Source organism: Takifugu flavidus, chromosome 3 (genome assembly GCF_003711565.1).
Source record: "Takifugu flavidus isolate HTHZ2018 chromosome 3, ASM371156v2, whole genome shotgun sequence".
NCBI classification, from domain to species: domain Eukaryota; kingdom Metazoa; phylum Chordata; class Actinopteri; order Tetraodontiformes; family Tetraodontidae; genus Takifugu; species Takifugu flavidus.
The window spans coordinates 13994270-14098711 of record NC_079522.1 but is presented as its reverse complement, the minus strand read 5'-3'; the positions used below and the strand labels follow the sequence as shown (position 1 = coordinate 14098711).

The 104442-nt window shown below is 42.9% G+C and overlaps 12 protein-coding genes and 1 long non-coding RNA gene across 32 annotated transcripts in view; 7 read left to right on the top strand and 6 right to left on the bottom strand.

Moving 5' to 3' along the window:
- The window catches only part of lypd6 (LY6/PLAUR domain containing 6), a 6883-nt gene extending 283 nt beyond the window's left edge, over nt 1-6600 (bottom strand). The window contains exons 1-5 of the mRNA XM_057027236.1: nt 6456-6600; nt 2128-2305; nt 796-894; nt 369-499; nt 1-116 (exon numbers count right to left, since the gene is read on the bottom strand). The exon at nt 1-116 is cut by the window's left edge and continues 283 nt beyond it. Of these exons, the coding sequence (XP_056883216.1) occupies nt 1-116; nt 369-499; nt 796-894; nt 2128-2245 (464 nt within the window). The 5' untranslated portion in view covers nt 2246-2305; nt 6456-6600. The remainder of the gene's footprint in view (nt 117-368; nt 500-795; nt 895-2127; nt 2306-6455) is intronic.
- Nucleotides 6601-8700: 2100 nt separating this feature from the next.
- pspc1 (paraspeckle component 1) lies at nt 8701-13411 on the top strand. Of its 2 annotated transcripts, none has more exons than XM_057027231.1 (10): nt 8701-9188; nt 9447-9596; nt 9685-9836; nt 10082-10177; nt 10249-10445; nt 10601-10685; nt 10768-10870; nt 12014-12071; nt 12183-12319; nt 12708-13411. In XM_057027231.1, exons 1-10 carry the CDS (start codon nt 8808-8810, stop codon nt 12894-12896), a joined length of 1548 nt encoding a protein of 515 aa, XP_056883211.1. In that variant the 5' UTR covers nt 8701-8807; the 3' UTR covers nt 12897-13411. The 2 variants fall into 2 exon arrangements, with proteins under 2 accessions (XP_056883211.1, XP_056883212.1); XM_057027232.1 differs by having other exon boundaries at nt 8702-9188; nt 12711-13411.
- Nucleotides 13412-15196: 1785 nt separating this feature from the next.
- LOC130522824 (rho GTPase-activating protein 20-like) lies at nt 15197-26234 on the top strand. 3 transcript variants are annotated; one of them, XR_008949724.1, is made up of 17 exons: nt 15197-15548; nt 17095-17180; nt 17919-18092; nt 18183-18332; nt 18443-18484; nt 18555-18639; nt 18756-18833; nt 19129-19195; nt 19300-19491; nt 19561-19730; nt 20121-20285; nt 20654-20766; nt 20856-21048; nt 22868-22982; nt 23071-23873; nt 24136-26046; nt 26084-26234. XR_008949724.1 is itself a non-coding variant. In XM_057027576.1 (16 exons), the coding sequence occupies exons 1-16, from the start codon at nt 15477-15479 to the stop codon at nt 24913-24915; spliced, it is 3285 nt and encodes a 1094-aa protein (XP_056883556.1). In that variant the 5' UTR covers nt 15197-15476; the 3' UTR covers nt 24916-26234. The 3 variants fall into 3 exon arrangements, 2 of the variants coding, with proteins under 2 accessions (XP_056883556.1, XP_056883557.1); XM_057027576.1 differs by having other exon boundaries at nt 24136-26234; XM_057027577.1 differs by lacking the exon at nt 15197-15548 and having other exon boundaries at nt 17158-17180; nt 18188-18332; nt 24136-26234.
- Nucleotides 25555-29545, bottom strand: LOC130522825 (adrenodoxin, mitochondrial-like). The gene is made up of 4 exons (XM_057027578.1): nt 29075-29545; nt 27742-27863; nt 27329-27458; nt 25555-26538 (listed from the first exon to the last, which is right to left on the bottom strand). Exons 1-4 carry the CDS (start codon nt 29212-29214, stop codon nt 26436-26438), a joined length of 495 nt encoding a protein of 164 aa, XP_056883558.1. The 5' UTR covers nt 29215-29545; the 3' UTR covers nt 25555-26435.
- Nucleotides 29546-31948: 2403 nt separating this feature from the next.
- LOC130523346 (uncharacterized) lies at nt 31949-35298 on the top strand. 2 transcript variants are annotated; one of them, XM_057028584.1, is made up of 8 exons: nt 31949-32046; nt 32140-32177; nt 32765-32965; nt 33079-33135; nt 33451-34331; nt 34424-34561; nt 34943-35054; nt 35165-35298. In XM_057028584.1, exons 2-8 carry the CDS (start codon nt 32141-32143, stop codon nt 35236-35238), a joined length of 1500 nt encoding a protein of 499 aa, XP_056884564.1. In that variant the 5' UTR covers nt 31949-32046; nt 32140; the 3' UTR covers nt 35239-35298. The 2 variants fall into 2 exon arrangements, with proteins under 2 accessions (XP_056884564.1, XP_056884565.1); XM_057028585.1 differs by lacking the exon at nt 31949-32046 and having other exon boundaries at nt 32052-32177.
- A 115-nt stretch (nt 35299-35413) lies between these two features.
- On the bottom strand, nt 35414-65666 carry nbeal1 (neurobeachin-like 1). 5 transcript variants are annotated; one of them, XM_057028566.1, is made up of 54 exons: nt 65489-65666; nt 59412-59503; nt 58502-58672; nt 58317-58398; nt 58013-58140; nt 57718-57800; nt 56840-56925; nt 56249-56609; nt 56020-56126; nt 54695-54781; nt 53298-53381; nt 53020-53118; nt 52346-52917; nt 52126-52258; nt 51817-51936; nt 51416-51725; nt 51238-51323; nt 51040-51129; nt 50788-50959; nt 50557-50690; nt 49782-49941; nt 49442-49544; nt 49188-49347; nt 48241-48399; nt 48010-48169; nt 47685-47773; nt 46760-47359; nt 46210-46385; nt 45827-46115; nt 45411-45719; nt 45148-45297; nt 44896-45053; nt 44623-44747; nt 44024-44150; nt 43786-43934; nt 43560-43693; nt 43378-43479; nt 43109-43204; nt 42895-43019; nt 42634-42774; nt 42069-42199; nt 41813-41922; nt 41524-41641; nt 41300-41397; nt 40935-41051; nt 40767-40856; nt 40086-40195; nt 39815-39987; nt 39583-39677; nt 39378-39494; nt 39120-39281; nt 38854-39002; nt 38390-38525; nt 35414-37550 (listed from the first exon to the last, which is right to left on the bottom strand). In XM_057028566.1, the coding sequence occupies exons 1-54, from the start codon at nt 65537-65539 to the stop codon at nt 37461-37463; spliced, it is 8256 nt and encodes a 2751-aa protein (XP_056884546.1). In that variant the 5' UTR covers nt 65540-65666; the 3' UTR covers nt 35414-37460. The 5 variants fall into 5 exon arrangements, with proteins under 5 accessions (XP_056884546.1, XP_056884547.1, XP_056884548.1 ...); XM_057028567.1 differs by having other exon boundaries at nt 58511-58672; XM_057028568.1 differs by lacking the exon at nt 54695-54781 and having other exon boundaries at nt 58511-58672.
- LOC130523350 (uncharacterized) lies at nt 65464-67115 on the top strand. The gene is made up of 2 exons (XR_008949871.1): nt 65464-65655; nt 66116-67115. It is a non-coding gene; the product is annotated as an uncharacterized LOC130523350 (long non-coding RNA).
- On the bottom strand, nt 67007-73107 carry stradb (STE20 related adaptor beta). Of its 10 annotated transcripts, XM_057028578.1 has the most exons (12): nt 72910-73107; nt 72741-72771; nt 72329-72521; nt 71915-71984; nt 71675-71832; nt 70220-70522; nt 69787-70127; nt 69530-69701; nt 69295-69399; nt 68956-69212; nt 68685-68727; nt 67007-68478 (listed from the first exon to the last, which is right to left on the bottom strand). In XM_057028578.1, exons 5-12 carry the CDS (start codon nt 71804-71806, stop codon nt 68323-68325), a joined length of 1509 nt encoding a protein of 502 aa, XP_056884558.1. In that variant the 5' UTR covers nt 71807-71832; nt 71915-71984; nt 72329-72521; nt 72741-72771; nt 72910-73107; the 3' UTR covers nt 67007-68322. The 10 variants fall into 10 exon arrangements, with proteins under 10 accessions (XP_056884558.1, XP_056884562.1, XP_056884555.1 ...); XM_057028582.1 differs by having other exon boundaries at nt 69787-69910; nt 70019-70127; nt 72329-73107; XM_057028575.1 differs by having other exon boundaries at nt 72329-72771.
- Nucleotides 73099-84481, top strand: trak2 (trafficking protein, kinesin binding 2). 3 transcript variants are annotated; one of them, XM_057028569.1, is made up of 17 exons: nt 73099-73245; nt 74706-74887; nt 75768-75953; nt 78081-78140; nt 78654-78730; nt 78812-78928; nt 79162-79380; nt 79526-79604; nt 79706-79836; nt 80108-80182; nt 80296-80433; nt 80649-80728; nt 80830-80970; nt 81044-81330; nt 81465-81953; nt 82037-82136; nt 82252-84481. In XM_057028569.1, the coding sequence occupies exons 2-17, from the start codon at nt 74833-74835 to the stop codon at nt 83030-83032; spliced, it is 3015 nt and encodes a 1004-aa protein (XP_056884549.1). In that variant the 5' UTR covers nt 73099-73245; nt 74706-74832; the 3' UTR covers nt 83033-84481. The 3 variants fall into 3 exon arrangements, with proteins under 3 accessions (XP_056884549.1, XP_056884550.1, XP_056884551.1); XM_057028570.1 differs by lacking the exon at nt 78081-78140; XM_057028571.1 differs by lacking the exons at nt 73099-73245; nt 74706-74887; nt 78081-78140 and adding an exon at nt 77827-77867 and having other exon boundaries at nt 75826-75953.
- A 448-nt stretch (nt 84482-84929) lies between these two features.
- trim25l (tripartite motif containing 25, like) lies at nt 84930-90127 on the bottom strand. The gene is made up of 16 exons (XM_057028572.1): nt 89365-90127; nt 88739-88834; nt 88424-88657; nt 88123-88282; nt 88005-88037; nt 87886-87921; nt 87687-87731; nt 87562-87600; nt 87431-87478; nt 87277-87339; nt 86887-87072; nt 86694-86807; nt 86533-86568; nt 86343-86411; nt 86155-86220; nt 84930-85703 (listed from the first exon to the last, which is right to left on the bottom strand). The coding sequence occupies exons 1-16, from the start codon at nt 89992-89994 to the stop codon at nt 85129-85131; spliced, it is 2430 nt and encodes an 809-aa protein (XP_056884552.1). The 5' UTR covers nt 89995-90127; the 3' UTR covers nt 84930-85128.
- A 598-nt stretch (nt 90128-90725) lies between these two features.
- Nucleotides 90726-93912, top strand: nudt15 (nudix (nucleoside diphosphate linked moiety X)-type motif 15). Its single transcript, XM_057028587.1, has 3 exons — nt 90726-90931; nt 91166-91362; nt 91441-93912. Exons 1-3 carry the CDS (start codon nt 90783-90785, stop codon nt 91566-91568), a joined length of 474 nt encoding a protein of 157 aa, XP_056884567.1. The 5' UTR covers nt 90726-90782; the 3' UTR covers nt 91569-93912.
- cpo (carboxypeptidase O) lies at nt 91945-96319 on the bottom strand. The gene is made up of 10 exons (XM_057028586.1): nt 96129-96319; nt 94946-95052; nt 94601-94643; nt 94414-94515; nt 94211-94315; nt 94011-94121; nt 93658-93751; nt 93121-93323; nt 92453-92537; nt 91945-92356 (listed from the first exon to the last, which is right to left on the bottom strand). The coding sequence occupies exons 2-10, from the start codon at nt 95011-95013 to the stop codon at nt 92091-92093; spliced, it is 1077 nt and encodes a 358-aa protein (XP_056884566.1). The 5' UTR covers nt 95014-95052; nt 96129-96319; the 3' UTR covers nt 91945-92090.
- Nucleotides 96320-100959: 4640 nt separating this feature from the next.
- Nucleotides 100960-104442, top strand: part of cckbra (cholecystokinin B receptor a) — a 24113-nt gene continuing 20630 nt past the window's right edge. The window contains exon 1 of the mRNA XM_057027917.1: nt 100960-101384. Coding sequence (XP_056883897.1) covers nt 101240-101384 — 145 coding nt within the window. The 5' untranslated portion in view covers nt 100960-101239. The remainder of the gene's footprint in view (nt 101385-104442) is intronic.

The following is a 104442-nucleotide window of genomic DNA, read 5'->3' as shown; positions in this document are numbered from 1 at the left end:
AGGTGAGACCTCCGGCCCCCGCTCACCAGAGGAGACGTCGAGGAGAAAACGGCGCTGCTCTCATTTTTCGGCACCAAAATGTTACAGATGTTCCCCTCACAGCAGGATGAGCACACCTGAGGAGCACAGAATCCTGGCTTCATCCTTAACATAGCGAAGATACCTTTTACCCAAAATGACACTAGTGTGTGTGTGTGTGTACGTACAGACGGACAGACAGACATATTCTATATAGATGAAAAATATATATTTATAGAAGCTGTATATTGGCACATTGAATTACTGATAATTACATTAGTAAATAAATATTACATTAGTGTTGTTTTGTAAATGCCACCTAATATGTTGATTGGAGGGGTTCCGCCTACCTGGTGCCCACTGTCACTGACAGAAGCACAACCAGTTGAGAGACAGTTCTGCAGGGTTGCACAGCGCTTGGTTACCGACGTGCTTTCTCCGTAGTTATCCATCGTGTGGCTTGTGTAACAATATCTGGCTTCTGCAAAACAGCCCAAGACAGTTTATTACTGGCGTGTGTCAGGTCTAGAAAGATTGATCAGGCATTACTATCCTGGTCCAAGTTGGTCACAGAAAATCAGTATGCTAAAACTGAGCGACACATTCCATGTACTTAATTGTATGCAATGACTGAGTATCATTTACATGGACAGATACTGCCAGCGCATTAGCAGAGGGAGAATAAATGGACCGGTAATAACGGTTTCAATGACTGGTATTCGCTATAACAACAGTGCAAATCAAAGCCATCTGACTGGTTACCAATATTTCAGCTACCTTTTGGACAGTAAACATCTGGGGCCCAGCGGTTACACTCGTAGTTATCTGCAGCATCTTCACAGGTGAAGCACTTGAAACCACCAGGATGAGGCGTAGCTGCGAAGAACACACAGTTTTACATCCACGACATCCTGACATGTGGCCGCTGAACCTTAGAAATCTGAGCAGACGCAGCTGCGGAGGTTTTGTGCTGTTTTAATCATTAACAATTGCAATTGGTTCACTTTCAGGTCTTGTAAACCTGAAACTGTCTCAGGCCTTGATAAGATTCTTCTGTTGGCCTGAAGTGAAGTGAAGGCTGACACCACAGATGTACAGGTGAGTCCTTCTCTACCGAACATTAATGCAGCACCTTTAAAGGAGGCCAGAGCCGATAAGGTTGGCAGGTGTTCACCGGAGAACCTCCTGACATTGGCACAATCGCACCAGACATCACATGTCAGGCAAAGAGGAGACGCAGGCAATCCCAGCCGTCCAGAGGGTGATGTGCCAATTGTCTCGGTGTCACAGGAAATCTCCAGTTTCAGGAGCTTTTTTATACCTCTGCCCATATGTGATTGCCAGAGCAGCTGCTGACCCGAGTGTCTTCCCTGATATCTCAGGTGAGACAGACCCCCAGCTCACCTCCTGTTTTATAGGGGAGTACTGTAGCCACCTTTGTGCTTCTGTTTACGTGGTCTCGGGTTTCTATCTCAGCCGAAATCAAGCTCCGTGACAGCGCTGCTGGTTTTTCCAGCATCCATGTGATCAAAAACACCTCCATTTCCTGTGGATGCAGGGATCTAGCTTCCTTAAAACTAAGGTGGAATGCTATACTTTTCATAATACCCGTGATCTGCAAATCTAGACCGGTCCTGCTGATCCAGGGGCCTACTGCAGACACACAGGGCAAAATCTAGGCATAGTAGCACAAGCCTGGGAGGCAGCTGGTGTCCTGGCACTGTGGCATGTTTCATTAGTGTGACTGCTCAGCCACACTAATGTTTCCTCTGCTCCTTATTAATGTGATTACTGCTTCACCGGGGAAGTCTGGAGCCCGCAGAGGACACACTCTGGGCCTGAACCCCGTTGACCAGCCTTGTAACAGATGGGCTCACATTTATTTATTTATTTATTTTTAAATCCTCCGGAGCATCTTTGCTGAACTGCTTTGACAAAGGAGTTGCTCGTCTACAGGTTCATATCTGTGTTCAGAATCACCTGAAGTCAGCTAAAGGTCTCTGGGTCAGCAGACACACACACACACACACACACACACACACACACTGCACACACTGCACAATCAGAGACTACAATGACATTAAGAAAAAAAAAGAAATATGTTCCTACTGGAGGGATGCAGCTTGATGATGTCCATCATGGTGAAGTCCCGTGATTGGACGGATTTTAGCACGTCTGCTATGCTGGTCATTAGCAGGACCCAGGCCACAACTGGCCAGGCCTCCATCGCTGATCCAAAGTATTTTCATGCACTTTTTTGTTGGGCTGGAGAAGATAATATAGAACACTGTAGGAGAGATTGAAAAAAACAGACCATAAATCTTTAGAGAGGGGAAATTGAATGTGGAATAATTGCCGAATACCTAGAGCTTTATCATGGCATGAAAAGGGTGTGTGTGTGTGTGTGTGTGTGTGTGTGTGTGTGTGTGTGTGTGCAGTATAATTTCATAGTTGTCGCGAATGGAGAGCATAACAAATGTCAAAAAAATGTTCTCCCACTGTGATCAGCTGCGTGTGCTCCTGCTGGGAGCTTGCTCCATTATTTAAAAGTCAGGGGAACCCCCACCATCCCATGCTTAATCCAAGTATATGAATAAACACATCTGTCCCAAACTTGACACCTCAGACAATACGATGAGTTATGTTTCATTTACAGGCCAATTTTGCCCTCTGGGAATTTACAGCCATTAGGCTGTGCAGGCCAAATGCTTTATTTTCTGTCACCCAATGGTGACTTCCTGGGGAACGCCGAGTCAGCAGGTGCATTGCTTTTTTGCAGGCTCCCATAAATTGAGCTTTACAACAGCAGGTAGAGGAGGAAGTGTCCCCCCTCTGGACCCTCTTTACTTCCAAATCACTTCCTTAGCTAAATAGATCCACCCCCGCATTAATAAACTATCCATTGTTGGCACTTTAGGGGAGGAAATTAAAATCAGAATCAAGCATTTTGTCCATGTGGAGCCCCATGGCTCAGACGTGGTAAATTAATGACTTTGCTTGTAACCTTATTTATAAAAAGATCTTATTGGGGATGCAAAAATTATTAATACTGACTTGGGGAAATGTATTTTAGTTTTAGAAATGTATTTAATTGAAATTTACTAGCATAATCAGAGTTAAGGGGAAAAAGAGGATTGACTGTTCCAAAACAGAAAGGCTGGCCGGGGAATTCTGAGCCACACTGGATGTGGGTTAAAAAACTTTAAAAGTTCAGTCTGAGGTTTCTAGACTTTATATCCTTCACATTCCATTTATGAGGCAGACTTTGTAGCCTAAGCTGCCATGGTAATCCTTTGAAATGTCTCAAGGTCAGGTGCAAATATGGCCATCGCTGTGTTTTCATTCCAGACCCAAAGGAGGTTTTAAGTCAGTCATGAACATACAGAACATACAGAAACAATAACAGTGCACAATCACAGTTGGACTATTCAGAAGCATTTAGTGTGTTTGCTTTACATATAAAACAAAAGAAATGCTAATGTGCTAAATCACATGATTAAAACCTAGTAATTACATATCAGCGTATTCTTTAATTCCTTGCAAACAATGGCGCAGAAAAATCTCCCTCGTGCGGGGAGGGTTTTCTCTGATTCACTGAGGAGTCACTGAAAGCATTACATGTAGCGTGACCTGGTTTTTGCCCCTGATCTAAGATCTGTTGGTTTATGTCACATCGGCAAAGCCTTCAGATGTCTCCAAGTCCATTTTCTCTGTTATCCCCAGGCGCTGGGCTGGCGGTGTGGTTGTAAATGCTTGTTTGTTTTGCATTATACACGCCCCAGTAAAAATGATCCATGCCATGGCTCCAGGGAAAATACCCATACTGCACTGTCCTTTCTAGAACTGCGTACTGCACTCTGGGATTAATAAAAAAAAATAATTATTTCAACTGACTGCATGACCAAACCCTGTGGAAAATACAAGCTAATATGTACAGGGTTTTTTTTAGACAGATAAATATCAAATATAAATATAAAACCAACATTAACATGATGTTAAAATATGAGATTAATTATCAAGATTTTCATTTATTCCAGCCTCATAAATATAAATACTTGACCACTTCTGTAATTTAAAGAAGCATGGGGTTTTTGGAGGTTTTTTTTAATGTTGTCTTAATACGTAAATAGGTTTATGGTATGCAGATAACAGATCAGAAGAACTAGACCGTAAATTTCAGTCTTTGCAAGCAAATTTAATAAGACTGGGATTTACCATTCCATGGTTGTCTATTCATTAAGGGAAAAGTACTACAGTCAGCTTATAATGATGCTCCACATCCTGAAAGGAAAACTTGAGATTAGCTCTCCAACTTTGAGCTGTCCGGTAGATGCCTGGAGTAAAATGTACATTGAGTCTGAGAAGCAGGAGTGTGGGGATTAGGTACAAAGGCTCCCTGTTACAACAGGAGAGGGATGGAGAGGGTTTACATGACTCTCAGTTCAATCAGCACCGACCAGCTCCTTCGGGTCCCAGTTAAAAGGCCACGCAGGGCTGAAAGAATCTGGAGGAGAGCAGGTTTTAAATCTTTCTGTCTCCCCTGACGACTGGGGATCAAGAATGCAGATTGAGAGGGCAAGCATTGATGGTTTAGGCAGTTTCACAGTCACGGTATCATGTAACTGTATATATCCTCATTTCAGATGTAAAAATGTGATTTACTTGAGGTTTGTGAATATGTGGGTGGTGCTGTAGCATAACGCTGGAAACAGCTATAAAGCAGCTTTGACGTTTGGCCCAGATATGAGATACAGAGATATCTAACATGCAGGTATCTGCAAGATTTCACTCTATGAATCAGTCAAAAGTTCAGAACTTTTGCTCCCTGTGAATGTATCACCATCCCAGTCATTGAGAGGAGTACTTTCCAAGAAAGTAAAGAAAAACTGTTATCTGATGAGGACTTAAGCAGAAGAGGATCAATGATGGATCCCCTTCACTGACAGCCAGGGTTGTGTGAAGGCTCTTTACAGACCCAAGCATCAAAATGCACAACATGTCAGTCTCTGCACACCTTTAGACCTCTTACGATTGCCAGTGCCATTTATTTATATTGCTGATATGGAGTCTAATCATGTTTCAGGTTGTCAGCAAGTTTCTCAGAAGTCAGTGCTGGCTGCCTTCAGGTGCTGTCAGAGATCACAGGTTCATGAATGAAGCGCTGAAGAATGACCCAAAACATCGTCAATCTTGTCGACACGTTGAGCCAAAACGACAGCCAGAGTTTCTGTTTTTTACTTGTTTCAGTTCATTTGTGCATCTGGCCTCACGCTGCTTCTACAGCTTTATTAAGATCAATCCAATGCACAAAAGTGTAGGCCACAAAAACCACAGTATATGGAGACATGATCACTGGTGGGCTGGAAAACAGAAAGAAACGACAAACATCCTGAGGCTGATGAACCTCAAACCGATTCTTTCACATACAAACACGCTGCAATCTGCAGAGTCAGCAATAGCTACACTGACAAGGTCAGATGTTGAAGATTATAAGTGTAAGTGTAGAATCTGAATTTGTATTTTCAATTAAAACAGCCATGGACATTTTAAAACTCGAGCTTTAGGTCATAGGGCTTGCCTTTGAAGAGCAGCCATCAATCAGAAACTTGGATCTAACATAGGACAGCTTAAAATTCTGTCATTCTCCTGCTAATGTTTTTTTTTTCTTACAGAGATGCATGAGTGCAGCAGAGGCATTACTGCGAGAGTGTGGCTGAATTCTTGAGTCTGAAGCTGTTTAACACCTCAGTAGTGACTGATTCACCATGTTACACTGTTCTCTAGCTTAAGTATGAAATGTCTTTAGGTGTTAACAAGTGCCGAATCCAGGACACCAGCACATGTCAGAAGTATGCCTCCTTTATGAGGTCCTTTGTGGCTTGGCTTCGCAGTAAAAATGCCTGACATGCTGTTTTTATATGGTCACAGGAGACATGTGGCTCTGATCTTCACTGTACGGATTTATTTTTTTGGTAACTTTAAACCAAACTCCAATTTTAATTCCTATTGTTTGTATTGTTTTCTCTTAAATGTGAAACGTCACACTCGTGATCAACACTTAGTTTAAATGTAAAGCGATGCAAAGACCAAAATGGGCTACAGTTACAGCAGAAACAGGCTGCGTACAATATTTATGATATATATATAATCAAATCTGTGCGTTCATTAAAACGGCATCTATAATTCAAAACCCCGTTCATGCAACTGCGTGAGAGCGCATCCTCCGACACAAAACCACGGAAAAGAAAATGTAGAAAATAAAATAGATTTGATTCATGCTACACAGTTCTTGACAAAGGGCAATAATAAAATGTATCTTTTCAATTCATCTTAAACTGACACTGGAGCGGCTCAATTACGCGTGTGCGTAAACTGCGCAATTACTTCAAATAATCACGACATTGTATGTGTGCATATTCCATAAAAATACAACTTACCGGCTTTATTTTGTTGACCAGCCCGCAGAAGTCTTTCGGTTTGATAGAAATAGGACTGAAATACGCTGTTCACTGAAACTGGTGTAGGAGGGGGCTCGGCGTCACTGAGCGTCACTACTACCAATCAGCGAAGCCGCAGCTGGACCCGTTCCGAGATCTGGTTTTGGTTCCTGCATAAACTGGGGAACCCATTAAGAGGTATTATCATGCTAATGCAGTCATGTCATTGATTCAATTACTCACGTACATATTAGATTTATTACGAATGTACTGATAAATCAGGAGCTGCTGTTTTATTTGGCGTTTTTTTTGTGTGACTCTACTTTAACAGCAGGTTTGCATTACCATATAAAAACCTCAAAGACAAAAATCACCAAACACATTTGTTTTATTGGCATATTACCACAAGATAAATGATCCAGGTCACTACTGAACAATTTAGGATAATCAGGATTTATTTATTTTTTACATAATACACGTTATGATTTACTCCGAATGTTTCAACCCAAAAGTAGGAGTTCCTAAAATGCTCTACTTCATTGAAAAGCACGTTGATAGTGATGATTTGAACCTCCGTTCATGGAGATGATGTGCTGCTACTGCCATGCTGCTACTGTGGCTGATTTCACTACATACTGCAGGAAAAATGATCCAAAATGATCCAGCATAGTTTTCATTAACTCCAGGATTTGTGTCTCCTGTGTAAAAACGAGTGCTTCAAGGCACCAGATCAAAATAGATCAAAGACGAAACCTTCTCTGCTCTATAATGAGCACTAATTACTTTTCTGCAAGCAAATTATAATAATATATTGCAAAACTGTGCATGCATATGTGCATAATTTCAGAAAAACAGATGCCACAGGCACGCTCATACTTACGATTTTTCACTAACAGACAGCAGCAGCCCTCTGACCTGTGTGGTCATTGGATCCCTGACAGAAAACCAAAGCAAGAAGCCAGCAGTCCTGCAGGCACTTCTCAAGTACAGGAATTTAGGCGTGCCTGTGGGGAGAACATGCAGGCAGATGTGCCTTAAAATCTGCACAGATGGCTGGTCCGTCATGGTAGATGGTTTCAGCGGCATCCAGGATCATGCCCTCAGATCAGATGTCGAAAAACAACAGTGAAAAACAAGAAATGTATAAGCTGATGTTCATAAGACATGAGTGGGCGGCTGTAGGATCTGATCATGTGTGATCTAGGTGGGTAAAAACATATATCGCAAAGCAAGATCATAACACTCCTGTTTTTGCTGAAGCTGCATCTTTGGTGAACAAACAATGTCAACCTGACTTGACAGGTTGCATTTTGTACAAATAATCTCCTGTGTATGTGAAAACGATAAATGCTTTCATTGCATAAAATCCTAATCTTAAAAAGGTAAATCATGAATTCATCATAAATTGAACATAAATGGGCTCAACTACTACCAAGCCAGTCAGAGCTGAAGAAGCCTCATAAATGACAGGCAAAACTTCTTCCAGTTCCTTTTAGCAATTCAGCTGACTCTTCCCTAGACCTTGAAAAATGTTATGACCTATAAGAACCTATATGAACTCTCTTCAGACAGATGTTATATCTCTTTAACAGATCAGAGTGCATATTTTACAACCAATTATTTCCTGTTACACACCAGAATCTTAAATACACCATATATTTTTGCCCTTTCATCAGTGAAATATTTTCCATCCATCCATCATCCTCTACCGGTTATCCAAGGTCGAGTTGCGGGGCAGCAGCCTAAGCAGAGAAGCCCAGACTTCCCTCTCCCCAGCTACCTCCTCCAGCTCATCCGGGGGGATCCCCAGGCGTTCCCAGACCAGTCGAGAGACATAGTCTCTCCAATGTGTTGTGGGTCTTCCCGGGGGTCTCCTACCGGAGGGACATGCCCTGAACACCTCACCAGGGAGGCGTCCAGGGGGCATCCTGACCCAAGCCACCTCATCTGGCTCCTCTCAACGCGGAGGAGCAGCGGCTCTACTCCAAGCTCCTCCTGGATGGCAGAGCTTCTCACCCTATCTCATCCTGATTTAAATTTTCTAGTATTGTAGCTAAAGGTATTAATCAGACACCAAAAATAGTCAGAAAAAAATAAGAAACACCATAAGATAAAATATATATGCTATTGTGTGCAAAAAGGTTTACAAATGGTGGTACTTTTGTGTCTGAGGTGGTGCCCTGAGGTGCAGAGATTTTCTGTTCACGCCCCTGTTCGCCTCTTAACAAAGTTGCGCGCGCAGCCGCCGCCATCTTGGAATTCCGGAGGTGTGTTGCGTTTGTGCGTATTGAGTAATCTTCTCCGCAGAGCTGTTTAATTCACGCACTGTCCCGCAAACTACGTTTTATCAACATGGATAACCGAAACACGCAGCAAACAACCGAGCAAAGCGACAATTCGCCGCAGCCGGAAAACCACGGGACGGAATCCCCCTCCGCGGAGCAAACAGCGGCAGACAAAGACAGCTCGGAACCGACGCCGCAACAGTCCCCCAGGTCTGAGGACGGAGACGGAGCCGAGGAAGAGCCCCGCAGGTCCCCCGTAGAGATGACTCTGGATATTAATAACTTTCGCAAGGCCGGTGAGAAGACCTTCACCCTGCGTTCTCGACTGTTTGTCGGAAATCTCCCACTGGACATGACGGACGAGGAGTTCAAACACATGTTCGCGAAATATGGAAACGTCAGTGAGGTGTTTGTCAACAGAGAGCGCGGATTTGGCTTCATTCGGCTGGTGAGTTGCAAGTACTTCCTGTTTTACCCCGTACTGGCGCGAGTAGTTCGTTCAAAGCGTATTCTAATAAAGTGGAAACGTAAGCCGCTACTAGCTGCTATTCGGTTTTGGGTTTAATGAAGACGACGTCACGTCTCGTTCATTCATTCTTGCTACAGATGTTTTTGTTTAGCGGGTGAAAGTTGGTGCAAATGAGTCCAGTTTCACTTGAGGTTCTCCATTCCGTCCTTATGTCGTTGTTTGGTTTTTTTTTTGCAGGAAACTAGGACGCTTGCAGAGATTGCAAAAGCCGAGTTGGACGGGACGGTGATGAACAACCGACCGATCCGAATCCGCTTTCCTGTCCACGGCGCCGCGCTCACAGTGCGCAACCTGCTGCCCGCGGTCACCAATGAGCTGCTGGAGCAGGTGAGCTGGTCCGGCCACTTCCCACCCATCCACCAGAACCATGCATCTTGTTTTACCTGACTTCTGCTGTGGCGTCTTCTTTCACCAGGCCTTTTCCCAGTTTGGACCAGTTGAACGGGCTATTGTGGTGACGGATGATCAAGGTTGTCCCACCGGGAAAGGAATCGTGGAATTCGCAAACAAAGGTGCTGCCCGAAAAGCCCTGGAGTGTTGCACCGAGGGAGCTCTGCTGCTGACCACGTAAGGAGGAGTACTAATTGGAGTAAAGTCCTTGTTTATGTGGCTGATTGTCAAACTTGGTTATAGTGGAATCAAATGACACCTTGTGGGAATCAGTTGTGCTCCTTTGCCTTCATCCGAAGAATAATCTCTTCCCGTAATTTATATCTAATTCACTGGTATTGGTCTGTACATTTACCACACAGCTGTGTTAAACTAGCCCATCAGCGCTCCGTTGTTAATCAAACCAAATATTTTAATTCCAGGACACCTTGTCCGGCCATTGTGGAGCCCTTGGAACACTTTGATGATGAGGATGGAATGCCTGAAAAGCTAGTGCCAAAGATTCCAAAGTATTATAAGTAAGTGTCCATCTGGCACCCGTGCTTGTTTTCGTGGTTGTTTGTATCCTCACGTGTTGCTCCTTCTCTAGGGAGAGAGAACAAAAGCCACATTTTTCTCAGCCGGGAACGTTTGAGTTTGAATACGTGTCTCGCTGGAAGGCTCTTCACGAGCTGGACAAACAGCAAAGGCAGCTCGTGGAAAAGAGCATCAGGGAAGCCAAAGAGAAGCTGGAGGCTGAGCTGGAGTCAGCCAAGAACGAACATCAGCTCATGTTAATGACACAAGGTGACCCTGTGTTTTTATGCTTTGCTCCCTTTCAACATATCTCCACCAGCCTCTTGTCCCTATATGTGAGCATTTAAAGCTGATTAGAACCACCAATTTTACCTGCTGCTTAGATTACTTGTTGATTACTTTAATGCTTGTGTCACTTCTGGTAGATCTAATGAGACGCCAGGAGGAGCTGAGGAGACTGGAGGAGCTCCGCAACCAGGAGCTGGTGAGACGGAAGCAGATAGAGATGAGGTGTGTTTCCACTTATGAGTGCCTTTTAAAGGGAGCACTTGGTTCCAGCTATCTGTGTGTAATTCTGTTTATCCTAACTTAGACATGAAGAAGAGAGGCGGAGGAGAGAGGAGGAGATGAGGCACAGAGAGCAGGAGGACCTGCGGCGCCATCCAGACGGCTTCAAACCAAACTACATGGACAATGTGAGTACAGCTGGAATAGATAGAATAGAATATTCAACGTGGTCAGACAGATGTTTGCACGACATTTTGAGCCTCCTGGCTGAAACCTACACAGACACGGGGATGCTAGCATACCAACTCAACGCAGAAGGGCCCGTTGTGACTGGGGATGGAACCTACAACCTAACCATGATCAAAGTACCTGTTCATATCTGAATTCTCTGGATAATCTGATTGGCGGAAGCCCACAAAAAAATCTTCTACTGTATTTGATATCATGCTGAGCACTGCACTGTGTTCAGATAGTTCATAATATCAAATCAAGATAGCGTAGAGAGTGATGGTTGAGAGACCTGCTGTTTTCCATCAGCAGGGCGAACTCACTGAACTCTCCTGGGTAATCTGGTTCCTGCAGGGTTCAGCGATACACAGATCATCTGCATTCGTTGTTGTCTTCCCTATTTGCATTGTAACGTTCACAGTTGAAATATTTTGAAATGTCAACCCAGTAATCCTAAATGATCAATAGTTTGAGTGGAGATCTTTTGCCTGCGTGCACCGTACACACCCAACATTTCAGCTTTGCTTTGTTTTTTCACTTATTTATTACAAGGCTGCTATTATGTCCCTTTATGTGTTGTGGCTACTTTCTCAATACAGCTTGATTCAGTGTTCTGTTGTGTTTAGCAGAAGAAATGACAGAGATTATTGAGAAATGCTTCCTTCTTTCATGCCGCATCTTCTTTTTTATTTTTCCTGCCGGGTATTTGGTGAATATAAATTCCTGCTGCCCTCTAGTGTTCAAATCTTCTTGCTGGGTAGTGAACTCATTTCAAATTGACTAAATGTATCCTTTTAAGCATGCAGGAAAGTGTTTAGAGAGACCCGTCTGACCTCATATAAATGAGCATTTCTAATGTTTGGCATGCGTTGACTAAAATCTGCTGCATTACTGTATTTTGTGCTGAGGCGATAAAGGTGACGTGGCTGCGTGAATAAGTGAGGTTTTGACATGTGAAGACTTTTGCCAATGATTGAACAGATCATTCAGCATCTGCCTGATGGGATCCTGTTGAGACATTTTCCCTGAAGCTATCATTATGGGGTGTACTTTGATCATTTCTCTACTGAGCTGAAAGCAATTCATTGGTTCAATTTTTGCAGAAAGAACAGGAGATGAGAGTGGGTGATCTGGGCCTTCGTGGAGCCATTAATATCGGAGGTATGGGCATCTTTTTAATGACTGGTTTAAATATAGATTTAATATATTTAATTAACTAAGCCTGCAAAAACAAGACTGGCAAACAAACCATAATACCATCTTGTTGTATAGACGGCTATAACCAGGCCTCTCCGGGGCCCGGTGGGAGCCAAGGACAAATGATGGGCATCAGCGGAGGGCGAGGACCCACTGGTCCCGAGGGAACAACCAATATGGGCACACCACTGTTGTCGGACAATGGAAGCATGGTAACGTATCAGAAAATAATTGGCTATTGAAGATAGAATTTCTAAATTACCATGACTAAAATGAAAGGTGAATTTTCTTTTGTCAGTGGATTAAAAGCATGGATCTGCAATGCTTTGGAAAAAAATTTTGTCTTATTTTAAAAACGGCTAATGTGTTAAAATCAAGCTCTCATCAGAGATCTGTAGATGTCACTAAGCCATATTCCTTTTTTCCCCCTTCCCTTCTTCTTTACTCTTGGATTGCCTCTCTTGGAACAACCTAATCCCTGCCTGATGAACTTTGAACACACACTGCATGTGGGCACCTTGAACTCACCTCTAATGTCACACATTTTACTTGAAATTGTGATTTTAATTTCCCAACCCTACAATTCCCCCCCTGAAACGGCAGCGAAATGAAAGATACGCACAAGCTGGATCGATGCAGGGTCGACCAGATGTCGAGTCCCCAAAGCAGCAGCAGCAGCAGCCGCCGCCACTATTAGGGCCTCACGTTGGACCACCCCCAGGATTTGGCAGGGGAAATCAAGTAGGGGGGGTCTTTGAAGGGCCTAATAGCAAACGTTGTAGGTACTGATGACAGTCTTGTGCCTCTCCATTATTATCCATCGTTACTTTCTTTTGTTTAGTCTGTTTCTCTCCACGGGCTCTGGATATGGCTTTTGTAAATAAATATTTTTAAGCAATGTAAGTTAAGGGAGGATGAGGATGTAGTTAAAAAGACTAAAGTATTTTGAATTAATGCTTTTTTACGTGTTTTATGTTGAATGCATTGGTTTTTACTTTTGTGTACTGAAGAATTTTGATGTGTGAATGATGCTGGACACGTTTTGTGTTTGGACAACCTTGCAGCTGCTGTGGCTGGACTATTCACGCTGCTGAGTACTTTAATACACATGAATTAGATTTGATATTTATTGATCTGTAGCGCTAAAATGTTTTATGTGATGATGACCAAACTGAATTGCTGTGTACTCAGGTCTTCTTTTTAGTCTTTTTTTTAAATGTTTCACTTCTAAAACATGGGTATGTGTATTCCTGCAGCTTTTGTACTCCTCGTAATAAACCAAATCCCAACTGTCACATTTAAAATACGCAGATATTTACCACTTGTTACATTGGGTTTCATGGCGTTTACACACCATTTGCTCTTTAACACGCGCCAACATTTATGTGAGCCAGTTTGGAAAAGCATTTATTTATTTACCAGTGTAACCACATTTGCTGCCTTCTATGGCCTTTCTTTGAATCTGGGAATTCTATCATCTGGTTGTCATGGACACTGAAGAATGTAAACAGGTAAATACATTCACTTGTCTCAGCTTTGTACTGCACATTTAACTGCCGTGAAACGTCAGTAGTTTTGGAGAAACTGCAGTGACTAGAAATAAATGTTATCTCTGATTTATTAAAAATGTCACTTTGGTTATTTTTTTTCGTCAAATGTTAGTTTAAGATATTTTTCATTGTTTTTAATAGGTTGTTTGACTATTGCCTCCGGTAAGAGAACAGTTAGAACCCACACCCTCAAATATACACAGGATTTAAGTCAATAGGAGGATGTGCACTTTGATCACATCTTTTTCTTCAGTTCAGTTCTGTAATACATAAAATTAAATCAGACATATGAAACTGGGATTTATCGCTCTTCTTTTGGGTAAGACTACGTTAATGCACATTTGTTTGCTAAGCTTCAGTTTCATCCCTGTGTGACAATGATGCGAGGCGTCCCCATGCGATGTCGCAACTCACTGCTTTGCAAATCACAAATCCAAACTCTGGCTGACATGGAACCATCCATATGTGGACGTCGGCCCTATGAATCATTGTGCTCTTTGACTTCATATTTATTTAAATTTTTTGTATCATTATCAAATAAAGAACGCTGGAAAAACAAACCTGGTCTTTGACCTGTTGAGGGTTCCGTTGACCCCTCGGTGCCAGTGATCTGCTATTGATTGCAAGTGTTTCTGTTATACCCTTGATATTTGTTTTAATCATTTGATCTTTTGACCTTTCAGACCCTTTGACAGACCACCTTTCAGACCCAGTCCCTGAATATTACACTTCCCTCATCACAGTTCTGAAGCACGCGCCTGTTTTTGGGTTGCATGTTTGTCACAGAAAAGTTTGGAGCAGTGAAGATGGACCAGTTGCTTTTTTGTGCCAGGCCCAAGGCTGTTCATTATCAACACAGGGGAAGGTAATCATCCATGTGATCCACTTTTAACGGGACTGATTGCGGCCAATTTGGGGATTGAACACTGTCTGTCTCCAATTTCTGGCCTGGTTTATCTTTAGCCCAGTTTTTGTCCCACTTCTGCTTCTAGAAGAACAAGTCATTTGGGGGCAATTGTTATTGTTTGGCTCATGAAAATGTGGCAGTGAGCTTGGGACTGCCTGCGTCCACGTGGGTGTATATTTGTATGACATTTGAGCACTTTAGGACTTAAAATGATAAAATTTTCTGCCTGACTTAAGCTTTGAACGTGCCCTACATTCCTACCTTATGACCCAGATTTTACTATTTATTCCTTGTTTTTCCCAGAGACATAAAAATCTAAAAATGTAAGATTGCCGAGAGGCACCAAGTTGGCAGTGAGCATCACCTCAGTGTTGAGTCTGAACTTTTCCGTTTTTCTTAATGTCTTCAGAATACTTTCACGCTTATGTTCTGATCTCCTGTCACACAATGTACATAAATAATGTATTTGAAACCATCCCCAAAAGCAAAAATGGTCTCCCCTGACTCGGATCATTACTTTTTTTAGGGTTAAACTGAGCGTCTGCTGTCAAAAATAGCCCAATCTATTTTTGCAGCGTGTCGGCGCCGCCTCCCTTCAGTGCGTAAAGGCGCATTAAGAGGTGGCACAACAAGTGATAATCCAGACGGGAGGTGCTTGGGACGCAGCACAGCCTTTCACTGATGGTGACCACAGAGAGAAATCGCTGGAATAACTGAGTTTGTCTTAGTTTGATCCAATTTTATGTACAGCCTTCCCCTCCTCGCAAGTCATTTTTCGGGAAACGCGCTATGCTCGTGAAACTTTTCTATTAAGATGCTGTCGCTCCTCCGGGGCTTATTAATGAGATTTGTGTCTCCCCTACACCATCCGAGGACAGCGGGACATTGAACCGCTCGGTGTCTGGAGGCTGGATGGACAACCTGTCTCCACAGCAGCGGCCGGAGAGCCTCGGACGGGGCGGTGGGCACCAGGCGAGCAAACGGGTAAGACAGGTTTCATCAGAGACTGGCCGCGTCAATAAATGTTTTATAGCTGCAGTATGATCGATTATTTAGGTTTTAGATTTAGGGTTCTACAAATCTATTTATAAAATTGCGTAAAATATTTAATCATGCCTCGATTTGGCGGATTCAAAGGGGGGAAAAACGTCATTTTATAGCTGCATGAATGAGGGAAGAGGAGTGAGTTCAGACATCAAGACGTTTCCAAAAGTGTCACCCAAAAGACAAATGTTCGGAACCCGCCACGACCATGGCGAACACATTACGACAACTGCAAAATCCTGAAAAATAAACAGCCCGATTGGAGATACGAGAAAGTGACGGTGAAGGGGCTTTAAACCAGTATTAGAGGATTAAAACCACCAGTAGGGTAATTAACGAATGATGCAGGTCACTATTGTTAGTTAAGCAAATAATTAGGAAACACACGTCTTTTGTAAAATTCAATAAGATTTATTTTTAAATTCTTGTATTTTAAAAAGTCTTGGTAAAATAAACTAACATTTCCAATTATATTTTAACAGTTTTATCAGTTTTAAAACTCATTAAGTTTAACGGTGGTGTACTGTTCTCTGATGCATCCATTGTTAAATATAAGCTTTGTTTTATTTCTCAGGATGGTAGCAGTGAGGCCAGCATTGATTTTTGGTTGCATTAATGACCTATTTGCTCCAAACTCTGGATCACTCTCTCTGACTTCACTTTTTTTTATTCACTTTGTGTGACATTTTAGATAAAATAACACAAACTGAGACTCCAGCACCTCAACAAAGCCCTATAGATTTGTTTCAGGGTTAAAATGTGCCACCTCAGTGTGAACCGTGCTAAATCATACCGTGTTGTGAAAAGTGTGTGCTCAGTGTTGGACTGGTGGAAGGTGTGACATCATTTGTCAACCAGATTTTACCAGCATTTGGGCTCTTCCAAACCAAACCGAACAGCGTTTTTTGTATTCATTCTATCACACAGTAGATGTAGTTAAGTTTTTAATCAAAACGATACTTATTAGCTGCAGCATTTATAGTTAGAGGCACAAAATAGGACAAAATTTACATTATTGGACTGAATCGGTGATCTATTTAATATATTAAGAGTTTTCTGGGGTTTTTTTAGATTTAATGTTGAGAATACCATGTTTGCAAAGGCCGAGTCCCTGTAACACCGTAGTAACTGTCAATGATTTTAAGAGGCCATGAAAGCTGCAGGTGATGTTTACTAAAGGTCCCAGGCATAGACTGCGAAAATACTCACCTGCCTAGTCTTCACCTGGTGACCTTCCTCTGGGTTTAGAGTCACCTGTTTCACTGTCTGTTGTGAGGAATAGTTAAGATGATGACCTGGAGAAATGCGTTCGATGACAGCTGAAGGCAATGTTCTCCCTTTCATTTCTGAGCTTGTGCAGTGTTTTAGCTGCTTTTTTGCCCATCAGAAGTGTAACAGAGCTGCAGCACATTCTCGTAAAGGATATTTTCTATCTGTCAGTGAAGCAGGGGGTTGTTTTTACATCATCTTCATTTGTTTCTTGCAGCGGATGAAGTATCAGAGTTATCGACGCCAGTCGGCTCCATCTCTGGTCATCACAAAGGCTCTCACCAGGTCCAAGACGCTCTCCAGGTACTGTACGATTACCGACTGTAAATACTCATGCGCTCCCGAAGAATTGGATCCACTTGATAGATAATCCTCCATGAACTTGACTCATCAGAGGATCAGGCATTTATTAATAGCTCCATGTTTGAACATATGAGCTGAGAAAACAAAGAATATCAGCACAGATATGTCTCAGAAGGCCTGGTGGGGTTTTAACCCCCCCTTCCCCCCCAACTCATGCATCTTGCTGCTCATCTCTCAACAAATGCCCACATTTGAGATATGGTCATTTTTCAGTATTATCAGTGAGTTTTTGCCTTGAAAAGGATTTAATTTAATTATTATTATTATTTCTCTGCTCTGTCAATAGATTCAACTTTCAACTCAAGCTTATCACCCCATTTAAAAAAAAAAAAAGTTTACTGTAGAAACTTGTAAGAAGCTTTTTATAGTTTTGTTTTTAATCCAAAAGCTCAAGTCAGAGAGGCTCATGCAACTCTAATCTATCAGTCAGATATTTTGGCTATAGATGCAGATCTGAAGAGACTAATCCAGTCCGAGACACTGACTCAGCCTGATAGTAAACAGGGTGCGAGTGCCTCTTTGTTCAGTCTTCTTCATTAACCCTTGTGAAAATCTTTGAACAGTAAAGGTTGACTAGACGGTTTGGTGTTAATTGGGGAAATTAAATATCAATTTAATCATGGAAAAGGGGATATTTTCATGAAGATTTTTTTTTCTCTGCTCATGTGTCTCTTCCAGAGAGAGCTTCCAGCTTCCTGTGTTCCCAGAGAGATGCTCATTGGTCCAGTCTTTCCTCGCCGGCTTTGATAGGTCGTTCCTCCTCCATGGACACGTCCAACTCCGAACAGGGATGCAGACTCAAGACAGACACCTCTTCCTCTTCACAGACATACTGGTGATCAGCAAAGCCAAGTAAGTGCTTGGTACATCACCGAGGAAACCGTTTAGTTTAACTGAAGCAGGTTAATCTTCTTTGTGGGTCTTTTGTCTCCATGTTGCCAGATCAGCCAACAACTTTAAGCGGAAGGCTCAGGTGCGTGTGTGCCAGATGTGGACGACAGGCTACACGGACGAGGTCTATGAGGGGAGCACGAGCCCAGAGAGGAGCTTTGTGATGGGCTGGCCCACCTGCAACTACGTTGCTACATTCAGGTAACTCACACACACTAAATAAAACCTGTTGTACTGTCATACACAAATCTGGTGCATTAATACATATAATGCTTCATTAATACATATAATGCTTCTGTGTCCCCCCTCAGCTCAACAGAAGACAAAGAGAAATGGTTCTTGAGACTCAAAAGGTGCACTCTTCCCTCAGTCAAACCCATGTGTCTTTGATTGTATGAACTCTCACACCTGTTCTCTCTGCAGTCGGATAAAGGAGGAGAAGGAGAACGAAGAACCTAAAACCATTCCTCTAAGGGTCTATGGAAAGGGAATCAATACTTTTGCAGTGGTAAGTTTACACGGACAGCTGTTTACAGCTGTAAATGTCCTAAATCCAATGATGTTCTGTCAGTGCAGAATAGCACAACACACTTGTGGTGTGTTTATTCCTCTCGTCCCGATTAGACCAAGACACTCCCGGTCAGCAACTGGGATTCGACCAATGAGGTGGTGCGACTGGCCCTGCAACAGTTCGGCGTCATAGTGAGTAATTGAGGCTGCTGATTGGAGCGAGTACCACATCTTGGTCCTTACAGACTAGACCATGTTATGAGGAGCCGCTCTACAGCCATACATTTCTACACAAACCGTATTAAATGAGGGGTGTCTTCCCTGAAGTGGATTAAATCTGTGCCAGCTGCATGTGATACAACCACAGCATGTGAGATCTGAAGAATATGGAGCTTTGTCCCTCTGGAACACTGTGGTTTGGGCCAAGGCATCATGTTGGAGAAGGCCTTTAGAGCTGTGAGTGAATATATCTGTGTGCTTCATTCAGGGGAATGTGAAAGATTTCCAGCTGTGGGTGATCTCCAAGAAGGACAACGTCCCCTATCCTTTAATCGGTCAGTGAGGGAAAGGGGCAGATTTGTCCATGCCCAGAGGAGTGTATGCAACAGCAGCTGCTGGGCCCTCAGGGAGTACTATTGTCAGTTCCCGTCTCTCCCAGGTCACGAGTTTCCCTTCAGTATCCAGATGAGTCATGTGATACCGACCCCGTCTCCGGGAGGTGAAGGGAGGGACACGGCTGCTCCGCCTGTGGACAGACAGGTCGCCCTGCAGATGGAACAGCTACAGGTGTACAAGCAGTGCCAATTCATCCTGAAGCCTCGTCCCACAGACACACAGAACTTACCTGCAGGTCAGTTCATTTGCAGGTTTTTTGATCTGAAGAGTGACCATAAATCAACATTAATTGTGGTGTTTTCAGAGCTGCCACAAAAGCCATTAAAGAGGAGGCGTTCCTTTATTGGCTGGGCCTTCTGGAGAGGTTCCTCCTCTCACCTGAACGACCCAAGTCTCAGCACACCCCGCGGCTGTCTGTTCGGCCAGCCGCTCGGCTCCGTGTGTATCGACGGTGCTCTGCCAAAGCCAGTTATGGTGAGTTGATGTGTATCCAAGTCAACTAACAAATGGAATTTAAGTTCACTTGGAACATTTTTTGACTTTATTCTTATTTCCTGCTACAAAATGACTGTAAAATGCTGCTGCCTGTTCTGATTAAAGTATCAAATTACCCCCCCACCCCCAAAATTGTTGCTCTACAAGTAAAATGTAACTGTATTCACTAGATTTCTCTCTTCAGTATAGATTCAAGTGCACTGATGAGTCTGATAACAGCTAATAAGTGGATTCATGAGAAAACACCCACCTCTGGCACCATCAACTAGTCTGCATTCATATTTTTCAAAAGAATGTTTAAGGCATCATAAAAGCTCAGTTTTCATCTTTTTGTTATGCTTTAATGATCAATTCTTTGTCTCTCCTCAGGACATGCTCGCCTTCCTGTATGCTGAGGGCTCGTGGACGAGGGGGATCTTCCGCCGTCCAGCAGGTGCTCGGGCTGTCAGGGAACTGAGGGACACTCTGGACAGCGGCAACTTTCAACTTCCTCTAACAAGAGACCACGTATTTGTCATCGCTGGAGTCTTTAAGGTTTGACCCCAGGAAGAAAGCGAAGCACCCGACACGCTCCTAAAAGCAGGAATAGTCATCCCACCTGTTGAGCTGGAATAATAATCCAACGCAGTTTTGGCCAATCACGTCAGGCAGCTTATGACCCACATTTGTGGGCATCAGCTTCCGCGTGACTACAGCATGCAGCACTAGAACATTAGCAGGACAAGCTGTTCAGAATGGATGTGTAATGGGATCAGAATTATAATCTCTCATCTGAAAGGATAATAAAGCCTCCCTTAAGTACGGTGCACCAACAAAATACACACACACACATGTATAACATTTGTTGACTAAAGCCAGGAAGTTCCGAAATCAAGAAAAAGGGTGATCGTTTTTGTTTTCAGGATTTCCTACGCAGCATCCCCGGCAGCTTGTTGTGCTCTGAGCTACACGAAGAATGGATGGATGTGTTGGATGAAGAGGACGAGGAAGAAGAGCAAGTTCAGGACATTAAGAGGTACACACATGCTCACGCGCCATATTACACATTTCTATCCAGGAGAATTCAGGATGCAGAAGCACATTCGCTCCTCTTCCTTCCTGCAGAATGATTTCCCGCTTGCCTAACGAGAACGCCCTCCTGCTGCGCTACCTGCTGGCCATGCTGCATGGCATCCAGGGCAATGCCCAGGAGAACCAGATGACCAGTTTCAATTTATCAGTCTGCATTGCTCCCAGCATGCTTTGGCCTCCCGGAGCGCCTTGTAGCAATGAGGCAGAGGGAGAAGGAACCAAGAAGGTAAGAGCAGAACCTGGACCTTGCACCGTTGAACAATTGAACTTTCAGGGACAGAAGCTTCTGAGACACAGATTAGACCCACAGCACACACACGACAGGTTTTATAAGACGGGAAACTGATATTTTATTTCAAATATTAACCAGTGACCCAGACTTGAGAAGTGCCATAGTGACTTTGGCACCCTGAACTGAGCAGGAGAGGAGAGGAGAGGAGAGGAGAGGAGAGAGGAGAGGAGAGGAGAGGAGGAGAGGGAGGAGAGGAGAGGAGAGACGGAGAGGAGGAGAGGAGAGGAGAGGGAGGAGAGGAGAGGAGAGAGGGATGAGGAGACGAGGAGGGAGGAGAGGAGAGGAGAGGAGAGCGAGAGGAGAGGAGAGGAGAGGAGAGGAGAGAGAGGAGGAGAGAGGAGAGGAGAGGAGAGGAGGACGAGGAGAGGAGAGGAGAGGAGAGGAGAGGAGAGGAGGAGAGAGGAGAGGAGGAGAGGAGAGGAGAGGAGAGGAGAGGAGAGGAGAGGAGAGGAGAGGAGAGGAGAGGGAGGAGAGAGGAGAGGAGAGAAGAGGGAGGAGAGGAGAGGAGAGAAGAGGGAGGAGAGGAGAGAGAGAGAGGGAAGGAGAGGAGAGGAGAGGAGAGGGCAGGAGAGGAGAGGAGAGGAGAGAGAGAGGAGAGAGGAGGGGAGAGGGAGGAGAGGAGAGAAGAGGGAGGAGGAGAGGAGAGGAGAGGAGAGGAGGAGAGGAGGAGAGGGCAGGAGAGGAGAGGAGAGGGCAGGAGAGGAGAGGAGAGGAGAGAGAGGAGAGGGCAGGGCAGGAGGGGAGAGGGTGGGGCAGGGTGGCCCAGTGGGGTGATAGAGGACCTGTCAGGTGATCATGTTTCTGGACCCCTGCAGCCCCGGCCTATACTGTAGTAGCATAACTAAGATGTTAACGTAACAATTTGTTGAAATATGATAATTTGTCTAGGATAATAACTGTAACTACAGAATTAGTAACAATAAGCTTTTTCAAAGAGGAAGGTTTTGAGTCTGATCTTTAAAGTAGCGATGGAGTCAGCCTCCAGTACCTAGACAGGGAGCTGGTTCCATAGTAGGGGGGCCTGGTAGCTAAATGCTCGGCCCCCCATTATACTCCTAGAAACTCTGGGAACCACAATAGACCAGCATTCTGAGAGCGGAGCGGTCTATTGAGCTGATAAGGTATCACTAGCTCCTCCAGGAAGGATGGAGCTAGGCCTCTGAGGACCTTGTAGGTCAAAAGAAGGGTTTTAAAAATTATTCTAAATTTAACGGGCAGCCAATGAAGCGACGCCATTACAGGAGTTATGTGATCCTTTTGTCAATACCTGTCAGAACTCTGGCTGCAGCATTTTGGATCAGCTGGAGGCTTCTTAAAGAGTTGTTTGGACACCCTGATAATAAAGAATTACAATAGTCCAGCCTGGAAGGAACAAATGCATGGACTAACTTTTCAGCATCATGCCGCGTCAGTATAATAAACTCTTTTCAAATTAGGAAAACAACAAATTATCTTTAAAAATCTTTACAGCACATTAGAGTGTTTTTGAGTCTCGAAAATGTTGCTTCAAGAAATGTTTTATCCTCAAATGTCAGCTGATTGTTACTTCTGTATTCTTTGGGGCTTTTCTCCAGAATTAGAACTTACAAACTTTTTTTATAGAACAGCTTGACTATTTGACCTGCAGAAACTATGAAGGCCTTGTTCATGAGGATGAGGGGAGGGGGGGTAACAACACCACTCTCAGCTCTGAAAGAGGGAACGTTACTTCCTAAAATGTAGAACTGATATCAGTCTTCTTCTCTTTCTCCAGGTATGCGAACTGGTCAAGTTCATGATCGAACACTGTCGGCAGATTCTGGGAGAGGATCCTTCCTCACTGTATGGAGGACCACCCCCCCAACCTCCCCCGGAGGAGACGGGATCAGGTAAAACCTGTTGGTCATGACTTTGTTCAAGCTCTTCTAAAAGGGAAACATTTTGCTACAGCAGCAATCATGGCTCTCTCCTCCTCAGAGTGGTTCTACCCGATGACCGACTCGTCCTACGACAGTCTAGAGAACGAGCTGGACCACAGCAGCAGCTCCCCCAGCTTCTGCAACAGAAGACAGCTCAGAGCCGAAACGCTACGAGGCAGCCTGGATTCCATCCTCACGTTCAGCGACTGCGACCAGGACACCGACCCGGAGATCCTCCAGGCCCAACCCGACAGCGAGCCCAGGCTGAAGGTTCACCCGCTGGAAAGACACAGAGCCAGGAGGCTGAAGCCAGGCGTCTCCTACGTCAGCCGGGACACACAGACCGTAAACTCGGGGAGCAGAGAGCGCCGTTGCTCGGAGCCGGCCATAACGTATGTGGCCAAATTTAGGCCGTGCGCTTCAGGGATGGATGATGCCAATAGTGAAGAGCTTCCCAGTCAGCCTCCAAACCCCTGTGGCGAGACCAAGAAGGGAGGTGGGACGTCAGCAGGTCTGGAGGCAAGCTCCTCCAGCCTGTCCTCCATCTCCCCTGACCCGACTCGCTCCTCCTTGGACTCTCCGGACTCCCTTGACAGCGACATCACCTGGGTGAGGAGACGGGGACTCTACATATCCAGGACAAATCTACCTTCTGCAAGCTCCACCACGAGCAATCCTCAACCCTCCGGCGCCCCCCCCGAGCACAGCTGCTGTCCTAAAGGCTCCCCACCAAAAGAACCACTCACCTGGGGGACCCTGAAAAGCTGCCAGAGCCTCCACCCAAACTCTTGGCTGAAGAAAGGCCGGAGACTGTCGCTAACCCAACAAGACAATTTGGCACAGGAGGAGGACAAATCCGGGGTGAGTCGGACTAGGCCGCTCTTAACTGCACCTCTAATACCAATTTAACACTTCAGTCTTAAAGTAGAGCGATTACTGCTGCCGTGCACCTGAACGCACCGAGGTTCATCAACGTTAGCTGCTGCCCGACAGCCGCTTGTTTCTACATAACTCGGGAGCAAAACTGATTCTTTTTGTCTTAGACAGTCTGTCCATCCACACTGATAAAACATGTATCCTTTATGCCTGGGATGAAGAGCCTTTTCTTTTCTCCTAACAACAGGGAGGACCCAGTCATAAGTCACTCACATTTGGGAAACACGCCTCAGAGAAAGGAAAAGCAGGCGAGAGGGGAGAACAGCCCGCGATCTCCAACAACCGGCCTCAGCAGAAACCATCCAGCAGGGTGTCAAGAGCCGGAGCAGATGGCAGCCGCGCATGTCTGCTCCCGGGGAAGGACGGGCACAGCGACCAGCACCTGAAGCGGGGCCCCTTCAGCCCGCCGCCCCACCACCGCTCGACAGGGAGCCTCAGCTTTTCTAAACCATCCTGGTTCCATTCTTCAGAGTCGCTGCTGCCGAGCGAAAACCCCAGCAAGCACAACACAGGAAGTGAGGAGAAAACGCCGAACCGGCCGTCGCCGCCGTTATTTATGAAGGAAAGTAGTTCCCCTTTCACTTTGCTGAAGCAAAGCAAGGCAGCGGAGGAGCAGCGCAGCTCCAGGCTCTACCAGCGGAGGGGGTCAGAACCTGGGCGTCAGGTGATTGACAGGTCCTCTGGGGTCACGCGAGCGAGGCTGCCCAGCGACCCGGGGCTGAAGGTCACCGAGGTGGATATTGGTTCACAGGGGGAGAAACCCAAGGCCCGTTTCTGCCTCTCCCCATGTGCTACCAAGGCGGTGCGGGATTACTTCAGCTCCCACCCTGACAGTAGCCCACACAGCAGCCAGCAGGTGGCGCTGGCCCTGGTCGAGAGTCGCAGGGAATGGTTGAAGAGATGCAACGACCCCACGGCAGACGTGGACTTTGAGCAGCTTCTGTTTGCTGAAGAATCCTACGTTTGAGGCCAGCTAGTCAACAACATCATCGTAACACTTCACTGCTGATTTCAACATCAAAAGGTTTAAGGACATTTGTTTTCTTTAATGTTTGACCTCAACAATGCCGACGGCCAGATTTGAACCCATCATAGTTGCACATTTAAAGCGAGAGAGGCACCAAATCTAACTGAAACTCTTGTTTGGATTTCAGATTTAGTCCTAATCTTAAGATTTAGTTAGAACGACCCAGTGTTGCCTTTTTCATCATTTGAATGATACAATATCTACAGAAACCGTTTTGACCTGATAAGTTAAAAAGGATTATTCAGCTTTTGTGAACATAGTTAAAAACGGACAAGCAAAATATTGTTTTTGTACTGTTCTAGTGTCTTTGCCTGAGCATCCGCTTCCTTGGATAGGATATTGGTTTACTAAATGACAATACCTGGAAGTAAAAACACAACATTTGTGGATAAGTTTGATTTAATTTAGAGGTTGATTAATTTCCGTTACATTTGGACTGCTTCTTGATTCATGGAGCCCTTAAGTTGCCACATTAAGTAATTTAACGACAAATTAGATGTGACTGAATCGGCAGCTCTTCAGTCACAGCCGGACCGACCCGCATATCATAAAAACAAGTCTTGTCACAAACACTTGAAATGCCTCTTTATATTTATTCTTTTATTTCACATTTTAATTAACATTTAGTAGTCTCACTTGACATTGATTTGAAATAACGTTCATCCTGTCCTAATATTTATGATTCCAGAAGTCAGCTGGGTACATTTCTTTCCTGCTTAAATTTGGGTCAGAAATAGTCAAACCCCAAAAATATGCATTTATAAATAAAAAGTTTGGTTTAAAAAAATCTAAGAGTGTAATTATCTGTTTGGATAACTAGTGAGAGCACATGTACCTCAGAACATGTGAAGACCGATGGTATAATATGCAGTTAAAGTTTATCATGACATTGCTGTTTCCCCCTCTAATCCACACAGATGTGACCTAAATATACAATCACACCCTGACTATATGAATACAGAAATAAACACAAGGTTAAACATATCTAGAAAAGATTAAATGTTGGTTCAACATCAACAGACAGTTCTGGCCACCCTAAACAATATGCTGAAGTGGTTGATATTAATTATGGTGGCAATTCAGTTGCATGTGAGGGGGGGAAAAAAAGATACTTAAAAAAAAAGGAATGTCTAAAAACTGGAGGTGTACAGCAGCGACATTCGGTTACAGGTATGGTTTGTAATGCCATACGCACTCTTTAGGCTTGAGGATTATACCAATGTATCAAAGGTTTGTCTTTGTTTAAATCACATTTCACACGCCTGAATCTTACTTTCTATGGAAGCTAGTTTTTGGCCATTTGAGCATCATCGTGAAGGTTGGATGTAGTCGCCCGGGACTTGCTGTGGCAGCTGAGTGGAGACAGCTTTGCTGAAGACATTTACACCGCCCATCATCCCCGTGCACAGGTACCTTTAGGCCCAACTACACTGACTGTGTTCAAGTGTTCCCAGTCGAGATTATCCATCTTGGCTCTGTCGGGCATCTGCAACGCTCTCTGGGACCTTGGCCACTAATCCGTCCAGAGACTTCGACAGACAGACCTGGCAACCTAGACGGGATCTGAAGAGGAAGACGGCAGGGATGACATCAACATGTGGGAATAGTCTAAAGTTTGGTTGTGAAAAAAGACATTCTAAAAAGTCTCTTTATAGTTATTGGGCTGTGTGTTGATAAGAAAAGCACTGTAATTTACCTTAAAACATATGTTCCAATTCAACAAGGTACAAAAAAAGTTCCAGACTTTTGTGACCGTGAAGTGTTTTCTTTTATACATCTGTTGACTTTTGCCATCTTTTGTTACTTTCACACTTTATAGACTCAAGTTAGGAATAAAAATACATGCATATAGCAGTTGAAATGTAGCTTTTAAAATTATTTTAAAACGATGGTGGCAAAATTATATCAACATTTAAATGGCAAAAAAGTGTCCCAGAATTAGCTAAAAACTATTTCAGAAAATAGCACCTTTTTAGCCTCTCCTGTGAGAGAAATTGCAGACAAAAACCACTTTAAAAATGTGGAATGCAGCATCGGCTTTGGGGCGGCCAAAGATCCTCATCATTAGCAAACATTGGACTTACGAGGACCTTCATCCCCAACAAGTTAGATACTGGTTTTAGGAGGTGGACGGACCAAGGACTAAGCTATCAACACCAGCTAGTCAAGGACGACAACATCAAAACATTCCAACACTTGAAAAATGAATTTGACCTCCCCAGGACATATTTACAGCTGGGATCTTTTCAGTGAGGACAACTTACACGCCCATAGAGAGGCTCCACACAACACAAAGAAGTAATAGAAATTAAGTAGTAATGAATGAAAAGGTGCGTTTTTGTATGTTCCTTACGTGTCAGTCAAGCCGTAGGCCAAGTCTAGCATGTCCATTTCCTCATCTGTGATTCGGCCCAGCTTCTTGAAGACATCATCTTCAAAGATCAGATGGCATGTAGAGCAGGCCAATGTTCCCTCACATGCTCCTGTTCAGGGGAAAAAATGAGACAGGGTGAGGACAGATCTACCGGTATTAATGTAAGCTCATGAGACATGAGTGGCCAGAGGGATGGGGCCGTCACACCAATCTAAACTTTATTAAAAAAAACAACAATAAAACCGCCTTGTACTCAAATCTCTAGTGCTGTCAGAACAGCAGCAGGAAGTCCTAATTCTTTTGCTCTCAAGTGGCTACACCGAAAGTTCTCACTAAATGTTGCAAGGAGAACTTTTAGAGTCCAATTCAAACCTGCAAAATTGTTTCCATACCAAAGCCATCAATGTCCAGGTCCTCATTAATGACAACATCTAGCAATGACTCTCCGGGCGAGCCTTTCACCGTGATCTTGTCTCCATCTCTGTTGATGAAGTGCACCGTCACCTTGTCAGACCTGAAGATAGAGACAGCACATCACTGTACAACAGACTGCGACGATATTAATTATTCTAAAACAATAATGATCTTTGTTTTATCCTGCAACGTTTGATTCGACTCTAAAATGATCGACGCGACTGCCCTCTTGTGGCCAACCGCAACAATGCACCCGTAACACTAGTTAATTGATGTTTAACGTACTTTAATTGATTCCCAGAGTAGATGTGCACATAAATAAATACTCACCATCAGGGGATTGCAGGAGTTATATTTCTCGGACAAAATATGTGATATCTAGTGCGCGCACAAGCTGTTTTTGCTGTAGCCTTAAACAATGCTTCATTTAAACCGAATCCAGCAGAAAATAAAGCCAAATAAGGCAGCAATGACTTATTTCTGCTTGACCACGCTACACCAAAGTCCACCGCCACCCCTGTTTTAATATAACACTACAGAACAACGTGTACCAATTCTGTAATACTAGATGACTGTTGAGGCCCAACTAAAAAAAAACAAGACCAAACCATGTGTAAAAGTCTTCTTAAAGGCTGTATTTTCTTTCCAATTGAATTAACCGTGCCACCATTTCTGAAGTTCACACTTAACATTCACCTGCACATAGTGGCCAACAGTGTACTGTTATATATATGTACACTATATACTATATACAGTATATAGTGGGGGGGCCTTGGACGGGGTGGGGGCGCACAGGGACACGTGTGAGCAGTTTAAGGCCAGTTCAACACAACAAACCTTCAACCTGAGCTGCAGGACAGCGCTTCATTATCCTTCATTACCCTGCTTTAATCAAGGCCTTGTATCTGGGGAGAGATGGATCACTTAAGCCTCGTCTCCTCTTGGGAGTCAGGATAAAATAGCAAATTAGCATTCTGACTTTATTCCTTTTTGAATGATAAACCAGTGCACTGGTAATTCTCTCATATTCCAGTAAGCTGATTAAAACTTACACATCCACGTCCAAAGGGATCCCCTCCTGTTTAGTAATTAGTAATCCCCTTCGCTTAATAGTAATTAAACTAAATTCAGCTTCCCTTAAATGTAACACATTAAAGGTCGCTGCACAATTGCTCCTCTGAAGCAAACAGAGTCAAAAAGTTGACGCCAAGTTTCTGCCATGTCATAGTCCAGCACACCTGCATAAATTTAACAAATGTGTGACTGTTTCATCCACTGACTTTACGAAACATCGGAGCAAAGTCGACCTACCTCAGCGGCTGGGAGCCGACTGTGAAACTTCTCTGACCCGTAATCCAGGCACCAAAAGTCGGCGTTGCTGCCGCCGCCCTCCAAGAATAGAACCCTAAGCTAGCGTGAGATAGCCGCCTGAGCGCTGCTACTAAAGCCATTTAGTAAAGACTCGGTTGACAAAATGAGAAAAGACGAGTTCCAAAAGCCTCTTGAGCGGAGCTGTGCACGGACCCCGACAGGCGCTTGACCTAGCTCACGGAGACAGCTACTTAAGCTAGCTGCTTTTATCTGCCAAAGTCGCTCTGTCACTGTCACACCTTCTGCATAACATACGGAAAGTGCTCGTCGTCCCAAAAAAAACAAAAAAAAAAGCCACAGGACTCTTTGAAGGGGGGGGATCGAGTCAATCGCCTAAAACCACAAAGTAGATTTTATTTGTAGGGATAATGAACTATTGGAAAAGCGCTTTATTTCCTGGCTAACGCGAATGTTTAATAAGGCTGCAATGATACACTTCCGGTCGGGACATGGAATCTAAAGTCTCAATTTGGGTCAAAATGCTGAAAGGTCTAGAATTAAACACTTTTTACACTAGGAAACTCCAAATGTACATGGTGCGAAATCAACATGGGATTAAACCCGACTTCATTTGTTGCCCGGGAAGCGACGGTCATCCAATCTCTTTTAGTGGTACTTTTATTTTGAAATGAAATGTAGACGTTTTCCGGCTGGATAATGACCAACTGCACACTTCCTTAATCACCGACAGAAAACGACCCTCTGTGCCCGTGCACGTGCTTCTGCAAACGAGCCAATCAGAGCGTCAATCGGGGGTGCGCGCTTGTTTCTTGTTACTGCATCAACCGGGGGGGCGGGGGGCGGGATTCGAGGACATGTCACGTTATTATTCTTATAGCTAACGAACTGTCCCGTCGTGTGTGCCAGTGATAAGAAAAGAACACACACGTTGGTCAGTGAGACCTGTACACTCAATAAGGCCTCACAGAAAAGGAATAGAGGGTAAATAAGATTAGCTGTTATTTTGGCAGACCTTCCCCCCCCCTCTCATCCAGGAGATTTCAAAGTTGAAAATGGCTCCAAGTCACAAGTTTGGTGGGATTGTCATTCAGAGTCGTTCAGAGATAGTGACTGGGTGTGACAACATATTTGCAGAGAGACATCCTCGAGGGCAAGTTTTGACGTTGACCCAGGGAGGTCACACCAGGTGACTGTCTTTAATGATCCCATGGTGGTCAGGGACTAAAGACTGGAAAATAACCAAATAAGAATTTCACAGGGTTCAAATCCTCAAAAAAAACAAAAAAGTACCCACCAGTTTTTCCTACCTGAAGAATCCTTTGCACACTTTAAGTTGAGATGTGTAAAGTCTGAACATGATCGGTCCGTTTCCTTGGATGGATGTAAAACCTACTGTACAGTTAAAAACAAGACAAACCAGTATGTTGTCATTGCCTCTATGACACAGTGACAATACAAATGTTGACGTACTGGGATCGAACTATGCTTGGTTAACCAGCCAACATCACCAACGTGACAGAATAACCCCAACCTGCACCTTTCTTATTCCCATTCCCACGTTCAGATATTGGAGTTAATGGATAAATGCAACCAGGTCTTTCTGCTTTATGATTTATTTAATCAAAGGTCAACTTGATAGACTGTTCTCAATTAGCTCTAACAATGATCACATTTCTATCAAACCATCCATCCATCCATCCTCTACCGCTTATCTGGGGTCGGGTCGCGGGGCAGCAGCCTAAGCAGAGAAGCCCAGACTTCCCTCTCCCCAGCTACCTCCTCCAGCTCATCTGGAGGGATCCCCAGGCGTTCCCAGACCAGTCGAGAGACATAGTCTCTCCAACGTGTCCTGGGTCTTCCCGGGGGTCTCCTACCGGAGGGACATGCCCTGAACACCTCACCAGGGAGGCGTCCAGGGGGCATCCTGACTAGATGCCCAAGCCACCCCATCTGGCTCCTCTCAACGCGGAGGAGCAGCGACTCTACTCCGAGCTCCTCCTGGATGGCAGAGCTTCTCACCCTGTCTCTAAGGGAGAGCCCAGCCACCCTACGGAGGAAGCTCATTTCAGCCGCTTGTACCCGTGATCTTGTTCTTTCGGTCATGACCCAAAGCTCATGACCATAGGTGAGGGTAGGAACGAAGATCGACCACTAAATCGAGAGCTTCGCCTTTCGGCTCAGCTCTCTCTTCACCACAACGGACCGGTGCAGAGTCCGCATTACTGTGGACGCCGCACCGATCCGCCTGTCGATCTCCCGCTCCATTCTCCCCTCACTCGTGAACAAGACCCCGAGGTCCTTGAACCCCTCCACTTGGGGCAGGATCTCCTCCTTGACCCGGAGAAGGCACTCCACCTTTTTCCGGTTGAGAACCATGGCCTCGGATTTGGAGGTGCTGATTTTCATCCCAGCCGCTTCACATGCGGCGGCGAACCGATCCAGTGATAGTTGAAGGTCACAGGCCGATGACGCCAACAGGACCACATCATCTGCAAAGAGCAGAGACCTGATCCTGAGGTCACCAAACCGGACCCCCTCAACACCATGACTGCACCTAGAAATTCTGTCCATAAAAATTATGAACAGAATCGGTGACAAAGGGCAGCCCTGGCGGAGGCCAACCCTCACCGGAAACGAGTTCGACTTACTGCCAGCAATTCGGACCAAACTCTGGCACCGATCGTACAGGGAGCAGACGGCCCGTATCAGCGGGCCCGACACCCCATACTCTCGGAGGACCCCCCACAGGACCCCCCGAGGGACACGGTCGAATGCTTTCTCCAAGTCCACAAACCTACTGGGGCAAAGTGCGCCAAAAGTCAGTCATTAAATTAATATATAACCTTATTAAAGGATTGATTAGCAGGGTTGGGTTTATGGCCGGGGCAGTGCTATATTAGTGAGCATAATTTGGTCGGAAAGTTGCTCAGAGTTCCTCTCTCCTGTTTCAGGTAAGACACACACACACACACACACCCTCTTCAACACGAAGCCCCTCGCACGCTGAGTTAACGTCACCTGTGAAATGTTGCTTTGTTTTCTAGGATGTTCAGGATAGTGCTGCTCTTCTTGTTCCTGTCAGGTAAAACTTTATCTGGCTTCACTTTACACTGTGCCCCACGACTTACTGGCGTCATGATTTGGCAGAATATGAGGATAAGAGTATGGGTTCGTTCTCCAAGAATCTTAAGAATAGGAATCATTATTTGGCCTTTAAATGATATCGTTTTGGAGAACATGTCACGCAAAATACATTTTCTTCAAAATAATATTTGTCATCTGAACACACGTTTTATATAGATTGAAAAAAAGAAAACCTTGTTTCTCTGTCCATTTATACCAGAGGTATGTTACTGTCATGGCAACCGTGGTGTTTTCCTGTGGCACACCACATGCTCATAACGAGCCTGTGCAGATGGTAGACTTCGACCGTTATTGATTTATTACTGTTGTACAAAAGTTGTGGCCTAAATATCATCATAGCGGTGATGCAATAGTTAATAAGTGATGCGGAAGGCCAGAGTTATTTATCTCTCAACTGATAAGTGTGTTTTTCTACAGCCGAGTATTCAAACATGCTTCCATAAACATTCCATCAGTGCTGAAACATTCCAGTCTGTTCTCAGTCCAAGTGCTCCGTTAAACCTTCTCACCCTGTTGCTCTCTCAGGTCTCCAGGCTGCCCCACTTGCAGTCTTACCCAAGGCCTCTTTAAGCCTCCCTGATGGACTTCAACAGGATGCCACACACCCTGACGTCTATGAAACAGCTGCTGATGGCTTCCGACAAGGTACTGAGCCTTCCAGGAGACTCCTTGTCGACCTCAACACTGGCCTGGTGAAAGAACACATCGGCGACATGAACAGGAGGGGTATGAGTGTAATCCCGCTTTACGAAGTAATGTTCATTCGGCCTGTTGTGTCATCATATTAACACATTTTTGAAAGATGTAAAGTCTGAAGTTTGGTTCTTTTCACTTCTAAGCTTTCATCCGCCCAAGTGATGGAAAGGCAGTGATGGAACAGCGGCTAGCAGATGACGGTAAGACAAGCCTCACACATTCCACTCATTAATAAATAGAAACACATTTGTATACATTAATTGGAATAACATTTGTTACCTCATCGTCCACTTTGGAATAGAATAATGCTAATTAACAGTCAAATTAATGTCATTCACACCAGCCTACAGTGTAGTCTGAGAGAAAACTATGATGCAATAATTAAACCTGAACACTTTGAAATTGTTCACATGGAGAAATTTTTGCAGGTAAATTGGTTATTAGAAAATGTCAACTCGACTAGAGTCATGCCATCTAAACAAGCGAGTATAATCTAGTAACACTCTGTCTTCTAGTTCTTATTGATGCTCCAGTGGAGAGAAATGGTGGCGGCTGGGTCAGGATGGAGGAACCCTCTTCTCATCTCCCTCACGGTTTCAGCCAGGGAACTGAACCCAAGATGTCGATGCCAGAGGGTTTCAGTCAGGGAACTGAACCCAAGATGTTGATGCCAGAGGGTTTCAGTCGAGGAACTGAACCCAAGGTGTCAATGCCAGAGGGTTTTAGTCAGGGAACTGAACCCAAGGTGTCGATGCCAGAGGGTTTTAGTCAGGGAACTGAACCCAAGGTGTCGATGCCAGAGGGTTTTAGTCAGGGAACTGAACCCAAGGTGTCGATGCCAGAGGGTTTTAGTCAGGGAACTGAACCCAAGGTGTCGATGCCAGAGGGTTTTAGTCAGGGAACTGAACCCAAGATGTTGATGCCAGAGGGTTTTAGTCAGGGAACTGAGCCCAAGATGTTGATGCCAGAGGGTTTCAGTCGGGGAACTGAGCCCAAGATGTTGATGCCAGAGGGTTTTAGTCGGGGAACTGAACCTAAAGTGTCAGTGCCAAAAGATTTTCGACAGGGAACTGAGCCATCTTTTCACATCCCAGAGGGTTTTAGACAGGGAACCGAAAACCTGATGTCTGTTCCAGTTGGTTTTAGGCAGGGCACTGAACCTTCTTCTAAAATCCCAGAGAGTTTTAAATCCAGAACTGAGCCCTCCTTTAACATCCCAGAGGGCTTCAGGCAGGGAACTGAACCCATCCTGCTGCTAGCAGAAAGGACACAGGACACCAAAGCTGTCCCTGGTCTCCTCACACCCAGACATCAGCCTCAGATATGTAAAGGGGAAATCATAAGTGGACGGTGTTATGAGTTCAACCCCACACCACTGGCCTTCCAGGACGCACAGGTGAGTCACTTTCAGCATCAAATGCACGAGATCCTCGTATTTTCTGCAGCTTTAGAAAGTAAATCTCAAACTTCTCTGTACCCTGTCTCCAGGTCATGTGTAGAGGCCTAGCCCCTAATGCTGAACTGGCATCAATATCTAATAATGACGTGCATACCCGCCTGGTCTCCCTGGTGACCAACGGAGGCAACAGCAACCCTGTGCTGACCTGGATTGGTGGCATAGTCGAGGCAAGTCTGACCCACATTTGCACTTTTAACCTTGTCGTACAAATAAAACATTAGAACTCAACGAGAGTCTCATTTAAACAGAGCAGAATATCAGCCCGATTTATAAACAGTGGGTGCTCGGACCTATTCAGTGCACTCGAGCTCACTGTGATGCTGCGCGGCAGAGTGGAGGCCAAGGGGAGCCTCATCAGATAGGTTATCAGCAGCACAGATAGTGTTGTTCTTACCTTGGTGGAACACTGACCTTTAAACTAAGCCGTTCCATCTGTTTCTGTTCCATTGAAAGACAACTTCTAAGCTGCAGCCTCTGTGAACACTTTAATAAACCCGTATCTGCTGGAATTGAACGTTTACATTGTGTGTTTGGGTTGTGCACCTCAGGATCAGCAGGCCTCCTGGGTGGATGGGTCTGAGTGGAACTACAGCGACTGGATGCCAGGTCACCCCAACGTTCACTCAGGCCGCCAAGCTTGTGTAGAGATGTTCAACATCGGTAAGAACTCCACATCCAAACATCACATTAAAATGTGAACTATTTTAAGTAGCTCAAGATGTATAGGTGGGATACAAATGACACATCTGTGTCCTTACCACACGTTACAGATGAGAGCTGGTGGACTGCCAACGACTGCGGACTGAAGAGGGCGTCCATCTGCTCGTACCCCATCACTGCATGAAAACCAGAAGAATCTGTGTCCTCTGTCACCTGTATCTCCTAAATAAACGTGGCAAATGAGTCTGTGTGTCCTATATTAAACAAGGAGGGGGAAAAAAGTCAGATTTTGTTTTTTTGCTCTAAACATGGCAACGATTGTTTCTTTGAATCTCAGCCATATAAAACACAATAAAACGCCAATTTCGACAAGACTTTAATGATCGTTTTCCACTTGTGTATACAAAGCAGTTTGTACAGATTAGGGGACCCAGTTAAAACAATTTGTTACAATTTAGTACCAGGAAAGTGCAAAAGTACATTTCAAATATGCTGAAATAAAAATCATGCTGTACATTATATACTGAATTCATAAATAATCACAGATATACACACAACCATTTGGTGACAGAATGTTCCTAAACACTAAATAGTACTTTTCAAATTTTAAAGTCCTACACTATATTCTTAGTTCCTGTTGAACCTGCAGGGGTTTCACCTCTGGAATGTTTTTTTCTTTTTCTTTAAATATGGTAAAATAGAGGATGATGTTCAGTACAGAGATAACTAAAGGTTAAACATCACTGGGTTAAAGGCACTCTGAGTGTTGCAGTGATGGAACAACTGTGGATGAATAAACCGTTTTACAGAGATCTCTTGAAGGACAATCACATACAAAAATAAGGGAAACTATTTAGTGTAACCCTATGTCGAACACTAAACACAAGAATCAGCCATTGGGGCTTTCAAGGTTCACACAATCAGAACCACCATAGCAAAAATGTATGATGAAGTCAGAGAACTGGGATATAGACATGCATCATTAGCATGTACACACACACACACACACTCACACACAGGGCGAATATTCAGTCACTCACACAGATATGGTGCAAAACCATCCACAGCTTCATACGGAGAATTCATGTGACACACAAACAAAAGCAGATCTTTCACTTCATATGTGAGCAAGAAGGAGAATGAGATGCACCCAAAACAAAGAGTGATAGAGGAATACGTGAAAAGACGACACAGGAGGGAGACGTCAGGGTGCATTTAGTGTCTCAGTTAGGCATGTGGAAGACTGGATATCGAAGACTGGCTGAGCAATCAGAAAAGCGAGACAAAAAGCCTTGAAAGCTGTATTGCTGTTAACACTGAAAAAGCCCTTAAGGATTTATTCTTCTTCCTTCTTGTAAAGACATCTCCACAGTCAGTAGGGTTTAAAATAGGACTTTATAAAACTGATATTTTTACTTAGAAACACAGATTCAAGTAACTTAAAAACATTCAATGGAGGATGATTAGCTTTATGTGACGTCAGTTTCTTTTTTCTTTTTTTTACAACTCCTATGATACATCTCATGGAAGCTTACATCTGAGAGTAATGTGTTTTCAACTGTAGTGATAACCACTTTATTATTGTATAAAAAGTAAACTGAAGGCAGAACATCTCACGCTATCTTCTGCTATTTGTTCAAAACAAGAACAAATGCTAGATAACTGTGTTTGCTTGCTTCTTAATCTCATATGGATCAAAAAATACCATGCACACCAAGAGAAACTGCAGCGCACATGCATTAACCTGTCAGAAATAAGTACCAGTAAAGAGGAACAAAAGAATCCACAACGTGAGGACACATCTGAAAGGCAGAGAATTTGGTCTTGTGATTAATGGAGCTGTCTTAAGGCTGCTGTGTGGCAGCTTTGAGGCAAGCGTTGGAAGTATCAGCCTACAGAGCACAGGCCCGCCTGTCTGCATTCAAGGCAAACTAAGAGTATGAGGCAACAAGGTCACTTACAACTCATCAAGAACATTGCAGTACACACACAAGGTGAGCCCACTGATCCTCATTACATTAAAGCAGAGCAGCTGGGACAGTACAGAGTGGCTCTGAAAACACAAGGGGAGAGTTATAAAAATGCAGACGGATGGTGGATTTAGGAATATGGTTAAGATGGATATGTGGTGTGTTGTTGGTTCAACTTCTGGATTGACCTATAGTGCCGGCACCATACAGTCAATTAAGTAGGAACACACATAAAAAAGAAAAACACAAAAAAGTTACAAAGGAGTTTGTTAATGCGGTTACGTCCCCAAAACAGATGATCACCACCTATCGAGGGAAGGGAAATGTGTGGGTGGAATGTAGGGCAGCATGTGTGGAAGGTGAAGGTGGGGTGGGGTGGGGGGTGGGGGGTTGTTTGGGTCTAGGACCATGGCAGGATGGGTCATTTGTTGCCAGGCTAGGTGATGTACGCCGACTCCCCCGAGGAGACCTGCGTCCTTGTCTTGCTGGAGCCCCAAAGCATCCTACCGATCTGGCCCAAATGCATCTGAGAGGAGTGCAGCAGGAAGAAAAGGAGGAGGAGGAGGAGGAAGGGGAGGAAGGGGAGGGTGAGGAAAGAAAAGCATGAAGTCAAAAGAAATTTGGGGGGAAAAGGAGGAATATGATTCATGAGTGACTAGTTTAGTAACTATTTCAAGCTTGTGTGTGATCAACAAAATAAATTAAAAATTTAAATTAAATAACTTTAAAAACATAAAAAATGTGTGACATTTGTAATATTCCTGAACAAAAGCTTATTATGTACATTACACATATATATGTTAAATATTAATCTTGCAGGATTACTACTCTGCATTTCTACACAGTTATCTGCTACGTTAATATGGCTTGATTTGCAGAAGTGTCTATTTGAATAAAGTTTCTTTCACAGTATTTTGTTAAATTAGTTAATACCACAAAGACATTTTGTGGAGTTTGTCACAGGTTGTAATGGTAAACATCAAGCAAGCATTGCACAAATGCCAAGTATAACTAAAATAAAATATGAGGTGTAACCGTTCATTTCACAGTTGCGTTCTGAAAAATGAACTGATGATGATGTCTGGCTCAGCTTCAACAATGGGAAAGTCTCCGTTTAGTTTGGGGCCAATGGAATGAATGTAAGCAACGACCTGTAAAAGATTTATCTGGCTGTGTGAGCTCTGCAGCTACAGAGGGAGGGTATTAGGGTTTGGGGGGGGTGGAGGTGGTGCTGAACACCAGCTGATCTCGCTGGTGCAGCAGGCGGGTTGGCGAGTGAGCCCGAAGGGGGGCCAACAGGGGAGATGCCATGAGTGGTGACACCTCCAGGCTCTGAGCGATGTAGTTCCTCAGCGAGTTCTTTACCTCCGCCGGCTTTCCCACGCCTACAATGATCAGCTTGCCATCCTCCAGGCCCACCAGGATATGGCTCTGCTCCTTGGTGACCGAGACACAGCGTATGGGAACACGCATGGCCATGGGCTCCATGCACAGGGACAGGCTGCACAGACGACACAAATTCAGCACCGTGAAAGTACTCAAAACTTTGAAAAGATATTCTGAACACAAATTGGTGGATGTGACTGCAAAAAACACCACTTTGGTAAAAGTATTGAAGTATTTAGTAAACAAAAAACTAATTCTAAATTACATGACAAAAATGATCAGATTATTACTGAGTATAGCAGTCCTCCATGTTCTGTAAAAAAAGTAAAGTAAAAGAGGGAGTGTCTCAAAACTTTATAGTGCTGAATTACTTTTTAGGTTTGAACCTATTATGAGTATAACTGACTTGGACGCAGGTTCATACTATTAGTATGAAATTTTACCTGTAGAGGTTACGGATGGACAGATGTCCCTGCTTGCTGCCGATGACCACATACTCGCCTGACACACACATATCAGTCACCTGTTCCTCTAGCGGCTCACTACACAGGTGTTTCCCATTGACAGAATAAAGGTGTAGAATATTTTTATCCTAAAATCAGAAAAAAACAACAATAAACACTTTTCTGGAGAGCAGCATTTCTATGCCTGAGATGGATGAAAATATATTTTTTCCTGTGTGTTAATGAAGCGTGAGCGTATACTGTACCTTGAGTGTTGCTTTGCCCTCGATGCAGGTGTGGACTAGCAGGTGACCCTCCCAGGAGACAGCCAGATGCAAGATGGAAACTGGCAGAGAGCTGTCACAAGGTGGTCGCAAACAACGCATGTACTGACCCCGGCGCACCGTGTGGAGGATCACCGTCCCATCCTTTGAAAAAAAAAAGCAGTAGGGGTGCCTCTTCAACATCATCATCACAACATTTGTTTTCATTGCAAATATGACTAATCTGGTGTGTGCTCTTACTCGTGATCCAGACACAGCCATGTCCAGCTCTGTGCTGATACTGACGCTGACCACCTCATCCATGTGTCCATACAACACCTGGACTGGTTTGGGACAGAGTCCCACAGGAGTGCCACCCTGGTCACCCAAGGGAATAGACAGGTTGACGTTACATTTCCTACAAAATGAATGATATGACTGAATAATGAATATTTGTTGCTCCAACCTGCTGCTGAATCTGCCACACCATGCAGGTCGTGTCTCTGGAGCCGGAGATGAGATGGATACCACAGTGGTCTGTTGATAAGCAGGTCACAATGTCTGGAAGAATGGGACACATGAAAATTAATTATTACAAGATGTGTGGATCCATATAAATGAGATGTGCTGTGATTTATTTTTTATTGATTATTAATTATGGTCTACAAAGTTGGTATGACAATAGTGTATTTTTGTACCCATGTGTCTAATGTGCTGCCCAACAGTCTTTCCCTTCACCAAAGAGGTGACCCGGAGGCTGTTGTCCCAGTGTCCACCGCTGAAGAGCAACTTGCTGTCATGGGAGACCACAAACAACGCTGCTGTGACCTCCACGCCTGGGGCAAACGGTTTGGACAGAAATTTCTGGGTTCTTGCATGAAGAAAGGAGGAAGGCAGTACATACAGAAAGTAAAGCTGGTCAGAGAGCTCAGAATAATTGTATTCAATTTGCATATGTGTTGTTCTCACTTGGTGTTGGACACAGTTGGGTCTTTAATGAAAGTGAAGTAGTTGGAGATGTTCTTGTTGTAAGGGAGCCACCCATGGGTGCCAATCAAGCAGTTCTGACTAACTGTTACCTAAATGGCAGAGAAAAACAATACTGTTAAATTCAGCAAATGATTCACACCAGTCCGCACAACAATAAGGACAAAAGCAACTAATCCCTGGGATTGACAGAAATGCCTCACATTGCCAAGCAAAAGTCACTACTTAAGACTGTTGCAGGTATATTTTTGACATTGCATGTAAAGATCCAACCTGTTCAAACTATACAGTCAAACTCCTGCTAGTCAAGAGTCAGAGCACAGCTTTTTATTATTGTATTCCATATTGAAAGAGTATGCAGTATATGGGCAGTCTCTTCAATATTCTTGCCAATGCTGAACATTTTAAGCTTAAATTCACATTTAGCGGAAACTAAAAGGCAGCATCGACACTTCCTATTGCGTCAGTCATATTACTAAAATACACCAAAACATAATTATGCATTTTTGCATTAATGTGTGTTTGTGACACAGGTTGTATTTGAACGCTAACAGTATTAGACTCATTAGCCAAACGCAACCAGTGCAGACAAATCACCCCATCCGCCATATCCAGCTACAGTGATCTAAGGAAAAACATAAGCCCAGAGGGTCCAAACCTCACCATAGTATCAGGGCTCCCTTGTGTGATGAAGGAATGGGACTGATTCTTTGGCACCACAACTTTAACCAGTGGAACTCTGTCACAGATACCCTGCAGAACCACATTATCGATTACATTTTTCTAAAGAAAAAAAATGTAATAATGGTGATGTGACTGAGTTGGACAGACCTCTACAAAGAAAGATTTGAGTTCACCAAGGTGTTCAAACATGCTAAGAGCGCACGAGTCTAGCTGAGCTCTCCTTTTCACCACTTCTTCCAGAGTCAGTCGAACAGGATGAGGTTCCTACACAACAAAAACACATTTATCAGCACATACAGAACATCAAACTCTGGAACCCTGAGTCAAAACTGGCTTCAAGGTAGATAAAACTAAAAATTTATGAATGCATCTGCTGTTCTATGAATCCCAAATGACCCCAGAAGGGTCCACTAAAGCACTGTGCATGCCTGAAGGGAAATGTTCATTGCTTACTGCACCGCCTCTGGCGGGCGGTCAGCAGGGATGGAATAGAATTGAGAGTGTATCTGTACCTTGAGCAGCTGACATGGAGTTTGTCCAAAGTTGCTGATCATGCATTCCAAAGCTTTTCGTTCCTTTTCATCAGTTATGGCATCCAGGTCCACCGCCCCTGCACATCGTAAACATCAATCCATCGACTGTATATAACATGTTTCCTGATTAAAATTGACTTTTATTAAATTCACAAACAGATTTTATGAGATTCACAAACATATGGGGATGGGAATTGCTATACCCTCATATGTGCAGTAGTAAAACACATTCAGGGCCTCCACAGCCGCAGGACCCCTCTGCTTGTAACCAAAGATCAGATCAATCCACTCATGAAGGTGAGCCGATACATATTCAGACTCCTAAAAAACAAAATAGAGTGTTGAAGCCGTCTTCTATGCCGACACATAGAAGGTACATTGGGTTGGGTTGTGGCTCTGTTCACCTTCTTGTAATTGTTGTAGAGGATTTATGCTCAATACCATACAAGTCTTTTAGAATACTACAGTATTAGAACTCAAACTATATCTCACCAAGGCTTTACGGTGCTTATAGATGAAGTCCTCAGGAGACTTTGCCCATTTGGGAAGAAGAACATCATTCACCCTTTCCTTGGACATCTGCAAGCGACCTAGATCAAAATCTGCACAGCAGCAGCAAAGGAAGAGAACAGGCACACAGCAAATAGAAAAAAATATTAATTTTAAGTACTGTATATGGAAAAAAAACCCCCCCCAAAAAATCTCAAACTCAAGACTAAGAAAATGATTGCCATGACTCCACTCTTACCATTTTGGTTCTCAAGGAATTCTGGGAAATAAAAGAACTCAGGGATGAGCTCTTTGACATCATTTGGGTTATCCATGAGAGCCTGCCATGTTGCAGGGATGGAGTGGAATTGGCGGTCAGCACAATCAAACCTGAGTCAAGACATTTTGGAAGTGAAAAAAGAACAAAGACAAAAGAAACTAATCAAGTATTTGCATCAACTCAAAACCTGGTCATCATTTTAGTCAGTCTTTCAATTTTTATATTTAATATTTTGTATTAAATATGCAAAAGTGACCGCCCTCTATGAGTTGGAAGCTGGCTATTACTTGTTAAAACAAAAGAACAGAACAAAAGGGCAGTGTCAAACATGCAGCCAGCGTAAACACCTTTTTTATTTATTTATTTTTAACAAAAAGCCCACAATGCAGTAGGGTTTTACCGCTATGATACATTGCCTTTTCAAGCCCTACTGGTTGAGATGGATGCCAATGATGTTTTTGGAGGCAACTTTTAAAAGTTACACGTTTGCTATCAAAATCCAAGAAAAAAAGAAAAGAACTCTTCTGTAGAACGGTATTCTTACCGTCCACTCTGTAGCTGGATGTGTAATGAAGTGAATGGCTCCACTCTGATCAGGTAATGTATCACTCCAGCAGCATTTGAGTAGTGTGTGCCATAATGAAACCGGTCGATGGTGCCTGTGGGGTCCTCAAAGTTCTCATACCTGGCAAAAATATTACAGTTTCAGCAAAAGCAACATCCCATTCTATTATGTTTGTTTGGTTCCCTAAAATATATAAATTAAGATTTTACTTTAATGGGAGGTTGTGCATTGCAAACCTACTTCTCTCTAACAACTTTTGCGTTGCGTTCATTCAGTACTGCAACAGGCTTTGACAGGTCCCTGAATACTCGAGGATCAGAGAGGTCCAGCTCCTCCGAAGTGTAGTCTGCTAAAATCCATGGGAACTGATGGAATAAAAACATATTAGCTCAAAAAAATAGCTTTCACCAAAAACCCTGCTTGCATATTAATGTGCTGTTAAAAAGGGACATACCACTGGATACTGAGCAAGGTTGTTGTATGTTCTGCCTGCGATGGTGTTCAGTTGCATCAAATAATCAAAGTTAGAGATCTCCCGGTTCACCCATTTCTGCCAAAAAAGAGGCATGTTAATGAACACAATAAATAAAGAGATGACATTTGCATCTCTAAACTGTTTTATCTTATTTTCCCTGCTGCTGGAATTATAATGCACTTAATATAACATAATAAGAAAGTGGAACACATAAAAAGATGCTTTTACAATGACTGATATATCCAGACCTGTGTGAGCCCAGAGGCTTTAAGGAGCTCCTGTGGTGAGCGAGTGCCATGAAAGCTGAGGGAACGCAGCTGTAACATCCGACTATAGACCTTATTCCTCACCTGTTAACGAGAAAAGAGAATTACAATAGTATCGTATTCAAAGAGTGGATCAAATGAAACCAGAAGCTTTAATTTGGTACCTCTTTCTGGAAGTTGAGGAAATAATTGGTCTGGTCAATGAGGAAGATTTCCAAAGCTGAACGACGCAGGTTGTAGCGTCGCAGGTGGACTTCTCGGATCTGGGACAGGGGCCATTTAAAGTCATGGCCCACTCCTACAGAAAATAAGAGATTAGTATTAATAAATGTTTTGGTGATGTTTTTCATTATTTCAATATCCTCCTCCGCCTCCTCATGTCCCCCTCACCTTCTTCTTTCTCCTGGCTGCTGTCATAGAAGTAGATGTGCTGCGTGGTGAGTTCCAGCCGGCCAGGTACCACATCTACAATGGTCACCAGCTCACAGTCCTCTGACAATATGAGTTTCTCCTTCTGGCTCGCTTCTTCCATTTCAGCCCTGGAGGATTTCACCATAGAATAGAGACTCTTGACTGTAACTGTAACTTAATTTTTAGTTATCTCTGAATGTTATATCATGAGACTCACTGGTTGTTTGCGACAGCAGGATCATCCTCTGGAAGGTCTAGGATGTCATCTTCCAGATCACTAAATTTGACCTGCTTTACAGCCTCAAGAAGCAGAGATTCTGGGCTTTCACGCTGATGATGGACTCCTTAAGAAAGACAGAGGGACATGAGATTATCAAAAACTGACATGAAGTGTCAACATGTTCAACAGCACTAGATCTGAAATTTTATAACACTGAGACTTTAAACACACAAAATTACTTCAAAAGACAATAAAAAGATTGAACCCAAATAGGATTTAAAGCAATATTTACCAAAAGATAAGGTGAAGTATATTTAACAAAAACCTTGACTGAAAAAGATTTCCTTGGATAATCCTTATGAAGATGAAAATGTAGTCATAAAACAAAGGAAAATAACAGTCCATTTAATCAGTGTGTCAAGGCCAGGCTGATGATAATGTCACAATTCTCTCATACATCACTGAACACATATAATGCTGAATACTGAAGCAGACAAACACACTGAAACTGCAATGGGCTCTTGCTCAAAACTGTCCGAGAAGAGATAAAGGAAGCCCCAGCTTAAAAACCCCACAGAGAAGCAATGTTGTCTTACCAAGGTTGTCTCTAAGGGCACTGGCCTCTCGATGGGGGTCAAAGTTGTAATTGCGGGTCAGCTTCAGCCTCATGCGCGAGTAATTCTCAGCAGTGGAAACTCTCCAATGCATCTCACTCAGCTGCCTGTTAATATCAACGATGCACATAAACAATTATTCGCAAAACCATTTTATATAATGCATGTATATATTTAAATCATATCCTAGACGCTCTGGGATGTTAAATGCCTTATTCCAGTATATCAAATTTAGTTTGAAGGTGGAGTCCGTACCTGTCAGCCCAGGGTCCCCTCTCACACACCAGACCTCGACGTGCAGCCTTCCACTGCCTAAGGATGGCGCTGTTATGGCTGAGTTGTTGTTTCAACATGCTGTTGTACCTGAGGTTCTCCTGGCGGCTTCGTCGAGAGAAAGGCTCCACAAATTGTTCCTAAAACAAAATCAAGTTGAATTCATGGGAAATGAGGAACTGGAGGCAAATGAAACACATGTTTCATTATTGCACTATTTATGATCATATTTACCTGGAAGCGGATTTTGCTTTCACCCCTCTCTCGGTCCCTTTTATGAAGACTGACCATAAAAGCCTCATAGCATTCCTTCCAGTATAGAGCCATGGTCTCATGGCCCTGGCTGAAAATTTCTATTTCATATTGCTTCATATAAGGAATAATCTGAAGAAAAAGAAAGGTAATATTTCCATTATGTCCTAATATATTTTAGACAGCTTATATACTAAAACTATGATGCAAAGCAAATTGAATGACTGTAAGTCAGAAGTTCATACATATTTATCGAGGTAGACACGCCATTCGGGTGAGTTGCAGTACATCTTGAAGTCCTCAAAGAAGGATGGACTGCCATTGGTGTCAGGGAGTTGGGGGAGGTGTAGCTCCATATAGAGGAGTCGGTGCACTTTGGACAGCAACGTTCGCAGCAAAGGAACCAAAAATGAATACATCTCCTCGGTTTGCTCCAGGATGGATCGCCGCAAGATGCCCTCGACTTTGCCCAATAGGTAGCAGGCTTCATCCTGGCTAGACACCTCCTTAGTCTGCAGGATACCATTGAGCTTGGCAGTGGCCATAGCACAGACCTGAGAGAACGGTCGGTTATTACTGTGATTGCATAGGTTTGTGTTTTACAAAAAGACACAGCAATACAATTAAATCGGAGACGCAAGCAACAGAAACACCATCTCACATTGGGATCCTCCTGAGCCATGAATCCAAGCAACAATCTCAGTCCAACTTGGCAGAGCTGGAACCACTGGGTGCCAGCAGAATACCACACCATCAGGCTGTCCATAAGCGTCACAGTCTCTTCCAGCACCTTGTCTGTCCACAGGGCCGGATTGACCAGGCCCTCAGCTTGTAAGAAGTCCTGGACAATATGTAGTAACCGCACTGCATTTTCTGTGTGCTGTGGCAATGTGGCCGCTGACGCCTCACGGTTGTCAGTCACTGCCCACTCCAACATACGCTCCATAAGACTAAAAGGAGAAGCAGAAATTGTCATAGAGGGACCAATGTTATCATGTAGCACAGTAGCGTATAGTATTGTCTGTGGAAGAGTGGATGTCTGACCTGAGTTTGATTTGGTCGATGGGAAGTAACAGCTCATTGGCAGTCCCGAGTTTGGTGAGAGCTGAAAAGACCTGGCCACGCTCTAGCCATGCCAAATCATCTGAACCCTCGACACCACGCCACATTACACACAGCACGATTTCCAGAAGCAAGTTGCACAATTCTTCTTCTGCCCGCTAGGTGGCACCACCAGACCAAAGACAGCAATACAGAAAGGAATCAACTACTGAATCATTAGAGATGAAAGCAAAATTTTAGCTACAGATTAATGACAGAGACATATTATTATATACTTCTAACTGTGAGCAAGGTTTGACTGAAACAACTATCTCTTGGGATCAACATCACTTCCCTTAAAGAGTCAGAATTTCAACTTTTTATAATACAGACTCGTGCTTGCTGTCCATTCTATCACGTAGGGGCCATGTGTAAAACTGGGACATACAGAATCATGAATAATACATATACACGCACATGCAGCTGTATATATGGTTGGATAAAATATAGTATTGAAGAAGTTGGACACATTCTTTCTCAATGTAAAAAATACCTCTCCACTGTTGAAGGACTCTCCCAGTGAAATGTTGTCACTAAAGAGAAAGCTGTCTTCAGCCATAGAGGAATTTGCATCTCGATCAGTCGTGCTTCCCAGGAAAGGCTTTGACGTCTCAAGTGGCGATGGTGTACTGGGCATGCTTCCTGGTGTTTGGTTGCCACTTTCTCCACCCTCGTAGGCCAGGAGATGTGACAGATCCAGGGTCAAGCCCCCAGAAATCCCCACCACACAATGCCTGTTGTGAAGCGGAGGCTCAGCGGAGGCGCAGGAAGATGGCGTTTCCACCAAGGAGACTACATCGCCATTTTCCAGGCTGTCCACCGAGCGAGTATCACCAATGCTGAAGCGGTCATCCTCTAAACGGTCCAGACGGCTTGCACTCCCAGCCCGCTTCCTCTTCTCCAGCGGTAACTCCAGGCGGTTAGTATGAATGCCACTGATCCGGTTGAGGTCCAAGCTGCAGGTGCTGACTGTGTCAGCTCCCCGTAAAGACCCATCACCCCGCAGGTAGAGTCGCATCAGAGTGTCCTGCCAACATTGCTGTTTTGATATTTGTACAGCAGCATCCTGTTGGGATTGGAGCAGCTGGCAAAGCTGATGGAGGATGAAAAACGGTAAAATAATTAACTTCTTTAGCAAAATCTAAACTGTGTAGCATTTGGAAGTAAAGCAACATAAATTCTAAACAACCGATCCATTCCACAATCAGTTATTGAAAAAAAAAACATTTAAAAAAAGAGAAAGAAAATCAAATGAGGGCATTAAACTAAAAAAGCAAGAAAAAGCAATAATTACTGGAAAAACATTTAAACACAGGATAACCACAGCATCATTCTGTCGCCCTTCATTTCAAGTAACTTTGTGTGTCAGATGGTAATCTTTGCAGTATAATAAATGGATGTGCATCTTGTAGACTCACCCTCTTGCAGACAATGAGGCGAACGCTTGGTCCAGCACGGTGTGTAAGCTGGACTAGAGACATCAAATCTTTGTAGTTCACCACATTATCTGAGGTTTTAGATAAAACAGAGGTGATATTACATAATGTACCAATATGCTCTACCTAGTTTTAGTTTTTTGATGATAAATTAGGGAGATTCTTAATTAACCTTTAATTATCAGCACATTTTGGACATTTTAAAAAGAAAATCCATTATAATCCAATATTTTCATTAACACGGGAGGTTTCTCAGAAATAGACAAAAAATAAAAACAGTTAATATTTTCAACAGGGATGAGCAAACCTGTATGCAGGATTTGATTGAGCAGACATCGGATGAGAGTGGGAGTGATGTGAAGATCGGTGAATAACAGTGACAAACCAGAGTAGCCGGATTCCCTCAGCCTCAACCGCTGCTTGTTCTTTTCATGAACACGGTCAAAGCGAAGCATGCGCTCAAATAACTAAGAAAAAGAATAAATAATGTTATTTCCAAAATTTTTAAAGTAATTAGACCGTGTTGGCTGTAACCCACCTTGAAGACGAGCTCCCTGAGACGATCGGAGTGCTTGTTATTGAGTAGGAGAGCATAGCAGGAGTCAGCTGCAGCAGGCTCAAACAGCAGCAGGAAGAGTTGATCTCTGACTGGACAACTCTGAAGGAGGCTGACCAACACCTCAAGCAGTTCACACAGCTGCAACACACAACACAATTATATTGGGAGGTTCTTTTACACTTTAAATACTGCTTGTAATTCCTTTGCTCCTATTTTGAAGAAAACTTGCCTTATAAGGCATTTCTATGCATTTTCTGCTAAAGAATCTTGTATGTTAGAAAACTAACAAGCTTCATTATGTTTGGGATTGAAACTGAATATAATTGAGAGGATGGATGCATAGAGGATCTTATCAGTTAAACTGACATGTAATTTAGTGTTCACAATACACAATTTTAGCCCAATCGCTGACTGTTTTTAGCTTTCCTCGCTTAGACTGGGGTGAGTCAGTTGTTTGCTCGGTGACAACTGGGTCGTTATGTGTGAACACCTTGAAAACGCGAGTTGGGTCGTTGGTGACAGCTCAATTTCGACTCACCGATAAAAATGGAATATAGCCTAATTAATACCAGTCGGGTCACAATGACAAAAAAAGAGCTACAGCAAATGGGAGCAGACACAGGGGTTACTATTAGCGCTGCTGGCAAAGCTACTCTGCCAAGAACAGTGAATTTTTGATACAAATTGTTGTTTGGAGACCGAGGAAAGCAGTTGGTCATGCCTATTGATGGAGAATCGTGTAGTGTGAACACTCCCGTCTCTGACCAGTCATGTACTGTGAACGCAACACAGAGCACAAGGACAAACAAAAAGAGCTCCAGCTACAGAAATGCCAGCAACGTGTCCTTAGAAACATAATACAGACAGATAATTCCTCAACAAAATGAGTTGGATACCTAAGAATCCATTTTTTAATTGATTCTTACCTGGTCCTCATCTGCAATGGCAGCAATGTATCCAAGAATACTCAGCATTTCCGGCTGGGACATACCCTTGCTGATGTAGTACTTAACAAGGCCATAGAGAGAAGCCCTCACGGTGCGAATGTCTTCCTCACTTAAGTCGCTTTCTTTATTACTGTTCTTTCTAATAAAAAAAAAGAAATCAGACATCAACAGTTTAGTCAAACAAAAACATCATATTATTTAACGTACCAGAACTTTATGAAAGTAACTCTCACCCGTAATAAAGGCGTACAGTGTCCAAGAGGAACTGAACACCACACTTTTTTCTGAACTGCTTCTTGTTGTCTTTAATGACAGTGGACATGTACTGGATATGACCTTCAGTGAAAGAGCATAAATGAACACAACTTAAAATGGATAACAAGGGACACAGTCTCTTAAATGATAATAAAGCTCACATTTAATAAACGCATTCACATTTCAGACTGGCACAGACTTGTAATACCAGTCTTAAAGTAACAAGTTATTTTAGTTCAGCTCAAACAGTCTTGGCCAGCTGTTGACAGTAACTTCTGAAACATGATAATGGATAAAACATACTCAAACATAACTGACCTATACGTAGAGGGAAGTCTCCTTTGTTCCAGATGTTGAAATTAAACAACAGATGAGTGTGAAGCTGCTGCAACATGGTCTGGTTCTTCTCGTATGTTACCTGCTCTATCAGAAGCTGCACAGCTACTAATACACTGACATCCACGTGACCTGCTGGCAGCTACAAACACAGAAATACAATAGATGATATATTTAACTACTGTCACAGCTTTTTTTATTATTATAAACAGCAACAATTCAAACATCTAAAAAGTTATTTTATCTACATTCTCAGGTCATGTTCATTTTCTCATGGTATAGTATAGAAGCAGATTCAGTGTTACTTCTGTTGCACCGCTCCAAAACAAAAAAAATATTGTTTTGCCAGATTAATGACAGGAGAGGAACAGCAGAAGAGAGGGCTGAGTGAGCAATCGGGGGAAAATGGATAGACACAAAGAAAAAGGTAAATACAAGAGAGAACAGGAAAATCTTTTTGTGAGAAGGTGAAATGGAATACCACTACCTGAGTCCCATAGAGCTAAGGGTAATATCTTAGTCAGTATGGATTGATTTATCTCCTACAGAAACAAACTGACCCAAACTTTATGACAGAAAAATAAAAGGCTTGTATAGTGGTCTTTTGTAATGAAACTTTTAAATGCATTCACAGTTTTAAAACAAAAACGCAATTAAATATGCAAATTGGTGTTCCTTTCTTAGCTACACTTCTCGGTAAGCGTTGGTGGAATACTAGGTATTGAGATTATTCTAATAAAAAAATCAAACTCAAGACCTTCTGCAGTAGAACTCCCAGTGTACTGACACCATGAGAGTGGAGAAGATTCTCCTGGTTGATTGGATGTCTCTGTAGGAAATGCTTCAGCACCAAAAGAAATATGGCCACCAGGTTCTTCTCCAGGCGTGTTTCTGAGAGTAGGATGTACAGTAAACAACCAAATCATCTCTTTTTCTGTGTGTGCATGTTCAAGGTTACACTGACGGTAAAGAGTCAAAAACAACAGACCTGAAGCCCTGTTGGATGGGAGAATGACCCAGTCTTCATCAGCCGGAGTTACCACGTCAGGGGTAATAAAATCTGATCCAGCAGTTGGATCTTGTTGCTCAGATGTTGTTAGTGACAACTGCTCCAGTATAGGAATGAGCACTGACAGGCCTCCCACACAGTTAATCATATCCTGTCACACACATATTAAAATATCAACTACCCTGACGCAATCATAACTTTCTTGACACCATGTTTTGCAGTTGCTCCCACCTTGATATCCCAATTCACAACTTTATTTCCCGTCAGGCGTCCATGTAGCATGTTTGGGGACAGATCAAGGCAAATTGGATTCTTACATGCCTGTTGACAAAAGGCAATATTTTATGATCGGATTTTCTTTCAAATAGTGAAATCATGAATGTGTTCTAGAAAGACATATTAATGGTGAAACTCCAGTTTTCTACTCACCTTTGGTGAGTAATGCAGCAGTAATTTGGTAGACAGATCACCAAGTTCTGATTCTTGGGTTTTGAATGGAGAGATGCAGTTTGGACCTTCAAACAGAATGGACACAGTTTGAACCGAATTATTTATCAAAAGGTTATTTAGACTCGATCTATTATTTATATATCCTCTCTCTGCTTACCTGCACTACAGATGGCTTTTATGTGGCTGCAATTTAGGGGTTCATGGAAGACCATGACAGTCCCCAGCTGCCCCTGTAAGGAGGTAGGGCTTCCCCACTCACTGTCCTGGGTCCCTGCAGAGATGAGCTTAGTCATAGATTCAGACTTTGTTCCCAGCAACCCACCCCACGTCTGTGGTGAAAGGATGCCTCCCAGGGAGGACCGAGCGGTGGGTGTTGTGGAGGAGGAGAAAGGAGGGTCTGGAATTTGGGATGGAGGGGGAGTGGTAGTCCGATGGCCTGCAGAGCCGATGCAGCACGAGGTGAATGGCTGTTAATAGAGGGGGGAAAAGGTGGGGACAGACAGTTAAATCAATAAGATGGTAAACTGTTATTACTAAGCATTTCAATAGGAGTCTTACCTCTGTCATGGTAGGGTATTTGAGAGGCGCAGACAGTTTTTGCTGCCCATCCACATAGATGTAAACAAGACTCTGCCCAAATGGTCTCTTTCCCGGAATATGGACAACACCAATGCTATGCTGTAGACACAATTTAGATTTCACTTTAGACTAAAAGCTTGAATATGCATCCATAATAAATAACATATTGATTACAATATTAATTTATTATACATATTTTGTGAAATTGTCATTCCAAATTCACATTTTTAGATTTAATTGGAGGATGCATCAATTTAAATTAATTTAAGGCCATTCAATTTAACTCACCCAGAGAGAATCACAGAAACAGTAATCTGGCAGCAAGACTGTGACATACTCCTTCTTTGTGCATACAGCCACAACCAACAAACCAGCTGAGCTGATGAAGGCCTCAAATCCTGTCCCTCCAGGTGTGAAAAAGCTGTATGGGATTATAGAGAAATCAGTCTAAGTCAGAATATGAAGTGAAACCTGTGGTAATTGTACTCTTTTTTGTTTTGCCCCCCACCTATAAAGCTGCTTTCTCTTGTCTTTGCTTGACGGGCCCAGCTGGTCCTGATCAAGCGACAACCAAGCAAAGAAGCTGATTGAAGATCCTGGCCAGCGTTGTACTGTAGGAACTACAATACCGGCCATGCTGGGTGACAGATCAAAGTATTGCATGGCACTTTCCAGACCCTGCTTTCGCACCATGGCCAAGAGAGAGCGTAAGGCAGGACCTACATAGGGGTGAGCTTTAGAAGAATCCGGAGGTCTGAGGAGGTGCAAAAATCCCAGCAGTTCCCTGGCACTCAAAGACTGAGAGCCCAAAGACCCAACAAGTCCAAAAAGGCTTTCAGCACAGGCTCGATGCAAGCGTTGATGCCGTTCCAAAACAGCAAGTGCTTGCATGACCATTGCAGCATTGACACAGGTGGCCCTGGTCTGGCGGTTGAGACAGGAGATACGGCGGAGCCAGTCAGCCATAAAAATCTGCTGCTCTGACGAGTCTAAATCTGGCAGCCACTGGACCAGCAGTAGCAAGGGCTCCACATTACTGATGCCCAGGAGCCCCACTGAAGAGTGGTCACCCTCCACAGCCTGAATCCATGGAGACACATATTCAACAAATGTGTATGCAGGTAAACACACTGACCCAATCAACAATCTGCACAAGTGCATGCTATGAAAGGCTGATCTCACCATGTTCATCAGCTCCCTGAGAAGGTGCCGTGATGGCTGGCCTAGAGAGATGAGCACTTCATAGAGGTGATTGTAACCGATCCTCTCCTTGAACACCTCCTGTACAGGAAGCACAACTACGTTACATTTGAAGTACATTAAGAACATTATACAGCCTCAGAGAGTTAACAAAAATTGACTTACTGTATGTTTTGTTGATGAAATCTAAGCACTTTTATAAAATTGTTATTATATTAAGTTCTTAATGAGCACATATAATAAAACTGTGTTGCTGTCACCTTTGCAGCTGGTGATTTATGCATCACTGTTGTCAGAGTTTTGATGGTGGCTACAGCGAGGGAATCTAGTCGCCCCTGAATTACCTGGAGGAAAAGAAAAGAAGAAAAAAACACCACTCCAGTCACCAGCAAATTTTAGTAGTTGGAGTTCAAAATGATAGTAGACTCCCAATGAACGCTTACATGCAAAATAGAATTAAAGGAGGATATTCATTAGGTTTGCAACACTGAAGTTATCAAAACACCGAAAACAACATGCAATTAACTGGCAGAAATAGAGGAACTTTTGATGATACCTTGGAGTTAGTATGTGTGTGAAATATGTACTTTCAAATACTGGAGCAACACCTGTCATTATAAAAAAGCAAACAGACCTATACAGTACACCAGGATAACCAAAAAGAAGCGCTTCATGTTTGTTTCACATTTATAAAAGGCATGCAACCCATAAAGACCAAGCAAACCATGACAACACATCTCTATCCAGCTTTGTCCTGCTCATGTCCTGTAAGTTTATCTGTCAGTAGTCCGGTTTCTTGGACAATAAGCTCTCTCTTGGACCAGCTGGAGAGGGACTGTGGTTGAATGTCAACACCACTGAGCCAACCTTGAAAAATGGACTTGCCCCAATGCGAGAGCAATTCATTTTACACTGCAGGGCAGGGACAATGTGAGGTGGAGTTGGGGAAGTGAGTTGAAAATGGTAATTAAATAATTCACATAGTTAAGAAAGAGACAGTGGTCACTCAAGAGCAAGGCAAATAACTTTTTTATTTTTATTTTTTTTTAATCAAAGTCTGCCGTACTATCAAGCTACACCAGTTCAATATCAAAAAGAATACTGATGAAATTATATTCTACATTATCTAGATTGATGAATAGATGGATTACACTTTACAATGGTCTAAATTAGAATAAATGGTAGAATAATTTTAGAAGGATGCAGGGAGTTTGAAAATATTGATACGTTATTGAATTTTATAAATGTTAGACCAGTAAATGATGCCAACCTGTAATTTACAACACCTCAAAAAATTGTCATGTCAAAAAATGGGAGCAGTCTGAGTGTTCTTTGAATCATGTCTGGCTAGTTGTGCATCAACAACTAATTATATGTGGCAAGTTCATTGGTCACTGCATCCAGATATCTAGAAATGACCATGAAGAGGATTTGCATCTTGAAACAGGGTTCAGGTCAATGTAGTTATACTAATTTGAGTTGAGCTAACACAATCTGGCTCTGTGAAGTTTCTGTCAAGACATCATCCAATTAAAAAAAAAGATCTGGGTAAAAGCAGTGCAAGTGCCTTGCTGTGGAGTGACCCTGATATTATAGTGGTGGGACATACTGCAGGTGAGGGGATGGTGGGGTAAAGTGGGGACTTTCTTTATGGTACCTGAGTATCTCTCTCTCCTGTCAGTAACCTGTTGTTGGTTATATCTTTCTGGTCCTTGTCTGCCGCCGTGCACCTAGCATTAACCAGCTGACACACACAACAGGCAATATGTCAACAGAGCATGTGGACGGAGGGGTTAAATACAGCAAGAAAATGGAAATAGGGATAGTCAGTGGAGAGTGCAAGGGAGGGATGTTGTAAAGTGAAGGATAAGGTGAGAGGTTAAAAGCCGTGACCCTCAGTGCAGGTCGTTGGGGGAAGGAGTGTGAGTGATCCAGCCGTAGCCGGGTGGAGGTTATCATGCAAGTGGGATTTCATACACTGAAGACATAACGGTTTAGATTGAATGTGAACCATACAGTAGTATCTGATGAACAAACATACTGCATTCAAATATATTAGAGGTGGGGGCCATATTTCACAAGCATTAAGAAGCCAAACGTAGCTGTAAAACTGAGAAAAGGAAGAATGTGTCTGCCCTAATTTTGGAACATGTACATTTTTGGTTATTCTAAAAGCTTTCCAAATCTAAAAGTAGATCATTTGTCTTGGATGAGCTGCCCCTCAGCCACCAAACCTGATTCCAATCAGTCAGCTTTTCCTCCTCCTGGTAATGTGTCACAACTAGAAATACATCATATATTACCTTTGAGACTTAATTTGTTATTGGTTGTCTACTATTACTATACTGATAATCTCAGGACTTCCAGGGCTAAGTGTTATTATTTGTCTTATTGTCGCAAACTAAATTAACTTATTACATGGCAGGTTATAAATGCACTGACAGAGAGAGGCCATTTCAGACTGTCTGACCAGGCTTATTTTAGAAGCATGATGTCATCCTTAGCAATGGGGCACCACCGGAATCTTTTTTTCTTTCAGAAATGGGTGCAATCAGCTTTGTGAGGATAACTTCAGTGACCTATAAACAAGTTCATATTTTTAAGACTCAAGTGAATATACTTTTAAGTGATGTTAAAGTGTACATTAATATTTTGCTCAATTATACCTTAATTAAAAATGTTAGTGTTTAAAATACATGCATTTACTCCTTTGCATTGGACACATAAATGTTAAACAAGCACAATGCATAACTAGAATTGAACTGCAATTTACATTTAGCCCAGAAAATGTAAATAAATAGACATTCCACTACTGTATTACACGGTATATATTGTTGATGTTTTTTTCTGAAAGAAACTGAAAGAAATAAAAGTTCAAAATGATCATATACCTGATCCCGCTACTGGGGCTCATACTTGACAAAGTGCACAGCATGTCAGGTTGTATTTAATGTAGGGGAAAAAAAGAACCTGTCGTGTTACCTTGCTATTCTGCAGCAGTCGTGTCAAATGCTCAAAGCAGTTACTGTTGAGGAAGATGGCTTGTAGAACTGGCCTGTCTGAACACAGGAACATGTCCCTGATAGTGTCTGAGATGTGTGCAGACAAAGAAGGGAAGAAAACAGAAAAAGATGAGCGAAAGCATAAGTGAACGATGCAAGACACTATATTCATAAATATTTTGTTGGCGCCTCTTCAGTTATGGCCCTACCGAGCATGTGCACTTGCAGCGCCACAAATCTACTCTCCCAGTGTCGACCGAGTGTTGGCACTATGCCTTTGACTGCCTGCTGCTGACGGGCAGCGACGACGGCCGCTGGATCCGAATTGAGGAGTTTGAAGTAGTTTTCAAGCACGGAGGCAATCTCCACTTGTCGTTGGTCAGAGCTTGATGCCAGTAGGCGATGAACTACCTCCCGCACACAGCCCAGAGTCAACAGTGCCTTGCGGTCCGGGGCCTCACTGTCCCAGTCCTCACCCTCATCTGAAGAGCAGCTACCCATGGTGCAATCTGCCAGCACCCGCATCAACACTTCCATGGTGGCTGGAGAAATGGCAAGCAGAGCATTTTTCTAGCAGAGAGAAAATGATAAGGTCAGTGAGATAAAAGTCTCATTGCATGTACAGATAATGAAGAAGGGAAAAGCATCAAGGCTTAGTGGAAAAGCTTAACATTCAGACATATTGCTATTGTTATTCAGCAGGTAATAGACAACATCGTTTTCGTGTATTCCCTAAAGTCTTGGTTAAGGATTTTTTTTAAAGATTTTCTGGTATGCAACAAGGTCACTAAGCGTCAAACCTGGTCACCAGCTACTATAGCTCCAAAGAGATGTAGAAGGCAACATTTCAGACTCTCCTTCAGGTGCTCGCTCTCCTGGAAGCACTCTGTAAAAGAATGAAAATAAGCACAAATACACAAAAATGTTAATCATCAATTACTGTATTGTCTGCTGTCACAACTAGACCACACAGATAATCATATCTTCCACATACTAAAACTCTTAAACCCTTTTGAGCAGAGCATGCTCACAGACAGGCATGTGGCAGCTCTGCTACTGCAGTAAACTCTGGGTTGTGGTGCTCTCTGTCATCCATTACCTCTTCTGTCAACAGAATGAACTGAAACCTCCCAATTTTAAATCTAGAAAAAAGCCATTAACTTTTAGAAGTAATTTCAAAGAGTGTGAGAACAAAGTTTTTACAGACATGAGACACACAGAGTCTGTCAGTTCAGACCTTCGGTGCTATCTTTAGTGCCAAACCATAATAACCGCACACAGGGTGAGGCAACAGAAGGAAGTATTTATTCAAAATGGCTGCCAGCACAGCTGAAGTAGTCTGACAGACACCATTCGCTATCAGTTTATCTTCAGTGCCTAGCAAACAGTGTAGACACAAAGAGTTGATACAATGGACTGAACAAGGGAAGAACTGGCAGTGGAAGAGAAAAACATCTCTGCAGACACGGAGAAGAGAAACTTGCTCTGTGATCGCAACCTGACTTTGTTAATGAAACATCTTCCATTGACCCCATATACACAATTCTAATACAGCGGAAGCACTGCTGTGCTGACATCTGCCAAGTTTTCACAAACACAAAATTCATGTTTAGCTGATGTTCATATTTAATTCTGAAATGGAAAGAGGTAGAGATTAAAAAAGTGGAATAAAACTTACGGTAAAAGAAAGGAACAAACTCAACAGTGAGTGGTGCTGCTTTGTATTTCTGCCTGCTCCTCTCAACTGCACCCAACTGCTCACTGGATGACAACATGCAAAAGGACAACACACAAGCGAATGGTTGAGTGAAATACAACAGAGAGTACACTGTAGTCTGTAACATAATTGCTGTTAATTATTTTAGAGTAATATTAGATAACATAAATAGCTCTACTAAAACGACACCTTGCTTGAAAGCTTTACAGTCATATTATTCTAAAGTAGGGCCAGACTAGGTGCAGTGATTTGTTACCCGCAAGTACGATGCCTCCAGTTATGGTACGGGTCATAGAGGCTCTCGCAAAAAGCCAGAGCATGACGAACAAACTCCTCTGCCTGGCTTTGGTCTGCCATCTCCTTCTCTTTGGTCTTGCTCTTCAGCTGCAATATCACATACGCATGTAAACTTAATTGGAACATCCTGATTATTTGGATAAAATTAAACACAACGTTAATTACATTGTCCATTTAATATGACTTGGTAAATTGCTAAACAAGAAAAAATATGTCAAAATGTTTTTTGTAGAGACACGCAAAAAAAATTTGAGAAACCAGACCTGCTGAATATAGAGTGTTGTCATGGTGATGATGTGATTGATGTAAGAGCATGTGCCTATCTCCTCGACATTAGACAGATTCCTGTCAATACAAAACACAATTAAATCATTTTTAAAAGTAGAGAGCAGAAAAATTAAATGATCTTTTGTCTCCTTCGGAAAAAAACGTTATATCAAATATTTACAATATAAACCTGCAAATGATAATGAGGAACTTAAGCAGCAGCAGAGCCAGATTTTGCTGTTCAGCTTCCAGCCCATCAGATGCTTTCTGGACACACTGCAGCAGCTGGTGGCGCAAAACCTGCAGGATGTTGTCTGGAAGCAGCGACAACACTGGAGGGATCTCCTCCAGCCTGGAGATACAAAACAAAGAAGGAAACGCTGCTTAAAATCTGTGCACACTTAAAATGTAATGTTCAATGATTCTGTTCTGCATCCTCTGGTGCATCTTCATAATTAATGCCACAGCATTAGTTCACAGTGTAATAAAGATACATTGAAAAGAGGAAAAATCTTTCTTCGGAACAATGCAAGTAGGAGTGATATAAAAAGATAAGATGAAGGAAAAAGATATCAGGAGAAGATTGGGGGGAAAAATGGCAGACAGCTGGACAAAGACACAAAATATCATATTCCAATGTATACTTGTCAAATCACCATTCATAATAAATTGTGTCCTTTCCAAGGTTTCTTCTATTCACAAACCTTTTTTTCCCCCCACATCTGCATTATATGATGGCAAGTCAACACCACTGCATGTTAAGACAAGTGTGACTGCTTAATAGGAAACGTGGTGTTTCTCTGTTATGATGGGTTGAACAACTGAGTATGTGGCTCTCTGTTGGCAGCGCATACAACACAAGATTTCTCCATTTTCCCCAGTTCCCATGACTGGCAGCAGAAGACTGCTGCAGTGCAGTTTTAAATGTAGCTAGAAGTTCTGCATACATATGAGAAAACTGACACCCGCAGTGATAAAATGATTTTAACACTAATAAGTGAAGCATTTTGCACTTCAACACTGCATAAATAAACACAAGTATGTTTAATATGCATTGTACTGGGTATCAAATGATCAGAGCAAAAGGTTACCTTGAAGGTTGCTTTTCAAAGTCCACATCCAGGCATCTTTCATAGGAGCTGAGAAAAATCTCCAGCCATAATTTCAAGTAGTCTGGATCCCGCTGGGTAAATAAAACACAAAGAAGCAAATGGATTCAAGTAATGACAGCAAGAATGAGTAGGACATATATCGATAGTCCTGAGTAAAATAAATGCTGTGTTTTAGCAAACTCTGGCATTGCCTTCAGTTCAATTCGGTGTTTCATTTGTGTGTTTTCTTTGTAGTAATTTACTGCATGCCTGTGGCAAAACATGTAAAGTAAAAAAAAGTATGTCAAGTATGTGGAGACAATGCCTGCACTGCTGAGTGTGTGTGTGTGTGTGTGTGTGTGTGTGTGTGTGTGTGTGTGTGTGTGTGTGTGTGTGTGTGTGTGTGCTTCTTCTGTATTTAAGGGTGAGGAAGCTGATACATGCACCTGTTGAAAACAGGCTTGACTGCATTCTGCGGGGATTTCGTAACAGCAGATTAACATTTCTTAAATGCCAAGAAAACTGCCTCCAAACGGACTGGATAGAATCACCCAAAGACTCAGGTGAGTTACTGAGACTAGCAGGAAAGATCTCTTCCTTTAATTACAACCACTAATCATTTGATTATCTATTCAACCGTCAGCAGTGATAAGTCTGATCTGGAAACACACCTCTAATGGTTCCAGCAAGTCATATGACAGAATTATTTCATCTTTTCTAACAACTGATGAGTGTTTACACTCAAGCTCTTACACTTTACACCACAGAGTAGGCCTGAAGCTAGAATTGGTTGTTGAATTGAGGGTTGACATATTGTATTTTTCAACAATTAAAAACAATGTAAAGTTAAATGATGTTGCATTTTTTTCCCAGGGTGAAAGACACCAGGTGCATGCACAGCTCAAGATGCTGTAATAATGGGCTGAGACTAATCAGTGGTGCTCATGACTCTTCCCAGTCGATCCTGTCACTGGGATTTTGGGCCATCTGGAGGGTGTGAGTATGCAATGTAGGTCAACAAGGGCTAAAAAGTTAATCATTAGATTAAGTAAAGACATTTATGATTATGCAAAACAAAGTGTGCACCAATTGAAATTGAAGACTTGATAGAGTAAAAATGTAGCTTGGAGTTTGTTAAAGGAGAAAAATGATTGATAGCTGGTTGGAAGTTGTGTTAATTTGTAGGGCATCTGGTCATACAGTGCTGTGCAAACTCACATTATGCACGAGGATTAGAGAAGACAGTGGACCCAATCTGTCACATTAGCTTCATATCATAATAATCTTGATCTCATGGAAGGTCCATTAAGGAAATATAAATCCAATGCTGAAAGGCTTAATTGTAATCAGCGCATGATATATCTACTATTGCACAGAATATACAGGCTAGGAAGCAACTTATTTCAGCCCCATTCAATTTATGTAATTTAGGCACCCATTTTTATTCAACTTCAATCTCTTTCAACTTACATTAGCATACATATTATATAATAAGAAATAAAAATGACATTTTTGAAACTATTTTCTATGAAGCTGGCGTATTGCTACTGAGGCCTCCCAGCGAAGAGAGTGCGTCTGCCTCTGTATGTCAGAGCGGGAACAAAACAGGCCAAGTTTTAGGAATCATCTGCTTGGTCCAATGATGTTTGGCCTTTGTGTGTATCTGCCTTTGTGTGTCTGAATGGCAGAAGTAAAGAGGAGGCAAACATCTGAATAGTCATCAACATTCATATGGGAATGCCAAGTTCTGTTGGGAGTACATGGATTATCCACTGTGCGTTTCTTTTTCCAATGTTGCCTTAAATTGCAAATTCATTTACTAGAGTCAAAAACAGTTAGTTATGCCTACTGTTAAAGCACGCCATGGAAATACTGTGCAAGAATGGGTTGAACTGGATTTCAAAATTGATTTTTCAATCAAAAGACCTGATAAGGCCAATGTGGCTGCATCATCAACAGCTTGATGACCTGTTGAAATTGCCTCATTTCTAATCACTAATTTAAACTTTTTTTTCTTTTTCTTTACTTGCTTTACTAAAATAGTGAAGCTTCACTAGCATTTAGAGAAATGTAATAACCTATCATCAGCCTGCGTGCTGTTTGGAGGAAACATTTTTTAAAAAGTATAGAAAAAAGTATGATTGACTGAATGAGCGCATGCGTGCCGTCTTTAAGCCGCAGCTTGGAAGCACAAATGCCCATTGAGGGTTTGGACTGCGGTGAGCGAGGACACGCCCTGCTCCACATGTCCTCACTTACCCTGGGCCTCCATCACTCAAACCCACATAGACAAGATACAGACGAATGAGGAGGACTCTAACCTCCTCCAACCTCAACAACAGTCACCGTGTCTCAACCTCAACAACCAACCAGGGTCCTGGTATTTGGGTTATTTCACATGCCTCTCAAACACAGAAAAATACACCACGCATCGCATTGCACATGACGTAACATCACAGCAAGTCACCACAATGCAAGACACTGGAAGTAAACATCTGGGAGAAGAGGAAATGTGTCACGAATCATTTTCAATTTAAGAAGACTATTAAACAACCACTTAACAAGGATTACAATGCCAACAGCGGCAGGGAACTGCAGTTTTACAAAAGCTTTAGGAAATTCACAACATGTGTTTAAAATACAAGAACTGGTATTCTCATAAAGCAATTAAAGTAAATAGATTAAAATACGTGAGCGAAGGAAGTCATTATCTTCTGCGGTTCATCAACGACAATAACATTAGTTGCGAAGCTTCCGAAGTAAACCAATATATTAAATATACTAAAAATAGTTCCAGGCTGCACACAGGAGCATAGAGTCTGCAGCTCTGCCCCTCCAGACAGGCGCGGTCCACAGGCTGTTCGGGTAGCTGCCTCATTTCATTTGGGTGGGTGACCGGACTTGTTGGAAGTGGTACACTGTCACTGTGAAACCATAATGTTTAGAGGTCTCCTCCCTCTCAGGCTTTCTAAAATGACTGGGGTCATGCTTTTTATGCAGTATCACACTCCAACATCACCACTGCCTGTGAGTTCGGGAGGCGGGAATCTCATGACTTCACTGTCAGTCCTGTTATTTAAAGAGGTGGGTGGGAGTGGTTTAGGCATGCATGACACACATCGTCGGTGACATCAGTGTTATTCCTAAGATATTCATAGTACAAAGAAAAAAATAGACAAGTAGGCTGCATGGAATCAAATATGCTACAGTGAGATAGCCAGAGGTTGCCAGAGGGAGCGAAGTTTGAATACTAGCACATAAACCAAAGCCGGAACAAGCTTGTGTGGCGACGGAGATTGGACCGTGATATGTAAACAAGCACAAAAGCTCAGAAGTGGAAAACAGTGTTCTGCTCTGTCATTGCTAGCAGCTCAACTGTTCCTTGGACAATACTGCAGTTCCATGTCTTCCGATTTATGCAAGCTGCTTCCAGAAATAGTCATAAAGCATGGTTCTGAAAAATGTTAACCAGAAATCCATGGACGGCAGACAAATAAAAAGGAGCAAAGACTTCCACTCTAGAATTAAAATAAAGGTCTGAGCATCAAAGTAATTGAAGGACAAAATAATGCCCCTGGCCGTTGATGGATGTTCACTGCGGTTGTAGATTAAAGAGGCCTTTTGTGGGTGGAGGCAAGCTTTTGGGAAAGCAACCGGCATTACTTTAAGCCTTCTAAACCTTCCACTTTCTCCTCATACTGAGAAAAAGAGAGCCGGCACCGTGCTGTGTTGCTGCTGCTGCTGCTGCTTAAGTACAACAGCTCGTGGCTTCCATGTGTCAGAGACATCAATCTGGCACAAACCAATGACAACAAGCTAAATCCCTGGTTACGTAATGGTCTCAATGTTTTGTGATCTCTCAGTCCTTGAAAGTCAGTCCTTCAAGCATTAGCTACACACAGAAGCTACTGCCAAGCTCAGCAATTGTTTATACGTATAAAATATATCAAATAATCCATGCCTACTCTATTTAAACTCACTTCTAGGGCTCCTTCACTTTACGCCAGCAGTGACAGCTGGGAGAACCCCAGGCCTTTACCAAGGAGCTGCAGGCCTTACAACAGGACAGCCCTAGGCAAAGAATGCTTAATGACAGTGTCAATTATGACAAATGTGCAACCTCAGAATATTAGGGATGCAGTTCTGTTTCTTATTTAAACTACATTCTGAATTAACAACTAGCAGTTGTGCAGGCCATGCTAGGACTTTACAGGTCTCACCACAACCTAGAGAACAGGAATATCAGGCCTTGTTAGCATGATCAACAAATGCTGTCCAAGCACAGCAATAGTACCAATTTAAATTGCAAGTGTAATGTTGTGCAATGTCGAGCACCGGTCCTGTCTGCCATTACATTCAGAAGTCTGACTTCTGAAAAGAACATAAATATAAGAGGAGAGCGGATGTTGAAGTATTCTGTTCAGCATCCGGAAACCTTTAAATTGATGAAGAAAGCAGCTAATGGAAATGTTACTGCGATCTACATATCAACACCATGTGGTTCAGCTGCAACTGGAAAAGCAGGTTGAGCGTGTATTGCTGAAGAGACCCCCTGAGCTGGTTAGTGTTCAACAGTCCTCGTCTGACTAACTCTTCTTCAGATGGGGCCGCTTAACGCTCAGACACCAATTGCAGGAAGGTTTCTGGTCTTTTGTTAACCATTAAACAGACAGATGGCATGTGGGTGTTATCACGAGCACAACAATAAAAAGCATGGTGTCACTGGACGGAGCTGTACAGCAAGATCAGCTACTGGGTTTTCCACTTGAATGGGACAAATGTGGCGAAATGTTGCTATTTTGATGTAAGATGCGTACAATAACACAAGGAAAGTGCTGTGTGGAGTTGAGACTGTCAACTAGGACATGTTTTACCCTTTGGTTGGACACTTGGTGACACTGGGCTTTCATAGCAACATTCCTGATCTGTATGTCATGTGACTCCAACATATCTTGCCAACTGCCACATACAGGGCAGAGATATCCCATCACCCATGTTTGACATTACATTTTCTCAGGCAAGACAGAAAGGCTAGAATAGAATAGAATAGAATAGAATAGGATAGGATAGATAGATAGATAGATAGATAGATAGATAGATAGATAGATAGATAGATAGATAGATAGATAGATAGATATCTAATGCTTCTCTCTCACGGTGCCATGCAGAGAGAAAAGCAGGCCTGGAAAGTGCTGGCTCATAGCCAGGAGGATATTAAATAATCCCTCCTCACCCTGTAGCTTTCAGTCCATGCAATACACACACTTTGCTCCTCTTGCTGCATTTCTGCAAGTGACTGTTACAAGTGTGCGTGTGATTGTGGGTGTCAGAGTGTCTGAACATTTCTGCACCTCAAACACTCATACAGCTATTCCATTTGCGTCAGCATGTCAAGCTTCAATACTTATCAAAGTGATTATTATTCATGCCCTAAACTTGCAGAAAATGGCTTTGCTGTAAGGGGTAAATACCGCAGAGATGGCTGTGTGTTGTTGTGAGGGATTACTGGAGGAACTATGTGCAGACTGCAGCTAGTTTCACGTGATGAGCGGCTCAGGCAGGCCGTTTTGATTGGACACCAGGATGTGCACATGCTTTGTCGCCAAGTGAATTAAATCTAGCCAACAAACTACTCAAGGGGCTCTGTCCCTACTCCAGTGTCATTCATTCATGTTGCTGTAGAACAAACAGCATGCATCCTTACAGTTCCCTGCTCACCACTGGGAAATCCTGCTGCCATACATTTATTTTACAGCCTCACATGACAAATCAGCATGACTACCGCTGCTGTACAGACTGGGTACGACCATTTTTGTGGATGAAAATGAAGTATCACTTATTGCAGAATAACGTGATCAAGGTGAACTGCTGCACCATTTATAATCCCCCCATCTTATAAACGATTAGATATTCTGATTTGGAAGATTCTCAATGCTGTAAGTGGAAGACACGGTGAATAGATGTGGTATTTGTGATGGCTGGGAGGGTAAAGCATGACGCTACTAAAAATAACTAATGTCATTATTGTCCATTGCATCATCAAATTACACTGCCACGATGGCCGTATGACGCCTCACCTTAGTACAGTAGAGCATCCAAACCTCGTACAGCCTCTCCTTGGATGCCATGGTTCCAAACAGAGTCCACCGAGGTCACATCCACGGCTGCTTCATTGCTTCCATTTACGAGCTAAACATCTGGGGGTCTCCGGCTCTCATCATCACGACTGTCGTACTCCGACAAAGTGAGTACCGCTCCTTTAAAAAAATGAATAAAATGGCACTTTTAGGTGCTTCGAAGGGGACAGTAATAATAAAAACAGCTCCCAAATGATTCCATGGGTGAGCCCTGCTGAGCAGCCTCGGAACGCAGCTGGGGCCTGTCCTTACCTCAGTGTTCGCAGCAGCGTTTGAAATTAATTATGACGCGAAGGTTTTCAGACTGGTGAAGGTTTTAAAGCTGCCAGCAGAAAAATACCTGCACTTTAAGCTGTTGGCTCTAGCCCAGATGGACTGAGGCGATCGACTGCAAAACACATATTATTACCAATGTCCGTTTCTGTAGGCTAAACCTACGTTAAACCCGCCCATTGACACCTCGTCAACCTGTCTAACTATCCTCGACAACGAACTCTAAACAATTCGAGCCTACCTGGCCGAGCTAGCTAAAAGCCAAATGTCAAAAAACGTATTTCTATTTTTTAGGCTCCTTTTTCTCCTCCTCCTTCTCATGTGACAAAAGCCCTTCGTCCTCCCGAGCCTCCACGACTGCAGGCACTTCGTACCAAAAAACATCAAACGTAGGAATGATAAAAGATGAATGTGCCAAATCGTCGAGAAGTCGAAGACCACTCACCTGTCTTCGGAAAACAACTGTCAGCAACGCCGTCCAGAGTTAGTGTGAAATGCGAAGTTCTCGACATTCGCCGGGACCGAGACTGACTTCCGGTCAAGTTCCCGTTGGCTCTAGTTCAAAGTAAAAGTTCTGAAATAAGACAATTTCCCTAAAGTTCTGCGGTAGTGTTTGATATAGTCGAAACTATCTTCCTCTGACTTTGATATTCCATGCTTCTGTGTTAATTCATTTTAGGAACATGGTTATTGTGTTACGTTTCTTTTTCACAAACGATTTTAAAAATGTGCGTATATGATTTATAATATTTATAAATCATATTTTCACAAAACACTATCTGCAACGCGAAACCAGCATTTAATTTGTTGGGCGAAACCGGATACTCTATTCATTACAAGAACATCACAACATTGGCAAATCGGGAACAGGTCGAATTGCTATTCAAACCGCAATTTTTTTTCCCATATATATGACTCTTTTTTAGTGCCAACCCATTAAAATAAGGGTAAAGTGTAGCATAAACTCAATAGGCGGCCTTCAAAATGTATTACACTTTTTACGACAGTCGAATCACTTTACGTTGTCGATGTGGAGCTATGGCTCTCCAATGCTTAGTTTTGATGTTGTACTGCTACCTAGTGGACGAGTTGGGAACTATAAACAAAAACAGAACAAAAACCTAAACAAAACTCAAGTGAAATCGCCACATGCAACACATGAATAAATCGATGAGGCTTACAAGATTTTTGAAAATGTATCATTTATGTCATGTACAGTATAATAAGGCTCATACAGTTACTAGATTTGATAAATTCCGCAGATCACAGTCCTGAAACATAAAACACAATGAAAGAGATAGAGAACACCATGTTCATAATGCATGTTTCTTTCAAACATAAAGGCAATGTTGCACAGTAGAAATAGATTTTTGGTGCATCACTTACGGTCAGAGTGAGAAAGGCTTTTCGTCTATTTCTACTGATGATTTTTAACTCCTACAGAGAAGTTCAGATATGCTCTATTGCTTATATTACGTCATAATCACATACAGAATATTATGTTTCAAAGTAACCGAAGTGCATATGTGTTCACAATACAGCAACAATGCATTCATATTTATGGCATCATGATTAAAATACACTTACTTATACACACTCATACTAGTATCACTTTGGGACACCACATTTATAAGGAGATATAACCATGAAACATGTATCATAGTGTAAAAGAAATACATTTATTCAGCGATGGAGATTAAGTGCCAATTGTCTAGCCAATTTATTTCCTTCTCTCTTGTTTGCAGTATGCAGATGTGTTTACACCATAACTTTGATAATCGAAACTTTGAACTGTAGAATAAAAAGTCACAGTGAAGATGACCTTTACATAGGTCATCCTTTTATCACATATTTGAAGGTTTGCCAACTCCACATTAGATGAATCCAATCAGATTATTTGTCAAAAGTAGATATTCACACCAAATCTGAAGGAATTTCCTCAAAACATTCCTGAGATTGTATATTCACAACAATGGGACGGATGAACAGCAATGTGTAGGAGAACATTAGTAAAACATCTGTGTTTTTAACATCTGAAATCCTTGGATGTCTACGATAATGTGTATTTGTTTTAAAAGAAAAAAAAGATATGCTCTTGTGTTCCACAGCATTTACTATTCACAGTCTGATCTCAAAATTCCACAGAAAGATAGCGGCCATGATCATTACTCAAAATTAGAGAACTATATTAAATGTTTTTTGGTTTTTTTTACATTGTTGGCAGACTTCTTTTCTTTAAATTATTGTTTAAATCATTGTACTGTTTAGCTGAGTAGAGCTCATTTCTGATTTTATTATTATTATTTTGTCAGAATGGTCAGAGCACTTTCACAGTCCTTCATTAATCCATAATCTCCACATACGCACCAAAAAAAATTGTAAAAGTTGTAAAAATATTCTTAAAAAGGCTCAGAGTTGGTTAAATGCTAAATTAAAAAAAGCACAGTAGAGTTTGGCCTCAGTGTTTTGCACTGATTGTCTAGTTTCTGAAAATGTATGGTTTAGGAAAAGTCCCACATCACCTCGGCGGCTGTTGGCGATGTTGGAGAATGGCAGGATGGGGCAGGTGGGGAGGATATAGGGGGGTCGCTGGGGCTGGTGAGGGGCAATGCTGGGTACATTAGGCTGAGAAAGGTGTCTCTGGTGTGCCTCTTCACCTGTACAGAAAAATAAACACTGAAGCACTGGTATAGCGGCAGATTTAATATTTGTTATTATTTAAAAAATATGTTAGCATGCTACACCATTCACACTGACAAATTGTTTTACAGTTAAGAGAAATAAGTGAGTCTACCTGTAGCCCAATTATTGTTCTTAACTGTAGAAGAAAAAAATCTGCAGGTAAAAGAAGCAATTAACCCACCTGCTTGAAGAACGCATGGGTCAAAAGCGTTGATGCTGACGGTCTAGGAGAGATAACAAGAGGATTCATTCTCAAATATTTGCAGTAGACAGCATTTTAAAATGTATATGCAAAGATTCAAGCAAACATAATGAACTGGGGAAGATATGTGGTAAAAAGTAAATATCTAATTTTTAAGGTAATTTTTTTATCTAGTGTAGTAGGGTGCAAGAAAGTATACATAGCTCACTGAAATGAATAATAACCTAAAATTAACTGGCTATTTAATGACCTGTGCTCCGGCTGTTGCTGCAGACACAGCTGGACCAGGTTGTGCAGCGTGGTGGAGTGATTTTTAGGCCCGGGGCTCTGAGGACGCTCGGCAGGAGCAGCAGTGGCGCTGTGCGAAAGGCTCCCGGTGGCCACACTTTCCCCGATGCCCGAGTCTACGCCGGACCGTGAAACTTTCAGCCCACCCAGTTCACCCAGTGGGTAAGGAGCCACGTCCAGCAGGCAGCAGTGGGCACCACGGAGTTTCTGAAGCAGCATCTGGAAATGGAGGATCAGACATTCATGCACACGAAAACACATTCAACGACTGAAGCAGGCTGGGTAGGAGAGGCTACATTACTTGGGTGGTGGGCATATCCTGGAAGGGCACCCTGCCACTCACAAGTTCACAGGCCACTATTCCTAAACTGTAGATATCAGACTTAACACCGTAACCATGCAGGTCCTACCACGGCCAGCAGCATGAAGAGAGCAGAAACACAATGCTATGCATTACAACAAAAAAATAATCAATCCAGTCAATAATCAATCCATTTGGGATCATCCCACTAACTGTTTATCTAGAGATTCCTGACCTGTCGCAGCAGTTCAGGGCTGAGCCAGGGCAACAGGGCAGGGCTGTGGTGGGGCATATCAAACACCACCCTCATCCTCTTCCCCTCACGCATCATACTGTAAACACTGTGGAGCCCCGAGAGGTAGACGCGCCCCTCTCCTGACAGCAGAATGTGGCTGGCCTTCACCCCCCTGTAACCAGTGTGGAACAGGCAAACCAATATTTACGTTTGCAGAATGCACGATCGGATTTATATTTTTTGTCTTTCTAACAGACCGGTGAACGTAACCCATTCGATGAAGGTATTCCAGTGCTTTCAAAACACCGTATAGCAGGTACGCTATCAGGGATTCACTCATTCCATCTGGGAAATAAGTTCTCAGTAAGCTGTCTGCAGAGCCTTTCAGAGAAAGCAGGGGCGGAGATGATGTAATGAGTCGCACATCATTCAGTTCCAGAAGATTGCCCAGATTTATAGAACTAAAACAAAGTGATAGAATTGGCTGACCATAGGCCATCAGGGGGGTGAGGACCCAGAGCTGGCAGCAGGAGCTGAAAACCAGGCGGGAGGTCAGCAGGTTCGGGTGGCGGAACAGCCTGGAAAGCAGAACTTCGTTCTGGGTTTAGAGACACAAATCAGATGTGACAGTTGTGAAATGGGAACGTTTTATGGAACAGAATAAATCATCCTTTAAGTACAGCAGAGCACCATGAGCTGCAGCAGCTCCTCCTCTGTGCAGTCGTCCAAGTTGGTCTGTTTGATTGCCACCAGCTGCCCAGTCGCGATGTGGCGCCCCATGCGCACCTGGCTCAGGTTGTTGAAGCCCCGCCCTGTGAAATATAAGGATTTATATCTGTGTGTCTTCTTTTTCAGGGATGTTGCATTAAAGCCACTCTGCAGCCTTCTCACCCAGCTCTGTAGGAGCTGGTAGTTGGTAGGCCCGACGGACAGTCCCGTGAGGTCATCGCCGCCTGCTGGTCCTTGTAGAGCGTATTCAGAACTGTCACAGCTCTGCAAAGACCCCCCCCCCCACACACTGTATGTTTTTACAGTCAGAAACATAGACATCTAAAATATAACTTATGAACTGAGTAAACCTTGTGCTCTTATTTGCACTCTGCCCCGTTGTCTTCTTCCATATGTTTAATTATATTCTTTTCCGAACCCAAACAGTGATAAATAGTGAAACTGAAATGCGGTTAGGCTGAACAGGTAATATTGCCCAAAAGCCATTAGGACAAGTTGGTATTTTACTTGTAATTGGTATATTAAACCCCTACATTCTAGAATCATGACCATCCTGATTCACGGCTGAGGTGGATTAGCACAAACCAGGAGAGATCTTTTGATCTGGGACAAAGTAACGATTCACCTGAAAAACTGACTGAATGAACCACACATTTTAAAAATACAAGGGCTTTGAACTGTGGATGAATCCTCCTCTTCCGCATAGTTCGTCCCATCATGCTTCCAACTCAGTTTGTTCACTTCTGGTGCTCAGACACTTGCCAGGGAATGGATGCTTGCAGTTTCAGTGATACAGGGACATTTTGGGGACAGGTGTCTCATGATACTTAAAACACACAGGGGAAAGTGGTTTATTAGTCACAGCCCCAACATTTAGCCTGTACCACAGGAAGCAGCAGTATGTTTGTTCCCAATGACTTAACACACTGCATCAGGAATGATGCCTTGCAAATAATTTTGCTGAATATTTCTATGAACCCTGGGTACATAATGCATTATTCTAACATTATTTTCATGGATGGATTTATTGTTGGTGCTGTATAATCGTACATGAAATGCTTGTCGTAATAGAAAGTCATAGTTTTGTTTGCAAGGTGAGCACAAAAACTTGTAAAATGTACTTAACATACAGGTATTAACATAGATCAGATTTTACTGATAAATACATTATATGTATCTCCTTTTTTTAAAAAAAATTATACAACACACAACAATGCATTAATGTGTTTTAGTACATTATGGACACGGGTTTCACAGAAAATGTCACTGATTTTGTATTTGAATTGCTTTTTGGTTTTGTTTTTTAATCAAAGGCACATCAATCCTCATAAAGAGACATTGCGTGAGCAATGAAGTGATGAAATAGCATCAGGGTGACGCCTCTCTCTGCACTGACAGAGTCTGAGGGCTACTAACCAGGAACTGGTGGCTGGTATCCTCGTAGTGCTCCTCTATGTCCAAGGGCTGGACCTGGGTATGGGAGATGCAGGAACAGTCCTGGTGAATGGGGAGGGGAGGAGCACAGGTGAGACATGCCAGCCAGGACATGGGTGGGTGCACAGGAGGACATCCAGCTTGGTGAACAGAGGGGAATCAGTGTGGTGTGATGAGTCAGAGAAGCAAGCATCAGTCGGATATGGCTATGATGGTACTTACAGGGTGGCTTTTTTCACACATGGGTGAATGGAGAAAATTAAGTTGGTGGGAACAGACAACAAATGAGCACCTGTTTAAGGAGTGTCCCAATAGAGAAAGACAAGGCTGCATCCCTTATTGATGGTTAGGGTTGCACACATAAACGGACACATGTAACTTATTCTAAGAATGAGCATTGACATTTTTTTAGTAATTTTAAACTGGTATAGGTTTAAATTAAAATGTAAAAACACAAGCAAAAATCTCTGTACATTACTTCAGTTACTTAAACCCCTGGTTGAGTTGATCGTTCAGGATCAGTATCAGAATGTGCCCTGTGATTAGGTCACACGCGGAAAATGTAGCAAAAAAATGAATAAAATAAACCCAACCAAGCAAAAACACAAAACAACCCCTCGAGTATTATGTTCTTACCAAGAAAGACATTGAGTCCTTTCGGCGTGGGTAAAATGAGAGACTTGGGCATTCATCGACTCACAGGCCGCAGGACCCCGATCGTGATGGAGGAAAAGGGGATAAAGCGCAGCAGTGAAATCGGAGACGGCCGAGAAGAGGCAGCGTCCATCCAGCTTCAGCCTCTCACCCGTCCATCCGCCTGCTTCACCATCTGTGTTGCTCAAATGTGACGACAACAAATTCCACAGCACAATTTCAAAGTCTGTTTTGCAATCCGAGTTTTCAGTCACTGTAATTTAGGTGTTTTCCGGTGCGATAAAGCTAATGTTACTACCGTGAAAACGACCAATCAAAAATGTGAATCACTTGCAATGATCAAATACAGTCATTTTAGTTTTTATTGAAAGATCATTACCACACATTGACTCACGGTGTCCGCGAATCGCGATTTAATCTTGTCTCTATTACAGAAAAAGCAATAAAATACCCAAAGTAAGACAATTCAAGCCCAACTGGTATATCTACACTTACTCTGAGCTAATGTTAGCCCAGTTAAAGAATATGTCCCTGATCTGTTGTAATTGGAAGAAGCTGTTTACCTTCTGCTGACAGCAGCTTTGACGCTCGAAGTTAACACCATATAAACGCCTCTACCTACAATGGTTAATGTTTAAGTGTTTTCGTTCACCATTTGATAGGATTGCCTAAAATAAAACGTTAATGTCGAGGAGAAAATGTTATCCTTGCACAGGACTTTTAATTTGACACAGATGATTGTCGCCTGATATTGACGTCATCGCGCCTGCTGTCGCACCTTGAAGTGTTGGCATATTTGCCCCTCCTCGTCCTCCATTGTCTGAGGTTTTTGAGGTTTTATGACAGGGACCGTGGACTGCAGAGGAACTGTCGCTGCCTCGGGATAACTTTAACGTCTGGTAAGTTTCATGATAATCAAACGTTTGTGCAATATATAAACATGATTAGAGAGAAAGCGAGATCAGACTGTAAGTGTGGGCTCGTGATGCCCATGTTAGCCTACGTTAGCAGTCAAGAAAACATGTGAAACGAAACTAGCTGATGCTAAAGTGGTAAACACGTACGTAGGATTGCATTTTTTATTCATAAGAATATCAGGATGAACACATCCCTCGCCTGCAGATTCATATGTTTTCCTTGTTTAACATATGATGCTCTGTTAAATTGGCCCTAACAACGCTCCATAAAGCGTCGATATATTTTTTTTATGAAAACCCTTGTGACCGTATCATATGATTCATGATCTAAGGTTAAGTTTGATTGAATTCTGGTTCTAAGCAACAGTGTGTTCAGATCGGATTGAAAAATGCAGTTTGCACGTTTTTCCTTGTAGGAAATAAACATTCTCTTGTGTGCACTTGATAAGTTTCAGCCATAATACACATAATTTTAAATGGATATATTTCATCTTAAAGACATGTTCGACTCGTGAATGGAAATGTTGCGGACCCTTACTGTTTAGGATCATCGTATCCCGCAAATGCACATCTGTACTGTCCTGAAGGTCATTTAATGAGAACACCGAAATACTGTTTTGGCAAAAGTGTCTCCAGGTTTTTCAAGCCGAGGAAACTGTAGATACTGCCTATTCTCGTTTCCATAATTTAGTACAGTTTCTCTTTGTGTCTCAGTGTCATACACAACAAACTGCATCTTGGTCAATAATAATAAGAAAAAGTAATGCATATGAAGGATGTGATTAATGTACTTGCATTTGTGCAATCGTGTACATTATGTAAGACTTTTAATAACTACAATGCCACTGTTATAAAAGGATCAGTACAATACATCATCCAATCGTCTATTCATCACAATTTTAGGACCTGGCACGTATGTCTTGCTGTAATCTCATTTATAACCGAACAGTTTAAACCACAGTATTATATAAGCAGAGGTTGAATGGCCATGGATGCTGTCTGCAAACAGGCATCCACCCAGATTTGAACTTGATATGTCCGCATACACAGGGCACGCATTAGGATTAGTGATGCAGATGCTGTTGGATGTGCAGCCATATACAGTTACAATATACTGCTTCCGTTGTACAGACGTAGGTGCTCACCATTGGCTGAATAGCTTTACATTTTTACACATTCAATGGAGTGTTCCATTCTCTCTCATTCACCCAGAGATATTTAACAGAACGTGGGGATGTCCTCTCTCCCATTTTCTGCATATTCTAATGGTGGAAAAGGGAGAGCAGCAGAGGAAATGGTCCATACACATACACACATTACACACAAAGCCTCCTCATGCAATGACTTACTTAAATTCTACACCCAGAGTATAAATCTCTGTTTTATATAATCCGTTGAGCCCTGTTTGGAGTTACTTATTTGACATTTGCTAATCCTCTCAGGTAAAGTTGTGTGTTGGCACCGCTCAGTGTGGCAGGCACAGGATGTAAAGGTATAGTGACAGTTGCCACCATTTTCTGTCGGACAATCCGTCTGTGAGTGGAGGGGACCCTGCTCCGTGGACAGGACATGTTTGAAGCCAAACCCCGAGCAGTGGAGAAGAAGGAATCGAGCACTGAGACAGGTATTGTGATGGTGAAAATGACTTATACGAAATAATGCTCTTTTAAAGCTAGACTGCAGCAGAGATTATTATGGCACATATTTTGCCTTATGCTATTGGTTACATGAGTCCCACCAAACCAAAGGTTCTTTAATTTGGAAAGATGTTGGTTTGCACAGAGCTCAAAGCAAGAAAGTGCACATGCGTATTTTCAAATGTTGCATTAATCAAAAAAATTCACTGCAGTCTTGACTAATTTGCTTTACCAGCTTTCATTCCTTTATTTCCTGTTTTATTGTGAATGCTTTTCTCACTGTAAGGTGAGTAATGAAAGTCAATCACTAATAATGACCTTCATCCCTTGAAAGATTATATACTATAAATATGCTGAATATGCACTTCCTTGTAATTGCTCTGTAATAATTAAATTTTTTCTTAATGAAACTACTGTATAAGCACACCTTTTATAGTGATGCTCACTGAATATTAGAACAGTTTTATTTCATATAAAGCAATTTTAAAGAGGTGCTTAGCTTATAATAAAGACAGGGTAGAGCAACACAAATTGAGGCCTTTAAATAAAACTTTTTAGGTTATTTGTTTTTAACAACTAACTGTATTGACTTTTGTCCCCCATTAATTTCCCATTACTGCAAGATTTTTGTATATTTCTCTGTAGAGATTTTTTATTGTGATAGGTAGAATATTTGATATGGAAGGTATTATATCATGTAATATTATTTGCATAGTATAGGAACCAAGAGCTTTTCCAAACAGTATCTAGAGTGCAAGTAACTCCGTTAATCAAGTGCAATTAACCCAATTTGTACTGTCTGTTTTTAATCATTTATGACAGTTTTATGTTGGCACCACATCACTGAGTCTGTTGTCTTGCCATCAGATGAGGGCCTGGGCAGTAGTGCCAAGCATTATGGGTCAGGTTCTCTGGGCTCTGGGTCGGCTGGCTCCGTCTACCTATCAGACAGTCAGGACTGGGTGGTCTCTCCAAGCTGCTCCCCAGATGAAGGTCCTGTCCAACACAATGCCATCTCCCCCATGCTGGCAGAGGAGACTTTTCGCTACATGAGTAAGTATCACATCATCACATACATTTTTGGAAAGAAAAAAAAAAGGTTAACTGGGGTAAGGTGACGGTACTTTCTTTAGTTTTGTTGTGTTTCTGCCAGCTTGCTGTGATTGGCCAAACATGTGGCATTCGCAAGCTGCTGGGTCAGAGTTCATTCGGGGTTTTTTTTGCCCGGTGGATGACAGCGGTGTGTGTGAGAAAAGGAGAGGGGGGAGAGAGAGAGGTGGATGATTAAGGCAATCCGGTGATCCTGGCAGAGTTAAGCATAGCTGAGTTCAAACCCAGGGACAAAGTCACGTGACCGAGGGAGGAGGGGAAGCAGAGAGGAATGACAGAGGATAAAGACAGGACAGTCGAGACAACAGTCGGATCATGCCGTTCTCAAACATCCACAATGAAGAGGTTTATGACAGTTTTCCTATGGAAGGTAAGTGGAGGAATGTGTTGGCTGGTGTGTGTGTGTGTGTGTGTGTGTGAGACATGTGAGCTGCAAGGTCATGCAGAACGTGACAGCTGCGTTCTGTGCAATTTTACAGTGCGTGGGTCTTGAAAGGCAGGAATTGGACCAGTGAATGCTTGTGTGTTCACTTTCAAGTGAGTCTTGGTATGCAGGAAGTGGTGAAATCTGTTCAGAATGCAGCTTCCTGTATATGCTGTTGTCTTTATTTGCAAAAATGCAGAATGTATTTATTTGCTCTCTACATATGCAAGTGTTTTCACTTGAATTTTAAGCTACATGTGTGGGAGAAGTGCACTGTTGGGGACGTCATGTTGCTCTACTTCTGCAGCACAAAATCAGACACAGCCTATTAATGGCGCCTGATGCATTCTCAGTGGCATGGCCCATTAATGCTCAGATGCCCTCTGACTGTCCTAACATAAACACACACACACACACAAGGAAGAAAATGTGGCTATTGTGTCATGTGGTGAAAATGGAACTTACAAATTTAGCTTGAACAGCTCCAGTCTAATCCAAATGAACCTTCTAAAAGTAGAAAAAAAAAAAAAAAAGGTCCTCTCAACTTGTTTGGCCATTTAGATTGTGTTTATGTAAGACTGTGTTTTGTTTGCCCTGCCTTAGATATGGATATTGGCACTGCATAGTATAATTTAGATTTTTTTGTTTTGATTTATTGGGGTAAAATATCTCAGTAAAGTGTATTTATTTAAAGAATCACATAGCATCATACCTAATTAAACTTTTAAATTTCCTTATGTCATTTGAAAGTGGTGAGATTTACTTAAAGGATCAGCGTTCTTCTAATACTTTCCTATCTTGGACACTGGTCATGCATGTAAATCTTCTGCCTGGTGTAAGCTTGCAAAGCCTCTACACCAGCAAAACACTTTAAACTAAATAGTCATATTTAGATTGTTTATTTGATTGATTCTCAATTTGAATGAACAGTTTTGGTGTGGTGTTTGGTATATCTGTGTGTTTCTACTATATGATAGAGCATTGAGTGTGTGCACTTAATGTACCTTTAATTCAATGATGTCACATTATTTGTTGGGGAAATTGTTAGCGTGGCCAACAAACCAAAATGGACTGTATCATCCAGCATAATGTGTGTATTGTCTAAGTGCATCTAGTCTTCTTCCTGTAGGTGTGACAAAGCTAGCTCCCTTGAGCCAAGATTATTTATAATTGTGGTTGGAGTCAGATATGTTAAGAGCCAGAGGTTGCAGTGGGCTTCAGATTACCGGACAACATCTTTGCTCCTTTTCTGCACACTTATATTTGTGCTATATTTTTAATGAACATTAAGCTTTTTAGTATTTTTAAATGCAGACAAAGGATTTGACAGAGCAGCTTCCTCTAAAAGAAGCAACATTTTAGTGATTAGAGATGCTACTTTTCTTTAAACAGGTGGACGGTGGAGAATCTCATCCCTGGTGATACCCACTCAGGTGCTTAAAGCCAACCAGACTAATTTAATGTGTAGATGCTCTGACTCTGAGCAAACTAATGGTCCTAAATGAAGTTGATTTATTGAAGCTGTAGTTCTCACCTTTGCTTTCTTACTTCTGCCTTTGTATGTGTTCTCTGGCTTTCTTTCCCCTCATCATCCAGGCTGGGTGCTTGTTCATTCACTCCATTTTCTGTCTCCTATCTCCCACTAGCCTATTTTGCTTTGGAACCCTCTTCTTATTCCCAACCGGGTTCTCAGAGCCTCTCCAAAGGTATCTTTCAGTCTCCACCTGTCTGCATTCTACTCTTTATTTACCTTCATCAATCTTAAGGTTGAGAGAGGGACTTTAGTGCATAATATTACTGCAGTTTTGACCTGGATTAGAACTGCAGCTCCCCCACTTTCTGCATGTATTTCACAGCAGAAAAGAGATGTGTGTGTGTGGTCAATGCCTCTGCACAGATGAAAGCTTGTAGTTTTAGTGTGTGTGGTCTCCGTGTTTTTGTGCTTCAGACCTCAAATCACGCAGCCTCATTTTAAATGTTTCACCAATGTAACTGACATAATTAAAATGGTTGCTTTTAATCAATCCACTTGATGATTGGTAGCAGTAGTGTGGAGTTTGCACAGATAAATTGGTTGTGGTTAGTAGTTACTGTAATTGTGGCATGCAAAAGCAGTACGGTGTCTCCTTTTGTTTTGTTTTGTTTTGTTTTTCACTGCATGCAAATGCCGTGTACCCACTTTTGTGCTTCCTGCAAGTAAAAATTCTTTCTCTGGCTAGTCCTCAGTGCTGATCGTGTGGAGCAGGTGAGCAAGACTTACAATGACATGGAGGTGGTCACACAGCTATTGGCTGAGGTAAGCACACGTTCTCTTCTTTCAAATCACCATTGTTATTGGCTGGTTTGATACATACTGCTGTGTTTTTACACTGGCCAGCGGGACAGAGACCTGGAACTGGCAGCTCGGATAGGACAGTCACTTCTGCAAAGGAACCACCTGCTACAGGAACGCAATGAGGCCTTAGAGGAGCAGCTAACACAGGCCTTGGACCAGGTACACTATACTGTACTTGTAGTTTCTTAAGTTTATAGTATACCGGTAGTTTGTTTTTCAGGTGCATTAAAATCTCCCGAAAAAGCTTGTGACAGTGGAAATACCTCAGATTTTAGCGACTATGTGCTTTGACAAATGTCTTTCAAGTTTGAGTTGTAATCTAATTCATTTTAAGCCATCTAAACCAAAATGGTATAGTAACTGGTCTGCTGGGTTTCTTCCCTCATCGACAGGTTCACCAGCTGCAACATGAACTTTCTAAGAAGGACGAGTTGCTCAGAATTGTAGCCAGCGCCACAGAGGAGAATGAGACCGACTCCAGCATGTCCACATGTTTACAGCCGCCTATTACACCGGGGGCAACCACCGCCGCCACAGCTCTTAGCCAGCTAGAATTTCTTCGGAATAAACTGCAGGATCTAGAGGAGGAGAACCTGGCGCTGAGGTCTGAGGTACGGATGAATAATGGAAAGCAGAAAGGGCAGATTCGTTTGGGTGATTCACATAGTTCATCGCTCTGAAAACACATCTCATAAGGTCTCCACACTGCAGACAAAATAGTGTGAAAATGATTAAATGCAATGAACACCTCTGCAGGCATGCCAACTGAAGACCGACACCATCACGTATGAGGAAAAGGAGCAGCAGCTAGTAAGCGACTGTGTGAAGGAGCTCCGTAAGTGCGACCCTGACTTTGACACTAAAAGGGACACAGCCAGGCGTAAACCCGAAGCTGTGTTAAAACAACCATATCTGCTCTTGTTCCGATGGGTCTAGGTGAGTCTAACAGCCAGATGGTGTCACTGACGGATGAATTGGCCCAGAAGAACGAGGAGCTGCTCAGACACCAGGAAGAAATTGCACAGCTGCTTTCCCAGATTGTAGAACTGCAGCATAGAGTGAAGGAGGTAGGATGGCTGAACTGTTCTTACATACAACATTCTAGTCTAAATAGAGCTGCGGTCTAACATGAATATGAGGTGTTATGAATAATAACTGCACATGTGATTGACTTGGTTTTAGGAATAACGTAAAAAAAATAATATTTTTTTACATACTATTTTCAGATTGCTGTAAATTTTGCCACAATCTTAAATCTTGTTAAAATCTTGTTTTTGCATACGTCTCCTGGAATTTATGGTGTCTGTTTAAGTTTGCTTATGTTTTTTTATTACACAGCTAGCTTTAGAGAAAGAGGAACTGAGGATTCACCTACAGGCCTCAAAGGATGCTCAGAGGCAGCTCACAGCTGAGGTAAACAACACGTTCTCAGATAAAACTTTCAAAGGATAAAAGCAAAATATTCAAAATGGTAAAATGTTTGTGAAGTATGCAGCCACGAGCTCGTGTGTGTGCATGTGTTGTAGCTGAATGAGCTGGCTGACAGGAATGCGGAGTGTATGGAGATGCTCCATGAGTCTCAGGAGGAGATCAAAGAGCTTCGCAGTAAAAACACCCCCTCCGCTGGCTTACGAAGGCACCTTTCCTATGGCCTCTACCCCATGGTGAGAGACACGTCGGGAAGTTTTATGCACAGAATCCAATCTCATTCTTTTATGTTAACTATGGTAAAAAATGTCCCAAACCAGCACAGTTGTAGGCTGCCTGTACTGTAGCATTTGCAGAGATGATCAAACTTTATCATTTGTTTATTTTATATGGTTTATTGTAAAATTTGTAAGCGCACCTTTCTAACGCTGGTGTGTTTTTGTGTTTGCAGGACTCTCTGGCAGCTGAGATCGAGGGCACCATGCGGAGAGAGCTGAGTGTTGACGAGGAGTCTGCCTTTCAGGACCAAAGGTATAATAATCAGAAGAATATTCATTGGATGTTCGAAGCGTTATATAACAAATAAAGATATATAATTGGTTGTGAAACTGACCTTTGATGTCTCCTTACAGATCATCCCATAAAAGAGTCTTCCAAACTGTCCGCTCCATCAATGCCTCAGCCTCACGGTCCGCTACAGCCACCCCTCCTATCCCTGGTTCAGGACTGAGTTCCCTAGTAATGACTGCACAGCCTTTTGAGTCTGTTCAAGGGTAGGTTAGACTCTTTTCATAAATCCTAATCTCACATTTAGTCTTTCAATTAATAAATTGGTATCTTTTGAAGAGAGGAGTTGCGAGAGGGTCAACCTGGCTCACCTGGAGGAAACGACCTCATCCGAGCCCTCCACCGGCTGTCGCTGCGACGGCAGAATTTTCTTTGCGAGCGCCAGTTCTTCCAAGCAGAGCGCGAGAGGAAGCTGCAGGGGCTGTCAGACGGGGACGGTAGTGGTTGCAGCTCACCGATGGGCAGCGTGATTTCCTCTTTCTCCAACTTGTCAGAAATCTCCTTCGGTTCCAGTGTTTTCAAGACCTTCTTGCCTGAAAAACTTCAAATCGTCAAGCCCATGGAAGGTCAGTTAGCTGTACAGCTTAACGGTACTTCTGTGAAGCAGAAGTGGTGGTGCCAGCATTTAAAGGGGGACTGATTTAAAAAAAAATAAAATAAAACCCACCCTTACTGATCTGTCAAACGTCATTTTTCACAGGCTCATTGACACTCCACCACTGGCAGCAGCTTGCCAAACCACACCTGGCCACCATCCTTGACCCTCACCCTGGTGTGGTGACTAAAGGCTTCTGCCCACTGCCTCAGGATGCAATTTACCGCCTGTCTGACATGGAGGAGGACGAGGCAGATGATCACAGAGGGTCAGCTGTCCTGGAAAAGGGGGCCTCTGAAAAGGGTAAGGAAGAAGAAGATGATGAAGAGGAGGAGGGTGGGATCACCTTCAAGGTGCGTTCTTCATCTACTCCTGATGAAAGGAGAGACAGAAGGCACGCAGTTTCTCCGCTTCCTGTGCCGCCACTCACGCCCAACACGCTGACAGCACCAAAGGGGGACATGTCCTCGCACTCACCAGTGACACGCCCAGAGAAATCCAGCCAATCATCTCAGCCCATTCCAGCCTGTGCGACAATGGTCCAGCCGCAAAGTCAGATTTGCACCTCCACATCAACAGCGACATCTTCCTCTGGTATATACTTTCTTAATCCTTCCCTAGATATGCAAAATTCAACTAGGACTGTTTTTTTAAAAGTGTAATTATTTGCTGTTCAGTCCACAATCCGGGCAAGTGCCAGAGTTCGACCTTCTCCACTTATACCTTCACAACCTGCCGAATCCTACACCCCAGTGACGTCACACAGGTCTCCGTAAGGCAAGTATTGTTCAAAAGATAAAGACTTCTTACAGCTACTTGTTGGCTAAGCCGTCGCCATTGCTGTTACTCACCGCCACTGATCTTTTTCTGCCTGGTTCCATCTTTTTTTCAGTTTGCATTCTTCGATCATGGCTAACACTCCGAGCTCCATGAGGACAGGCCCCAGCACCCCTGTCACTCCTTGCAGGTTAAGTCTGGGTGACTCTTTTCCTCCTCGACGCCCCCCTGTTCACCCACGGGGCCTGGCCAAGATGGTGTTGGAGAGGGGCATTTCTGCACAAATCTCCACTGAGACCCCTCCTTCGCCAAAAAGCGCACCACGGGGGCCTCTCTTGCGCCTTCACCCAGGCACCCCTCCTAACTCTCCCTCCCAATCGCCTATTCCCTCGCCGGTACCCACGGAGTCTCGAAAGCCGTCTGCTGACAATTTCCTAGCATCACGTCCAGCTGAGCTTTTTCTTCAGGATGTTTACGGGCTGAATTTGGGCCGCGCGCCACATCCTGACCTGCCTAGCTCTTCCCGGGAAAACCCAGACCTCTCATCACCCAAGCCAACCAAAGCCAGGCCCGACCCGGCCGGTGTTGGTTTGGTGGAGAGACTGCGGCGGCTGGGGTTCACCAAAGTCCTCCAGGGTGCAGAGACAGAAGCTGTGATGCAGCGCCAGGATTCTGCTACCCTCGTGTCAGCAAGTGGAGGGAGCCTCTTGGACGGGCTGAGACGGAACCAGAGCCTACCAGCTATGATCGGTGCCCGGGCAGGGAAACCAATGAGCAACCCGATACCCCCTCCACACCCTACCACCCTGGCCCTCCCCCCTCCTGCCTGGGGAAATCTAAAAGAGCGGCGACGTCTAACTGGCACTAATGTTCCCTCTAGTTCAACTAAACGCTGAGGGGAGATTTTCCTTTACATCTCCGTCATGCTATCCTTCCCTTAGCTGTCCAATAATTCTGCTTTTGGACACAAGAGTCAGGGCATTCCGTGGAAAGAGCAACCCTGCTATTTTTCAAAGCACAAATTTAACAAAAAATAATACTTTTTTAACACTACCAGTGTCTATATATTCAAATGTTTGCCATGATATTAGTCATTGAAGCCTGCTTGCCTCTGAGTGGGTTATTCAGCTCATCGCAGCCGTCTTCTATTTGGTTTATTGTTGAGCTGCGGATCCAGGTAGAGGAGAAAAGGAGAACATGTATGTGAAGGAAGGTTTGTGGAAGTGGATAAGGGCTGGCGAGTTGATTTGAATCTCTGAAAGGGATTGGATAGATGGGGTTGAGAAAGTAAATGAAAGGAAGAAATAAGGTGAAGAGTCAACAATATTCCCTGAAACTAGCCAAGAGAAGTTTTATTAATGACTTTTATGTGCTTGTGTTTGGATTATGCTGTGAAAAAGCTAGTGTTAACATCCTGTTTCAACTTCAGTATTTTATTGCACGGATGTCAGGTAACCGTCCGTTTGCCCTGCTCCCATTTTTGGCTGTCTTGAGCTTCTGCATGACATGTCAAAAGCAACCATGTCTACAGGTCCAGACTGATCAGCAACAGGGAAAGGCAGACTCTGTTTTCCCTCAAGTCCTTGCCTTTTAAAGGTATCAAGCCTTATATAGAAGCCAGCACTGTCAAGACGAGTTTTGTCAAGGTTTATTTTATGCTATATTAGTGTATGTTCATTGCACTTTGTGGGAATAAGGTTAAATTCAGCATTACACTTCAGTTGGAAACATTTCACCTGGGCTGGGAATTTTCTTAAAGCATTAGTCTGCTGAGAGGGAAATAAACATCAACACATTAAGTGAGTTGTGTCTGTTAAATGTGTTTTGTTTTTTTTAAATATTTTAAATGTGTCTTGACCATTTGAAAGACATAGTGTTTACACATTAGATAACAGATACCTGTGGATTTTGTATTAAATTTATCCTTTCCTGTATAATTTGATGTTTGCCGGTAGTTTCATGGAAGTTTATACCGTCAGTCTAACCAGTTCCATCCCCCTTAACAATGGCACTTTTAGTATTTTCGGGTTTTTTGTCCTTTCCATATGTAGGGCCACACACAGTACAGCTATAAGCTTTATTTTGATAAAATTGAGTTCTTTGTTTTAGATATCTTTGACATCATGTTCTTATTAGCTTTAACAAAGGAAAAAGACATGTTTCAAATGTTCTATGTTCCCAGGAAATGACAACCTGCAAACAGATTTTTGTTGTGTGTGGGTTGCCTTCAATTCCTAAGATGTGTCCCTATGTACCCAAGCTCCTTTGTAAATTCCTTATGGTTATTACTCATGCATCTTTTTTTTTTCTTTTTTTGTAAAAATAAACTTATGGGGAAAAACTGCTGTGACTTGACATGTGCTTTATTATTACTCATTCTATGGAATAACCTGTGTTCAGCTGTAGACACAGCAGCTTCATTTTTTCTTTTTCTTGATAATTTATTCAGTCTTTTTAAAAAGCTTTTTAGCCTTTTATCACTTCTCCTGACATGCATGGATGTAGCCATGCGACATTGTTATTAAGGATTTAAAAAAAATAAATAACTCTACTATATACTCTACTACTATAACTATAGAATTCCCAATTTTTAATATCTAAAATATTTTGGAAAGGTTTCATTTCTCTGGATTTTCAAAAATTCCTTAATTAGTGAAATTCATCATTGTGGCAGTTGGTACATAAAACAATTTTATAGTTTGTATTGGCATGGTTTATTGTGATTTTATATATTTATATTTTTCTGAGTCCTTTGAATAAATTATGATTGACTATAGTCCAACAAAAAGTAGCTGTTTTTTACTCTTTAATAATGTCATAAAATTTTACAGGGTCATCGGTTTATACCTGCACAAATCACAGAAAAACAACAGTTTTTGCAGATTTGCAATGTGCATTTGAAAGATGAAACCTAACAGTCAAATCTTAACCTTCAGTCTTTTGTCCGCCCGGTTTTGAATACTTCCCTGCTGATGTGTTAAACTCCGGATCCTCATAATGAGCAGATCTTGACACTGTCGGAGTTGGAGTTGAACTTCCCAAGGGCAAAGTCCAGGCCCACCCCGACACCACTGCCCACCCCGAAGACAGCGTAAAGGGGCTGGGTAAAGTTAGCATGGAAGGTGTGAAGGTGTGTCATTGTGTCTGCCACGCTGTAGAAGGCCAGCATCCCCGATGACAGATCCAGGTAGATGCCCAGGCGTGGGGAGTAGGTGACTGGTATATCCCTCTTCTGATTGTCATGCAAAGCCGCACAGCACGTGTCTGACAGCTCTAGGGTCCAGGACCGAGCATTATATCCAAGACCTGACATGGCGTCTGACCCCTTCCTGCTCATTGCCCCATAAGCTACACCTATAGATGAGCCCCTACCTCGCCACTCCACCTCCCAGTAACAGCGCTGGGCATACATTGGTCCCTGGCACATCACCTGGGTCCAACCATCAAAACGCTCTGGAGTGTCAGGATAGGGTTGTGCTGCCCCCTGCAGGGTAGCTTTAGTGTTGCCTTCAGAGATCCCTAACCTTCGGTGGGCTGTGTTGGGGTCAAGGGTCAATGTCACTGAGTCTAGGACAGAGATAAATAAGCTTTTTAAAAAAACAATCAGAAATCAAGAATATTCAATTACAATTTAAATCATATACTTTGACTAGAAAATGTAGATAACAATCTTAAACACTAGTTGGCGGTACTTTAAAAATAACTAGGATGGGAGAGAATATTTATGCCTGTTCTGTAATTGTTCTGCATAGTGTGACAAAATTACAGCAAATTGTGCGGCGCCTTTAGCTTCAAACTATGTTCAAAGAGAGTGAAGTGATTTTTTTAAAGTCACTTTTAAGGATATTTACATCAAAATTTGCCATCTTAAAACAGTAAATAGTTACATGTATAGGTTTTTCTTTTGGTACTGCTTGTTACTGGTGTAAATATTACAGGAATATTTTGTTTCACCCAAGAGATTTATATTCAACATTTTGATTTAAGATAGATTTAGCATCATTCTTTTGAGACTTACACTGTAAGAACTCTTCTCTGCTCCTCGGCTCTGGGGCTTGCAGGCTGTCAATATTGATCTCCCTCACTGGAAAAACCAAACAATGTTTCATTCCAAGCATAAAATTTAAACATGAGTATCAACCACCTGCGTTTAACGCGACTGCTATCTTAACGCCGTATTCAGGACAAAAAGGGGCAGAAACTCACATGCAGGGAAAGCAGGGGTGTGATTCATGGAGGCAGGGGTTGGTGAATCCAGGAAGAGACTGGGGTTAACTGTCCAATAAAAATGTACAGTTAGTAAATTAAAACCACTTACACAAAGGCACACTTTTTGTGCTTTGAATGGAATAAACCAGAAGCCTTATTTATTTGTCTAAAGGCAGCATTATCTTACTTTCTGTCGGCATTTCAGACAGAGCAGACATCCCCCCTGTTGAGGAGACATAAGGTGCTTAAATAATTTGACATCAGTACCCAACCAAGGCCTAATTTAGTCATTCTAACTGTTCGTAGTGGTTCATTCAAGGGCAGTGTGGGAGCAGTGTGCAACTTTACATGGGTTTTGTCCTGCGTTAGTGCCGTTATTGGCTGGTGAAACTGGTGTGGCTGGAGTGGTGCCACGGCGATGGGAACGGAAGATGCTGCTGATAGACGCCATCCTACTGAATCCTGCGAGGACAAATGAGATGATGAGCATTTGCAAATCTTCGACATGGCTGGTTTGCTGCCTATGGGTTTGGTGCATTACCTCCGGTTGATGCTGCAGCAAGAGCTGGGACTGGCATTGGAGCTGGGGATGCTGGGATGGGAGCTGGAGTTGGGGCTGGCACTGCAGCGTTGACTGGTGGTCTGTGACTGGACCTGCTCCACAGTGACTGAGTCTCCCTACGGCTTGGAGTCGGGCTGGGGTTGCGTATGGAGGTGGTTTCACTAACTGATGGGGACCCAGTAAATTGATAAACTTAATCACTTTTTAAAAAGAGCAATCATTCATTAAATATAAATGTTAAAGGTCATGAAAAGGGCTAAAATCCCATTTCCATTTATTTTACCCAGTGGAAACCCAGTGGGTGTCTTATTAATTGACAACTTCTCCCATGATGCCATAACCTGGGATGATTGAACAGAATGAACCAACCTGTTTCTCTTTCCTCTCTTCTCTGTCGTTCTCGAAGTCTGGGTGAGTTGGTGTGGCCTCTGTCTGTAACAAGTAGGAAGAGGAGTCTGGAATAATGTACACACACACACACACACACACACACACACACACACACACACACACAGGGTCTTACCACGTGGTGTGTCTCTGCTCCTCACATCTTGATTCCTAAGACCTGAACCTAAATAAAATGTGAACATTAAACAGAGGCTTTTCAGTTTGTTTGTTTTTTAAATACTATCGTTACATATGTGTGAACATTACCAAGCCCACGTCTCTCTGTGGTGGGTCTTGCTGGAGAAGCTATAATTATATATAAATCAGAAGAAATTCATGAATCGGACCATTATACAGCACACAGACTGTATACTCACAAACACCGGACACACCTGGTGAACGAGTATTGGTGTTACGCGAAGCCAGACCAGAAAATACTAAAAAAGGAACAAGAAGCTGTATGAATATTCTCCCAGATGATTTAACATCTATAATGTAAAACTATTACATTTTTATATTGCTGGTTAAACTCATAATTTGGATTTCTTGGCAGATTAGTCATGACAATATTCTGATATAAAAAAGACTCACGTTTAAAAATCCCTCCTTTCTGTGAGTTACGACTGGCTGAAAGAGACAAAAAAAACTCATTGTAAGGTAACGGGCTTGAACAAAGCTGCAGCCAGCACATACCAATATTTGAAACTTACAGTCTCCCAGCGTGAACAGAGTTGTGTCATTGACTAAAGGAAACAGACAACAAGGTGAAGAAAGATGAGATGTAAAAGGATAAGCAGGCAGAACAAATAAAGGCTTTTGCTGTAGGACCTTGCTTGGTGAATTTGCCCAGTTCCTGGTTGCAAAGATCCTCCACTTGCTCCCTTAGGTCCAGGACGGTGTCTCGTATGGGCTCGAAGGAAGCTTCTAGATTGACTGTCACAGCTGGCAGATCGCCCGTGTCCAGGGGACTGTTCATGGACTCACACGTCTAAGTGGGAATAAAACAGCCTTCCACTAGAGGATTTAAGCTCTACGTTCTTCACACAGCTTTCTTATTGCTCATCATGCTCCAAAGAAACATTTTCCATCATGCCTTTCATCAGAACACCTATCACTTGATCTGACCTACCTGCAGGTAGTGGATGTGGTCCTCACATTGAGCCAGGTCTTTCATATCAGAATCCCTCTTCTTCAGCACCTTTATCTCCGCTTCCAAGCTGTCGGCCACCTCCTGAGCCTGAGACATCTTTTCCAGATTGGCTTGATCCAGTACTTCCTCCATCAGCTCCTGCAAACGCTCCACTGAACGCTGCAGCTCCTTCAGAGTCTGCTCTGTGTCACTATGCACTTTAATTGCAGACCGCTGCGCAGGGAAAGAGACGATGATGGTGCGAGGGTTGGTGAGGATTTGGGATTTTTGGAGAATAAAACTCTGCCGGCTTACCTTCGTCACCTCCATCACCTTCTTCAGGTTCTTCAGCTCCTGCTCTCTCTCTTTCAGTCTCTGTTGAGTCTCTGCCTGTAGGTCTGACAGTACTTTCTGCAGCAGGACAGGTGGAGATGTCATATTGAGATGATCTCCATCAAATGCAGGCACAAGAAAAACAGCCACACATATGACACAGAACGGAGCTTGAAACGGAGCTTCTTAAATGAAAAAGAATGCAGTTTGGAATGCTGGAGTCCCAATCACACACAAAGGCGGGCAGACAACACCTTAAACGGAAACCCATCAGGCACAACAATGGATATTCAACAAAGGTGCTACATGTGACCTAATGCAGAACCAGCTGCCCAATGTTTTAAAACGCCACAATTTAATCATGAAACGCGCTGAAAGTCGACAGAAAACAAGACATTTTTGACATCCCGCATCAGTTGCTAGCTTACAAATATATGCCATCCATGTTGATGCAGGCTGACCACTGTGCTAGTTTTTATTAACAAAGATTGATTCACAAGTTACTTCAGTGTAACCTCAGTGAAACAGTGTAAAACCAGACAGAAGTTCTGTCACTGTAACTCTCAACAACTGCCCACAACTGACGTGTCATCTCCATTTGTGCCTACCTGCTTCTCCAAACGCTCAACCTTGGTGGACACGCTCTCATGGCCTTTGTGCTGGTTGCTGGTGCATAACCAGCAGATGAAGGTTTTACACTGACGGCAGAAGAACTCCTGCAGGTACTTGTGTTGGGTGCAGATCTTCTCAGCCAAATTACTGGTTGGTGCGACGAGCTCATGCTGCTTCAAGGCCTTTTTGGTTTGGTGGGGCTTCAGGTGGGCTTCACAGTATGAGCTCATGCACACCAGGCAGCTTTTGACTGCCTCACGTTGCTCCCCTTTGCACATGTCGCAGGCTACTGCTGAAGAAGATAGCTTGCCTTTGGGTCTCGATGACGAGGTGGTACCACCACGAGCGCTTCTTATAGAATCACGCACATCAGCTTTGAGGGCTCCTTTGCGTAACTGCTCCACAGCGTCAGCCAACATGGTATTCCTAGACAATGGAGGCATAGGACAGAAGACCTGGCGACATTGGGGGCAGCTGTAGATCCCTTTGGGTTCATCGTTGCTCCAGAAGTCCTTAATACAGGCCATGCAGTAGCTGTGGCCACAGGGAATGGTAACCGGGTCATTTGGGAGATCTAGACACACAGGACAGTTAAATTGTTCATTCGTCCACAGCTTAGAAGTCATCCTGATAGTAGTACACAGCTGAAAGCTTAAGAAAACAAAAAATCTACAAGAGAAAGACAGATTTTAGTCCAGAGGTCTTGGTGCCTTGATCCACAAGAGGAAAATACAGCTTCGGACTGCTGAGAGGAATGAGAGGGGAAAAGGGCGGGACTAGAGCCACCAGGCAGGTCTAGCAAGGAGAACAAGTGCTGATGGAAAGCTGTTAAGGAAAATAAGGTGTGAATGCACTGAAAAATGTTTCATTAAGCAATTATTTGTCTCCAAATATACATTATCGAAAATTGCTATTTATTAATTTCATTACATATTATATAACAATCAAAAAAGGTTTGAAAATTATAGACAACAGGTGAGTATTCTAGAATTACTAAACCCACCAGTGTTTTGTAACTTAGTCTTGTGTCTCTCAGTAGGTTCAATAATTCTACCAAATAAAGGTTTTTTTAAAAAAAAGTGAAAATCAGTTGCGGGGGTATCCTGGAGAAGAAAGTCTAAAAAAAAAAGTAATCTAAAATAACATCAGCAATTTCTATCACTAGGTTGAATGTGTACAGATCTATATGTCATTTTCTAACAACATAAAAATAATAGATTTGACAATAAAATAAAGGCAGGAGTTTAATATTCCCACCATATTCAGATTTGGTCGGACCACTACCACTGATCAACGAAACAAGAGAACTACTGTCGACCAAACCGGTTTTTAAACGAACACGGAAGTGCGGAGAGTGGAAGTATCTTGTAGGTTCACTGGGCTGAGGAGTGACAGTTGTTGCTAACGTTGTTTCATGTCAGGTAAAGCTGTAAATCGTCCAGGCGTCGGGGTCGGGGTGCTGGTTACAGACTCTGCCCACCCAGGCTGCGTTCTTCTGGGAAAACGAAAAAGCAAAATGGGCAAAGGGACGTACCAGCTCCCCGGTGGGCATTTGGAGTTTGGGTAGGTTGGTAGTTAGCAAACTCTAGACCACTGGATGCATTACAAACAGCAGTTGTCCACTTAATAGTTCGGCATGCGCTTTATTTGTACTCCTTCAGATTGTATCAAGATATTCTGTTATTTGATGACTCCTCAATGTCTGTCCAACCTACCCTAAAATGTGACACTGCCATGTGAAGGAGCTGAATGTGACTTCCGGTGCATGTGATACATTTCCTGGCTTGGCTTTGAAAGGGAGACGTGGGAGGGATGCGCACACCGAGAGGTGTTGGAGGAAACAGGCGTGCGTTTGATGAACGTCCGCTTTGCATCGGTGGTGAACTCTATCAAGCTGGAGGAGGCGTACCACTATGTCACCATTATAATGCAGGGTGACCTGGACAGGAAGCAGTCAGGAGAGCCAGAAAACCTGGAGCCAGAGAAAAATGAAGGTATTTAAGATGAGGATGCTTTTCCAGTTGGGCACCATGGAGCAGCTCTTGACTGAAAAGTGTGTGGTTCCCTCTCAGGTTGGACATGGACACAGTGGGACCAGTTTCCTCCTGAGGATCAGCTTTTCTTGCCACTTGCCGGTTTGAGACGACAAGGTTTCTGTCCCTTCAGGGCAACAACATCAACCTCTGAAACTCTGCTGTAATGTTGCCGAATACACTCACTGTGGGTTTTTCTTCTGTTAAAGCTCACACAATCATCTCACTCAGCCATTCAGAAATATTTCAGTATTTCTTCTGATGTGGTACATTTTACAATGTGGAGGGGAACAAAAACCTTGCATCATATGTGTCCTTGTATTCTAATCTAGTTTTAACAATGTTTTAGACCATTTCTTGTCTATGTTGAAAGACAAAGTGAATTGCCTTCCTTATGTTCATCATACACATCTACCCAAGAATAAATCTTTGTTTCCATTTTATGTGCACTAAAATTTATTGACAAAATAACAGAACTCCAGGGACAGATCTGACTGATTAGACATTTTACACTAGTTTTATAGTAGTAGTAATAATAATAATATCATTAATAATAATAATAATAAAATTAATAATAATAATAATAATAGCACAAGGAGAGACAAGGAGCAACAAATATTTTGACATATTTGTCATGCATTACAAAGGAATTAAATAGAAAATGTTTCTGAAAATCATGAACTTTCGCATCACATCAGATTGTTGCCAGTGACCGCTGCTGCCGACAGAACGGTCCACAGCGCCGTAGCAACCGTTGCTGCGGCGCTGTTAAAGGTCTTGTCATGGGCATAGGTGATGATGTGCAGCGCTCCGCTGTAGGCCTCTTCACAGGTTGGCTGGATCTGATTCTCAGGAAGCTTGAAGCCGAAAGTCCCATTGTCTCTCAGCTCAAAGGTGTAGGCGAATGGGATCCCTTTAAGACGAGCCCAGTCTCTGGATGAACCCGAGTTTGGGTCTATAAACAAGAAACAACATGGAAGGCAAATTTGGGGATCATCCAGTAAAATTTGATATAGGTAAAAAGGAGTCGTATGTTAGATGGCCCACTTACACAAGACATCCGGGGAAGTTCCGACAGTGTAACTCATCCCGTGGACCTTTCTGATGGCCTCTGCTGCACCATTGCCCACCTCCATCTGAGGGGGCAGGCGTGAGACCGTTTCATAAATGAAAGTTTCAACAGAACATCACAGGCATGTCGGTCTAAACAAGAACACTTTTACGGTCGGTGAACCTGTAAAACGTGTGAGATGCTCTCACAACTAGGTGGAGCTGTTCTCTTAAGCATGAGGGAATTTAACCGTCAGCTGACAGAACTCAAAGACACGTGGGATTGTGACTCCATGCTCATGACGCTGTTTTTTGATATGTTGCACATGCTGGTGGGAGGTGTGGGAGATGTTTTAACACCCAGTCAGAACTGCTGAATGATGCAGCTCCTTTTACATCGATTTTCCATGGTTATCAGATCGAGAATATAAATGTTTCAAATGGAAATAATTTAAATTTGGATAGGAGGTTTAAATTTGAGTGTTTTCCTGACAGCTTTTCGTTTTTTAGAGAGTTATATCTGTTGAATAAAATAACATGAATCAGCCAAATTAGCCTGTTCATAACTGCTGACTTCACAAAGGATGCCTTGTATTTGGGGGATAAGCCAAACCCCTCACATCTTCCACTATTCACATGGTAAATCCTCCAAATTTTTGATTCAAATACCAGCTCATCGTAGTTGGAGGCTGTGAAGTTGGGATGTCCATAGGGAAGAAGGAGCAGCTGGCCGTAGGAGTGGATGGTGAGGAAACACAGGAAGTCCTCAATCCGGCTTCCTACAAAATATGTCACGGCCTGGGCCTCGGGCTCGGACACAGGTTGGGTGCCACAGTAGATGTTGGAGCAGCAGTCAGTTGACACCCCGATTGCTGGAAAACATTGTAAGGGAACCTACTGTAATACGGAAGCACAGGTTTCAGATGATAAACACAGTTATTGTGAACACAGCAGTTTTTAGTCTTCAACGGTTGCTATGCTTTTCACCGGAATTATGAACAAATTATTTTTGTTGGTACCAAGCCCTGGAAAAACATCTAATTCTGGTAGAAAGCCAAAGCACTATGTTCCTTTGCTTTACTCAATTGTCAATAAAGCTTTGCTTTACTCAATTACCAATGATTTAGGTTATTTTATTGTAATATGGTGGAGCAGAGATGGATTTTAGTTGCACTCGTGCTCAGTGGAGTAACAAACACAACTCACTGCCCCAGTTGGCATCAAAGTTGCGGTTGAGATCAGTGCCGTTACAGCTGCAGTTGTAAGGTCCGGGTGACATGTTCTTCCTCCACAGTCGATCCTGAAAGGGTCAAATTCATTAGCGATACTGGACCACTCTTTCCGCCCATTTAGTGAATGAAAATGGGAAATAGACTTTGTGAATGGCTGCTTAAGATGGAAATGAATTTGTATGTTGTCCATATCCTGCGCCCCCCAAAAATAAATCAATTGAGAAATTGTGCACGCTTTAATAATCTATCTCTCTCCCATCTGTGGCTTTGGCTTCAAGAACCCTTCAAAATTAATTTGGTAAATATCCTTGGAAGTGAAGTACCGACCGTGGTCCAGGAATGGATGTAGCCATCAATGTTGAGCACCGGAGTGACGTAGAAGTCCATGTTAGTCATCATCTGCTGCATTTTTGGGTCTGTTTTATACGCTTGCAGGATCTGATTGAAGTTGGAAAATTAAACTTTATGCCCAGATGGATTTATTTGAGGTTAGTTGAGATGCACCTCATGAATTTCAGCTGCTTTACCTCTTTTACAAAGTACTGGCAGAAAGCTGGAGCGATCCATTCCCTGGCATGTATACCACAGTCCATCCAGATAGCCTTCTTTTTTGCCTCACTCTTCACGCCGATCTGAGCAACAGATGATATTTCTATCCAGACCTGCTTCTTGTGTTTTCATTTTTTTTTGGGGGAGGGGGGGGGCATGTTAGTTAGGCAACGTGTTTTACCTTGAGCAAACTAATGGTTCTCTTCTCATAGGTTTTTCCATATTCCACTATTGTCACAACGTCTGGGTGAGTCTTTGCAATCTGAGCCATCCAGTTGCTGACCTGCAGAGCAGAGAAGTGTTACGCATGACAGCGTATCGACATGTGCATCTGCATCTAGGCACACTTGTGATGATGCTTTTCTCACCTCTGGCATTGGGTTGTACTTGAAGTAGTCATGATTGATGCTGCTGCATGAGCAAAAATACACGAATGATATATACTGACAAAGGTCCTTGTATGTACCATCATTGAGTTTACTTCATTAAAATGCCGTTCACATTTTTAACGCTCTTACTGTTTACAGATGTTGTGAACTTGAAGGCAGCACCAACACTATCTAGTTTCTTTTAAAAGTGCACATTGGAGAGTAGGATTTTTTTTTTTAAATGCCAAGATATAAATTCTAACACTAAGCTCTCTGCATCAAATCAAGCTGATCCCATATTCATAATGAATAGTATTATTTTTATTTTTTTGCATTAAAACTCACCTTTCTGCAGTGGCTATTCCAATCAGTGAGAGCAGCACAACAAAGTGCAGTCCTGCGCCGTTACACATAGTTGCTTTTGTTAACAGTCGGCTCTGGGCGGCAATAAGCTGAATGTGAAATGACAGGAGTCTTTAGAGGAGTCTTTAGATGAGATAACGATACACCTTTGCCTCAGCCGCAGATCACTGACAGCTCACCACCACTTGCACTGTTATCATCCTAGTTAATGTTTCATCAGGGTGTTCTTATTTTGTTTTATTGAAATATTTCAAGTGTATATTTAAGTAACTTACTGTTTTTAGAAATGAGGAAAAACATGTTTCATGTACACTTGATAGCAGCCCATTTCCTTTATCTAAAGATGCTTCACAAATGAACAACTGTGCATCCGTCAAAACAGGCAGGAGTCATTCTCAGAACATAACGTGTGCTTCTTTCTTGCTTTTTGCAAACTTTCTTCCTTTATGACCTTTTGCCTTTCGCATCTGCTATCTTTTAATTGCACCTGCTCTATCCCACCCTGTACTCTTGGGTTTCCACCCAACATGTCTATTAGTGGTGGAGCGGACCGCTCTGACGTCTGTGCAGGTCACGAGGAGAGCCTGCTGATTTGATAAGCCGCGCCTGGTCAACGTGATGGCAGCTCCTCACATAAGAATCACATCACCTCGAATGAGATGAGCTCATGCAGCTGATAGTTGTTTTATCTCAGTGTAATAAGATCTTTCCTTTCGTCCGGTATGAAAAACAAAATAAAAAGATCCCTTGGCAATGCTATAACATGTTATATAAACTGCTGCAGGAAGCAGTGATCCTTGGCTAATTGCAACCAACAAAACTCAGTGAGTGCAGCTACTGCACTTCTTAACCTCAACAGGATTTTGGGTTGTAGGTTCCTCCAGCAGCCTGCTCTTTTGCTCTTCTTCCCTATACATGATTAATAAAAACGTCTGTTTTATCATACACACAGTGAACCACGTAAGGAATTGACATTGTCATCAACTCCTCCGGGTCTGATACAAATCTTCCAGATCAAATTATTCTAGTGTTAGAACTATATGAATAGTGGGGTGTAAATCAAAAGCGGGTCTCGGGCAGAGTGAGACTTCCAATTATTGACAGCACAGGAGATTCCTGAATTGTACTGGATTTAACTCTTTAAAAACAAACATGAAAACCATACCTTGTCAGCACAAATTGAGTGAACTTGCCCTTTAACTTCAAAACTGCAGGACTGCTATTAAAAGCATCTCAGTGAGCACTACAACTCTATTTTTGACCTTCAGAGTGCCTCTAGATTTTGCTTGATGATGTGCCAGGTTGCCTCTTGAGTTTCCTGCTAAAACCCTTCTTTATTTGGGTAATTATTAATTACTGAACAACAGTACAACTAGCCTTGTGTAATCACACACTCCATATCAGCCTTTACAATTGGAGGAATTAAAAAGGCAGACTAGACTATTCATAATATGACACACGTGACAAATAAGAAACATCAGGTCATGTTGCAAGTCAAGAATATTTATGGTTTGTGTAAATGTGTTGTGCAAGCTCTGACCAGCAGGTGTCAGTAAGAGCCACTTTTATAACAAGCTAATGAAGAACTAAATCAACACCAGCTAATAATTACTGCAGGGGCGTAGAAATCATTCCTTATATTTTCCGTCTGCTGTGTCATTATGTTGAGAGTATTCATCTTGCATTCTCAGTACGGCTCAGCAATATTTGTTGCTGCTCTTTTGCTGACTTGGCATCAGGGAGAGGACAGTGCGGTTGAGATAATTCATTGGGACTGAGGTTAAATTAATTGCTGTGTGGATTTCTTTCTTCTTTTTCTTTCTGGACTCAAAGCTTCATGTTGGCCAGCGATGAAAAGCTCTGTCACCACCAGAAGTCGAAGATTATTGGCAAGTTTATGGTCCACATACATTCCTGGGAGGTATTGCGGTTGTTGTGGGTCAGTCAACATTCTGCTGGCTCCACACTGGCATGTGATCAGAAAGATCTTCTTGCTTTTAGCCTTGAAGCCTCGATGACTTGGAAAATATATAATATGCACACCTTCAAAATATAAGATATTATCATCACACATCATCATTTACAGTCATCATTAACAGACATTGTTTATATGGTTTAGATGACAGGATACACAGTGACTTTTGTATTTGGATTTCTTTTTCCCCCCCCAATCTTTTTCAGCAATGCCTTCAAGTTACGTTTGTGACGGGTGCAGTTAGGACCCAAACGCAGCACTCTGGAAAGCTGGACCGTAGTAATGATTTTTATTAACACACGGGCAAACAGGAACTCAGGCAGACCAGGAAACACAGGAAATAGTCCGTTCTTCAGGCTCTGGGCCCACACAAAGTCTATGGGTTGCAGGCTCGGGGAGTGGGGCGAGCAGCAGCGAAGTCCGAGCCGGGCGGAGAAGTCTAAACCAGGTGAGCAGACAGGAACCTGAGACGCTGAGGCAGAAGTCGTAGTCAGGGGCAGAAAGCTGGTAGGTTGTCCGGGGAACAGGCAAGGCAGGCAGAACGAAGACAGGCAGGGTCGGTAACGGGTAATCCGGCAGGGAAACAACGCTGGAAAGTCACGCATGAAAGCAGAAGAACAATCTGGCACTGAGTGAGTGTGAGGCTGGAGAATATATACACTGGTAGGTGAGCTGATTGATGAGTGAGGGCAGGTGTGTGATCAGTGACTGAGAGCAGGTGTGTGATCAGAGGGTGTGGTGTGAGCAGGGCAGTGGAAAAGTACTGGGACAGGAGGGAACTGGGGAAAAGGGGCTGTGACAACGTTGTTAGATACCGACAGTGCCTTCCGGACAGACTCAAGAATGATATTTGTCAGCTCATTAAAACCTTGGCAATAATGAAGGTAAAATGTCCGCTCAGTGTAACCAGGAAACAGTCTGGAAGACTGATGGTGGGATGACACAGCAAGTATAGGTCAGTTTAAGACAAGTTTATTTTTAAGACGATTAGCATAAAAAGTGTTCGGTTTAAAGTCTTTGGCCACGTCCCAGTCAGGTCTTCGCTCCACTTCTCAGCCTGCACTTGTGGTGTCACATGTGCAGGAGTAATTTAATCAAGATTAAATGTTCTCATGCCACAGACCTCCTAACACACACAAGGGATGGCGGCGAGTGGAGTTTATGTCAGCATCTCCCATCGCTCAACAGCTTTAAAAAGATAATGATCAAAACGATAATGAGACTTGTCTTCAATGCACACATGCCTCAGTTTATATGATAAATCCTTTGCAAGGGCGCCTCCAAAGGTGACAGCTGAACTTTGAGAACGCCGAAGCGTTGGCAGCAGATCCTTTCCGGTCACACAAATGTGAGAAGCAGATTGGTGATGATGAATTCCTCAGCTGTCACATGCGTTTGACTTACAGCTTCAGCTCTTTATTTTTTTACTGATTTATTCTGTCGTAGCTGGTTCGACGCCAACCCAGGGTGTGTCTGATACACGTTTCTTTTAAATAATTCAAATTTACGGTACATTTTAAATGTCACATTTAAAGATGGCATTAGCCTGACTAGCAGCTATTTTGGAAGTACTGCTTGTAGAGTAACCGCTCCCTAAAATGTGAGAATACTGAGCAATTATAACGCCGAACATTTTTACATCTGATTTGAATTGGATAACAACGCTGTGGCCGCCAGTGCAACAGATAGCAGCACTGTTTTTACTGGAGTGAATGTAGGAAATTATCAGATTATTTCATACACAAGTGGAAAGTGGAAAATACACAATTTCTCAGAAGCTGCTTCTGCCCATTGTAATTAGATAGACTAACCCCCCTCCCCCCATTAATGGGTTCGTGCATGCTATCATCATGCCCTGGAGAATTTTTGCAAATCATAATCATGAACCAGTTGAATGTTGGTTTATTACAACTGAGTGGCAGTGGATTCGTGAAATGAACTGCAGTTTGGGCGTTTCGGCAGGGTTGTGGTCACGAATGTTCTTCTTTCGTGAAAAAACAAAATGTCCTTGCAGGGAGTCTGATGTTTTGACACTTGGGAGAGTTTGAGGCTGCGTGGATCCCCTCCTCCTCTGCGGGATATGACCTGAGTCAAGTGAAGGTCAATCCAGAGATCTGAGAGGAAGCAGAAGGGGAAGCTTTCGGGATTCCTTTAATTGTCCTTTATCTTAAGAGATGTGGGGGGGACACTCGCGTGCTCATGCACATGCACACACAGAGGAAAGCGGAGACGAGAGTAGAGCTTTTCAAACCTTTAAAACAGCAAACTGATGGCAACTATCGAACAAATCAAAGGCTGAAATGGTGCATTCCTCCGCTTCCACAACCACCCCTCCGTTCTTTAGCCTTCAGTGATAGTTCAAAGCGTCGGTATCATTTCTCAAGCGTTGGAACGCTTGGAAACCAGAGGCCGTTGGAGATCATTTACAGAAAAATGTTCAAGCTGAAAACTATATTCCTCAGGGCGGGACAGATATTCAAATGGAATATTTAAACAACCACCCGAGGCTTTCTAAATTTTTAAAAAGGTTTCGGAGATTTTGTGAAAAATTCTGCCACATTGGTCTAATACATATCAACAGCAGCAGAGAACCTGTGAGAATGGCTCCACCCTCCGCTTGCAATCACCAGATCATTTATGGGGAGATGGTGACCAGTGCTCTCCTGGAGATGCTGCAGAATTGTGGCTCTTTGTCCTTCTGATGGTCGCTGCTGACATCCTGCAGCACCTGCAGGCTTTTTATTATACAGCAGACAAATCAACGGCCTCCACTCCTGCTGAGAAAGAGTGTTGTGACATCGATTTGCCCGACTGGGACAGGATATTACAACAATTCAGGGAATGGGGCATTTTTATCTGTGTAATTGTGAGAGGAAGATATCTTAAAGGACAGCCCCGCTGGTGCTGCACTTGTTTACATTTTTGGGCATAAAAAAATTCCAGATGACTTCAGTTGTAATGTGAATCTATCCACTTCTTCTGTTGTCATGTTGAGTGGGTGTTGGGCCATAAAAAGTGAAAAAGGAAAAGAAAAAAACTGTTGGCTTAAGGTTTTGTGTATTTCAACCAACTGAGGAAAACCAGTTCTACTAATGACGGTGTTGAATGCACAGTGAAATGCAGCAGCTCTACAATAGCTAATAAGCGAAGCCGCGGGACATCTACCTCCCCTGACAGAACGGCTAACTTTGTTTTTCTCTGCTGCATTGTTACTCCTGTCACCAGTGGGGGGGTTATGCTGAGAGGTACAGGGGGACGTAGTTGATTTATCTGTGGAAAACAAACATCAAATGAAGCTGTACCAGGGGACCTGATTTAACCTCGATGCACTGCAGATATGGCTGTTGCCATCCAACATGGAGAAGGTGGCTTTGAGGTGTCTCTGGGCAGCTGTTCTGAAAACATCTGATCGGGTCCAGTGAGAAACTTTTCCTGAGCAACCACAAAGCCAGTCAGGCAACTTTAAAAAAGAAAGAAAGGGTGACACTTTTTTCCAGCTGCACTGACAAAACGGTGGCTTTCTTTCTTACTTTTTTTACGCATCTCCACTAACTCAGCGTGCAGGTGGAGCCGAAGGGGAATATCAGTCTGGCTGAAGCAGATATGAACAGGACTCTAAGGTGATTGTAGTGCCACAGCCTTTCATCCCGGACAGAGAAGTTCGTTTCTGTCCAATAATCTAGAGTAACTGCGGCGCGTCGGCCACGATGCGCTTTTACTAAAGACGCAATTAAGGACAGAAGAGAGAGCGGCGCCATCTGCCCGAGCTGGGGAAATATTTCGGGATAAAGTCGAAGTCATTTGAAGACCACAATACTCATTTTATTCACAGTGAATTACTTCTTAGAGGAGACCTTGAAGTGACTGGATGAGGTAGGACTGACGGTGCGCCGAACCGTGCAGACATAATCGTGAGCTGAATTAAGAGAGAGAGAAAGGAGGAGAAGGAGGGAGAGGGGGGGGGGGGGGGGGGGGGAGAGAGAGAGAAAGAGAGAGAAAGAGGGAGAGAGAGAGGCTCAGTTGCCGTAGCAGCGCAGCTTCATTCCTTCACAGTTGGACAGGAGTCCGGTGCTCTGCGCGCTGCGCCGCTGCCCACACGACTTATCTGTCAAACTCCGGATAACCTGGGGTTTTCACTTCCCTCGTGTCTTTTTGAATTTTAATCTCCAATCCGGGCTCTCTTTAAGTGCATCGACGCGTTTGGGGAATGCCAACGAGTTGACCACGTAGTTTAAAACACCTGTCTTTAATTGCATCCCAATTCACCAACATCACTGCGCGGCTTCTTGTCACCACAGAGGATGGCCCTGCAGATCCCGAACGTCAGCCTGGCGGAGGTGTCAGAGGGCTGCGCAGAGCGGGGGAACCTCAGCATGGAAGTTACCGACTATAACATCAGCTGCACGAACAGCTCCGTTTCGCAGAGAGCGCCTGTGAGAGTGAAGGGTAAGATGACTTACCTTCCTGTTCATCACTGCATCTCACAATTCATTCAGAATGGGTTTAAATGTATCGAATATTTATGTCTCTATATACGCAATTTGGTTTCTTAAACGAATGCCACAAGTTTTAATTATTATTATTATTTTTTTAAAAACAGCAATCTTTATTAAAGCTGCAAAATAAAGGATCTTGTAGAGCAAAATAAAGGATCTTGTAGAGCAAAGTAAAGGATCTCGCCTCTAATTAGGACCCATCTCCACCGGTGACTGATCACCTATTTAAGAATTCACTTCACTTGATGCATTCTTGCCTCGTGCCCGAGCAGCCTGTATAGCAGAACATGATTTACAGTCCTCAAAGATGCAGCTCTCCGGCTTCATACGAAGTCACGTAGGCATCTGCTGCTGCTGTCTCCTTCAATAATGCTGGCACAAATACTATGAGATACGACATTGTGTACTACAGATGTTTTAATTCTGATTGTTTATTTCCCCCCCACTCATTATGCTGAAAACGCTGACTGGCCATTTAGAAGATTGAACCCCATGCCAGAGTAGATAAGGCCCCCTGAGCCGCGTTTCATCAGGGCGCTCTATAGAAAACAAGGCTCGACGAGGTAATGAGATCAACGTAGGAGTAGTCTTTTCGTTATTATTTTTTCTCCCCCTGCCATTGCTGCAGGAAAATTTGAAATCCTCAACCACCCCCCTGCTAAATAATTTAAAGTCATTCCTCCTCCCGCGCTGTATTACTTTTATTGACCTTAGGTGCTGTGTGTGGAACATAAGCAGCACTATTGGCTGTACTACAGAGAGCAATCAAACACTATGGAGTGGGTACACTATTTGACCAAGAGGGATGTCCTTCGCACACATTACTGCTGCCTCCATCTCATTCCCTCTCACAGAGATGTACACACAAGCCAGTCTTTTTACTTACCTTAATGTTTAGTGGGACTATTCTTCCTCTGCCGTCTCCTTCAGGCCACTGTAGAAGAGCCTGATCGTACTGTTGCTCTCAGCTCTGATGTTCCAGTCACGGGACGGAAAATTAAACCTCCATCCTGCCTTCCACTTGTTGGGTTGCTGCATTTTAATGCAATGAAGTGGAGACTTTCCACTAAAGGGCTGAGTGCAAAACACCGTTTAATGCCAAATGTCTCTGAACAGAACAAATTCGCTCAGGGAGAAACCATGACGGCCCCATAAATTAATACCCCCTGTTTTAGCTCTTCTGTGCAAAATCCCTCAAATTATTTTATAGTTCAATTTTGCGTTTTGGCTAAAAAAAATATCCTAGAATAATAACCTATAGCACAACACTTTGCTACAAGTGCTTCATCTATTTAACCAATGTTGTGTGATTTATGTATCCACATTTCGTTATCAAATGTTCTATTGTGAATTTAAAGCTATTATAAAATCCCTTTAGCTGTATTTTTGGAAAAATGCAACGCCTACTAAAATAAGTAAAGGGAAAAGACAATGGGAAAAGACAATGAAAGGCTTTGGACGGTTGTTTTTCATTCATGCAAATGGCCTTGCACAGAAAAGTGTGACTTTTCCTCAATTTTCTCATTGGATTATGCATTTAATATGTTCTAGTTGTCCATAAAAAATTCCTAGAATGTTAGGATCCAGCTTATCTTTTGATTCAGACATTTGTGTAATGCTTAAATCTCTACTTAAAATGCATATACAACTACATTTTCTTTAGATTCAGAGTTGTTTCATAATGCAGAAAACAGACTGTGTATTCAGTAAAAGCTGTCAGCTTTTTCATAAGCTACACACAGAAACTGATGCACGTCAGTGATAAAGTGTATCCCACCACCTCTGAAGCTGAAGCATAAAGCTGCTGTAAGAGCTAGAGAGAATATTCAAGCAGTTCACACTTTCATGTTGCTCCGAAAACACTGAAACTCCCCTGTCATTTGTGAAAGGACTCCGGCATCTCCTGCAAGTTGAGCTCTTCATATGTCACGTAATCTTTATCTCCTATGAATGCTGATCACATTTCAAACAATTACCTTTCCCTATAGACTATTCCATTACACTGCTTGTTTCAGAACACGTTGCCGTCTTTCTGCTATTATCCCATAAATCGTATAGTTTCAGAGGCGTGTCCTCTCTAGGGAGTTATAGGAGAGTTGGATACGGTGTGATCTGGAGCAAACAAGAGCCCGTGTGTGACAACAACACAAACACACAGCAACAACATTGTAAAAAGACACATTCCCGTACACTAATCAGCCCTGTTCAAATGTGGTGTTGCTGATCCAGAACAGCATCTAGGGGTGCAGCTTGGCCAGGCCGGGACGCTGGCCGGTCCCTGCTGATGCAAAGCGACACTTTGCTGAGCTCAACCATCACTGTGAGCCCACTGCAAGGTGAATCTCATTAAAGTCTTCCCATCTCAGAGTCAAATTAGTTAGTTTACGGAAAGTAAACACAGGGAAAAATAAAACTCTGGGGTAAATCTTTGAAGTTCCTAATTACCAGTTTGTATATCGCGATGTCACCTAAAAATAATTGGAACGTCTTTTCCTGTGGAGGTGTTATCAAAGCACCAATCAGGACAGATAATACGAATGACGTTGAAGCGTCATGGTGAGCCGGAGCAGAAGATCACACGCGTACACACAAACACACACACAAACACACACAAACACACACACACACAAACACAAAGTAACTGACTATCCTATGCATCCTACCTCATGTATCACAGCTCGTGACTGAGCTGACAGGACAATTAAAGCTCCCATCAGCACTCCGTCATCACACAGCAGCTCTATTGGGCTATACGTTCTGTGGCCTTCATTAGCTGCAGACACATGGGCCTTTCACTGCTCAAATTCACCACCAGTTAATCTTTAGTCATGTGACTTGGGTCTTCCTGTTATTATTTTAATCTCAAAATTGCAACTGGCCGAAAAGTCATGGAAACGTCTAAGCAGTAATAGCCCCCCCCTCTGGAATCACCTTGTTTACAGAGTGATTTATAGCCAACACCTGCAGAGGAATGTTGAATTCATTAAAGAAGTCCCAGAAGATCCAAC

Bases quoted from the DNA above. Each gene is read 5' to 3' on its own strand.
- nudt15 (XM_057028587.1), top strand. From the start codon at position 90,783: ATGTCAGGTAAAGCTGTAAATCGTCCAGGCGTCGGGGTCGGGGTGCTG. The intron at 90,932-91,165 runs GTAGGTTGGTAG...TGGCTTTGAAAG, and splicing joins GGTGGGCATTTGGAGTTTGG to GGAGACGTGGGAGGGATGCG. The intron at 91,363-91,440 runs GTATTTAAGATG...GTTCCCTCTCAG, and splicing joins GGAGCCAGAGAAAAATGAAG to GTTGGACATGGACACAGTGG.
- trim25l (XM_057028572.1), bottom strand. From the start codon at position 89,994: ATGACTTCTAAGCTGTGGACGAATGAACAATTTAACTGTCCTGTGTGT. The intron at 88,283-88,423 runs GTAGGTCAGATC...ATTCCCACTTAG, and splicing joins ACCACATCCACTACCTGCAG to ACGTGTGAGTCCATGAACAG. The intron at 87,340-87,430 runs GTAAGACCCTGT...TACTTGTTACAG, and splicing joins GAGCAGAGACACACCACGTG to ACAGAGGCCACACCAACTCA.
- stradb (XM_057028573.1), bottom strand. From the start codon at position 71,806: ATGTCCTGGCTGGCATGTCTCACCTGTGCTCCTCCCCTCCCCATTCAC. The intron at 70,523-71,674 runs GTTAGTAGCCCT...GGGTCTTTGCAG, and splicing joins ATACCAGCCACCAGTTCCTG to AGCTGTGACAGTTCTGAATA. The intron at 68,728-68,955 runs GTCATTAAATAG...TATCTCTCCTAG, and splicing joins CAGCAACAGCCGGAGCACAG to ACCGTCAGCATCAACGCTTT.
- cpo (XM_057028586.1), bottom strand. From the start codon at position 95,013: ATGTGTAACGGCGCAGGACTGCACTTTGTTGTGCTGCTCTCACTGATT. The intron at 94,516-94,600 runs GTGAGAAAAGCA...TCTGCTCTGCAG, and splicing joins AGTACAACCCAATGCCAGAG to GTCAGCAACTGGATGGCTCA. The intron at 93,324-93,657 runs GTGAGTTGTGTT...AATGTTTTCCAG, and splicing joins CTTTGATGCCAACTGGGGCA to CAATCGGGGTGTCAACTGAC.
- trak2 (XM_057028569.1), top strand. From the start codon at position 74,833: ATGTTTGAAGCCAAACCCCGAGCAGTGGAGAAGAAGGAATCGAGCACT. The intron at 79,605-79,705 runs GTAAGTGCGACC...CGATGGGTCTAG, and splicing joins CGACTGTGTGAAGGAGCTCC to GTGAGTCTAACAGCCAGATG. The intron at 80,434-80,648 runs GTGAGAGACACG...TTGTGTTTGCAG, and splicing joins CCTATGGCCTCTACCCCATG to GACTCTCTGGCAGCTGAGAT.
- nbeal1 (XM_057028564.1), bottom strand. From the start codon at position 65,539: ATGGCATCCAAGGAGAGGCTGTACGAGGTTTGGATGCTCTACTGTACT. The intron at 46,116-46,209 runs GTCAGACATCCA...TTCTCCTTTTAG, and splicing joins ATCGACCAAATCAAACTCAG to TCTTATGGAGCGTATGTTGG. The intron at 43,480-43,559 runs GTACCAAATTAA...TCTCGTTAACAG, and splicing joins TCCTCAACTTCCAGAAAGAG to GTGAGGAATAAGGTCTATAG.
- LOC130522824 (XM_057027576.1), top strand. From the start codon at position 15,477: ATGGACAACCTGTCTCCACAGCAGCGGCCGGAGAGCCTCGGACGGGGC. The intron at 18,834-19,128 runs GTGAGTAATTGA...TGCTTCATTCAG, and splicing joins TGCAACAGTTCGGCGTCATA to GGGAATGTGAAAGATTTCCA. The intron at 19,492-19,560 runs GTCAGTTCATTT...TGGTGTTTTCAG, and splicing joins CACACAGAACTTACCTGCAG to AGCTGCCACAAAAGCCATTA.
- LOC130522825 (XM_057027578.1), bottom strand. From the start codon at position 29,214: ATGGCTTTAGTAGCAGCGCTCAGGCGGCTATCTCACGCTAGCTTAGGG. The intron at 27,864-29,074 runs GTAGGTCGACTT...CTCTATCTTCAG, and splicing joins GTCGGCTCCCAGCCGCTGAG to GTCTGACAAGGTGACGGTGC. The intron at 27,459-27,741 runs GTATGGAAACAA...TCCCCTGAACAG, and splicing joins CCTGGACATTGATGGCTTTG to GAGCATGTGAGGGAACATTG.
- LOC130523346 (XM_057028584.1), top strand. From the start codon at position 32,141: ATGTTCAGGATAGTGCTGCTCTTCTTGTTCCTGTCAG. The intron at 32,178-32,764 runs GTAAAACTTTAT...TTGCTCTCTCAG, and splicing joins GCTCTTCTTGTTCCTGTCAG to GTCTCCAGGCTGCCCCACTT. The intron at 33,136-33,450 runs GTAAGACAAGCC...TCTGTCTTCTAG, and splicing joins ACAGCGGCTAGCAGATGACG to TTCTTATTGATGCTCCAGTG.
- pspc1 (XM_057027231.1), top strand. From the start codon at position 8,808: ATGGATAACCGAAACACGCAGCAAACAACCGAGCAAAGCGACAATTCG. The intron at 10,686-10,767 runs GTGTGTTTCCAC...ATCCTAACTTAG, and splicing joins CGGAAGCAGATAGAGATGAG to ACATGAAGAAGAGAGGCGGA. The intron at 12,072-12,182 runs GTATGGGCATCT...CTTGTTGTATAG, and splicing joins TGGAGCCATTAATATCGGAG to ACGGCTATAACCAGGCCTCT.